Source organism: Scomber scombrus, chromosome 14 (assembly GCF_963691925.1).
Source record: "Scomber scombrus chromosome 14, fScoSco1.1, whole genome shotgun sequence".
NCBI classification, from domain to species: Eukaryota; Metazoa; Chordata; class Actinopteri; order Scombriformes; family Scombridae; genus Scomber; species Scomber scombrus.
The window spans coordinates 9,798,061-9,919,956 of record NC_084983.1 but is presented as its reverse complement, the minus strand read 5'-3'; the positions used below and the strand labels follow the sequence as shown (position 1 = coordinate 9,919,956).

General features: G+C 37.9%; 7 protein-coding genes across 11 annotated transcripts in view; 3 read left to right on the top strand and 4 right to left on the bottom strand.

Moving 5' to 3' along the window:
• The first annotated feature begins 225 nt into the window (after positions 1-225).
• On the top strand, positions 226-15,718 carry tbc1d8b (TBC1 domain family member 8B). 2 transcript variants are annotated; one of them, XM_062432642.1, is made up of 21 exons: positions 226-443; positions 2,967-3,077; positions 3,405-3,523; positions 3,755-3,980; positions 4,466-4,706; positions 5,234-5,441; positions 5,527-5,694; positions 5,806-5,967; positions 6,145-6,295; positions 6,467-6,681; positions 7,566-7,683; positions 7,771-8,056; positions 8,167-8,296; positions 8,380-8,478; positions 8,571-8,639; positions 8,766-9,006; positions 9,099-9,164; positions 11,448-11,540; positions 11,690-11,737; positions 11,846-11,943; positions 12,039-15,718. In XM_062432642.1, the coding sequence occupies exons 1-21, from the start codon at positions 317-319 to the stop codon at positions 12,483-12,485; spliced, it is 3,423 nt and encodes a 1,140-aa protein (XP_062288626.1). In that variant the 5' UTR covers positions 226-316; the 3' UTR covers positions 12,486-15,718. The 2 variants fall into 2 exon arrangements, with proteins under 2 accessions (XP_062288626.1, XP_062288625.1); XM_062432641.1 differs by lacking the exon at positions 11,448-11,540.
• On the bottom strand, positions 13,449-20,591 carry LOC133993652 (gap junction alpha-3 protein-like). Its single transcript, XM_062432643.1, has 2 exons — positions 19,538-20,591; positions 13,449-13,549 (listed from the first exon to the last, which is right to left on the bottom strand). Exons 1-2 carry the CDS (start codon positions 20,589-20,591, stop codon positions 13,449-13,451), a joined length of 1,155 nt encoding a protein of 384 aa, XP_062288627.1.
• A 4,082-nt stretch (positions 20,592-24,673) lies between these two features.
• On the bottom strand, positions 24,674-26,958 carry gjb1a (gap junction protein beta 1a). The gene is made up of 2 exons (XM_062432934.1): positions 26,931-26,958; positions 24,674-25,410 (listed from the first exon to the last, which is right to left on the bottom strand). Exons 1-2 carry the CDS (start codon positions 26,956-26,958, stop codon positions 24,674-24,676), a joined length of 765 nt encoding a protein of 254 aa, XP_062288918.1.
• Positions 26,959-31,750: 4,792 nt separating this feature from the next.
• Positions 31,751-52,218, top strand: LOC133993836 (oligophrenin-1-like). 2 transcript variants are annotated; one of them, XM_062432931.1, is made up of 24 exons: positions 31,751-32,178; positions 33,251-33,346; positions 33,923-33,984; positions 34,876-34,947; positions 36,991-37,092; positions 37,183-37,293; positions 37,512-37,616; positions 37,719-37,848; positions 37,953-38,053; positions 38,229-38,320; positions 39,557-39,635; positions 42,244-42,277; positions 42,369-42,431; positions 43,025-43,099; positions 43,668-43,752; positions 44,167-44,225; positions 45,115-45,220; positions 45,411-45,570; positions 46,449-46,596; positions 47,445-47,735; positions 48,418-48,625; positions 49,366-49,416; positions 50,422-50,470; positions 50,587-52,218. In XM_062432931.1, exons 1-24 carry the CDS (start codon positions 32,025-32,027, stop codon positions 50,590-50,592), a joined length of 2,439 nt encoding a protein of 812 aa, XP_062288915.1. In that variant the 5' UTR covers positions 31,751-32,024; the 3' UTR covers positions 50,593-52,218. The 2 variants fall into 2 exon arrangements, with proteins under 2 accessions (XP_062288915.1, XP_062288917.1); XM_062432933.1 differs by lacking the exons at positions 48,418-48,625; positions 49,366-49,416; positions 50,422-50,470; positions 50,587-52,218 and having other exon boundaries at positions 47,048-47,452.
• A 1,154-nt stretch (positions 52,219-53,372) lies between these two features.
• Positions 53,373-76,442, bottom strand: ar (androgen receptor). Of its 2 annotated transcripts, XR_009927068.1 has the most exons (9): positions 75,185-76,442; positions 70,682-70,833; positions 70,431-70,547; positions 64,232-64,510; positions 63,309-63,453; positions 58,651-58,781; positions 58,363-58,514; positions 54,895-57,173; positions 53,373-54,862 (listed from the first exon to the last, which is right to left on the bottom strand). XR_009927068.1 is itself a non-coding variant. In XM_062432469.1 (8 exons), the coding sequence occupies exons 1-8, from the start codon at positions 76,270-76,272 to the stop codon at positions 57,015-57,017; spliced, it is 2,223 nt and encodes a 740-aa protein (XP_062288453.1). In that variant the 5' UTR covers positions 76,273-76,442; the 3' UTR covers positions 53,373-57,014. The 2 variants fall into 2 exon arrangements, 1 of the variants encoding a protein (XP_062288453.1); XM_062432469.1 differs by having other exon boundaries at positions 53,373-57,173.
• A 20,180-nt stretch (positions 76,443-96,622) lies between these two features.
• On the top strand, positions 96,623-100,065 carry LOC133994364 (N-acetyllactosaminide beta-1,3-N-acetylglucosaminyltransferase 3-like). Its single transcript, XM_062433610.1, has 2 exons — positions 96,623-96,630; positions 98,925-100,065. The coding sequence occupies exons 1-2, from the start codon at positions 96,623-96,625 to the stop codon at positions 100,063-100,065; spliced, it is 1,149 nt and encodes a 382-aa protein (XP_062289594.1).
• Positions 100,066-111,384: 11,319 nt separating this feature from the next.
• The window catches only part of msna (moesin a), a 15,180-nt gene continuing 4,668 nt past the window's right edge, over positions 111,385-121,896 (bottom strand). Inside the window, exons 2-13 of one of the 2 annotated variants that reach the window (XM_062432761.1) lie at positions 117,172-117,255; positions 116,826-116,921; positions 116,408-116,682; positions 116,182-116,265; positions 115,607-115,753; positions 115,399-115,495; positions 115,146-115,309; positions 114,620-114,750; positions 114,372-114,532; positions 114,142-114,234; positions 112,752-112,982; positions 111,385-112,232 (exon numbers count right to left, since the gene is read on the bottom strand). In XM_062432761.1, coding sequence (XP_062288745.1) covers positions 112,068-112,232; positions 112,752-112,982; positions 114,142-114,234; positions 114,372-114,532; positions 114,620-114,750; positions 115,146-115,309; positions 115,399-115,495; positions 115,607-115,753; positions 116,182-116,265; positions 116,408-116,682; positions 116,826-116,921; positions 117,172-117,255 — 1,728 coding nt within the window. In that variant the 3' untranslated portion in view covers positions 111,385-112,067. Of the gene's footprint in view, positions 112,233-112,751; positions 112,983-114,141; positions 114,235-114,371; positions 114,533-114,619; positions 114,751-115,145; positions 115,310-115,398; positions 115,496-115,606; positions 115,754-116,181; positions 116,266-116,407; positions 116,683-116,825; positions 116,922-117,171; positions 117,256-121,896 lie in introns of those variants that run through there. The other variant, XM_062432762.1, reaches the window with a different exon arrangement.

The following is a 121,896-nucleotide window of genomic DNA, read 5'->3' as shown; positions in this document are numbered from 1 at the left end:
TATATATGTAATGTTATAGTGTATTTTATTGAAATATTTTAAATTCACTGTGGATTTGCTGAAACGTTGTCAAATGTAATGAAGAAGAGGGCCAACTGTTTGAATTTCATTCATAATGTTTGGTCTCCAGGTGCCGCCCTCTCCTTAGAAACTACAATCCCAGCATGCCTTGCAGCGCTGGCAGCAGTTCTTGTCGACGTGGGAAGGGAGGGATCCGGACACAAACAAACGTCCACAGGTTTGATGTCGGGCCACCACAGAGGTAACCGTGACATGTCAGGTGGATTTGGGAGATAACTCCTTGACGTTTGAAAACATGTGGCTCAAACCTGATGAGATCCTGTTGAAAAACGCCTTCAAACTGTGGGTAACCGAGAAGGATAATGAGTACTTCGTACTGCAGAGGAGACGAGGCTACGGAGAAGGTGGAGGCGGTCTGACAGGTAACATTAGCCTCAATGTTTTCACCTCCTCGTGTGCTTCAGGGCAGCTGCTGCAACGTCACGATACCCTACTAAACCAAACTTGCCATGAATGGGTTAACTTGCCATACATTTGCTTATTTGACGTGCTGTCTGCCATGTATAGGGCGGGTGCTGCTGTAAAGCCCCCTCCTCTACTGAAAAATACCCTCATTGCAACAGGTACAAGTGGCAGTTAGTTAGCTTCACTCAGCTGGTTTGTCATGTTGACACAGCAGTTTGTCAGAGTGAAGCTCCCCTTCAAGTGTATTGGTCAATGTATTGGTTTATTTACTTTGTTGAATGTATTTTATAGCACTGTTATAGGTCATTTAATAACCTGCTGATTTTACAGCTTTGTGCCCTGTAGTTATGCTACAGGATGTATATAAGCCTTAAAACTTCAAGCTTTTGTTGTGTCAGATTTACTCAAACTCAAAATCATGCATTTTGTTGCAGCTACTGTTTAAATAAAACATACTTGTTTTACCAGACCATATGTAAAAGGATGTGTCACCTCTCTGTGAGCATCTACAATACATTTTTACTGTGCCCTGGGTCAGTTGTGTCAATGTGTGAATATCTGCACCGCTCTCTCCCTGGAGCAAGAAATATTAGAGATAACCTTCGCATTTGTAAAGTCACTGCAATGTCAGACACTGCTCCCTGAACAGTAAATGTGTCAGCGACTGTGTGGAGACGTTGATGTTCAGTTGAGTTGTCACGCTGTAATTTAGAGTTATATCATATCTTTGCGGAAATGAGAATGAGATGTAATTATTTTTTATATTTTAGTTTGCTTACTCAGACCAGGGCTGCAACTGCTATTAATGTCACGCTTCCAATTTGTCGACGGGTCTAAAAAATCCTGACACTATTTAAAAGTGCCTGCAGTTTCCCATGGTGATATATCTGCATTGCTTATTTAGTTTAACCCAGGGGCAAAAACCAAAGTCATTCAAATAGCAGTACTTAATAATATTAAAGGGCAGGAAATCATCACATTTGAGAAGCTACTGTACCAGTGAATGTTTGGCATTTTCCATTGGTAAATTACTTAAAAGATTAGTGATTTATGGTTGTGGTGTCTTTTGATCAACTAATTGATTTATGCATTCATCATTTCAGCCTTGTTACAAATATTTTGTAGAGCTTTTATAACAGCTTATACTGTTTTCTTGCAAACATTTTAAAATTGAAAAGTCTCAGGACAGAAATAGTCATTACTGGTTTGTTTTTCTACATATGTGTTACAAGGAATTTGAATTGTTTTTTAGTCCCTTTATTAAGTCGTTGCCTCCCCTAGGACACAATAACCAAACTTAACGGAATTGAGTAAGTATATATGTTGTGAAGTTGTCTAGTTTTAGTAGTAGAGATGTTCAAAGCTGTTAACTTTATTTTATTGCACAGGAATAATGTTTCAATTCTGCTGCTCCTTTTACAATTTGCAACATCAAGTATAGCCTCAAGTCCTGATTCTTGAACTGAACCCCCAGTGAGTGTCTGATTGAGACACATCCCGTTGGGTAAAACTAATTGCATCCCAGCCGTCACACTGACACGGATCTTTGAAAACAGACAGAACAACAGCAGTGCTGATAATACCACCAGTGATTGTGACCTTTAGTTTCTAACCACAAGCCACACTGTGACAACCGTAAGGTAATTAATAGATATTAATGGTAATTAATGATGTTCTCAATGCAGACAAAAGGACTGATGTCCTGCCTGGCTGGTTAAATGATAGTGGAGGTAAGTACTACCTGATGGTACATCGTGCTGCACTTGAAGCCCTCTCCAGCACAAGAGCCTTTTATGTCTGAAGTGTCTTTCATGTGTTTAAGTCGTCTATCCTCTGCTGTGTGATGTTGTTCTGCCCTGATGAGAACAAAACGCATTATCCTAACTGTGTTTGATCATTGAATCCTTTACTCCCCGGCAGCTCAGTAGCAGAACATGTGCACAGCTGATCCATGTTCAGCAGGGAGGCCGGTATAATGCTGATGCAGTGCATGAGAGTGTGGTTTCACTGAGACCTTGTTAATTATTCATGGAGGGCATGTCAGAGAGAAGTTGGGAAGGTAACAGATTTTGCTAATTTTAGTATTGAGGCTCTGACGTGGACCTGGGGAGTCATTCATCTCCACACTGCCAGTAAGGCATAAAGGCGCAGTCTGTGATCCAAGTGTAAACAACAGATTGACAGCAAGGTCTTTTAATATTCGGACTAACAGCTGAATTATCTTAAGTTAAGTTATGAATCTTTACTGGTGCTCACTATGATTAGTAAATAAAAGTATATGTAATTTTATTCATTAAACCAAAATCTTTGAGTGCACATTTAGCTGTAATTAAAGCAGTTTAAAAAAAGTAGGCCTTTAGCGAAAGGTTGTAATTTCCATCTTACTGTTTTGAAAGTCATATATATAAAGCTGGCGTCACATGGCTGAAGGTCATGTGTCACAGTGTTGGATAAAAATATCAATGTGCTGTATGTTACAGGCCTCCTTGTGGGAACTCTGGATACTGTGCTGGACTCCACATCCAAAGTCGCTCCTTACCGCATCCTGCACCACACACCAGACTCACAAGTGTATTGGTCAATAGCATGTGGTACGTTGTTGCTTTTTCAACTCATTCTAGCAAACATCTCAGTAATGATGTCCAATCCTGGCTATGGGCTTTAACACAAACTAAATCATATCTTGAAATTGCTTTCACTGTTAATCGACTGAAGTTAATAAAACTTCAATCAGAACCACAATGAAGCCAATATTTCAAAATCCAAAAAGTTAAAGTGAGATTTAAAAGCTAAATAATGTTTCTCCTGTCGCCTTTCTCTATTCAGATATTTAAAAAGAAAAACCCCACACTGACATGATATTCTTCTCACATTCAGCCATTATTTTTGTCTTTTTTTCACCCATTATTTTGGATCAGGTGTCACCAAGGAGGAGATAGTTCAACACTGGGAATGGTTGCAGCAGAACATTATGAGGACGCTCTCTGTTTTTGATTCCAGTGAAGACATCACAAGCTTTGTACAGGGCAAGATAAGAGTAAGAAGTTACACAAATCATTTTATAAGGGACTCTGATGTAATATATTTTAACATGATCTCTCATCAGGTTTGACCTAATCATAGTAATAATGCTGAAATATAAACTATTATTAGGCCTCTAAATCAAAGAAGAAATGCACTCTTTGACTTTCAGTTACTGAAGTAACATGATGCATTTTTGTATTAACACCTTCAACATCAAATATAATGTTGCTGTTTTATGTGTTAGGGTCTAATCGCTGAGGAAGGGAAGACATCCCTTGTGCTAGAGGATGATCCTGAGAAGTTCAGAGAAGCGCTGTTGAGGTTTGAAAAGTGGTTTGAGCTGCCTCCAGAGGAAAAGCTGGTCACATATTACTCATGCAGCTACTGGAAAGGCAAAGTGCCCTGCCAGGGCTGGCTCTACCTCAGCACAAACTTCCTCTGCTTCTATTCATACCTGCTGGGATCTGAGGGTAAGCAATTTCTGTTCCATTTATTCACATGAGCTTGGCATCTGTCTTGGTAACGCTAATTGGTGTTGCAGCTCAAAGTATCCATCATAGTAGGCTGTCACGACCTGAAAGGACAATTCTTTGAATGTTTTGTCATTAAAAAATAGCTCTTGATAATGACAGCTCCCATAATTGTGAAAAAACCATCGTAGCAGACCTCACATTCTGAAGGCACGCTTGAAAAGCAGTGTGGGTAATAGATAACACTGAAGTTCCTGTTAATTTGACACTGGGTGACATTTTCAAGATGATGCTGCCAAGTATGAACATTTTCATTTGGTGGTGGTGTTCAACAACTCTGTAATGGCACCAGTATGTTACCACAATGCATATCATGTATTTTAATTCACAGGCGAAATAGTAATGATATATCTATTGATTCAATATTACTGTCCTTACAGCCTGAGCTTTAATCACTGACTTCATTATTAATTTTGACTTTGCAGTGAAACTAATCATCTCCTGGGATGAAATCTGGAGGCTGCAGAAAACATCTAATGTCATCCTGACTGAGAGCATCCACGTCTTGGCTAATGGGGAGGATCATTACTTCTCTATGCTGATGCACCTTAATGAAACGTTTGTTATCATGGAACAGCTGGCTGACTACTCCATCAAGCGCCTTTTTGATAAAGATGCCTTCGAAAAAGAGCCAGCGCTCACCGACCCCCTGCAAATTACCAAGAGGTACTGTCTGTCTGCTACACCGCACAGCTTTACAAGATCCTGTTAGTGCTGGCTGTCAGCTGGAAGACACAGAGTAAACAAACCGCCCAGCTTCAGTCAAGTAGAATTTGTGTTTATTTTAACCTTTATGTAGTGCCATGTATGTCATACACAACAACACGACTTCCAGGTATTTTAAAATAAGCTTACTGTCATTTATTTTGACTATTTTTATGTCTATTCCAGCATTTGATATGATCTTGATCTGCTAGTTTTACACTTCATAACTTGAAAATTATATATATAATATATAATACAACAGGACAATTTAGGAAGTGACCTCTAACAAAGTAAACTACGTGTCCATACCATAATATGTTGTATCTGTTTTAGGAATATGTGTATTTGTAATACTCTAAAGCACTCAGTAAATAGGTTGCTATGAGACCTAATGCATGTGTGGTGTTGGAGTGTGGAGGCTGCAAAAGCATGAAACTCATTGGTGATATTCTGTCTTTGTTTCTTTCTGTTTTACTTCCCCCAACCAGAGGCCTAGAAGCTCATGCAAAGAGTGAACAGTTCCGCACATTTTTCAGGCTTCCCATAGAGGAAAACCTGCTAGAGGTGCATGAGAGCTTCCTTTGGGTGCCCTTCAGCCATTTTAACACCCTTGGCAAGATCTGTTTGTCTGAGAATTACCTGTGTTTTGCCAGTCAGGATGGAAGCCAGTGTCATATCATCATTCCAATGCGAGAGGTGAAGCGAAACAAAATCGGTATCACTCCCTGCTTACGAATAAATACCAGTGACTAATTGGTTTGTCAATGTTGCCTTTCTCCAGGTTGTTAATGTTGAGAAGCCAGATTCCAACAGCAGAGCTTTAACAGTGTGTGTGCGTGGCAAGAGGGCGCTGCGTTTCTCTGAAGTGCGGGACTACCAGCGCCTTGCCAACACAATCCGTAGCAGGTGTGGGATCAGTGCCAGCCCTCAGCACTCTGCTTCATCAGAGGTAACATGTTGTTTTTATTTGTGCCGTTTCACTACAGTTTGCAGTTTTATAGTTGCTTTGGTTTGCAGTGGTTATTCAGTGACCGTGAGAAATGATATCTTTATTGCAAAGACCATTCGAGGTGAATGTCAGTCACTCATCAACCACTTCGAGGACAACCCAGACGACGTAACTCTGATGGTCGGGCAGAAAGACAGCAGCAAGGCAGTAAGCACCGAGGCTCTCATGACTGTTTTCCACCCCCAGGATGTTGAGAACCTCGACCCCAAAATGGTAAATATCAGAGTTCAGTTGAAATTAAACATACTCTTGTTTTCATCAGCGTTTCGTTAATCTGACTGGATCACCTTGATGTAATTGAGATGCACCAGGACCTGCAGCTGCGGTTGTCAGATCAAGTCAAGAAAGCATGTATCTGTTTATAAATGCTATCATCTGTGTGTTTGACAGCTCAAAGAAAAGATGAAGGAGCAGTCTTGGAACATCCATTTCACTGAATACGGACGTGGCACAAGTATGTTTTTCACCAGGAAAACACGAGACTTGATTGTTCGTGGTGTTCCTGAAGCTTTGAGAGGAGAGCTGTGGATGCTTTTTTCAGGTATGTTGCTATTTTATGCAAGTGATACGATGTGTCAGAGTTTCGTTAATGAAGCCTGGCATGATTGAAAGCGTTATGTACTCAAATGCTCCACTCAACATGAATAATTAAGTGAAACATGGTTGATGTGGGTTCACTGCAGCATCTGTTTTTGATGATCTGACTCTGCAGGAGCTGTAAACGACATGGCCACTCACCCTGGCTATTACACTGAGCTGGTCGAACAGTCTCTGGGCACAAGCACTCTGGCTACAGATGAGATTGAGAGAGACTTGCACCGCTCTCTGCCAGAGCACCCTGCCTTTCAGAGTGACACAGGAATCTCTGCTCTGCGCAGAGTCCTTACCGCTTATGCCTACAGGAACCCGAAAATTGGCTACTGCCAGGTATTCTTAATTTGTTTAGGCTTGTTTTACCCCACCTGCTTTTAACAGACAGAAAAGCATAGATGGACACTGATAACAAACACTCAGAGGCTATTAGAGGCTCTGGGTTAAATGCATGTACAGCTATTAGCCAATTTTGTAGCTACAGTGCTGTTATCACTGAAAAAATATGTATGATGAATATGAAAAACATGCACACAAATACAATTACCAGGAAGTGTGTCTCCAATTTGCTCTCATGATCATTTGTTATTTCTATATTTCTAGTGGTGATTTATGTGAGATTATCCTGTCTGTAGTAGCACAGGCACACACAAAAATCAGATCATGGTCACTTTTGGGGACATTACATAGACTTACATTCATTTCCTGGAGATGTAACCTAACCTAACCTTAACCATTGACCCAAAAATCTGCTTTTTCCAATTGGGGAAGCTCAAACAGCCCTATGAAGGTCTGTCAGAAAGTGAAATGACCTCATTTTCCTAAAATGTCCTCACTATAAAACTGGTTCTCTCAATGATAGCCATACAAGTATACACACACACACACCAGTTGAAGAGGTGATGTGGTGATGGTTGTGGTACAGACTTGAAAACACTTGTAATGCTGATGGTTTTAAGCACCTGCGTCCTTTACTATGATTGGTCCGTTTGTGATAAAAGGAATGCAGCAGCTCTGAAAAGTAGACTTGATTTTCAAAAAGGTACATTTCTTCTCTCTTTTTTTTTTAAACCCTGGAGGTCAGAGAATGCCACAAATGTTCTAAATCATTTAAAATATATTTTTTAAAAGGCACTGGTGCTTTGAAAAATGCACATGCACCTTTATACTGGCTTCTTCTTTGTTCCATTTTTAAAAATCTGTCCTTCTCTCTTGTTCAGGCCATGAACATTCTCACTTCAGTCCTCCTGCTCTACGCCAAAGAAGAGGAGGCTTTCTGGCTGTTAGTGGCCGTCTGTGAGAGGATGTTACCTGATTACTTCAACCGGCGAATTATTGGTGAGGGGGGGCGTGTCTTTCTAATACTGTTTCTGGTGGTAATTTGTGGACAACATTTAATGTGAATGCTCTTAAATGTTTCTCAAGGTGCTTTGGTCGACCAGGCGGTGTTCGAGGATCTGATTCGAGAAAACCTCCCGCAGCTGGTGGAGCACATGACAGACCTGAGTTTCTTCTCCTCCGTGTCCTTGTCTTGGTTTCTCACTCTCTTCATCAGTGTTCTGCCTATAGAGAGTGCGGTAAACGTGGTGGACTGCTTTTTCTACGACGGTATAAAAGCCATCCTGCAGCTCGGCCTGGCGGTGCTCGACTACAACATGGAAGCTCTGATCGGCTGCCATGACGATGCGGAGGCTGTCACCATCCTCAACAAGTCAGTGTCAGCTAGGGCAAGCCAACTCACTTCACTATTTTGAAAAGTCACTGACATATTTTAACATTATTTGAATGTAAACATTTATTCTGCTGTCATTTCCTGTTCAGATTCTTTGATAGTGTGACAAACAAAGACAGCCCGTTGCCTCCAACGGTGCAGCAAGCTTCACTGGGCAATAATGATAAATCATCCCATTTCAATGTGGATATCAGCGAACTGATCCGAGAGGCCTATGAGGTACTGTGGTGTTCTCCAGTTGTCAGTTTCATTCAGCGATAACAGTAATTGGGTTGATTCGGTTAATTTTGTTTGGTTTTTAGAAATATGGAAATATTCGCTCAGAGGAAGTCGAGAGCTCACGAAAAAGAAACAAACTGTTTGTGATCCAGACACTGGAGGATACAACCAAGCAAAATGTTGTAAGTAGCTGTTGCATTTACAGTTATTTAAATGGTTCATGCAATTCAATTGTTAATGCAGCGTTAAGGATTAATTTAAAATTTGTTTTCAGATTCGTGTGGTGTCCCAAGAAGTCAGATTTAGTGCCTCACAGCTTGATGAGCTTTATAATTTGTTCAAAGTGAGTTAACTGCTTGGTGCACTTAATATAATACAGTGTCTTCCTTTTTATCATACATAAATAACACATTTCATAATAGAAAAGGACAAATATCTTGAAATTAAAAATGTATATATTGTTTTTCAGAGGCAGCATTTCCTCTGCTGCTACTGGACAATGAAGAGTCCAATTCTGCTACATCATGACCCCAGTCTGGCCTATTTGGAGCAGTACCAGCTTGGTTTCCAACAGTTCAGTGTGCTCTTCTCCCTGCTGGACCCCTGGGCTTTCTGCACCAACAAGAGCACTCTCTCCCTCTGGGTCTTCCGCCTGATAGACGAGAACCAGGATGGCCTTGTCAACTTCAAAGAGTTCTGCTCTGCCCTTGGTAAGTTAACTCGTGTCTCTCCACTTTTACTAAAGCAGTTGTTAACCTCAACATCCACTATCTGCTGTAACTGCATTTTGTTTCTCCTGCAGATACTTTGTACGGTGGATCTTTCACAAACAAGCTGAAATTCCTCTTCAAGCTGCACCTGCCACCAGGTGAGTGAGTACTTGATAAAGCCAACAGCAGCAAGTCTTAAATCTAAATAACAAAAATAATACTTGAGCATTTCTCACATGACAACCCTAACCCATTGTGTTGTCTCAGTGGCATCTGTCTCTTGTGTTTGTGCATCTTCAGCCTCAGTCCCATTTCTTTCACAACATATCTATAGTGATGATAGACTCCCGCAGGCTCAAAGTTCAAGTGCCGCAAATGTTTTCACACAGGATTATTTACGGTCTCTAAATTTTACCTAATGTTATCACATGCCAGCAATAACAACAGCAGCAGACATACAGAAGCAGCCTAATGTTAAACACAAGGCCAGCTATAGTCACATCAGTCTGTGGTCTGCAGGGCTTTAAAATGTATGAGTTGTCATTTCAGTAATCCAGTCCATAACTCAGCATTTGTTGAGAGCTCATTGCCCGGGGACAGAAACTGTCCTTGAATGTGTGGCTCTTGTGTGCATGATGTAGCACTGTGTGCCTCAAGGCATGGGTAAGAATAGTCTACATAGGGTGAATGAACTTTGCCATGGCAACGATTACTATAAGGAGCTGTAAGGGCATTTTTCAGTGAGCTAGTTTCTCCACAAAGTGGATCTGTGATGAGGAAGAACTGTTCAAATTACAACTGACAACTTCACAGCAGATGAGTACTGAAGGAGTCAGCGTTTTTGATGTGCCAGGCTAGTGAAGCAAAGCAGCAAAGCTTGTTTTATGTCTCACGCAGAGTGCACATTGCTTCAGCACCAAGGACAGGTCCCATCCTGGTGCCACAATCCAAACAAGATGGTAGAGACCCAGTTCCAAGCCCTCAAAACATTAGATGATTTCATAACGGGACAGCCCTGAGTCCTCATTTACTTAGCTGGAGCCCACATCAAAGTCTGTGTGTGTCTAAGAGTGGACATTGGAAGTGGGCCAGACACTCCATTGATCTGGAAAATGAAATCATGTGCTATTTAGAGCTGAGAGTCTGTAGGTTTCCATTCCAAACACACAGCAACTCATTGATTTCACTCATCCGCCTCAACCGGGGAGGAGGAACCACTCAGTGACATCACATGACATGTCTTATGTGTGACAGGTGGTTGTAGGGAAATATGCATACTTTGCCCTTCTGCATGGTTTGCACAGAACTGTTAAAACCACTAATTGTCTGAAGCAACATTTCAAGATAGAAATTTCAAAGCTCTGTATATATATACATGCTCTGTATACGCTGTTGTATGAACATACTGAAAGTTTTTAAAACATCTGACTTTAGGATTGCTCTAATTAAAAACAGTTCTATGGAGCATGAGCATGATTAGCAAATAACGCTGTTTCTTGGGTGGAAGTCGAAAATTAGTGGCCACAGATATTCACAGCAAATCTCACAGCTGCTCATTTGTAATCTTGGATTTGGCTGATTGTTTGCACAAGGTTAAAGATCACACAGTTACTAAATGTGTTAGAGAACCTGTGGGGGTAACACGTGCTCAGTTATGTTTATGCTCATCAGCACATAATATTTTAAACAACATTTTATATTTCATTGGACAGTGGATACTTGATGCTTGGCTGGTAGATGAGGATGGGTCACCACAATCAGTGAGGTTCAGCAGCAAATTTGGCACATGGCACAGACACAACGACTCACCAGCCATCATGGCGAGTTTGAGGCTGCGCCACTTGTGTAGCTCAAAGCTATCAGGCACATAAAATGACACTTCTGGCTTGTAGGGTAATTGTTGAATCCAGGCGTGCAAATTCACACGCATGCATGCACACTCACACAACACAAGCGTCGATGGGAGTCAGAGTACAGAAATATAGCACATGCCAAATAATATTAGAATGAGAAATTAAAATTATACACACAGTAGTATTTTATAAGGAAATTAACTGTTTGAAAAAAGAAAAAATGTTCATTGCATCGAATAGTGTTGAATTTAACTATGGTTAAAGATAGTAAAATGCTGCCCCAATCTTAAGTTCAGTTTAGTTTATCAAAATGATATGATATGAATGACCCATACCAATGGCAACTGGGTTGAAAATAATTTTTTATCTTGTGTGAACTTGGTAATTTGGATCATACTGTACATAGTTACTAGTTACTTGCAGGACTGAATTAGACTCTATGTAATACAAATCACTCCTTGTATTTGGACATCTGTGTTACATTTAATCACATTCTTTAACATTTCATCTACATTGCTTGTATGGCTCCTCTGTCACCTTTGTCTATTCATCTGTCCTTTCAGTGCTCTCACAAACTATATCTTCTAGCTTTCACAGGTAGTCCTTTACACGTAAAGGAACAAAGAATCCAGCACTTATTTCCAGTGACTGAAGACTCTTCTCACTTCAGTAGACTTACTGGTTAGCTCTTTACTGTTTCTTTCCCCTTCAAACTCTCTTTTCCCTTTTCCCCTCAATTCTGTCTTAATTGTCTGATTTCTTTTAATGCACGGATTGTTCTTGAAGCATTTCTCAATAGAGTTTGTTAACATGCAGCTTTTGTGTTTCAGCGTTTGATCTACCGGCAGATGGTGTGATAAGGAAGAGCCCTGAAAGAGGTAGCGTTAAACGCAAATTTACTGCAAACACCTCATGGTGCAACAAAAACTGTAAAACACTGTCTTACTTTTGTGTGATTCTGAACAGTTTGTGTCTGAAATTGACAGGTAGAGGAAAAGTGGACCTGCAGGCCTACCTGAAACAATGGCAAAATGAAATACTTAAGAAGGAGGAAACCATCAAGGATCTTCCGAGAATTAATCAGGTAAGATTTAACATCACATTTTCAAGTTAAAATTACCCACATGACATGTCAAAAATCAAAAGAAATACAATGCACGTATTTCCATCTCTCTTCAGTCTCAGTTCATCCAGTTCTCCAAGACCCTGTACAACATTTTTCATGGCCACCCAGAAGAGGAGTCCCTGTACCGCGCTGTGGCACATGTGACCAGCCTCCTTCTGAGGATGGAGGAGGTGGGGCGGAGGCTGCAGGAGCCTGGCAGCCCGCTCTCGTCCAAACAGCCTGCCAGTGCTGCTACTGGCGCTGCCGCCACTGCTGCGGAAAAGGAGACCTCTACCGAAGAAGCGTCCGCCACCCCCGAGAGCCCCGACACCTCTAGCTCCCACAACAGTCAGGATGCAGGTCCTGACCCCACAGAAGTGGAGTGGTCGTTTTCATTCGAGCAGGTTCTGGCGTCTCTGCTCAACGAGCCGTCCATAGTCAACTTCTTTGAAAGGCCCATTGACTTTCAGGCTAAAATGGGACAAGCCAAGGTTGGCCAACTGAAGCTAAAGGCTAAATAAATGAACGGTGACATAAATGAATTGATACTTTGCTTCTGATTTGTACCCAGAAGTCACCATGAATTTCCTTTCTTTACTCGGATAGGGCAGTGGGTTTCGGTGAGGTAGAGGGTAAGGTAGCTGTTAAAGTGGTTATGATAAATGCAGAGGAGACATCAAATGTTGAAATATTGGGTGCAACATGCGTGTTTGTGAGGCTTAAATTGTTCAGATGGATTTCAGCATGGCTGATGAAATGAGCGAGGCGCTGTAAACACTGTTGAAACTGCCGTCTGACCGACACCTTCAGTGCATTCTCATGTTAAACCTTGTTGCAGTCTTTCTGTCATTCCTCGAATCTGATTATGCATTTTCAACCTCACTGATGAAACCGATTCTCTCACGTAGCCTCCGATTCTTCAGATTTAGTTTACAATATATTTTTTCCCTGTATGCCATGAAGCACATACAGTCTAGTTTTGTATTGTATAAGTGATATTCAGTTCTGTCCCTTTTATTCAGAAACATGATGGAAGAGTTTGTCCTTCCTTCTCTGTCTCCGCTGACACCTCCATAACAAACGACTCGACAAGGGGGCACAGGAAGATTCTCCCTCTGAATACATTTGTGTTCTCTTGCTGATTGGTAGTCATTGCTGTAAAATGAAACGTACTGTAAATGCAAACATGTCCCGTGACCTCAGTGTCTCCTGGTGGGTGTTATCCTTAATGTATTTTGAGAAACACCAGCTTTTTCAGTAGTTATAGTAGATAGGGAGTAAGGACAAGCTTTAGTGTTGTCCCTGGAAGCCATAAATTGATTTCAGAGATTATCTGAGTGAGGATGTCACCTACTTTTTATTGAGAGCAGAAAAGATTCAATTACACATTTTGCAATAACATAGAAGAGAGAACGATATACTGCCACAGCACACTCACCTGTCTCCAGCAGCAGCACACATAGTGATGATATTATAGCATGATGTCAAGTATGTTGTATACGGGAAACATAGGATCTGTAAAGGTAAAATTGTTCAAAAATTCCACAGTGTGGCTGCGGGGGAATCAGCTCTCTCCTCCTCTGAGTAAACTAGAAGCTGTGTGTTGAGCTTTTAACAGCGAGCTGAAATTAGCTAGAGAATGTGCTGTGTGCGATCTTCACAGTGCGATTGGTTGATGTACCGTTTGCTTATGTCTGTCTTACTGTATATGTAGGATCCCACGCTCTAGTCTTAAGTGCAGCATTTTGTACATAGAGGTCAGTTCAATAGTCGTTTATTGATTATTGTATTTAAGAGGCTTGTATTGAAAATGTAAGATATGAGGTTGTGGACTGTTGTGGACACATCTTAAACCTTTTGAAGGATGTTTAGTTTGATCAAATCTCAGGGTGCAATTTGTGTAAAATAAAAGGGAGTAAAGGGATATTTTTTCGACCTGGGACATATAAAATATATGACTGAGTTTAACATTTTTGTCTGTAACATTAAAATATAGAGCATGTGTAGCACACTTACAGGATTTGCCACATTTTGCTTGCCTTCGGCGATCAGCAATTATTACTGCTCGCTACAGAAAGCCAGATTTAACTTGCAGTATTTCAGTTGTTGCTTTCTTTTTTCTTTTTCTTTTTTTAAAATCTGTGCATCCTTTGTTTGTTTACACTAATATGAGTCAGTAATTTGTGAGTGTTTGAGATTCAGGAGCTGTTGATTTTGCCTGTATCCCGGTCAGAGGCGTTGGATTCGGAAAGGTTACAACCGCTTCAGTCTCGGCTTGTTATCTCCAGGGGCCAAATTCACAACTTTATAAAGCTTTATCTCTGTCAATTTTAGAGGCTTCTTAAGTGCAAGTGCAATTATTATTTTTTTCTATATTTGTATTATTTTGCCATTTGCTAGAAGTGTTGTAGATCTTTTTCCCCCCCATCTAATTGCTTATATTTCACTTCAGGTTTAAAAGCTTCCAGTCTGAAATGTGTTCTGTAATGTAATTTTTGGGTTAATAGATATAGATTGCTGAAATGAGTTTTGCATACTCATTGAAAAAAAGCATTTTGCAAACAGCTGTTTCCCATTGGAACAGAAAATGCACACCTGTCACTGTTTACATGACTAATGTAAAGAGAAAATTTATATATGTATACACGTTCATCTTCGCTATGTTGGCACTCTTTAAATCCAAAGCTCCATCTGTGATTCACTAGATAAAGCCATAGAGTTTGAACAGGAGGGGTCATCCTGGGGCTCCAGGATCTGAGTATCTGATCATCCTTCAACCGTTCAAAACAGCTACTCTTATTTCCATCATTTCAAACTATCATATCTGACCATGGTCTGACTATTTCAGTACGACTGTTCCTCTGCAGTTTCACACTGCATTTGTAACATCTCCAAAAACCACAAAATGATTATGAAATGCAAATGACAACTTCTTATCAAAGCCTGTGTTGTAATCTTTTTGTGAAGGGGGTTTTCATTTCAGTTTATTGCATGTTTTGTCTATTTCTTATTATTTGATGATATCTTAAATATTGAGAGATGTTAAGGGAGAGATATAGAGTGGTTAAGACAACACCAACCTTTCCACACTCAATAAATCTTGTCTGTGTTTCTTCAGGCATAGTTTTTGGAAAATTCCTCTAAAGATGTTTTTTGTTTTTTTTTAGCTTGAAATAGTGTGTGGTTTCCTCTTGGCGAGGAAAAGCATTACAGGAGATGACTGAAGGAACAGAAGAGGGAAAATCAGAGGATTGGAAATCTTCATCTTCCTGGCAGGCTGTCTGTTCTGCCTTTAAGGATCAGAGTGTATAGAGTCGGCATGGATAATGTTTCAGCTGCTGCACTAAGTATCTGGTTAATCAAGTCCTTTATATGTGCAATTGTGGTCTACAGCTTTCATAGTCTGTAGCTTTTGATGAAACACTTATTTTGCTGAACATGTGACGCACAGATATTTCTGTTTACCTGCTTGATTGTTTTTTTTAATTTCCATTAAATGTACCAGAATAAAGAGTGATAATTATATAAATAATAATGTTTGTGTTTATCTCTTCATATAGTTAAGCTGGTGATTCATGAATTTAAATGTGACTCAGGACATGTTAACTGGGGCTTGTTCATTTGTGTTAAAGGTCATAAACTGTGTTAAGCTATATATATATCTTCTCACATGGGGATCATTCTGTAGGATTTTCATGGTATAATAAATATAGTCAAATATTTTATCTGTATCATAAAGTCAGTAACATATTTGTGTTCATGCTGTAATATCACATCTTTCTTCAATCCTGGAAATTATGTTTAGTATCACTGTTCATTCTTACCATCACAGTATCTCATAAAAATAAATCTATTTTTCATTCATATATAATCAGTCATTTACAAATGGGTGGTTAATCCTTATTTAAGCATTCAGGAAGAGTATTCTTTAGGTTTCACATTATTTGTTAATGGAGGATCACATAGTTATGCCCTTATGTTACATAAAACAAAACAGTCATAATGATTCAAATTAATGTTAAGCAAGTGCAATATGCAGCATCTTTTAATTTTAGGGTCATTGAATGTTAGGGTTAATATCTGATACAAAGGTGGACCGGACAGCTATGACTCGTTACATTTACTGTATCAGTCACACTTGTTCCCGGCCTCCAAACGTCACCTGCAGGTCTGGAAATGATTTGCCCCCTTGCAACAGCTGACACCTCCGCCAACAAACAAACAATAAATATCTACAGTCTCTGGCATGTTTCCTGTCCAGCTCTGGGCCTATAAATGCCTCAACGGTTTCATATGTTTCCCCAGCCTACAGTAAGTAATGGAAGATGACCACTTTAGGATATAATGGTTATGTTATAATGTATTTGTGAAGAGGATGGCGGTCTGATGACCTTTAAAAGCATTAACTCTGCTTACGGATGAAAGGTCAACACGAAATGACACTGACTTTACTCTCTTGCTTTCTGGTTTGTTAGACCACAAACCTGAAATTAAAATTCTTTCAGTCTGCATGATAATGACGTGTAAAGTAAGTAGAACTGAATAAATGATGGTGCAATCCTGTACTAAAGGCCAATTTTTGATGGAAACAGAACAACTCTTGTTTATTTCTTATCCCACAGGTCCCTCTTCTCTATTAAGTGTGTCATATTTTGATCTGTTTTAGCACTCTGGCCACGCAGCAGCAACAAAAATAGCTTAGTGGGATGTCAAAAACAGCATCATACATGTAGGCCCAAATTAAATCACCGTTAAGTGTGAGATGTCCCCTGGTTCCTAAAGTGTGAACTCTGTCCGTCTGATTTACGGGCGCCAGTGTGACTGTGTGATGGACGATCTCTGCGTATCACTCACACTATTCTTGCTCAGAGATTTGGTTGCGTATGGTTGTAACCCAGAGTTCATAACCTCCACTCGCCTCCTGTCACCTGTCTGTCGAGAGAGTTCAGGCGTTCAGTCTTATCATAGCTCAGACTATTAAGGCGAGTTATTGGATCTAAAACATTTCTCTTCCAAGCAAATTTATGAATTGTTCCACCTGACTAAACTATGGATCAGGTCTTAAATCATACATGCCACTTTATTAATGGAAACTAATGTAAAGAGTCCTCAGTTCACCAAATATGACGATAGACTTGTGAGTTTTTGTAAAAACATCAAACTATATTATTTAAAAATTTTAAAACAAAAATTTGATTAGATGAGATAAATCACAGAGACACAATGATTCACAACACACAGGCAACAAGTACAACAGTGTCTGACTGAATGAATGAAACTATTTCAGTCGTAAATTCTGCTGCAGGGCAGAGAACAGACGAAACATCCTCGACACGTTGTGCTGTTTAATGAATGTGTCTGCTGCTTGCTTGATTAGATATCATCAGTTTCAAATATTAGCCGAGCCTCATGATTTGTCTTCATCCTTCAGTGGGCAGGCGGATCCAGCGGATAAATCTTTCTGTGACAACAACTTGTTATTCTTGCTGATGTATGATAAGAAAGTTTTGGTCCCCTACCCCCTATTTCAACCACAATGCTCCTCCAAGTGTGTACAACAGCTATTTATAGCAGCAGTGAAGAAGCCTTTGAAGCATAGCTCTTACCAGCATATGATGGTATGTGCTTTGGAAATGGGTCCATGCACACCACACTCAATCTGTGCATGTTTGCTGCAGCTGGTAGAGACCAAGCAGTTAACATGGCAGCTTTAGGCAAAAAATAGCAGGGATGCATCAAAGCACTGAGCAAATCGAATCCTGTATTTATCCAATATTTCCTCAGATCCTGTTTTTACTACATTATAACTAACACGTGTACTTTAACATTTTTCTGTGCAGAAGACATTGAAAGTTGATTAACTTGAGCAGCTTAATCTAATATGAATGATTTAAAAGTCTTCTTTTTTTTTTTTTTAAACAAATCGATCCCTATACTTGGAGTTGATTGACTCCCTAAAGAATCATCACCAACTTCCATCCAATCAGGTGAGAGTATAGCAGTGGATGCTTTTGTCCACCAATCAGAATCCAGATTTGGATTCGAAGCATTTATTGGCAAACAATGTAAAGAACATTATTTGTATCTTGATCAATAGCAGACAAAAAAGAGACACTGGAAGAAATAAATGCTTTATGGAGAGAGTTCATAATCATGTGATATAGGCTTAGGTAATAGATATTTCCCTGTATTAAATTTGATCCTAACATCAGCTTTTTAATTCATGTGACACCAAATAAAGTGAAATTGCTAGTTTTTGAACAAAAAAGTCTCATGTATGGTTCAGACACACTTTCATAATAGAGTGGACCTTATACTTGTGATTAGACCCAGTGAATACATCTCAACTCAAATCAAAGTACCCAGATTTCTTCTCATTTCTGATATATGGTTATATGTGTAGAACTGATTTGGAGGTGAATGTAAACTCTTTTCTCATGTTAAAGCCCAGTTAAATTCATATAAAATTGTGGCTAGCAGCATTTCTCCTGCAAACCAAACTGATAAAGCATCTAAATACCTTACATCTAAGTGCATAGAGTATATTGCTGCATGTGAACAGACATGAGTACATCTGCAACATTTTTATGACAGGTGGGGAAGAAATGGGTGTTATTTTTAGTCTTTGGATGTTCACAGTTGATCTGATATGTGAATTACAACATGAATATTGACCAGACAATCAATCATTTGGTTTACATCTATTTAATCAAATTTCACAGTCACAAATAAGCAGATATGACAGCAAATCTACCTTTTGTAGAAAATTCAAATGAACACATTTTTATCAGACATTTTTTGTTGTTGCCAAAAATGGATCAATAAAAGAAATGTTCAATAGACACATCTAATCTGCACTAAGAAGCACATTTTTTTGTCACACATTTACAGTCTTTTGCTTTTGGTTTGACATATTTTTATTCATCTCACAGTTTTAGTGTAAGCAAATTGTAAACAGAAAATGTATCAGTTTCTTCATCACCCACAAATATGGAAGTTCATGAATGATCATTCCATTGCGCAAATGCAAAGACATCAGAGCTTTGTAAAGACAAAACATTTTTGATGAACATAGTTGATGTTTTGATACCATGAGAGGAATTAAGACTTAAATTGTGATTTGAATGAGTGGTGGGGCTTTGCATGCTTGTTATCCTTGAAGTTGTACCCTTCACACACAACTCTATTCAGACACCACCTCATCAAATCCTGCCTTTTAAAGAACGTCAGGCTACTTGTCCTCTCAGATTCACCTAAAAAGTATGACCCAGAGCCATTTATAGGCATGTCCTGATATGTCCTGTCTCATATGAAGAAGTTCTGTGATTTTTTAGAAAACATCAAGTGCAGATTGCAAAAATCCCGATTCTGCACTTGTCTTACACTACTGTCACTATGTCTCTCTTATCTTGACAAATTAATCACACCTATAATCTGCTTTGTCTTTTCCCTCCCCCTTACACAATAGTTTTGTCCCACTTTATCTTCTGTACTCACACTAATATTTTCAAAGCTCAATGCATAGTGACCTCTCATGTAGTTCCTGAGTCTTGGATAAAACCACAGAAAGTCTAGATCTTCAGATCATCTAGCCTGCTCTTGTTAGTGCTATGCTTGCTTGATTGACTGTTTCGGCGCTGGTTCTCAATGGGCACCTCAAACACAGGACTGGAGGTTTTCATCTCCTTCACATCATCTCCTTCAGCTTTACCTTTCCTCTCCACAGCCATGTTGTCTCTGTTCTGCTTGTAAACCACTTTGCTGTTGTAGGGGCTGTAAGGTGAGTTAGGCTCTGCCATGCTGTACTTTGAATCGGCAGGGAAAGGTTCAGGCACGGCGGGATGACCAGGATAATAATTATAATTTGGCACATAGGGCATGACGGCTTCACTAAGAGCCTTGGAAGCCTCATTTTCTCGTCGTGCCCGCCTATAGCGCAGGCCCTGGTGGCATCTCTTGAAACCTAGATGATATATTTCCACCAGGTTGAGCAGCAGTGAGATGCAGGCCACCGCCAGCATGAAGAGGATGAAGATTGTCTTCTCAGTGGGTCGGGAGATGTAGCAGTTCACCACGTTAGGGCAAGGCCAGCGGTCACAGGTGTACATTGGCTTGAGCTCAAAACCATACAGGAAGTACTGAGCTACAATGAAGCCCACTTCAAACAGGGTCTTGAAAATAATGTTGAAGACGTAGGTTCTCAGTAGTGCACCTTTCAAGCGCACATGGCCCGTGTTATCCTTAACTGAGGCCTTCTTGTTCTTGCTAAGTAACTGCTGCTGCTTTTCGCTCTCCTTCTCTTTCTCGTTCTCCTTTTCCTCCATGCGGACCAGATGAAGGATATGGCCCAAATAAATGAGAGTGGGTGTGGAGACAAAGATGATCTGCATCACCCAGAAGCGGATGTGAGAAATAGGGAAGGTCTTGTCATAGCAGACGTTCTGACAACCGGGCTGCTTGGTGTCACATGTGAAGCCGGACAGCTCGTCGCCCCATACCTTCTCAGCGGCGGTTCCCAGCACCAGGATGCGGAAGATGAACAGCACCGTCAGCCAGACTTTGCCCACAACGGTAGAGTGCTCCTGGGCACTCTCCAGCAGTTTCCCCAACAAGTTCCAGTCCCCCATGCTGGCTCAGAAAAATATACTCTCAGTTTTATCGACAAAACCAGGAGAGAAGCCTGTAAGGACAAAGAAAGATGTAAAGTGTTAGGAAAACCTCAATCATGTTGCAGACTCTTGCTTCATCATTGAAACTGAAGACTTGGAACAGTATGTCCTAAAGCCGCAGCTTCCAGCAGTGAGTAACCAAGCACATTTACAAAAGTACAGCACCCATGTACATTTTTACGTATTTGTAGGAGTATTTACATTTTACATACTACTTCAATTAATTTTAGAGGGGAGTATTGTACTTTTTGCTCCACTATGTTAATTTAGCAACAGCTTAATATGTTACCTATAAAGTATATGATCAATTTGAAATATGAAGCTTTGGTATTAAAAAAACCCCCAACAGTATTAGCTCCTCCTCCACCATTTATAAAGTATTTCTTACAAATTAATATATTCACAATAATTATCCACTAACAAATTAAAATAACACTAACATGGAACATTCTGCATCATGATCATATTGTACTTTTACCCATTAACTTTTGAATACTAGTCTTTTCATTGTAATGGTGTATTTTTATAGTGTGGTATTGCACATTTTACATAAATAAATTGTGTAAATATGTCTTCTTGTATAGGCAAGCTCTCTTTCTTAAATACACCACAGTGCTAACTGAGCATTTTTAAATACAAATTTAGATCCCAATAAACATAATATCTTTAAATAAAAAAGATAAATTCTAATTATATTGAATCTAATAATCAGATTACTTGCTGTGCAGTTCACTGATAGTAACTTTTGCATACAGGTCTTTATAAATATACTCATTTCTAGTGCAGACACCTCACAAAGAGGGGATTTACCAATACAAACATAGAGTGACCATGAATTCGCTGTTTGTATTCGTAAAGGTTGTGTCCTATCCAGTAGCTGATAAATCGGGCCAGGACACAGCTGTCTGTGTGTGAGAGAAAGCCCCGGAGCAGGCTAGGGAGACTCTTTGCCTCAGCATAGATCTTGTGACACAGTACCCAACAGTGCTCCCCAACTCCAGAATTAGGTTTCTAGTTTAAATTTCAGGGCTACTAGTTACAGCGTAGAGAATATTAACTTTAAAAATAGTTGTGCTTGTCCTTTAGAAAAAGGGAGCAGCAGGCAGAAGTCAACAGAATCCAAATCTGAGCACCTGTTTGAAAGTTAATAAGTAATTACCTTTAGTAATTAATTAATACGTTTGGTCAACCAAAAATTAAAGGATCCTCTTTTACAATCAATCAAACTTTTCACACAGTTGTGATTGTAAGTGTATTTAAAACTGGACCTTTATTTCATCCATACATTTAGTTAGATATAAACCATATAAAAGATACTGTAGACAACCAAATCATAACTTCAGTATGTTTTTTGATCATTAGGTAAGATTTCCAAAATGATTATCTTGGGTTTCCTCATTAAGAAGGACATACCTGATAATGCTCCTCTCCTGCAGCAGTGCAGATCCACTTGGTGACGGAGCCCCTTCAGTTCAGTGAGACCATGTTCTCCTGAACCACTGAGGAAACTGAGGCTAAACTTCTCGCAGATAGTTTTCAACTGGAGCGTCTATGATCCCGCCTGCTGCCCTCCCACTATGACCGGATCGATGCCCAGCGTTCAACAAGATGATATCATTCCAGCCTGTAGAAAAGTATAAAAACCCCTTTCTTAAGAGATGTTTCTGCTCAGCTGAGTGGCAGCGGAAGAGTCCAGTGAGAATGCAGGTTAGTTAAACTTACATGACAGTGTGCTCTAAATATAATTCCTGGTGAAGGGAGTGGCTTTGTTGTCAGTCTAGTGGTGATCTGGGCTTTGGTGAGCTGACCCTTGAAGTGTAGACAATGTAGAGTCTTCCCTCAGCACTGCAGTGAGTTGTTGAATGACTGACAAGGTTCACAGTAGAGACAACATCAAACATTATGCTGTTCTTTAGACTGCATTATGTTATTCTTCATTAACAGCATCATGTTGCTCTGGTGCAGACCAAACAACAATGGTGAATAGAAGCTAACAACATTTACACAAGTATTAGGGAAGTACTTTTCATGTACTTTACTCGAGTATTTCCACTTTCTGCTGCCTTAGTTAAACGGCACTACTTTTACATGACAGCTTTTGTTACTTTACAGATTCAAATGATCAACTGTACTGTATATAATGCATTGTTACAGATTACACTGTCTCAAAGTGTATAACCCCTACCTTTACCAGCAACAAAACAACTACTGCTAACATATGAATGTAACAATAATCACTATAATATATTATAGTATATGTATAACATCTGACTCTACAGAATGAATACTTCTACTTCAGTGCATTTTATTACTTCTGTATTTCAAGTAAACTTCCATATATGTTTGAATAAAGGGCTTCTACATTTTAATTGGCTACTTTTAGTCAAGTAAATTGTGTAATATGTCATAATTGCCAGAGATTATGGTACTAGTGATTGGTGAAAAAAGCTGAGCTGACTGCCCTCACAACCCAGTCATTGTAACTTGTTTTATATAAGAGATTAAAATCAAGTCCCCATGATAACCTTATACACAAAGAAATGTTTTCAACCTTTTCAACAAAGAGTGTGTGGGTGAGATGAACACAAACCGTGCTCACACAGTCACCTGTAAAAACTAATCCCCGGCGGGAAGAACAGATTTCGAGGAATTTGTTTTTGGTACAGTGGTGCCGATAAGTTTCAAGTCAATCTGAACTCTATAGATGGTGTGCGTTGACGTGTTCCATAAAAAGTGCCCTCACGTTGGGTCATAGCAGGTTCAGCTGTCTGCAGGGTCAACCATTGTCACCCACACACTGACCCCCTTACAAGGCGAGGCTATTGATAACCCAAAACTCTGCACTCTGGCCTTCAGAAGGAGAACTTAATCAGCCTGAGACATTTCTTCACAGGTGGCAGCACGGCTCCGAGAATCTCACATCTAAAGATGGTGACTGTGACACTAAATGTGCGATGAAGCTTCTTTCATGTTTTGGTTTTTTCTCCCAGGCGCACTGCTGACAGTGGAGAAGACTCACAGAAAGCAGCACCGCTGTGGTAGCAGATAACTGCTGCTCTCAAGTGATTTATGATATTTCAAGAACTTATTCCACTTGGTCAGGAAATCTGGAGTCACACTGGACAATTTAAAATGATTACAGTTATATGTTTCCCCTGGAAGCAACAGATATTTCACTTCAGTGTGTACTGTATAATCATTTTGACACAATTACACAAACTTTGGTGGATTTTATTCGGCTGTGTACTGACAATATATAAACATCCAGCTTCAAAATAAATGCATTTAAATAACATGTTTAGCAATCAGTAAACTTCAGGAAAAAAGTAATTCAAGTTTTTTTCTCTGGTGAAAATGTTAATGCTTTCTTTATGTCTGAAGGGATTGTTAAACCACAATCTGTTTGAAAGAACACCACTTAATATTCATACTTTGCAACATGATCTGTGTGTTTAGTATTACATAATAACAGTTAAAGACATCAAGAATTTCAGTCCATTAGATTTGATTCATGGAAAAAGACAAAGTGTTTATGATCATATATGATGTAAATAATAAAATATTTTAAAATATTATAAATCAAAATATTGCTACGTTTGCTGTTTCAGCTGACTTTTCTCACACAATCTGATGATTTTGACCTTGAACAAATAACATGTGACAAGAAGTCACATTTCTTGATTTGACATTTTCATTTGAGCACCTACTGTACAACATTCATCAAAATCCATGAAAATTAAAGCTTATAATGTGGTCAGTTGGAATATTGCTTCATAAAATGTTACTTAATTCATCTTTGTTTGGCCCAAACTTCAAGCTATTATATCATGTCAGTGTTTCTGTATACAGTTTTTTGGTAATATTGTATTTTTTGTCGGAATGTTTTGAAATATCACCTGAAGTCTGGTGAGAAGTCTTGGTGTATTGCACGCTTGTGTATGACTGAACGCCACCATCATCAATTTACAGTATATTTATGTGCATCATCCTCACAAGTTAAATAGCTGTTACCTGGATCTAAGATCACTTGTGTCCCTCTGTTAGTACGAGCAAAGCTTTTGTTGGATCCAAGCCCCCATAGTCGAGTCTCCAGCATTGGTCAAATGCTTGCCGCAGGCCTTCCCGACCAAGAAGACCACTTCTGCGATGTTGAGCAGAATACAAACCCCCGACACAGCCAGCATGAACACGGTGAAGACGGTCTTCTCCGTGGGTCTCGACACGAAGCAGTCCACTGTGTTGGGACAGGGGTACGAGTCACACTTCACCAGCCGGATCATTTTGTAACCAGGGTAGATCATGTAAAACAAATACATGAAGGTGACCTCAAAGACAATACGGAACAACAGGCTGATGACGTACGTCCACCAGAGAGCCCCCGTGATTTTCATCTTCTGGGTCTTTATCTGCTCCAGGTCTTTGGGGTTGGTTCGGCCTGATAGTTTGTAGAGCCTCTTGTCGACATGACGACGGTGGGCCACATGCATGGCGACTAATAGGGCCGGAGTGGAAACCAGGATGAGCTGAAGTGCCCAGAGGCGGATGTGGGAGATGGGGAAGAAGTGGTCATAGCAGACACTGTTGCAGCCCGGCTGCTGGGTGTTGCAGGTGAAGCCGGACTTCTCATCTCCCCACACGCTCTCTGCTGCAACCACCAGTACCAGGATGCGGAAAATGAACAGGACAGAGAGCCAGATGCGACCGATGCCTGTGGAGTGTCTGTTCACCCCACTGATGACAGCATAAAATGATGCCCAGTTCATCTTTGGTTCCGGGTCTGATAAAGAAAATGCAATAGTCACAAATTAAAGGGTCAACACCTGAGAGAATATTATACATTTTTACAATATACAAAGAACATAAATATAAAAATCAGTCACATTCTCAAAATAAAAATAGGAATATTTACTTCCTAAATAATTTACTTCCTTCCAAATGAAAATGAGGCAATCATCATAGAGCTTCAAAAAAGGCAATATCCGTCATTCATTTTAACTGTTATCAAAATCATGGGCTGGGAGACTTGTCCAGTTGCATAAAACAAACATTAAAGTGCCTATAAAGCCTGCCAATGCCAGTCCAAGAATCTCCTTACAAAACACAGCTGGGAGGATTCTGGCAGCGGTTTACATAACCACTCTCCAATACTTTGATTATTCAGTTTAAAAACCAAAAAACAGCTTTTAAATGAACATCATTTTTAGTCTTCCAGCAGTAATTAGCTCCCACAAATCCCATTTTAAAAAGTGTAATTGGTGTAAAATACCCGTGTATGATTTTGTAGTATGTAAATTCACCCACTGCGTAACTAGCAGCATTAAACATCACAGCACTTGTCATGGCATACTCTCCTATATTTAAATATTGTTGTCAAATTTTCACATTTACCATACAGCGTATTTGCCAAATTTTATAAAAGGCTGAAGCTGAGTGTGCTATCAAAAGCAGCGTGGCTCCTTCTTTAGATACCTCCAAAACTCACTCAAATGATTTGCTCTATACAAATCACTAACAAATATAACTTTCTAATATGGTTATCATCGCTGTGTCACTGGGATGAAAGAAAATAAATGTGCACATACCTTAAAAAAGAATATTAAATCACATAAAAATTGATAAAAAACTAAAATATTCTCTAATTTGAAGTGTAGAAAAAATATCTACATAAATCTGTACTTACATTAAAGTAGTTCTATATTTTGGTTTATACTTTTGTCCTGTGCTGGTTCTTAAATAGCCTTAACAACCTTAACAGCATCGCTGAAGCACCAACTCACTGCTGCCTCATAGTAAAGAGTTTCCAGGTTCAGTCCTTACTTGACCCTCTGTTGTGGTATTTTTATCCATTGGTGACCAGAGATTGAAGGTAAAGTATTCTAATTATTTTTTACTGTAAAACAAACTACAATTACTTTCAAGTATGTCAAAAGAAAAGATAGACAAAAGATAGTACTTGCAGAATAATCCACAAAATACTGTACCTTTATAAAGTCAAAGTTGGGACACTTTAGTCCCAGTAGCTGATAAATTATGACACTCAAACTGAATTTAAGGTAGAGCACTTTGTGTCATTTTCATTTGATGAACTGATTAATTCAGTTGATCAAGAATTGATTAATTCAGTTGATCAATTGATGTCAGTTTATTGCCACCAAATTAGGTTTCCCAAATCCAGATTTTTTAATTAAGTTTAAAAGTATCCAAAGTGTTTCATCTCCTTTGTTCTGATCATCATTGATTGTCCTGTTTCTCCAATGTATGTCCAGTCTGGTATAAGATATATGTCAGAGTTATTACCGGGCTCAGCTGGAGGTGTAAGAGGCATATGAGGCAGCGTAGAGGACAATGTTGACCCGCTGGTTTGGCATGGATGTGAATCCAGAGAAGAAGGAAGCCTCTCTGCCCCCCTCTATGGTTGGCAGGCCACTTAAGAGTGCAACACTGAGGTCTGGCACCACACGTCATGTGACATGCTTTCACCAGCCGCCATGGTGTAGCATGCAAAGTGGGCATCTGCACCTAACATAACGGTGTCTGTAATACCCCCTCATTCTTGACAAGAAAATGTTTTGTGCACCCAAAGTGTCTTCGGGTGCAGCAGAGACGGATGTATAATGCTTCAGAGAATAAGCACAGTCTAACTCTACTTTGTGATCAGCTGTATTGTTACAGATGCACATAACTGTAGCACTGCAGAATGAATATGGTTTTGTTTGATAATCAACCTATCAAAGGCAACATATTTTGGATTACATTTCTATAAAGACATATTTCTTGGAGAGTCCCAGTGTATTCTGTCTTGTATTAAGTCTATAAAGTAAAGCGCAGACTACATTTAAGCACATTTGAACAAGCTGAACTCTCTGAAAACCAACTCTGTCACTTCCTCAGCTACAAGATCTGCTAACAAAGTGAGAAATAAATATGATCTTACCTTCAGCTGCAGTTTAGAGTCAAGCACATCCACAAACATTTACGTCGACATTATCAGACGTTTTTTTTTGTTTTTTTTCAATCTGTGACTGTGAACAAGAGTATCAGAGCACCATGACTTTGCATTGCTAATGGTTTCTCTCACACTAGCCACTGCCCTGCACTGGAGAGGTCATATGCTTCTGTCCGCAGCATTTGCATACAATAGCTCCATTTACTGAGACCAAACAAACAGCTTCAGAGTTCAGATCAAACGTTTTAATTTCTGCCCAGCTGAGGAATCTGTGTGGGGGGGTGACTGCAGGCTGTCCTCTTGTCCTTATTGTGCTGTGTTCTGCAGAGGAAGTGGAGGACGTTTTTGACGCAATCTGGAGTAAAACATAAAGGTCTGCAACAAAGAATGACCCATAAAATCTAAAGATAAGAGGACAAGGGTTTATTATCATAGCAATCAGCCTGTCATCCAATTTTCCAGCTCAATCTTTACATCTACGTTGTTGCTTCCCACCTGATATTTATCCACCAGAGAATAATTCTGCTGAGCCCATCCCTCCCTCACACTATGGGACCAAACACAGTTTGACATACTTTTGCTAAATGGGACTAATTGCTTGTTCTTTAGACTGAATGAACCACTTGTAGCACGAAGGTTTCAAGTGCTTCTCCAAAAATTCCACTTAACTTTTAGATTATAATCTTGAGAATGAATGAATATCATTGCACCTTGCAGAATCTCAATAGAAGAAAAAGGTCACTCTCATACACACAAACTGCACAATGATACAATCTGCCTTCTGTCTCTGAACTGTGAATAATGTAATGTCACACTGTAAATTTTATTTGTATTTAAATAATCAGTTTGATTAAATCATTGTCAAATATCAGCATGAATAGTCTCTCGCTTTTCTCTTTCTCAGTTCACTTTTAATAACCATGGTGTGTGTGCAAAAATCTGTTCATACACTACTATTATGGGGACCCACCTAAAGTAATGGTAATCAATCCTAAATGTGTTAGTGTGTGTAATGTTGGTTTATTGAAGGCTGAAAACAACCATGTGCACTGTTTGATGCACTGTTAAATGCAGAGGCAGAGGTGAGGTGTAGACCAACCAGGTGTTTATTTCACCAACAACAAACACACCACAGACGCGCTTGATGGAAACCAGCAGCCTTTTACAGCCTGTCACTGTCATTGACCTCAAACCCTACCACAGTATAGGGAGCACAACAATCAAAATATCATTCATCATGCCGAAGTAACCAAACTAGAGGAGGAGAGCGGAGAGGTAGCTACAATGTCTACAAAATGTCAATCTTAATAAAAATGTATTCGACCCTAAACATTTGTGCCTTATTTCCTATACCATCTTAATTCATATGAATGTATATGGTTCCAATCTTTCATGTGCTTCAATACAATCTACAGTATACAACCCATGTAATGGGCTCCAATCAAATAATACTAAAGACTGTCACTGATGCACTTTGCACTTCACTCTGATGCACATATTTTGAGTGGCTGCAAGACTCCACTTTACTGTTGATCTAATTGCTGCTGCTGTCAGATGGGTGTTAGCAAGATGTGTAATTATGTGCAAACATTCCTGTGTGATGCGAGGAGGATTTAATATCTTTCATGACCTGTTCTGCAACACATCTAACACCCCTAATGTTGTTTTTGTAGCTGAAGGCAAAAATTAAATGAGCAAAAAACTTTAATCCTAGTGATGGGCTGTATTTTTGACCTAAAGTACACAGAGCTTCCTACTAAACTGATCAAATCTCCATCCCTGGAAACAATTATCAGTGAGCTATATGAATAGTAGTGACAGTGATTTTTTTGCAGCCCTGGGCATATTTACAAACTTACTGTTTGACTAACTCAAATTTGTACATTTGTTGGTGGATACAAATTTGTGTTTGTTGCCTGTGTGTGTGTGTGTGTGTGTGTGTGTGTGTGTGTGTGTGTGTGTGTGTGTGTGTGTGTGTGTGTGTGTGTGTGTGTGTGTGTGTGTGTGTGTGTGTGTGTGTGTGTGTGTGTACGAATTCAGTTTAGGGTGAGTGTCGGTTTAGGCATTCAGTTGTGATGTGTAAGATTAGGGTAAGTGGCTAGGGAATGCAATATGTCAATGAGTGTCCTCATAAGAATATTAAGACAAACGTGTGTGTGTGTACTTGGAGGACAAGCCTCTCCTTCAGTTCAGTCTGCAGGGTGACATCTGGAGGTGATTATCTGTTATTGCAGCATATAAGAAATGACTGCTTTGCAGAGGTGAAAGCTCCTCAGTGAATTCAGTCTTAGGTGAGAGTGAAAGTGCTTGGACGTCTGCCTGAAACTTACACGCAATGCATGAATAAACAGTTCAATTGGAGCACTGTCTTACTTCTGATATTGTGTGACATTAATCCAGCAGCAGCTTGTTATCTCTATATTCCTCAAATCCAACATTAGCAAACAGACGTCTCACAAGAGAAAACTGTTTGTGTGAAGATAATAACTGATTAAAAGACTGCTGTAAAAATAGGATTCATAGTGAGGTACTGTTATTGTATTTTTTCTATCTCTAATAGTCTCACCATTACATATATCATAGTTTTAGATTAATGTCTACATTGTATATAGGTCAAAATATCATGCATTACTGTAGTTGTGCGCTGCAAGCTAAATCTGGTGACGTTGCCTGTGCAACAAAAACAGGTCATGTCATGAGTGCAGGAACACACCCAGTCACATGCAGGTGTGAGCTGTCTCACTGTGCAATAATCACATGGTTCTCGTGATATGTTCAAGAGTCCACACGTAACATGTCCATGCAGGTGTCTGTATTGTGAGCTGCTCTGAATTTAAAATCATGTGCCTCCAGTGCTCTCCTTTTCAGAAATGTGGTGTCCAGAGTTTTATTGAATGAACCATTGCTTTGGTGCACCACTTCTCCCATTTAAAATATGTCATATATGAAGTTTCTTTACTATATCTGCTCTATAAGTTAAACATGAGTATCACCTCATTTAAAAAAAAAAATATGCAACACAAATACATTTTATTATAAAGGTTATTTGATAGTAAATGAAAGACAAGAGACGGGTGACAAATTAAATAAAAAAACAATATAAAGTGTTTGCTGTTGGGCCACCTGCTGCAAGAACAGCTTCAGTGTGTCTCAGCATTGATTCTACAGTCTCTGAACTCTGCTGGAGGGATGAACACCAAAAGATATTGCCTCATTTAGTGTTTTGATGATGGTGGTGGTTGGTCCAAAATATCCCATAAGTTTTTAATTGGGTTAAGATTTGGTGACTGTGAAGGCCTTAGCATATGATTAACATGAGATCTGGTGACTGTGAAGGCCTTAGCATATGATTAACATCATATTCATACTCATCAAACCATTCAGTGAAGGAAGCATCGTATTGATTGTCATCCTGGAAGAGGCCACTGCCATCAGGATAGAAATGTTCTCATCGTATTGATTTGTAGTGACCCTTCCCCCTAAGAGGACAAGTGGACCGAAACCATGCCAGCAAAATTTCTCCCCACGGCATAACAGAGTCACCGGATCCCCGAACTGTAGGGGTCAAGCACTCAGACCTGCACCAGTTTTTCCTTTAATTTGTCACATAAATAATCTATTCATCTATCTCTACTATCCGTATACATAATTATTATTGTAAATAAATATTGACATAAGGATAGTATTGTCTTTTGAATCCCACTTTCACGGTTATTATTACTGATTTGTTTTGCCCCATTTATGAGAGCACAATTGTCTAAACATTATATTAAATTTAGGAATTTCCGACAGCACCCGAAAGCAGCAGTGTACACACAATTTACTATCTGTGCTGCGGCCGCTTTAAGAGCCTCCTGGGTGTGGAAAGGGGGAAGATTTTTTGGAAAGCCCATAGCCAGCTGGTTACGTCCCATTCCGCTTTGCTTATCGCTGTACGTACAGATATGGGATTTGAGGATGTGAATAATATTTCTGATAGAAATAAATTACTTTTTAATGGCTTCTCGGTGGGTTGAAAGCGCATTGTTGATTTTAGCAAACAACATTTGGCTTTAAATCGAGATAAAGGAGCGAATGAAGATTAATGAAAGTATGAAGCATTTCGGAATGGGACGCGTCCAACAGGGATTGTAGCCGCTCTTCTAATCACGACTCTGCAACGAGGAAAAAGTGGCAACGAGGAGCTGCATACAATTAAATAAGAGTTTAAACAGCGCGTCAGGCGACCAAAATAAGGAAGTGGTTTTAAAGCGAGCTTTCTTCGTGGTTTTGTGCACTTCGTACGTTACGAGCGGCCGCTGCAGGCTCCCACGGACACCATGGTTCTTCTGAACAGATGAGAATATGCAACAGAAATGACCACTGAGCTGTAGACGAGCGTAGGCTGCGTGGCTCACTAAAACTACTTCACTACCTCTATTGTCTAAAAGCCAGCCGTCCATAAGATGGGGCATCCTCCTCTGGAGTTTAGTGAGTGCTATCTGGACAGTCCGGACTTCAGGGAGACTCTTAAGTGTTATGAACTGGAGCTGGAGAGATCCAGCAAATTTCTCAAAGAGTTGATAAAAGATGGAAACAGTGTTATCACTGCAATCAAGGGTAAGCAGATCTCATCTCCCACGTCTCTACATTAGTAATGAGTGTTTGCACTTTGCATGTAAATGTTGAGCATCATTTGGGCCTGTGTGAGGGGCCTACAGCATCAGTGTGTGTGGGTGGGAGAGGCACATTCAGGGAGGTGCTAGTGCTCCCCTGGGACAAGACCAAACAGCCATGGATCCTGGTGCAGATGTACAGCTTGACTGGCCAGTCTGTTTGTTTTTAAACAGCACAGCAGCTGTTTCTTATAGCAGGATGCAGGATCTAACCATGTGTTGTGTTTTGTTTCTTTCCCACCTCTCCTCTGTGTTTCATCTCTCTGCTGCTGGTTGTATTGTGGAACCAGTCCAGCTGATAGTATGGACCACAGCCAGTGACAGCATACAGTACAGTAGATGCATATATTTGGGTCAGTGTGGCACCCATGAAGGGGGGACACTGTTTGTTTTGTTTGACTCATCAAGCTAGCATTCTGCTGTCCAAATCACCAGCGACAAGCTTTTCACCTCAGAGACAGAAACAGTCATTGTAGGGGTGGTCTATTCACTTCAGATAATAGCCAGAGGTCACGAGTTCCTGTTGTTGGGGTAAACTGCACCAAGACGTACTCACAATAGTCAAATTTTTATCTCACTTCCTAATAATCAGGATGTGATTTACTGCAGGACATCTTCAGTTTCAACACTGATCTGCAGCTGTTAAGGTTGTGAAATATGCATGTTTTTGCCATGTGCTTGTATGTGTACATAAAGCTTGATAAAATACACAAAATATAGTAAACATATTCAAGGGGACAGAGAATTGGTTAAGGGGAAGAAAATCCATACTAGGAAGGAAATTATATTGCATAGACCGCTGCTGTTGTGCTGCTGAACCCAGCCAAGGCTGTCTATATGCTTCAGACCTTCCTACTAGGGGAAGAAAGAAACACGCAACACTGTCACAATAATCATGAACTGTGTTCAAATAATGAGAGTTTGGTGATATTAGAAAAAGATCAATTGTATATTGCAGCAATTTAGAGCTCCCTTAAAATGTTTTTAAAGAACTACATCTTGTTTCTTTTTTATAGGCTATTCTGTGGCAGTTCAGAAGTTTTCCCAGACTCTCAGTGCGTTCCAGTTCGACTTCATCGGTGACTCCTTGACAGATGATGAGATTAACATTGGTAAGATAACACAGACACTCCACTAAATACACACTTTATATTTATTGGCTATTACAGTCATGCTGATAAACAGACTTTAAGAGAACTTGCAGATCATTTCATGCCCTAATTCCAGCAGGAGGTTCTGTTTATTGATACAGTATGGAGAATAACACTCTCAGCGTAGAATGGAGCAAGTCACAAATATCTTGAATTTGTTATTAAAGAGTACTTCATCAGTAAAAGTACAAAAAGACTTCCCAAATACGACCTCAGTGGAAAAGAACTTTTTTTTGTGGTCGCTTAGTAATTCCTCACAAGTTGAATGTGGTCAAACAGGAAACAAAATGGTTTGGAAAAACAGAAACTTTAAACTGTCTTTAAAGCTTCATGACATACAACTAAATGTGTGTATACAAAAATAACTGGAAATATTACAGGAAGGTACAGGAATCTATGTTAATGCACACTTGTAACCACTTGAATGAGTGTGTTGTGTTTGTGGTCTTTGCCAAGTTTATTTCCTGTATCAGACAGTCGTGTTAAGAAGGTGCAAAGTCTTCATTCTTATCTTCGTCTCTGTGTTTTCCTCCTCAGCTCAGTCGTTCCAGGAGTTTGCTGGACTCCTGCAGGAAGTGGAGGATGACAGGATGATGTTGGTAGGGTTATCAACTTCCTCCACTCCAGACTCTACATCCTATTTGACCCTCATTAGATATCAGAAACCAAATTAACGCATCCTGCAGGAAAAGCTGGCACATTGGCACATTCTGATGAGGCAAACTAACATGCATGCAAATTTGAACTTTCTGTGTGTTTTGATGCGGATTCAACGCCTTTTTATATAAACTAGGTATTCCATCAGTGGAATTATATTTATTCAGTTTCACAGGAAACACACCTAGATACTCTGTGTCTAAATGTGTGGCCTCATGTGAAACTGCTATGGGCAATTCTGTTTATAATTGTGCTTTCATTTCCTCTAACGGTTCTCAGTTCTCTTGTTCCCTTTTGTTAACGGTTCCATATTACCTTTGTTCAAGCTGACAATACACAATATTTTCTTATCTAGCATTTTAATATTGTAATATAACCCGCACATACATATTCACAGTTTTTACATACAGTTTCCTCTTTTTTCAGGCCTAATGAATTCAGATACACTCATCTTTGCACCTCAGCAATTAAGTCATGCCAGTGTACTGTATGTGATGTGTTAGCAGTAGTTCCTGTTAGACTGGGTTTTCTGGATGCTCATTTAATTTTAAAACCAGAGGTCAAATGGTAAATTATGCCTGCAGTGTTTTGGAAGAGCTGCATTGGCTGGGAGCAGTTATTCATCATTCATCATCAGTTATGAAGGATACATTTTTATAGTCACTCGTAAAATATTATTTCCAAAGTTTTAAAAACATATTTCTGCCTCACATGATGTACAATTTATCTACAAACACTATGTTTAGAGGGTGTGTTCCACATATGGTAATTACAGTGTGTGTGTATTTTAAATTGTAATCGCAGTAATAGCTGCTCCATGTTTTACTGTACAGGTGCAGAACGCTTCTGATCTGCTCATCAAGCCGTTAGAAAAGTTCAGGAAGGAGCAAATAGGAGTAACAAAAGTGAGTATTTTTACGGGATCCTCTGCTCTGTAAGGGATGTGTGACTTATTCCTGTGAGCCAAAATATTAAAATTCATGACTCATTGCTGGAAGCTCTGTTCTGCTTCATTGTGTATAGTCTAATCTGTTTCTATGCACTGGAAATAACAGAATTATACAACATACATGCCCTCCTGAGCCACTGACACATGCCAAACAGGATGTTATGAGCTACTTCCTCAAATCTGCGTATCAATCTATTATATGTGTAAACAATGAAGTCAAGTAGTTTTTAAGAACAGCTCATGTTTTTCAAAGGTGGCCCTCCTGTGCACTCTTTCTCCAACAATATATTTTGCTTTTTAAGTTGTTATCAGGAAACTCTACGAGATATTATCTTGATTATTTAGCTTGACATTTGGGCGTTATGCTGAGAGGTTTCTTTCTCTCTGTGTACTTATTAACCAACCGCTTTCCAAAACGAGTTGGGATTTGCCAATAATTATCTATAAATTATCATGATATATAAAAATGGTATAGAAATATACATGAAAATTGCAGGTACAGATGCCTTTGAAAAGACATTCATATTAAAAACATATCTTCTGGCAAATTGTTTGAAAACCTATGTCAAATTCTTTTCTTGTTCCAACCAACTCTAATTAAATATTGCAGTGTATTCAGTTAAGTATTTTACAAGTACTATTAACTTCAACAGAATAATGAACTGTTTAAGAAAATCTGTTTTCCACAACAAAAATGGGTATGATTGCTTAAAAGTACATAAACAGATGATGTACTAAAACGAAATCAAGAGAACAGTGAAAAAAAAAACTAGGCGAGTGGTTCCCAACTTATTTTATCTGACATACTCCCACTGACTTGCCAGATATAACAGATATGACTCAAAATGTTTGTGTTCATTAAATCATTGATTTTAAACGGAGTGCTCTGTAACTAATGTTTAGTTTACTTGTGGTTTTCGCAAGTTTGTATTTGTACTGCTTCACTTGCGGCAGAGATTCAACTATTTCAACCTTTATCCATTACTTTCAGCCAACAGTTATAACGGTTTATTACTTTTAGCTAACTATTTAAACAGTTTATCCATTACTTTTAGCTAACACTTTTAACTGTTTATTAGTTTTAGCTAACTATTTCAACAGTTTATCCATTACCTTTAGCTAACACTTTTAACTGTTTATTAGTTTTAGCTAACTACTTCAACAGTTTATCCATTACCTTTAGCTAACACTTTTAACTGTTCTATTAGTTTTGGCTAACTATTTCAACAGTTTATCCATTAACCTTTAGCTAACCCTTTTAACTGTTTATTAGTTTTAGTTTTCCTTTGCCGGAATCAAACCTGGGACACTGCCATTTTGTGGCATGCGTGGGAACAAGTCGGCTACCAATTGCACTCCTTAGCTAACACTTTTAACTGTTTATTACTTATTGCTTTCAGTCAACAATTTTAGTTGTTTATTAGTTTTAGCTAACTTGTCATCCATAACCTATAGCTATTTTAACTGCTCTAACTGTGTATAGGTATTTCAACAGTTTATTCATTAATGTTCTGTTTTGCTATTTTTGCACTATTACTGTTAGCTTTTTTTGTTTTTTCTTTTTTTTTAACCATTTATTACTTTTAGCTAACTATTTTAATGGTGTATCACTTTTAGCTAAGTATTTTAACTGTTTATCTTTTACTTTTACCTGACTGTTCTTTTTACTTATTGGTTGATATTAGCTTATATATAAACAGCATAAATGTTGTTTGATAAGTAATAACAAATCAAATACAGAAATTCCAAAAATATGTTTGAGGTGATTTAGAAAAAGTATTTCTATTTTATACTGTAGTTTGTCCATCAGAGAGCTCCAAAGAGTTCAACAGTATCTCCTGGTGTATATCTCAGTATATTGTAGTTACAATTATTTTAATTCTTTACTTTTTTTTGCACTTTTTGTCTTTCACTCACGCTATGCCAGATAAAAAAAAGAAATCTTGATGTAATCATGCCGTAATCTCTAATTTTCACAATTAACAAATCTGTCCTGCAGGAAAAGAAAAAGAAGTTCGAGAAAGAGAGTGAAAAATATTACTCGCAGTTAGACAAACATCTGAATCTTTCTGCCAAGAAGAAAGAGACTCAACTTCAAGAGGTATTTTGCATCACTTCTGTGGTTAAATGTTGAATTGAATTGACAGTGTCACAGTGCTGCTTTTTAAAATGTACTTTTTTCTCACTTCAGGCTGATGAACTCTTGGACAAAGAGAGAGTGAACTTCTATGATTCCTCAGTGGAGTATGTGTACCAGATCCATCAGGTGCAGGACAGGAAGAAGTTTGATGTGGTGGAGCCGGTGAGTGTCGCCTGTGGTATCCCACTCTTCCTCTTTGTTACCGCACTCATGTAAAAAGAGATCTAGGAAATACACAGTACTCTTTAGAGGAAAAAAGCTTGATGACAGAATAAGAAAAATCAAAGTAGTCACTCATCCATTTTTTATGGCAGCAGTTCTGTTATTTTGCCCGTTCTCTACTGTTTTTTAAGTATGTAATTCATGCTTTGGTTGGACAGGTGCTGGCATTTCTACACAGCATTTTAACGCTCAATAACCTGACAGTGGAAATGACTCAGGACTTCATGCCTTACAAACAAGAGCTGCAGCTCAGCTTGCAGAACGTAAGTGGTGTCTCTGGTAACGAATGATGACATTAGCCAGATTTAATATCCTTTAATTGGATGTCCATATGATTCTTAAGTACTGTCTGGTTTTGCCTGCAGACAAGGAACCACTATGAGAGCACTCGCGAGGAGATGGAGGAGCTGATGAAAAGAATGAAACACCCGTCTCAGATCAGTAAAATGCACAGTCTTCTTCCAATGGAGGGTTACCTGTACTGTCAGGAGAAGTGTAAGTGCTCTACAGAAGCTTGAAGCTTGTACGAGCTTGCTTGAATTCCCTCACTTGCCAGAGCTGACAAGGCTAGTCCTGTTTTCTATGCTTTCGTCAAACAGGGGCTCTGGGCGTGTCATGGGTAAAATACTATTGCAAGTATCACAAGGAGGGGAGACTGCTGGTCATGGTACCTTGTGAACAGAAACCTACAACTAAACAGGTGCTCCTCCGAAAATTATTATTACTACTCATTATTATCATAATTATTACTTCTTATCATGGTTTGACATCCATTGTATCTATAGGCAGTTTATATCCTCAGACTACTTGCCCTACTGTCGTCGTCTCCATCACACATAGCCAACCACTTTCCAACTTTTCCTCTCTCCCTGCAGGGCCCTACGCAGCTGACACTGAAATACTGCATCCGCCGGAAGACTGAATCCATAGACAAGCGCTTTTGCTTTGACGTGGAAACAAACGAGAGGTTAGTGCAAACAAATCTGAGAGACTGTGAGATGAGGCAATACAAAAGCCTTGTGGGATAAACAGGTTCAGGCGGCGAGGTGAACAGGTGGTTTACAAGGACACAGTGTGAGGGCTAAATGGACTGTAGCCCAAACAATCCCTAAGCAACGGGGCTGGTGCTGGAAACAGATGGCAAAGCCAGTGATTTCAGGGGAAGGAACACAACAAGCTCATATTTATATACCGTATGCAGGTCACTCAGAACAAGAACCATTTTAAAAGACACTTTAGCCATAGGCTGTTCTGTCATATTCAAGGTTTGTTACTTGAAATTTGTGGAAATGCTTGAATGTCGACAGGGTGTCTTTAAAGGTTTAAAAAGTGGTTTGCATTATGCATTAAGTGCTTGAAAGTGTCTGTGAATGCTTAGCAACTCATTTGTGCCATTGTGCGACGTGAACAACAACATGAGGGGTCTGCTGTTTGACAGACTCAAGGTGGCAGTGCTGTCTAATGCAGAAGATAATGATGTCAGCTCAGGATGTTTGAAGGCAAAGTGTGCTCCCAGTATGAGTACCTGACCCTGACCTTTGACCTTCCTAGTTTGCTCCAGTAATAGACAGCATGGATGAACTGCTGGTTTGGCCATTTCAGGTGTGTAATTCAAACATGCAACAGCTTAAAAACACAAAGCATTAAAACAGCCACTTGTGAAAGCTTAAAAACACTTTTGGATCTTCTTTGCCAAAAATGGGGGGCTCCTGTGGATATCAGTGTTATCAGTGCAATTGTTAAAGTTGATATAAGAGTTATTTAAAAAAGTTTTTGTAGTTGGTTGAATGGTGCATTTGGCAAAAAGAGCTTCAAACTTGTAGCACAGTTGTTTTAGTTAACAATTGATTCAGTAGCCTACAAGCTGTAATATTTGGCACCAGATTCTGTTTCCTCTGCCGTAGACTGATTACAACAATGGATTTTCATCATCTTCTCATGCATCATCTATTTTCTACTTCCACCATCGCCAAATAAGGTTTAATCAAAGTTCATTTGAGATTGTTCTTCTTAATGTGGTGTTCCTGTTATTTTGTCCACATTGTTTTGCTGTGAGAAATATATGATACTTGACATGGAAAAGCTTTAAAAAAAAAAAAGCTGAATGTTCACAATGGCTGGATGCTGTAGCAGTGCATTTTCAGAATTAATAATTTAATTGCAACCTTTGCCTCTTAAATGGCATTTGTTACTGTTTCCATAGAAACACCCCCGTCACTTTCCAGGCTCTTTCGGAGGGAGACAGGAAGTTGTGGATGGAGGCCATGGATGGAAAAGAGCCAGTGAGTTTTTTTTATTATTAGATTATTCTATTACTAGATATGACTTTTGCTTTCCTGTGAAAATGAATGCCAAAAGATTTACAGTGAAGTCAGTCACTACAGTAAGACGGCTGACATAGCTTCAGAGTTGACACATACAGTTGCCAAGACCAGTTTCTATTTCCAATCTGAATATCATAGTCCATCCAAAGCAGTTTTTTATAAAATCCCCTAATATGCTGGCAGGTTGTTAAATCTGACCCCCTATTATCAAGGTTGATGTCACTTACAGCTTCTTAATTGAATCGCACCCATTTAAATGTGTTTTATCGTCACAAAATCAATCTGCTGAACCCTGGAGAGAAAAAAAACCATTGTTTACAAAGCAGTGTGCTGATTTAAATGGTTTTTATATGTTTGTTTTTAGGGAAACAATGTCATGGCTTTCATGTTTATTTGTTAATCCACCATGCAAGCCAGACGACAATTCAGTCGTGACCTTTGTTCAGATGTGTGAATGATTAAATGAAGCTTGCTTGGTACATTACTCCATCAGTATGGCTAAATAATGGCACCCTGTTGGTCTTAATAGCCCCTTTCAGCATGGCTGAATTCACACCATTAGCTTTTTTTTTCTTTCTTTTTTTTACCTTTACGATAATGTTTAGGTGTCAATGGTAACTGGGCGTTTTAGCTCTAGACCTCCCTGTAGACTATTCGATCGGCCAGACTTTAGTGCTCACATCGTCTGTCTCTGTATTCAGCAGTTTTTCTGCTATAGAATACCAACTTGCTTCATTAGCAAAAGTTAAGACATTCTTAGTTCCTTTTTTGGTTGTAGCCATAAACAGTATTTTTTCTCATTTTGGACTCTCAGCAGTTCTCGTCAGACCTTTTTCGAATCAGACAGTTCAGAATGGCTGATGTGGTTTAGTGGTACGTGAGAAAACCTCCTGAGTTGGGGACAAAACAAATACTGCCACAGGATGTGAAAATAACAGAAGGAACACTTTTCAGTGCCCTCTTCTTGTGCAACTTCCCCAGTGATTTCTGTACATCATGAACATTTCATATGAGCTTCTCCACCCACTCCGTCCAAATATTCTGAAGGTCCAATGCACCATACTTCTGTCCTCTGAGCTTTTGCTATATTGAATCTCTCAACTTTATCACACTCAGCATTTGTCTCTGCATACTATTATCAGCTTAAAATCAGGGATGTTTCTGCATCTTTTGAAACTTCCTCATATTCTATTGTCTAATCGTAACTCTCTTGTGCCCAGAACTTTGCTCTGAAAGCACGGAAATTTTCTTCTACTGTAAATTGAATGTACAGTGGCACTCATTTGGCACCATTTTCCTATCGTCATACATATGTTGACTGAGAGTAGACACACACTAATTTCAGAGGTCCTTTGGTTCAACCTTATGGGCTCTGGAGATAAAAACAGGCTGACACTGGTCTCTAAAGTCTGCCAGCTGGTTCATTACAGTCCTGATCATTTAGCCTACCCACAAGTCTCTGTTTTGGCCAATGTGTCACATCTACAAACCAAGAAGTGGTTGATTTCATGAACCTTTGTGCCAAAACGACAAATGTGCTTCTACCTAATTTCAAGGCTTCTCTTTGTTCACTTTCCACTGAAACTTAATATGTTAAAAGTATTTGGCATTAAAGTGTAGGACAACGAGGAAAACACATACATGTGCTTCTCCTAACTCTGAATTGGACAATCAGACTAAGCAAATTGGCATAGTGGCTTTTTAGTGACTGTAATGAAAACAAACATTCAGCTACTGGAAACAAAGCTCAGTTTTTCAGTCTAATTCCTTTCTTGAATGGTATCTTTATTATGTCTGTGTCGAAAGATCAGATTCAGAATCTAAGTAATTTCCTACCAAAACAAAGCTACTAATCTATCCGTCATATCTGTTTGTCAGAGTGTGTATGTAGTTGTTCTACTCCCGGGTTTAAATAGTAACAAATAACCTAACAGGGTTTAACAGCGATATTTCACACTTAAACCACCCTGCGACAACAAACAATCATCCAGCTGTGGAGTCCTTAAACAAGACTCTTCTGTCTGCAGCTGCTCTGTAGCTGACCATGACCTCTGACGTCTATTAGTGGGAGGACAACTGACTGAAAAAAAATCTGTTATTTTAGGCAAAGAATTAGACAAAGCTTTGATATAAAACCCTCCATATCTGACAGTATCACATTCATTCCTGAGTTGGATGCTCTAGGTGTGATATACTGGTGACAATCTCTGTATTTTCTGTTGCAAACAAGTTGGTTTTAATATTACAGTTTAACTAAACTAACTAAATGATCTTTATTTGCTTCCTGATCCTTTTTTCTGTTTCCATTACTATTATGTAACTTAAGAGTGCTCATATGGCTAACTTTTAACTGGAAAATGGTTCTAATATTCCCATAAATCATCCGGGAACCTCTCTGTGTGTTTGGGAGGTTAGTTTCCCTTTCGCCATCATCATCTTTTGTTTTTCTCTCATTTTCAGTTTGAAGAAAGCCGTGCTCATAAATCCCACTGACATATTGAAGGCCAGGTGTAGATTTTTCCATATAGCAGTCTTCACTTTACTTTGACATTCTTTTTCATTTCAGATCTATCATTCCCCAATTCACAAGCAAGCTGAAAGTAAGTCAGTCATCATTACCCTCAAAAAGAATTCATGATTTAACACTTACAAGTTTAGCCTTTAATTTTTTTTGCCTTTTTACTTTCACAGTGGAACTGAACGAGATTGGATTTAAGTTTGTGAGAAAGTGCATCAACTACATTGAAACAAAAGGTAAAAGTTTTGCCGCATATATCTTTAGTTTTGGTAGTTTGCTTACTTGCCCTTAGGGGGCGTAGTTAAGTCATAGGTTACATTTTGATGCCATTCCTGCTAGCCACATGCACCCTTAAGGAAATAATTGTTTCAATACAAGTAGTTGTCTTTTTCAGATTTAATAGAGTTTAAATCATCACATGCTTATCCCGGTTTATTAAGGTCTTTTTTTACTATCATATCTTTAACAAACCTCTTCACTCCATGCATGCTGAAAACTTTAAAGCTCAATATTTCAAACTTGTCTTGAAGTGAGATGTAACCATATAATCCGAAAGTCACAATATCTTTCTCCAGCGATTTATCTTACAAGGATGGAATTAAGTACTCAAATCATAAGCATGTAATTTGACTCATGATCCAAGCGTGCAACATTGTACAGCCTCGAAGTAAGTAGGGCAATGAAGCGTTCATAATCAGGAAAGAACATCTGTATTTTAATTTTGGCCCCTGCAGCCTCTGAAGAGAAGCATGTGGTACATTTCCATTGCACTGTATTTGTCCAGGGTATACTCCCTTTTGTTTTTACCTCCCCATTCTCCTCTCTCCAGGAGTTACACAAGAAGGAGTGTACCGAACAGTTGGCAGCAACATCCAAGTGCAGAAGCTTTTAAATGCCTTCTTTGGTAAGGAAATAAGCCTGTGAACCTGCTCTACATCTGTCCATTCACTATGTTCTCCTCAATCGCACTTACCTACCTGACTGCATAACTTAACAGGTTCTGCAGCTGTTGTGATTCATGAGTATATGAATGACGAGGAAATATCAGCAGTCTGCTGAGTCATAGTACACCCACTCTGGAGAGTTCTGCCTTAAAGTGGCTGCAAGCAGTATTTTTATAACAATGCACCAAAATGCAGATGATGACAAACTCATAGAATCAACACCCAACTCTGATGTTCCTCTGAATCACTCAATGCTCTCATAGTTGTTTTTGGCATCAGTAAGCTGATTAAAGTGAAAAAGCTCTAAAAACCGACAGGTAAAGTTAGCAACTAGCTGGTGATCATAGTGCAGCATTGGTGGGGACAAAGAACAGGGCTTGAAGTTAGAATTAAAGTTTAATTATTTTCAATTACTCTGATCAGTTAAGATACTAATTTGAGCTGATTTTCAGATTTGTTTATGTAGGATTTAAAATTAGCGACATTGAATATTTCTTGTTTGTTTGTTTTTGGTTTGCTCTTTCATAGGTCCCTCAAACACTGGAGATGTGGCTCTCCAGGGCAGCGACTGGGATGTTAAAACCATCACAAGTGCATTGAAGTTTTATCTAAGGTGTGTTTATGTGTGAACAGACATACGTGATAACGGGAGACACAGAACAAAAGTAGTAAAAACACTATAGTTTCAGATCTGTGACTGCTCTTAACTGACATTGTTATAATTATCAAATCTGAATGTCTGTTCTTTACTTTACCTTTAATATAAATTTAAGTTAAATTACAACTAATACAATACAATGTGTATCAATATATGTAGATCTGGATCCAGATGCACATTTTAAAACACTTTTTGCTATTATTAAAAGAACAAATGCAGCCTTGACAGAGGATGTGCCCTCTGAGTGCGTTCTACTGTAATTGTGTAACCGAGTCCTGCTGTTTGACCTCCTTGTGTTTGATGTGGTGAGTTATATTGCAGCATGTTCTTGTACAGTATGTGTTTACGACTGTCTGTATTTACCTGCAGGAGCCTTTCTGAACCTCTGATGACCTACAGTCTGCACAGAGACCTCATGTGCGCTGCAAGTAAGACATATTTTGTAAATTATCCCACTGTAAGACCGGGGAGGTCATGAATGCATTATGTGTGCCTCCTTTTTAAACTCTACTCTTGAATCTAGACTGGGTGTTGTGCCACAACATCATCTTAAAAAGTGTTCCATTTCACAGGAATGAGAAAGGTTGCTTTTGTGATTCAAATTTGTTTTAACCTGTTAGCATGCAATATTGAAAAATTATATCTTATAAAATCATCACATAGTGTCTGTCTGTAGATTGAATATTGACTGTTCATATTTTTATAGGCTAAGACTAGAGTAGAGGCTCAGAAAACGCACATTTCAGATGATATATATTTAGATAGTCTGTGTTTTTATTATGACTTGACTGCAACATGTAAGAAATAGGCATTTGGACATTTACATGACACAGGTTGCAGGTCCAGCAGTTCAACACGCAACCATAGATAAGTCTGGAAGACATTTAAGTAAATCTGAGTCTCGTTTGTTTTTTTCTGTCACGCAACATTGTTGTAAAACTAAGAACACAAAGAGTTTAATAGCATCAGCCTCATTCTGTCAGGATGTTACAGTTGGTATTTAAGACAACCGGTGGCTTCAGTTTCCTGGAAAATGACATTCATTGGGTGAATGGGGGATCCTTGTTACACTTTACGTTACACACATTTTTTTTTATTGGTCACCAGCCATCGCAGTGAAAACAAGTCCTTTCCTTACTTACAGTATTTACTTGTAAAGAAATATTGGGGATTTTTATTGTCAAGCTGGTGTTTTCTTTAAGTTGTTGAGAACTTTTACAACATGTTTATGATTTTGGTCTACAGATGAACTGTCCATATTGCATGACCTTTTTTTCATTAATCCATTACTTAACATTGATATCTTTTGTCTAAAAGAGTCAGATAATCTGGACGTTCGACTAAGTGAAATTCACTGCCTGACCTACAAACTACCAGAGAAGAATCGGGAGATGCTGGAGATGCTTATTAAACATTTGGTCAAGTAAGTGCTAACAAACTTTGTTGTGATTTACTGTTTTTCCTGCTCTCTTACGTTATGAATCACCTCATGTTTCATACACAGGTTACAGAGCCTCATGCTGTCTTTATGAAATGAGCTGAGATAATGTGTTACTGCCTGTGCCAACAGTTAAGTTACATTTTATTCAAGCCAATTTGATGTTCATTGACAGTGTATGCAGTCACAGTGAAGAAAACCGTATGACCCCTTCAAACATGGCAGTTATCTTCGGACCCACGCTGATGAGAGCAAAAGAGGAGACTGTGGCAGCCATGTTGGACATCAAGTTCCAAAATATTGTTGTTGAGATTCTGATTGAGGAATACAAAAAGGTACGTTTCCAGAAGATGTAGCCTTTGACTAGCCTGATGGGATATTTTGGGAAATCTTGCTGAGAATTACAAGTTTATATTGATAACACCAGCAGCAGGCTAATTTTTCTTAGCACAAAGAATTAAAAGGAAAGGAAATGTTTGCCCCTTGACCTGACATTTTTGGAAACTTGCTTATTCCCTTTTTTTGTCAAGAGTTGCGTTAGAAGCCTGATAACACTCACCTGCGCTAGATAAGATGCTACTGCAAACAACTGGCTAACCTAGCTTAGCATAAAGACCAGAAACAGGGTGAAGCTGCTAGCATGGCTCTGTCCTAAGGTAACAAAATCTGTATACCACCACCTTGAAAGCTCCCTAACACTTTGTATCTTAATCTGCACAAAAAATTTGATATTAAGATTAAACGATGAAATACATGCTATTTAGCGAGCTGTAGTGCTGATAGGCAAATTTTATTACCTTTGGTCAGTCAGTCTAGCTTTTTCTTACCGGTTTCCAGTCTTTATGCTAATCAAAGTTAGCTATCTGCTGGTGGTAGCTTCATACTTAGCATACAGACTTGCATGTTTGTGAGTGGTAGCTTTCTATTTGCAAAAAAAAGCAAGTTCCTCAAACTTTTTCTGTCCTTTGAACTTTTCCTTTAAAACTAATTGATGTGATTTTGTGCAGCAGAGGCATTTGTCTATCACAGGTCATTAGGTTACTTGTTTGGTATTCGTACTTTGTCAATTTTTTGAATTGTTCCATTGTTTTTAGCCTTTTTTCTTTCATTTACTTTATTATTCATTTATGATACAAGTTACAGGCTGTATTTAGCTGAAGTCACAGTTACTGAACCAAAACGCTATAATGTCTCTTATGACTTTTGATGACAGATCTTCAGTTGTATGCCAGAGGACAGCACCGCCCCACCTGTCCCTCCTCCACGCATCACCCCGAGAAAGCGGCAACCCATCACAATCTCCAAGCGGCCACCTCGTGCCTACCAATCTTTTAGTCCTGACCAATTCCAACACGCAGCGAGTAATTATAAGCTTCCCCTGGTCTAATTGTCATCCTCATCCTCCTCATAACGCCATCCTGTCTGTGCTTACTGTACAGTAGATTATTTTGAATGTTTTAAAAATTGTCCAGAAAGACATGCAACACAACACATCTGCAGTGTCTTTTTTTTTTTTTTTTTAACACTTTCTGAGGTACTGAAAATTTGGATTTGGTGTGTGTCCATTAAATACTCCAAACAGTTAAACATGTAAAATGAATTTGTTTCTCAAAGAATGTCAAATCAAATATTTTTCTTTCTTTATTTTTGTTGTCTTATTCTTTATTGCAGCATTCCTTTTGGTGTTATTTTATTTTATTTCAAGTACAAATAAACTTACATACTGTACATTTCTTATCTAACATTAGTCTTTTTTCAGTGCCTCAGGTCAAATCATGCAGTTTCTGTCTGTTTAAACCCCTCATTAAGTAGGTGTGACTCCATCCTCTCATTCACCATGGACCATTCTCAACTTGTCCTCCTTGTGTTGTGTGATTTACCAGTTCTTAACTTACTACTTGGTAAAGCCAAATAACCAGCTTTGTATGACTAATGCAAACCTTGAACTTTGTGTTTAATTCATTAACAAATAATTTGAATGTGGCAGTAGTTGTATTACCAATTTAACTGTAATTCAACATTTAACATTTTTCCTGTACTTGGCATGATAGTTTTTACACGAAGTTAATCATCGAGGAAAATATTTACATTTTCCTCTTCATAGAAAAACAGCATCGCATTCATTGTGTCAGTGTTAAGTTTTGGCAGTGGAGTCCACTCCAAATAGTAAGGACCATACATTAACTTTCATGTTGTTCCTCTGTAACAGATGGCCAGAATGACAGCTCTATTGCGGATAGGGAAGTCTCAGCAAACCCTGTCCCCCTGCAGCGGACCAAATCTGTTCCAAGAGAACCTCCTCCGAGACAAGCATTACTGCCCAGACCACCTAATCGTCAGGACAGACAATCAGACTCTGATGCCGGAAAGATAGACAATTCAAAGCAAAGGCCAGATTCTTCTTCTGCGGCAAATGGGGAGTCAGGAGTCTACGTGAGCCGAGTGCCATCTTTCCAGAGCAGAAGACCAACTCTGAAAGGCACATCGGCCAACAGAGAAGGTACGACGATTAATAAATGCAGCTGAAACTTCTTTAAATACTTGTTCATCTGCTGCTGCGTTTAGCCTCTGCTGAACAAAAATACTTAACCCACCCTGTAAAGACAAAGGAATATGGTGTCATATGAAAAAAACTCAAATACAATTACGTATTGGTTAGATTTTTGAGCACATGAGAATAGTCCATTTGTTTTTAGACAGGCAGGTCTTGAAATAATCTGGAGTACCATACGTCGTGCATGTAGTTAATGAAAATCAATGTTCTTTCCTTGATTTGATTTATACATTTATTATTTTTTGTTGTGGTGGTGCCAGTAATGCTTCTTTTGCTAGTTATGACGTGCCGCAACATGTTCAACTGCTGTATCCTTTCTTATTAATGAGTCTCTGGAAATAAGTTATCTCTAATTGGTTTCCAAAATTATTATTATTTTAAATAAATAAGGGCTTGCTTTTAGCTTGTTCAGTTTAAGTAAACAGTATTAATCAGAAATTGGTCATCAAGAGAAAATCAAATGTTTTGCAGGCATTTATGATGGATGATGAAGTAGTCAACGTCAATAGCTTATTTTCTAGCCTCTTAACCCATCACGGTCTCATGCCATTTATTTTCCCATCTACAATTGTGTTGCTTGTTCCTATGCATCATTACATGCAGCTTTTTTGTTTGTATGGTTTTTCAGGTGATTGTGATGGTCTGAACAAAACGAGGTCAACAGAGAAACCTGCCATTTGTAGACCTCCAGTCAGGCCTCCTGAGCCCCCCTCCAGACTCCCCCCTGTACAAGAGCCCCCCTCCAGACTCCCCCCTGTACAAGAGCCCCTCTCCAGACTCCCCCCTGTACAAAAGGCCCCAAGTTCAAACACCAGCGATGGCACACAGACATCCTAGTAAGTGCTCTTCACAGATATAAAAGTCTGTTATTTGGGATACTTTTGGGTATGCAAAAAGTAGACAGGGTCATAAGGTCCAATTAATATCCAACTACTGTTTCTGCAGTTTATTTAAAAACAATAGAACTCATAATTTATGAAACCTTGAAATTATGCCAGGTGTGCAACTTTCAGTGTCTCCGAATGAGCGGCCTTTCAAGGCTTTAGTAGCATCGATAGTCTAAATTGTGTGACCAAACAATTAAGACGTCTGAAAAATTACATCCAATAGTTGTCAAAATGATGGTGGACTGACCGACAGACTGACATTGCCATCCCTGGAGCCATCATGCCACTAGCATGGCTAAAAAGAGAATTTGCCTGTTGTATAAAGAAAATGATCTTCAGATAAGGAGATTATTTATTTCTGATCTTGAGGTAACAGAAAAACAGGAAACAAAAGGTTACAGAAAAAACACAGGTGTAAATCCTGACAGTCAGTCAGCATGTCTAGTACCAGGAAGTGAAGCAATAACATGGAAATTATTAATTATATTTTTTGTTTTCCTGGCATTACATAAAAAATCTCTGCTGTTAAATATAAAAAGGCCTTTGCTGCTCCAAGTTATAAATGTCAAATAATTCATGGTGACGGCTGCACTGCAAAGGATTTGATGAAGAATTCTATTCACAGATTTAAAACATGAATGATATGAATGTTTCTACAATACAAACATATTTGTCTTCTTTTTCTGCAGTGTTGCCTCTAAAACAAAGTTTTTTGAGAATGCTTCTAGACAAACTGGCAGGTATGTAAAAGCCATTTTCTTTGTCCTTTTCTTTATGAATAAAACGGTATAATTAGTAATAGCCATAAACAATCACATTTAATTAACTTAATAAATGTTAGAAAGAGTTCACATTAGTTCAAGTACGCATTCTCACATTTTGGCTGAGTTAACCCCCCACGCCAATTCCACGATTACATAAGGGGTGGAAAGACACACATCTGCTCTTTCATGATTTGCTTGGATGGTCCAAGTTAAGGTCCTGTCCTCCCCGCACAGGCAATGATGAAGGCTGTAAATAACGATTGAGTGGAAAGGGTTTGTAGGAGTTGCATCAAAGAAAGTTTGTCTCTTTGTTGTAATCTGCTCTGTCAGTGTTGCATTCAATTACATCATTAACAAAGCGGAGGGGTTAGGAGGGGTCCCTGCTGACAAGTGACGCTCATGTTTGGACAGTAGAAGCGCAGATTGTGATTTAAGTAATTATTATCCCACAGGGTGCAACACAGTGTACAATTGAAATTATTTTTAATTATAGTGTTGTTTACAAAACCTTTCACCAAATGATTGTACGTCTTTTTAAGATAATTTCAGGTAGATAACTGCTTGCCAATTTAATGTCATGGAAATCACACAATTTAAAACATGAGAATCAGGAGACATGTTGTGCCGCCAGCTAACACGATCCAAATCCACATCCACATCTGTAATTGATCTCCAACAATGTTTCCTCCAAACTTTCAGAACTGACACAATCAGACTGTGTCATTAAAAAATGAAGAAAAAAAAATTAGGACCGAATATGACAGCTGTCCCATGTCTTCAATCAAAGCACAAAAAGTTGATATCAAATTCTGACACCCCTTGCCACAAATACTTTGTTAGACTCATCTCGCATATTGAGCAAAACAGTTACCAAGGGTACGAGAGGCCTTCGGGCAGATCATGGGGGGATGGTGGTTGAGCTGGAAAACTGCTGTGAGCCATAATTAGATTGGTAATTAATTTTTCTCTCTTCTAATTTAGTCCACCACTTTCTCCACCACCATCAGCAATGTCAAATGTCAAAAAAGAGGTGAGATTTACTGTAATGTTGCAGTTTATTATGCATTGTTATACTTTGTTTTGTTTTTTGTATATAAATGTGTTTCTTTTCATACTTGAGACTGAATATGTTTTCTTTTTTCTCAGAATTAAATGTAAGGAGACTCAGGCCACATCATGTGACCTCTACATGTGCTGTTAGACGCACACTAATGGACTCAATCGATCCAGATCTTACTGGATAGATGGAGGAAATGGCTCTCCATAGAACTGAATGAATTTATTTGGTTCTGTTTGATTTGTAATCAATAAACTCGTGTTGTACAGGAGATACAGCGGCAAATTGACTTTTGAACGAGATGCAAAGTTATTGTTCTAGTGATTGAACATTATTCCAAAGTTACAATGGAGTAAAAGTACTTATTTTTTTCTTGTTTCGCTTCAATTGACAATTAAGTCGATTATTGTTACAATATTTAGTAATTTTACAGTGTTAAATAGTTTGAGTGACTCTTGGACAATTTTATTTGTAGGAATTAACTAGTGTAACTGGTTCTGATGGTTCATATAGACTTTTAGTCTACATAATTAACACTTTTTTCAGCAGTGTGAAATAGATCTACTAATAGAAGTAGACTAACTGATTCAAATTGCCTTAATCAGATGAAATAGAATTAATTTTAAAATGTGAAATATTAGTCTTAATATTAATTTCTAGATTGTATTAAATGGACCAGATAATGGACTTGACAAAACTAGTTAATTCAGTAGATCTGCTTACAGAAAACCAAATGCTAGAGGTTTAATTTCAGCATGTAAAAAAAATACTAATGAGAAAAATTACATTTGTAGCAGAAAGGAACGGGACAAGTAAATTGATATTGATCTACACTATGGAGTACTTATGTCTGTTTTAGTTGGTCCATTCATAAAGAATATTTAGGTCATAATTTAAAATCTATTTTTAAACATAAGTCACTTTTTAAGAGGCATTAGGAAAAGTATTCTGCTATAAGCTGTCAGCCTGTAGTTGTATTAGTTTAATTGGGAATTATTAAAACAAAGTTCCCAGTTTACATTCCCTTATTACTGACCTCAGAGTCAGTCACTTCTTACCTAATGTAGGTATGTTTGATTGTTCAGGTGAGTCCTCAGAGTTTACCTGATTTAGTTGCAACTCAAATGAATATTTGAGATTAAAAAGCAGGTCAAGGGAAACAAAGCTGATGTTTTAATATGTGAAAATAACACTCCAATGTTTATTTTGTACTTAAAGTTGTTTTTATGTTTTTTGGATAACCCAACTTGGATTTCTTGGTTGTTGTCTGGTTGGTCTGTATTTTTGAAAAGGAAAATAAACATGAACCATTCTTAATGTTGCTCTGTGCTGTGTATTACAATCAAAGAGGTATAATGTTTACCATGTTCACCATCTTGGTTTAGCTGTTAGCATGTGAACATTTGCTAATTAGCACTAAACACGATACAGCTTAGGCTGATAGGAATGACATTAGTACCAAAATATTGAATTAAAATACTGGGAAACCAGGGATCACCAAAGTGTTTAGAATTCATCCTGAGTGATATGAACAGCTATACAGCATGTCATGGCAGTCCATCCAACAGTTGTTGATATATTTGATCCTGGACCAAAGTGGTGGATCCATCAACATACCGACAGACTGACATTGCTATATTAGTGCTCTTCACCTATCATGACTAAGAAAAACTAACAGACAAAAGAAATAATGAAAAAACAATCTTGTAAGAAATTGCTCACCTTTATCCATCTAGTAAATTTCTTGTACTTTCAAATCTTTGTCTTCTTCAGGTCTCTTTCCTGTGGTATTGAATACTTGAACAAACCTCATGGAACCTTATGATTATTACTGTGAGCTTCTCTAAACCTCAACCATGTTGCTACATGAGGTTTGACCTCAATTCATGTCCAATCCAAATATGCTGTTTACAGGAGATGCATGTAAACAGTGAAGACATAAAGTGTAGGTGTAAGTTTTTCACCTACAACATTGCACATAAAAAAGTGGAATAATCTGGTTTTAAACATTTAAGTCAAGTTTTCAGCACAATGTGTTAGGATGACTCTTAAACGACACAACAGTATTGATTGTTTGATGTCTTAACACACTTTGAAATAATAGATGTATATTTTGTGCTAAGCTTATGGAGACCTCCATGTGTATTAAAAATTTGTGTGTAATCTTACATTGTATTTGTTTTGCCATCCAATCCTCCAACCACATTCCAGCCTTCATTGCCAGTCAGAGCCTTGCCCTCAGTCCTCAGCCCTCTTTATTCCACATATAATCCACCAGTTTGCACCTTGACTCCTCACAGCTACCAGCCTCAGCTGTGAACTTGGTGGTCAGTTGGCCCACATCGGGGACTAGGGGAAATTCCCAGATAATTTTATGCCAATTGCTATGACCTTGGGGGCTTTAGCAAATTAATATGCGGCCAAGTGCGAAACTCCCAAATAGGGGAACACACACACACGAGAACAAAAGTATGTGTGTTCTCACTGAAGCGTGCACTGTTCACTGGATGTCCACAATGAATTAAAATATATTTAGTACTTACCATATTCTGCCATTGCTACTACTATAGAAATGTGCTACAACCTGATACTTTCTACTTTGTAAAGGCATCATGCTTTCTGATTGTTATATATAACTTTGTGTTACTATGGTCTAACTGTTTTTACACATTTTCTCTTCATGATTAATTTTCCCTGTTACCCTGCTTTGATGCAGTGTATGCAAGTTAGACCGAGTCTATTAAACTGAAGTAAAAGTTAAATCTCTGTCTGGTTTAAATCTCATTTAATTCAAAGAAGACCGTGACATTAATCAAAGTACTCCTCCACTTCTCTACATAGCTTGTAAAAAACTTCAAGCAAACACGTATTATGCCTTCAGAGTCAGAATTATTTTAATTGCCTTTAAAAGATGATGCAGCTTTACACCTTTAAAAAACATCCATATTGAAAAACACACAGATCACAAAAAGTATAAATCATACAAGAGATTACCTTAAAAGTCAAGTGTTTCGAACACAGAAACAGACACTGAACTAATCAATATATATACAGTTACTGGAACATGTACAAAGAACCAGGTCAATATGCAGTGCATTGGGCACATACCAGCTATTGTCCATTGACATCATACAAACACTGTAGGCTAGTGGGATGAAACATTAGCGTTAAAAAATGTACAGGGCATTGATATGTAGGTGGCTCATAGGGGTGCATGATGCACTGGCACTAGTGATACCTTCATACCCCCCCACCCTAAACTCCCACTCCACTCCTGTTAAATGTATAATAAAGCTACAACAGCATTAACAAAACAAAATCATCAATTTGAAGAATAAACATTAACTAAATGTAATTTGTTATCTTACAGCATAGTGCATTCAAGATATGTGAAGAAGGAATTCTGAAATTCAGATTTTTTTGCATTTGATCAAAACTTCTGATACTAAAACTCTTTTTAAAATGTTTGCAAATGTAAAATATGTAATTTGGGTTCTTGTTTATATTGAACTGTTGTTTAAGTCTCCTTCACATGACAGGAGATACATTTATTGAAAAGTCTGTCAAGATAAAGATATGAGGACATTCATTTGTGCAGATGAAGGAATCCGTTACAAAAAAACTTAAACTGACTGTCACAGTCAACATATAACTGTACCTTGTACAACAAAATGTTATCATGCTGTCTGATAGACACATTGAGCAAAGATGACACCATCAGTGAGTGTTCAATAAACAGGTAATTGGAGAGATACATGGATGTCCATGCATTGCTTTGTGTAAAGCTAAAAGTCAAAGTACAAATACAATTGTACAAACACATGATGCATGCATCAACAAGCTTTTAAAAGAAACTTTTAAAAAAGAATTGAATTTACTGAGTTGTAAAACTTTATTTTGCAGGATGATGCAGAATAAACCTCAGAAGTTTTGTTTTTGTTGGATCATGAAAAACTTTTACGATTGTAGGTTATTAGGTCATCTGAATCTAGTCTAGTCTAAATTACGTACTGCGTCATATGGACCAAGTTGTATGTACAGAAATTGATGCAAAAATTGTCTTCAACTCGATGAATTAATAGTCTTGAACTGTTTTGCTCAAGTGTCTGTGATCAGTTATCTTCAAGGCATTCCGTACATTTTTCCTCTGTGTTTATCTCCGAGGTTTGGCAGTCAAGGACTTTCACATTCTACATTTGAAGCCCGTCCAGTTTTGAGTTGGCTCTAAGTTTCTATTTGTTGTCCTGTTGGAACATGCCCTAATCTAAGATCTCTGGCACTCTGAATGAGCATTTGTCTGTATTTAGTGCCATCCTTTCTCCCTTGTGTCCGTACAAGTCTTTTGGACCCCGCTGCTGGAGCTCGCTGTTCACAGCACAACGCTGTCACAGCACGACGCTGTCACAGCACGACGCTGTCACAACGTGTTGTCGTGTCCCGTGGTAGACGGGTGAAGAGCTGTGCACTGTGGCTGATGACTCTATTTTAGCTTTTATCCATTCATCTTTTGCTTCAAACTTGTCATTTGCCAAATACTTTATGTCAGTCATTAAATGCAAACATAATCTGATGGGGGTTCAACACTTTCTAAAGGCATTATATCTACAGACATGCAGAAAAGGACACAATATTTCTGTGGTGAGATTAGTTGCATTATCAATCTGAATTTTCATGCAACATTTACCAAAAACAAATTTATATTACCTTTGTATTGGATTGTGACGTTTAATTAAGTTTCTTTAAAAAAGGTGATTGTGAAGCAGTGCAGTGGAGAAGTAAAGTATCAATACTTCTAAACAAACCTCTACATTTTCCCCAAATTCATGTATGTCATGTACCTGTTTTAACAAGTTATCACACTACATATAAGTGCTTTAATGCTTTAAAATGAATAACAACAGGAAAACAGCTCTTTACACATTTGCTGCCAGCCTGGTGACATAAAGTTTGAAGTGCAGACCAGTGACAATGAGCATGCAATGTATTGTGTGGACGCCTGCATTGTGTCATGCTGTCTCAGTCAAAGAAGGATAATGTACTGTGTGAAGACCACGTGTAAATACTGAAATACTTTATCTTTAAAGCAATATTTTATTCTAATAACAAGTGTGTAGAATAGTGTAAGAGTTACAACTAGTATGTACTGTAACTCAGGCTGCTTCTTTAATAACTGTCACTTTGCTGAAATTCTTCATAATGCTGTACTTTATAAGATCAGGTATGATATTTAATTTCAGAAGTACATAAGAGCATATAGTAATGATCAGGTGAAATATTCCTTGCATGCATAAAATAAAGAATTTGAGGTTTTGGTTGTGTGGCTTTTACCTGACACAACATTTGAGTTGAGTACAAACTGACGACCCAAAGAAGCAGTAAATACAACTGGGAGGGAATTTTCTGCAACCCTGCAACAATGATGTGTAATTAATTATTACATAGTTGCATTCCCATATCAATAACCACTACTCAGCTTGATTTGTACTTTCATTATTTAGTTTTTTTGCATTTTGTTTCTAATTAAGATAACACATGTTCACACAGCAGGCTTTATCCTTAATTACCCACCTGCAGCAAAAACACTGCTGCCCATTCACTCAACAGGTAAACAGTTTTTGGGGCAAATCTAATATTTTTCATTCACAGCACACATACTAAAATTTGCCACATATACTTTGTTTTTTTCCAGTTGAAATATGTGCAACTACACTGATTGTCATAGCAATGATCCAGGCATCTTTACAATGTAAGGTGACACATTTTAATGCCACACAATGACTTCAATGTTTGATTCTGACTTCTCATATTTTGGTACTTTCTTGTTATACCTCGTCAACAACAACACAGGGGGCTGATTTATGCTGTCATGAAAACATCTGAGCACACTTTGAGGTTTTGACCTCCAGAATGATATTAAAATGAAATTGTGTGACTTTTTAAAACAAATCAGAGATTAACACATCAAGGCACTTCAGCACTCGAACGCCTCCCAAGTTGTATTTACCACATTCAGTTTTTCAAGTAGAAACTCAGAAGGTGCAATTATAAAAAACAGGTTTTGGTGCGTTAATAGGAAAGCAAGTATTTGTTGTGATTGAATTCCTATCTGCTACTTTGGTCATCTCTTGTTATTGAAGTACACATAAGTACCTTGTCAAGTGTATTTATAATGAGGGTCAAATGTGAAACTTAATGTTTTTAACCCTGCTACTTTCAGGATGCTGTAATCTGATTTACAGACATGTAAAGTAGCATCTTTGCTCTGACTTAAAACACAGACTCTCCACTTAGAAACGGCAGTGATGTCAACCAGTAATGCACTGCAGCATTTCAGATAATTCAAAACAATTCAAAACAAATAATCTCAATTATGGCTAAAAGGGAAAAATATGCAATAAAATAATGATTATAGGAAAAGGGCTATGAGCTATTAGATGTGGGGAAACAGTACAAAGCCTTCGATAAAGTTTATGGAGGCAGCAAAGATGAGTCACTTTTTGATAAAACAAAAATCCATCTATTCGTGAAACAAAATTGGTTTAGCCAAACCTGCCAAGATCCTTGGTACATGTACTGAGATTATTTCTCCAATCATCTCTGGAAAGCTGACCTTTGTGGGGAGTGACTGAGCCTGGACAAAAAGGTCAAATGTAAACTGATGGAGCTTCTTTACTGTCTGAAAGAGAAAGAAAAAAAACACAAATCATTTAATACAAGAACTGTTTCTAATGGAATGTATAAATTAATGAATTTATAAATTACTTAGAGATGCAGAAAAAAGTGACTTTTTTTTAACTATAACTAACAAGTAATATACACCAGTGTTAGCTTGTTTTCCTTTGCTATTATTGTAACTAATAGCTAATAACTTGCAGCACTGAAACCCCCTAAGTTCTACATAACAGGAGAAGTTGATTTTTTTAGAGTCAAAAGCCAAATAGTGTCAGAAAAAACAGCAGCTACGTGTTTGTGAGCTTTCTGTACTGAACATTTAATAACCAATGTTGCTAGCTAGTTAACCATCTAATCTTACTCCTGAGTCTTTTTGCTAGCATTTTCTTGTTCAAAACTGCTTTAAAATGCAATACATTGTTAATAAGTGGCATTCATTATACTTCTAGTTACCAGTGGTAGCTTGAAACAGAAGCCAAAGCAGATAATTACAGGTAACAACCATTGACTGTGTATAAATATATATGGACATCATGATAGCTCCCAAGGGTGACGGCTAAATGCCAATTTGGATGAGCCCGAGGGATGAACTTTTGTGAGTGCATTTAGTACTAGGCTTAACATTAGGGTTATGTAAAGGTTAAGGTTAGTGTACAAATCTTGCAAGAGTTTCGCAAAATGTCCCACTGACACATCAACGACCAACCAAAGTGAAGCCAAAATATCTCAATCCCCCGTTGACAATATAATCTGGGCCCCTCCATGTTAGCATATGGGATATGAGCAAAACCAAAAAATCTAAGTAAATACATTTTTCCCAAAGATGATTTCTGCCATTTTAGGTTCTTATCATGCTGATGTTTTTGGAGTGCTCATTTTTCTGGTTTGTTCTCAATACTCTGTTAGACAGTGAAACAGCTGAGGTGGCGTTGTCTGTGGGCCATCATCCGGCTGCCTGACTCTGGCTCCAAGTGATGTCACACAAGCAACATGGCAACTCCCAAAAATTAGATATTTTGGCTTCATTTTTGCATAGTGGTAGGAAGTAGAGACATGTTGTTCATTTTTATATACAGTCAATAGTAATAACTTGTCTCACTTTGCACATAAAACCTTGTGAAACTGTGCCCATTCAAAAAATGGACTGTATGGTGCCACTGTACACATGTAACACAAGAAGCAGCACATCTCACCATCTGTAGAGAGTCCAGGAGTCGGGTAAGTTGGTAGAACCTCTGAGAACAATTGGTCGTAATTCGATAGCTAATGAGGCGATCAAGTTCGTTGATGTAGGAGAGACGCAATTCATCGAAGTACTTCTGACTCTTCAGACCCTCAACTGGAACTAACAAAAACAGAAAAACAATTTTGACATGTTTGACATTTACATTTCTGACTTTGTTCTCTCTACTGCTACTCAGGTCCATTTCTCTGATAAAATAAAGCAGTTCTCTTTTTCTGACAGCTGCAGATGAACTTACTGATGCTGAAGAGGAGCAAGGCCTTCATGCAGAGGAACTCCTCCTGGGTGATCTGCAGCAGCACAAACTCCTGTGAAAGATGCCTCATCCGTATGCAGTGCTCATACATGCTGGAAATGTGCATCCGATGTCTGCAGATGTAAAAAAAAAAAAAAAAAAAGGTCAGAATGAGATGTGAAGTAATGGGAATGTTCAGATCACAAGTGACAAGGGATAAATTGCTTTACACGCTGGACATTTATTCTGTAATGAATGACTGCAGAAGAGGAAAGAATGTCAGAGGTTAGATTCGTATCTATTAATGGTGTGATGGAGACATCGACAGTGAATTATCTTTCTAACAATATAGATTTCTGCTTTGTGATCTTTGACATCTGGAGCTTTAAAGTTCAGAAAAACGTTTTAGTCATTTGTATTTTAAAATCATAAGAAGTGATTGGATAGTTTGTGTTCATTATGCCTGAACAGTTTCAATTCGGCTTTTATTAGGAAAGAAATACTTTGTAACATATTCTTCTTATGCAGTGAAGATGAGGGTGGAATAAAGCATATTTTTTAAACCACAGAAAGGAGCTCAAATTGAAAAAGAGAGCGATATGAAATAGAGCTGATTCTTCTTCATCTCTCACGAAATGGATGCAGACTTTCTGGTAAGATATAAATGCAAAGGATGTAAAGTACATTAAGCACAGTTTTCCCTCTGATTGACAGTGATATTTAGGTTAAATACATTAGAAAACTTTGCAAAGATGGTGATGGTTTTGTATGACGTTTGGGGAAATCCAAGTGGTAAAATATCCGAGTGGTAAAATAGTACCACAGATGGTACGCTGCATTGACACACACCACCAAACACTGACCAGAAAAACATCACAGTGAGCTGATGCACCTGCTTTTGATATAACTTTCCAATCTCCTCATCGATGTCGGCAGATGGCTGAACTTTCTGGCTCAAAATTTCATCATATCAATCTAGAGACACTGGTGGCTTCAAAAAGCTCACACAAGGGCTAAAACAACCACGCTGTACACAAAAAGGAAACTTAATTAAGGCAGTTACACGAAACATATAAATCCATCACATATGTAATTTCTGTCAAAAATGATAAAGTACCACTGCTGGTGTCTATTATTTCATGTGCAGCCATGTCTCTTTATAACAATAAAAGTGAACCAGAGAAGTGTAATTATGCCTAATGTGATTGTAGTGAGGTTTTATGAAGGCGGGGTAAAGGTGGAATACACCTCAATTTTTCCTTCAGTGACAAAACCCAACAATTATTCAATCACTACTGTCTTCCATTATTATGACTGTTTCAGGATTTTTTACTCCTCTCACTAAAGCAGAGCGGTGGCTCAGCAGGAGACAGTTAGAAGCACATTTAAAGGACGACAGGGAGCATTTCAGCCTATTATCAATTTCTGCTCAAATTTCTTTCAAATTGCTTAAATCATCCACCTTTTCTGGTTGTATATGGGCTCCACCAGTCACCAGCCATAATTCAGTCTGACAATTTTGAACTACTTATCCACCAAAACCTTGGAGAACAACTGAATAAATTATCTTCTATTAAGATGTCAACCTGTAAAAGTCCCACTACTTAGCATTTATTCGCAGCATATAAACAGTAGAAAGTTATACCTTATAAACAGTTAAAAGTATTTTTTGAACTACTAGCCTACAACCTGTCCTGTGGGCATCCATACAGTCAGTGGATGCTGGTTTATAAAGAGATGATAGATGATGTTATAGTAAAACACAGTTGTGATAATATAAAATATAACTTCATAGGAGACGTTATGATTGTTAACAAATACTGTACATTAAAATACACATCATGTAACAATTGTAGTTATAAGACTCTTCTAATAACTATATTATAATGTTATGAACATCCATTAAATGTTTATATACTTAATAATGTATACTGTCTACTTAAAGTTAAATGTTATCAGCTTGAATGTCTTTCTAAGATGTTGAATATTGGCTCTAGCAATGTTTATGGATGATTTGTGGAAAAACAGTTTACTTTATCCTGTTCATAACCTGAAAAGTTTCAACTTTAATGTGTCAGGGCATACAGACATACAGCTTCTGCTGCTACAATTTTGGGCATTTGTTTTTTAATCTGTTTCAGGTGATTCATCAACATCATGGAAATGTAATTTCCAAATTGCTAAAGTGGGCCTATAATTAACATAATACATTAGTGAGGTCATCCTTAACTGACTAAAATGCTACAAAAATGAATTTTAACATCAAAATCACCATTTTCCTCAAAGGACAGCTACTCTGTTATATTTCCCTGGACAGAAAGGTCTAAATAATGCATAAATGAATCTAACTGTCCTGCAACTGTAACTAGGTAGGTAGCAAACGCTGTCCTTATGGACATTTCCAACTATAGTTTGATGTGGAAAAACAAGAGAAAAACAAGAACAATACCAGAGTACACACAATTACCAGTCATGTGGAAGTGTCACAAAACGTTTTGTATGAGCACATAAAAAGCTGATAAATACAAGAAAAAACATTTGTGTAGACATCAGTATGTTTTCTTTAAATCTACAGTTTAACTTAATAAATGAACTTATTGCTGCAGGACTTGCTGGACAGTGAGGCCGAAGAGCTGTGTGTTAAATGTTGATGATACCTGCCAGCACATCCATAATTACTGGTGTCACATTCAAGGACAGTAAAAAGAACAAATTTGGAAAGAAAACAACAGACTAATGAACTGCCCTCATTTATTAACTAGGTCTATGTGAACTATGTGTTAGTTTGGGTTTAGTGGACCAAACAGCATCTATAGAGCTATCTAACAAATTCTACATGTAATTTCTGTCGTGGTGGTCCCTGGAAACTGCTTAGAGTCCTCTTGATCACATTCTCCATATAAACTATTATTATTTTATTATCCTGCTCCCTGCTGTATTTCTGTTATTTTTCTTGTTCTATTCTACATAACATCTATTGCACATCTCTAGGAGAGGGATCCCTCCTCTGTTGCTCTTAATGAGGTTTCTTCCATTTTTTCTCTCCCTGTATTAGGGATTTTTTAGGCAGTTTTTTCTTATTCCTTATTGAGACTGTAAAGCCCCCTGAGGCAAATTTGTGATATTAGGCTATACAAATAAAATTGACTTGACTTGTGTTGAATGTAAATAGCTTAATGTACTTTAGCTATCATGTAAGTTGAGCTTTTGTGATTAAGTATCCACTTATGAGTAGTGCTATCAGTGTGGGATACTATTAACTATTGAAGCCCTTTCTTAATACTCATATTGCCTGACACTTCTCTACATGGATAGCTTTATATATTCAGCGCAGGTTCTCTGAGCACAAATTCTCTTTTGCAGCAACACAGTGCTTCACACTCACACAGTCGTACCTGGAAGCTGCCCAGTATGAGACTGAGCAGCTTCAGTTGAGCAGTTTGGGTTTCGTTGCTCATTCACTTACTCATCCTGTTTTATCCTACTCGAGCCAGCTACCACCCAGTTTCAAGGCTATTACTCTAACCTATTGGCTGCCCAGTAAATTCCACAGAGATAATACTCTGAATATAAGATGTTATCAAAAGCCTGCATAAAAACAGAATAAAGCAAGGGACAGGTCTGAATTTAAATTTAAATTATGATTCATTTGATAGCTTTTCTGCTTAAATGTGACAGACCTATCTAACTGTTCTTGCTCTGAATAATGGAAAATCACATTTGTCATGATGGATTTGAATGAAATTATGAATAGATAATTGATTTATTACTGCACAACTGGACCCATCATAGCCAAATGTGGTATGCAGCATGAACAGATGTGGCTCATATTGTGATAACACAAGGTTTGGTGTCTCAAAAACCGGCCATAATCATAGCTCTATTTTCACACTCTATTGTTTGGAAACTTGGTACAAACAGTATTAAACAGCACCCTAAAAAATTCATAAATTGCAATATATAATATATATTTGATTGTGTTAAAGACGGGATAATTATTTGGAAAAAGTCAATAACTCCTTATGCAAGAATGTGTAGTACACATAAAGAATAAATTCTATTTTTCTAAAACCTAACATAAAAAGTACTCTATCCTTCTTGTCATCAGTTTAGACTAGTACTACTTTGAATACTTAAGAGGAGACCATTGATTTATAGATTAACAGATTGACAGTATCCACATCCACAAATATGTGGAAGCTGAGGGAACCAGATAAGATTGAAGTTGTTATAACCATTAATATTTCTCACTCATACTCGGACAGACCTCACCCCTGTTTGTCAGGAGTAATTTTCAGATCTGAATCAGTTTCACTCACTATGCTGAGAACTGATGTTCCCCACTTTAATCTCAGACTGACAAAAGAAAACCTAAGGAGGAAATTGGATGAACATTTTACTCAAAAGCCTGCGACCAGTTCCACTTTACATTTATAAAACTCTAGAAAGTTCTAAATACTGTGTTTGTGCATGAGCAGGGAGGCAAAGGAGGGAAAGATGGGGCTGAAGACAGAGAGAAACTGATGTCTGTACTATGTATGACAGCACATATTTATTCCATGGGGGTTATCTCTAAATATAATAATGACCCAGCATGTCATCCCCTGATAAAATCATTTCAGAGAACATGATCGAATTAAAGAATTCAGAGCTGTACGTACTCGTTGAACACAAGATCAGGGGCGAAGTAAAGCATCCTGCCATCAACATTCTTGTAGGACCTCCATCCCAAGGCAAACACCATCACCCCCATCCATGAATGCTGAATGACAGTCATTTGGTCGTCCACATGGAGATTCCTGAAACCTATAATGACAAAGATTCTGCATCATGAAATAGAAAATCATAAAATCATAACACTTTTTACCTTAACGTTTATATTAAAATAATGCTACACCCAAAGTATTTTGAGTGTCAAATACCTCGTATTAACTTGTGGGGTTCCTCAAAGAACAATTTTAGGGCCACTGCTTTTTTATGCTGGTGTCATCAGGAGGTACAGCAGCTCTTTCATAGCTATGCTGATGACACACAACTTTAAGTGTTTGTGTCTCCTGATGACACATGACCAATTTATGTAATTTTAGATGCATATTAGATAATTGTTCGTAGATGTCCATGATATGTCCAGGATAAAACTGAACTTTAGTTACAGTTTCTAAGGTGCAGGTAGAGAAAATGTGTCCACACAATTCAATTCTGTAGGACAAACCTCAAGCAAATAAGGAAGAAACCTCAGAATTGTCCTTGACTCAAAGTTAAACTTTAAGGCACTTATGGGTTATGTCACCAAATCTGCCTTTTGGCGTCTGAAAAATGTTGCTGTAGTGCGGCAAGTGCAACACAGAGAGACATTTTTTATATCTACTGTAATCTGTAATCTGATCTACTCAAGTCACAGCATAAATAACTAATGAAAAAACAACAACAATAGTGCATAAATCAGTCGAAGCTAATTGCAGTGTTGTGTTTAAAACTTGTTTTGATGATAAAATGATGATGATGAAATAATAAAAACATACATAATTTAATACATAAATAATCTCATCAACACTGCTTAAAAAAAACTCAACCAGTGTCACACCTGGCAATCCTTTTGCCCATTTGACCACTTTGACCAGTTGTCTCTCTCCGAGCTCATTGAGACTGGTGAGCAGCGTGGCAGCTGAGTCTGGCTGGCCTTGGTCATGTCCTGCGTTCACCACCTCGGGCTCAATGGACTCCAGGATGTTGAGGAAGACCAGCTGGGAGTTGAAGTTTAGGCCTGATTTAGGAGAGATGTTCTGCATAGCTTCTGGAGGGTCATGAACGTGATGATCCTCCTCAGGGTTTTTTTGTTGACCAATCTTCTTTAGTTTGCGTGCTATAAACAAAAACAATGTGCTTATTAATATTTCTGCTATTTTGTCACACAGCCGGCTACAAGTAAACAACCACATGACCTGCATGTCTTTGACACATGACACTGAATGACATAAAACCTGGGATAAATGTGTAACCCCTTTAGTTCCGTTTTGATACATCTGATCGATTTTTTGACTACAAATTCAGCTGTCCTCGCTCTAGGGATTTGTGTCTGAGGCCATCCAACATGATGGATTTTCTGCCTTTGATTTCAGGATCTCTTGCTGCACAATTGGACCCATTACAGCTAAATGGGTTATAAAAAATGAAGAGACAGTGCTCCAGTGATGATACCGCTCGCAATCATAGATCGTGCAAACATCCTTTTAAGTTGTTATTACTAAGAAAAGTCTACACATATACACGCAATGTTTAAATGTTTGGAACATTGGAGGGGAAATCATCAGGACAATCTACAACTACTGTGCCGAGAATTTATTTAATTCTGCTTTCTAAATCAACCCTTTTTTAAGGGAAGTATCAATTTAACCAAACTGATCTACTAATAGCTTTTAGGATATTGAATCAGATTCCATTTCAAAGAAATCTCTCTGAACAGATGAGCCTCATCTGGAGGGAAGGCCCGGTCATCATGTGTGAGTCCTTGCTGGTGTTAAAGTATAAATTATTAAAGTTTTGCAGAGTGTTGCAAATACAAACTAAGACTACAAAACTCAGTAAATCATGCTGTTTTGCATTACCATTGTGTTTGCTTATGCACAAAAAACATATAAGAATTAAGAGTTGACAACGCCCAGAACAACAAATAGTGTGTGTATTTTAAAAAAACCTGCTCCCCCTTCCTGCAATGACAACACTGTATTTTCTTTCAGCACAGATGCTGAAAACCGTGAGGCAGCTGCTCCATATGACAACCTGCACTTACAAACTAAATTGGTGCAGCGTCTGTGACTCAGTGGATTGGGCTGCCATGTAAAGAAAGCAGAGATACAATCAGGATGGAATAATTATATTCTCCTAAACAGCTGCCAAATAAATTGTGTTCAGTTCTTTAAGACCACCAACCATTCACTACAATCAGTCTCTGACCGCTTTCTATCCACGAGTAATAGACCTGCGAACAGTTGAGCTGCAGCTCAGCCTGTTATTTCAGAATGACAGCTGTGCTGGAGTGAGACTGACAGACAAATACAAACTGGTAACTATGTGCCGAGTCCATTATAACAGACACTTTTGCTGTTCAGATTGCAACTTCTTTTACCTTTAAAGTAGTCATCATCTAATTCATTTGACTATCTAGTGTTAGCTTTAGCAGGTTTTAAAAATGTCAAAATATAAGGCAAAATTTAATTTCTTCAATCCTTTTTCTCTCTGTTGACTGACAGTAATCGTCATGCAATTGCTTCTTGCAGCTTCTGTGTAGAGAAAATCTCATTAAAACTGTAGCCTGGCTTTTCAGTTCAGTTTGATCAATATTGAATTGCCGGTTATAGACACGACTTAAGTCTCTATCAAGAGTAGCAGGGTTGAAAGCAAATTGCAGATTATATAAAAAGTAAAATTTGCAAGTAATTCTGATCTGATAACAAACATTTCAGATAAAAATGGTTAATTAAAAATTCCTCCCAGGGATTCACAACCATGACACAGACAGACATCTGGTCTTTGCAGAGTACAGTGTAAATAGGTTGGGTTGAGCTAACCTTAAAATCCCTATCCTTCAGCTGAAACCAATACAAACAGGAGAAGATTATCCAAATGACGGATTCAAGCATGGTCTTTGTTACTCACACGGATTAAGGCCAGAGGAGCAATTAATTAGCCAAGACAATGTCAACTGTCAGTATTAGGGGTCAGTATATGTAGGTTGACCAGCACACAGAGCTGTGGTGTCAGTACCAGCTCAAACTGACCTCCAGTAAATAAGCTGCAGACGTATCCATTACAAACTAATTTTCCTTCAAATCCAACTGCACATGTGAACATTTTTTGGCTATTTTTTTGCTCATTGTACTCACATTTTTCGGTCCTTCTATGTCTTCACCAGTCTCATCATCATTATAATCACCATTTTTATCTTAACTATCCTTTCAGGGTGCCAGGTGCAAGGTGCTTGATTGGACGAAAACATGAAGATCGGTTTAGCACTTTTTCCTCCTCTTGAAATGCCTTTTTTTGGTAACATGTGCCTTTGCAGATCCTCTTCTGCTCTCGCTTTGTTGTCCAGATTGTAGATGTCATTATATTATTAGTTCGCCAATTTAAACTGTGTTTCTGAAAGTGTGTGCGGGGCGAAAAGGAGGATGGAGAGAGAGAGAGAGAGGAGGTGGCAAACCTTTTTCACACAGGCACCTGTCACTTACAACTTCACACTTCCCATTACTCTCTAGTTATCCAGTGGTTGTTACACAGTCAGGTACACGCCAGATTAACACTCACATGTAAAGTTTTCCGGTAAAATTAGATCATTGTTAAATGAACAGAGGTGATAACAATATATCCTTACAATACTAAGGTTTTATTATTATTATAATAGAGTCAAAATCTCACAATGGTCTCACATAATCAGAGCTGAAAAATGAAAAAAAGTATTTCATTTAAATTCATCATATTTTTTATTATCAATTATTTATTATTTTATGCTAAACAACCGAGGCCAGCATATTTACTGGTACACAGTATTAGTTCCTCTGTTGAAAATGCACCATACTTTTACTTTGTGATATTATATACCAACATTACATGTAGTATTACCTCTATGATACAGCAGTATTGCCCCATCATTACTGTGTGTTCAGACAGAACAGACTCGTCACAGCTGCTAATAATAACATTAACGATGGCTCCATTCCTTTAATTGTCCCAGTAAACCATGTCAGTAAGTGAACTTGCACAATATTAAAGGTCTGGAACTGGCTCATGGAAATTGATGAAGGTAATGTTATTAATTCCACCTGTGCTTTCCCTGCTTTGACAGCTCTGCCGTGAAAAGAGTCAATTCAACTGGTGTGGAGCAAATTGACGTCAAGATGATTCAGTTCATGATGAGAATGTTTAAACTTCAGTGAGAAATGTTTGGGCGTCTGTATCACAGGACTTTATGAATCTGCTTTATAAATGTACAGAGACCAGAGGAGAAAGGAGAGAGACTAGGGGGCAGTAAAGATGATTAATAAAGTTTCGGTAAGCTCTGACGTAGCTCACACACACACACACACACACACACACACACACACACACACACACACACACACACACACACACAGCTGACGTACAATTGGCTACTTTGGGAGGTTAAACATTTTATTTAGGAATAATGCAAAGGGAACATTTGCTTTTCTTTATGTCTGAGCACACCTTTGGCCTGTTTTACCAAGCCTGTTGTTATCAAGACTCTATTATTACCATGTTATTAGTGAGCTGTAATTCAAAGTGCTACCCCAAAACAAATAAAGCACCTCCTAGCTGCCTTTTTTAGGGCATAACTAACTAAGAAGAGACTCCAGACAATTACAGGTTGCAGGAATTAGAGCTTCCACCTTGATGCAGTCATAGGAGGCAGCTGTTGAATGGAGACGGATGAAGTATAATAAAAAATTATATAATAATGCTAAAACAAAACAAAAACAAAAAAAGGTCTACTCTATAATTACTAGTTATGGAGTAACAAGCCTGTCCGTTTTTCAGTAATATAAAAATAAATCTATCCACTGGACTGTAGCTGTAGTTAAGGAGTTGTGGTTATTCAGTCATGCAGTGAACTGTACTTAATATATTACAAATATAAAACAATATTATAATAAAAAGTCATATAAGTAATTTATTTAATCTGGCAATGGACATTTCTACACCACTACAGTTACAGCTTGTGTAAATCAGTGACTAAAAAAGAGTTGAACTCTCACTCGCTGGCATTGAAAGGCTGCTTTGGATGCCAGTCTCATATGTGTGTCAGAGTTTGTGTTGGGGACACAACTTGTTCTGAACACTTTGTGAAAACGTGTAAACACTGTGTTAACTCATTCAGCAGCTAAGGATCTAAATGTTACTATAGGATGATTAGTGAATGAGGATGGCTTGGAGGAATTGCAACCTGTAGATACACTATTGTGTGTTGATACCGGATCCACTATCCAGATCTCACTGTAGCAGGGTTTACACCTAGACAGCATCACATTAATCTGAATGCAATACTTATAAAGGGACTGGATGTGAACCAATCAGGTTGACAGACCACACAATGCATAACATACAGTGTATGTACAGTTCATGTGCATTTACATTTCAACACAAGACATCTAACTACAGTTGAGCAGTGAGTTTCCATCAGCTCTCTGCAAAATAAGTAAACTTGCTCTGCTTCTATTCGGGGATGTTATTATGATTCCAGGAAATAATATGGAATTCAAATGATCAAAATGAAACTTTCAAGCAATTTAAAATAACTATGCTTCTCAATATTGAACAGATGTCAACTCAAAAGACACAACAAAATCAATTTTAGATTTAGAGGTTTCCTGTGTATTGCCTCTCTGTTCAGACCTTTCAAACTATATGCAGTGAAACAAATAGCAGATCTTAACGATATGATACTATGATGGAAAGTCTATTATTTGATTGCCAATACATTTGTAATTTTGTAATAAATTAATTGAAATCAAATTTGTTGAATTAGAAAACTTTTCTATCAGTGTCATTGCTTTGAAGTACATTTGGAGAAAAAAAACTTTGTGGATAATAAGACCAAATGTATAATTTTTTGCCTTCACCTCTACAAATTATTGTCATAAATTTTCCTGTGAAATGCCGCGAGTGAATTACATGTCTATGATGAGAACATGAGTGAAAGAAGGCTCTTTTTAGCCACAACTAGAAAAGGTGTGCCTTTTTACTGACAATCACAGCATTAGATCACATTTTCCCTCCATGGGTTTGTCAGTGACTGGTGGCAAAATTACCAGCATGTCTCCTGCTTTAATTCACATGTCTCATGTCAGCTTTGTGCCTCCAGTACAATTTTCACCGTTACCAGAATGAGAAAATGGAAGAGAGTGAAAATTGAACACAAGACAAAAATTAGTCCACTACATGTCAATCTTTACAGCCTAATATGACGAACAGGTCTGGGTGACAGTAAGGAGAAGTGAATGGAATAGGTCTAAATTGCATGACAGCTCAGTCAGGGGCTTGATTATCAGTAACATCCCCCATTGTGATGATGCTGCAATTGAAGAGAGCCAGCTAAGATGTGCAGTGTGGAGAGAATAAAGTACTTGGTCTTGGAAAACCATTAATATTTTCACTTTTACAACTTCACTTTCTCTGTAGTGTTTTTTGTTCATACAGTATGTGGCACACCGTGTTTATTATAGCTCATATTGTACAAATGTATATTTGTAACGTGTAATCATATTGTCCATATCCTATGGCTGACGATCACTGACAAATCCACAGAACAAGATAGTGAGAAACTGTTGTCCGATATGCTCTGATTTTTTTTAAAGTTATGTAGGCTGCATTTTATGCATATTTGGTCCTTTTTTATTAATCTCAAATTATATATATGTACTTATATTTTTTGTTTTTTTATTTAGTTATTCATATTTATTAAATTCTCAGTGAAGTTTTCTGTTTCAGTGCACTGATACAATACAGTTTGTAGTTAAACTATAAAACATTATGCCTCCATTGCATTTTTTTGTTACAAATGTTTGATAACCACAATTGAGGGATCTTTGCAAATTATGTAAATGTGGGACTATCGGCCAACATATCAATATTAGAATTTTTTTATGACCTAATGTCGGTATTGGCATCGGCTCCAAATTCCAGTGTCAGTTGAGCTCCAATAAACAGCAGCAATAAAATAAACACTTGTTTCTTTTTAAAGCAGTTTTTAGTACATTAATCCATCCTACCTCCAAGAGTCATTCCAGCTTCAAAACACTTCCTCAGCCGACAAGATGGGCAATTCTTTCTTCGTAGCTTATCAATAGTGCAGTCATTTTTGCTTGCACAAAGGTACTTCTGTTTGCCTACACAAACAGAGGAGACACTTTTGGTAAATAATGCACCAAGTATTACAGAATTATTACAGAAAAATATCTTCAGCAGATATTAATGTATATGACCACTAACCCAGAATCCAAGTTTGACCCTTTAAACTTACCCTCTGCAGCTCTTTTGAAGAAAACCTTGCAGCTGCCACAGGTAAGTGCACCGTAATGACAGCCGGATGCCTCGTCCGAACAGATCAGGCACGTCCTCTGTGGTGGAAAGAAGAACTCCATCGGGAACATATGCTCTCTGCTGGCCTCATACCTGCAGTCAAACATGAAACAGGAATTATATAGAACATAAAAAGCTACAGTAGAGTTTCGAAAGAGGCCATATATGATTAAACATGTTGCTCTTATAACTGGCAAATGATTGTTGATGACTTTTGTATTATTAATACTATTATTATTCTATTTGAGCCCATTTTTGGTGTTCTCTAGCTTGGAAGTATCAACTAGATCACTGCAAAGTATTATATTATTCATTGTTTTGGTATTTCACCAGTTTTCAAATGTTTTTATTCTGTTGCTTTATTATCTTGTGAAACTATTAGCCAAGCTGAACCTTGAACTCAAACACCCAAGCAGGTCCGTAATTACTTTGTAGTTGTTAAAAACTGTCCAAACTATAACCACACATCGCTGGTCACTCCCCAGAACAGTGTGGCAGCCTCTTAATACGTGGTTCAAGGAGAGCATAGACTGTGATGACAAGATGGTGTGGGAAAGATTTGAGGGGGGTGGGCCACGATGAGCGCCCAGCTTCAGCCTTGAACAAAGAGAGATTGGAAAACGCTCAGACATAACGTTGCCTGAGTGACGTGCAACTTAGATATCAAGGTTCGGTGTAAAAGAGACAAGGATGAAGCTTAACTAAAGAACCTTCACTGTGTCCTTAATTGATTTAGGTGAAAAAGAGAATTCTAGGAAAAAGAGAAACTGAAATTAGAAGACCAAATAAAAATCTTTTACGATAGAACATTGTGCTACTAGTATTTCTCAATATTGTGAAACAATGGAGATTATCTTAAATCTAGTTTGATTAATGATACTGAAAGGCTATGGAGCCTGTAGTTATTCATTCAATTTTAGATTGAATTTCAGTCTTGGAGTCAAGTCAGATCAGGACTGTTATTAAAATGACAGGGCTGTTTAAACAGTGAGCATTGAGGTAATGAATATGACCTTATGTAGTCTGGGATCCATCACAAATAAATGTGAAATATATGTATGTCAAGATCAGGATGCCAACAATATCAACAAATAACCTCCAGTGCAACTGATACTTGTAATACGTAGAGTGAGATAGTTTCATAGTTTTTAACCCTGACCGGACTAAACTTTTGCTTCCTGTTATGAACTATTGTGCATATCCAAACCCCTTTCATTCTTTTTGATTTAGTTTTTGAATAATTTACTGCTGCAGATTTGTCCTGGGCTTCGATACAGAGTAAGGGGACAGTTGTCTTGGCTCACACAAACCACTTAAATCTTGTTTTTGAAAACAGGAAGCTCACAGGATTATTAGACATGTCTGCAGGTTTTATTAGCAAAACAAGTTGTGATTGAGCATGTTTACTGACTTTTTATCTACTAGATAAACCCTGATGGAAGACCTTTTCCTTGTATTAAACGGATGTTAGTGTAATCCTCCACTTTCTCTGAAAAATAAATCAACAGCACTACTCATAAACAGTCGTCCCAGTAAACTCTATTGTAAGTCCAGTAAACTCAAAACTAGAGCTTCTGGTGAAATTGTGCTATATGTGTAAAATATACATGGTCAACTTTGTAATGTATCAATGAAAATACAAAAGCCGTTATTTAAGTGATTTCAGCCAAATTAGGATATATTCAACAATAATATAATAACAGACCAGAGAACAGCAGATGGTGAACAAAGCATTTAAAAAGTGCTGCGATTAAAGCTTTAAAACAGCCAGGATGACGAGGACAGACTTTCAGCGTCTTTTGTTCCTTTCCAAGTTGCAGAAAACAATTTATCAAGTGTGGAGTATCTAAATCTAACCAGGCCTGTGACGTGGGAGTTACTAGATTTACGTATGAAGATATGAAAGATACTAGTGAAGCTTAACAGATGGACGGTGTCTGTTTATATAACAATGTCTTTATTACACTTTTAAAATGTACTTTATTGTTCTCTGTCTTGGCCTGAGAAGAAAATACAAATTCACTCCTTCTTTTCAACATGTGTGATTAAAATAAAGATTATTCCGTCAAATTTGATTGGATTGATTGGATTTGGATTGTGTGTAGTGGCTGATTATAAATATAATGATAATATAATAGAAATCCATAAATTCTGCTTGGCTCTCAAAGGTAAATGTATCATTAATGTGTGTGTAAATCTATCATTAAAAAAGTGCTGCAAATATGTGATGAGATGTTGAGATTACCATGAAATACGAGCAGCATCCCGTGTCAGCGAGCAAGTCGCATTAAATCTTTTTCGGCAGAATGACTGCAGGAAATGATCTTTCTGTCTATGAATCCTGGTGTCTTTCCTGGTGCAAAGTGCAGGAAAATGTACATCAGGAAATTGCTGAAATTGTTAACAGTTTTTTTTAAATAAAGCCAAAAAAGAAAAGTGGGAGGAAAAAATAAGAAGGGGGGAAAAGGTCTGCTCAGGCTATTGGCTAAATCAACTATCAACTGCACTGTATTTTGTATGCAAATGATTTAATTCTTACAATTAGGGTTTAACTCAGCAGCAGAAACAAAAAGGGAACTAACTCAGACTCAGACTATGGAAATGCAAACCTGTGGAAAACGTAAAAATGGAGGAGGACCTGATCAAAAACCTGCTCTGAGTTTTACTCTGCAACATTGAACATGCTCCAGGACTTGAGTTGATAAGACAGCCAAAAAGACAGTTGGATCTCCCAGTTCTCAAAGGTTGTGTGCAGTCGGGGGTGTCCTGTGGGCAAATTAATCTAAACTGTATTCAACCTCTGTCTGATTATTCTCCTCTCTCTTGCCATACTTCCTGTCGCCCTCTACAGTCAATTCCCTAAAAGCAAATTGCTATGAAAATAAGGCAAATGCAAAATACGTTGAGAGCTCTACTTCCTCTCAATTCAAAGTAGATTAAGTGAGCTTAGAGTCAATGGTCAGACGATGCTGCCATTCTTCTATGTGTTTCTCAGCAGAGACTGGAGGAAGACAAGTTCCTTGTTTGGGATTTTGCAGCTGGTTGCACTGTCCTCACATGGTCCATCGGTTCATGTTTCCTCTATACTTCTAGCTTACATTCTGGTTTAATAAATCATTGTTCATACAGATTTACGGAAGGTGTACTGAGCTCAGCTCTAAAAGCCAGATGCGCTGGTGTCAAACAGAGCTGCCAATCATTCACTAGCCCAGTTTTGAAGAAAGAGCATGATGACGACAGCTGCATGACAACTCACTCTGGTTTCCAGAGAGTACCACGCAGTTGCCAGTCAACATGTCCATTTTGTGTCCTTTTTATTCCTGGACTCGAGGGACAATGCAGGTGACAATACAAAGCTACAACGGCTTGAGTTATATTTAATAACCTGACAGTAAAAAGGCACAAGAAACCTCTGGAAAGATTCGAAAGAAATTAAATTACATCCCTTTAAAAAAAATAGTCAATTATTACCTTTAATAGTCACATCTGTCTCTATTTATCAAATCCATCACATCTATTTATCAAAATAATTAATCCAACAAATTCAGTGATAAATCAAATATTTTATGCTTAAAAAGCATTTGGTGCATTCAGAATAGTTGTAGACCCGTTTGAGAATAAAAATGACACTTTCTACATGTGTTTGAATGGATGTTGAACAGACAAACCACTGAAAACAGTATTGTTTTCTGAATGTGATAAAAAATACGCTTTGTTCTTCAACAGAACTTTGTGGGTTTCATGTATATAAAACATTGCAGATATGATTATTTTATTATGTTTTTAAAGTGTTGAAAGTAATGACGTACATCTTGATAATAAAAAGACTCAAATGAAAGGAACATGTAAATGAAAAGGGCGGCATCTGAAAGAACTTCATCTTAGCCAAACACACACATCTTAAATATTGACTAGCCACAATCATTACAATTTGATTCTAATTTTGGTTTAAAGTTTCCCATTGCATACCAAGATATAAACTCAAAATGTATGTTTGTCTTTATCAGAAATATTATTATTTATCTGTTCAGTCTGACTTTTGGTATTTACCTCAAAAAAGCAGGCCTATAATAGTTTGTATTTATTGGCATTAAAGCAATAACATAAAAAATCTAGATGAATATTAAGATCGAATAAATCTGTTCTTGTGATGAAGTTTGGCACATAATATGATCAAGTGCATTTTGTTGCTTTACTGGCCAGTAGATCAGAAGATTTCCTCTTCACTTGGCCAAAAACATCACATTTATGGGAGAAGAAGTTTGTAGATGTAGATGTAGATGTAACATCAAATTAACTGCTCCCTAAAATTATTTCAGCATTTTATACTTCACATTATTATTATTATTATTATTATTATTATTATTATTATTATTATTATTATTATTATTATTATTAACATTGCCATTATTATTATTATTATTGTTATGCTATTTGGTCTTACCTTGTGTCGTTGTAGCTGACATCCAGCCATTCCCCGACTTCAGTCTTGATGTAGTTGTTGGGACAGGGCGTCCTCAGCATCCCGGCTGGGTACCACTGTTCATGACGCACGGCGCTCCTCTCGTACGGGCTGCAAATGAGCGCGGTGCTCGCTCTTGAGCTGTGCGCACTCATGCGCTGCCTCGATCCCCAAAACTGAGAGTTGTACTTCTCATTAAATGTGTAATTTCTTCCCCACAACGCCTCGACAGAGTCGCAGTTCACGTCCTCTGATTTAACTTTGACAGTGTATTGCTCGGGCTGATAACCGCAGAAATTGTGCTCCATGGTTTCCCCGAAGTCTGTGGCTTCCTCGGGGGGTTTGTAGACTCTGCACGGCCTCTCTAGGCCGAAGTGCTCCAGGCTGTCTGGCACGGATTGGGCATAAACTGTGTCCAGGTGGTTTATCCCCTTTGAAGTTATGTCATCGTTTTCGCACAGTGTGAAGTTTTGCTCATCCACAGATGTCCGAGTCTCTGAACTTTTGAACATTTCCACCAGTTGCTTCTGGCCAGGCAGGGGCCGGTCATCCCGCTCGGAGCACCTGTACTTTGTAACAGCAGCCTGGGCTCCAGGACAGCTCAGAGGCACGGCTCCGACTCCGTATAATCCAGACATTTGGTCATGTGCGACACACAGGGGGCCAGCAGAGTCCATGTCACTGGAATCGCTGGACTCCAGGGTCAGTCCCAGCGACACTGACACAGCTTTGCAGAGCTCTCTGGCTGTTTCTGAGATTGTGGCGCAGGCAGAAACAGAGCGACTGTCACCCACACGGCATCCAGCGTTTAACAACTCCTCCTGAGGAGCAGCACCTGTTTGACAGCAGTGTTTTTCCATGTCACAGGCTGGCGAATTAATGTGCCCGGATCCGTAAATGTTTGCGTCCTCATTGCCGCCACCGTTTCCTGTTGAGTGTTTGGTCAAATAGAAACGACTTTCTTCAGTTTTTAGCGCCATGCTGGGAGCGCTCACAGCGTCGCCTGGCTTAATGATCCCCCCCTCAGGACAAATTCTGCCACAAGGCAACTGTCGGCTGGTTTGGCTCATTTCCCAGAGAGTGTCTACTTGGTCAGGAGACCAAACTTTGCGCGACCAAAAGTCTCCACAGGTCTCTGTAATAGTTGCTGCTCAGCCCAACTCTCACGTTGTGTAAACGTTTTGGTAAAGGTCCTAGGAGCTACAGGAGTCACAAACTCCTCCTAAACGGAGATTTTCACAGTCAGAGGCGCTCAGGTTCACTTTTGAGTCAAACTGAATGCAGAAAAGGACTTTAGTATCCATTAAACATCGCATACACCCGACTGAAATCAAATCAGCGCGATGAATGATTGATTTGCCAATTTTAACACTTTTAAAAGCGTAGGAGGGAGAGAGATATGAACTTATAATTAAACCAATAAATGTGTGCCACGTACAGGTCCGGCTCTAGACAATAGGGGGCCCTAGGCAAGATTGTCTTTGGGGACCCTCCTTACCCCTCCTTATTACACTGTTTTCCTCAGGTTTTATTCAACTGTGCAATTTTATGTGTGAATGGACTGAATGCGGTTTATGTATGTTTTCATGTGCACTTTAAGACATTGCCTCTAATTTTGTTGTACTACCTGTGTAATGACAATAAATGTGATTCTTCTAAATTCTAGATTCTACTTAGCCGAGAGCAGAAATATAAATAAAACCATATCCCTGCAGGACATTAATACACAAAACACCCATTTGTAGTAAATATGCCTTGATTCAATATATGCTCATAAACAATTATGCCCCACGATCTTACATCAGAGATCTCAGCAACATTCTCAAGGCATAAAATCTCTAAAAAAGAAAGAAAAATGAGGGTAATACAACTCCTGATGACAGACGTGTTGGCAGAGAAACAAAATGACCCAGCCAACACTCGGCAACTGTCATACAAAAAGAGCAGTACATTTGTTGTTACTACCAATTAATATTACCAATGTTATTATGTTGCATAGAGACATTTTCAATAACATTATGTCATGACTATGATAAAACTTCAGAGACAGAACGGCATTGTCTCTTACTGTTTGTCTAGTTTAAGAGCACAGAAACAGCTTGAATAAATGTCAGGAACAAAGTTACGAAGGCCAGCAGATGAATATCTGCTCCAACAAATGAAAGTCTTCTGAGTTTCAATCACCACAAATATAAAAAGACACAGATATCTCATATGCCGGCCAAAATTTTCATCTATGTTAGTCACAAATTACTGTTACTGCAGTCTTCACTTTGGAGTCAACAAGAAGAGCCACTCTGCCACTGGAGGATTACACCGTTAGTGATAAGTAACAGGTAAACGATTGCTTATTTGCAAATATAAAATAAATCCATTCACTGACAGTCAGGATGAAACATATTTCATTTTTGTATGATTACCATTAACACTCGAGCCCTCTTGGGGGCCCTCTGGTGGCCAAGGGGGCCCTAAGCAGGAGCTTAGTTTGCTTATGCATCGGGCTGACCCTGGCCATGTCGATAGACTACACACAAACAAACCTCTCATTTATGTAATATTGTGAGTTGTGTCTCTAGCTGTTTTATATAGTGTCAGATAATTTAATGATCCTTACAAAACAATACATACTGACTATTAAATAATCAGTTATGCGTTCATGTTACAACTGTAAATTCTCTACAACGTGAATTATGGACATTTTAATTTACAGACAGCTATTTTAACATGGTGGACTGAGTGAATGGGTGACAGGACTTTGTTTATTCAGAGGGATTCGTGAGAGCAAGCTGAGATTAAATGTTAAACAGAAATGTTTTATACAGTCAGTAAACACAACACATTCTCTAATTGATATCCAGAAATGTTTGACAAACCATCCTTTCCCTACCAGAGTCAAATAAAGCAAAAAACAACAACAACAAAATAACAACAGAAACCCAGTAATACATTTTGGGCCAGTGTAGGTTTATGTATATGTGGGTTTATTGTTTATTGGATATTTAATTCTTTTTGACTCAAAAATGCGTTTTGAGTTTGAGTCTTATCTTAAATCTCAGTCTAAGACTTGTACTTATGAGAATGAGTAAAACGTTTGAAACCCATCTTGGTTCAATATGCAACTTAAGTGTTATGTGATAACTTGAAACAACTAGTAACAGTAAGAATGAACATTTCAATGAAGTAGGTCATGTGTCTAGTAGTTTTGATTTAAAAAAAATGTAAAAAGTCAAAAGACAGAGAAAGATGCAAGTTTTAAAACAATGATACACTTACAATTACTTGGAGATTCTTTAGAGTTTGTAAAGAAGGGAGGCAGATTGTCTCAAAAATTGGTAAGAAGAGCCAGGGGGGCAGGCTGTTAAGCAAATAAGCAAAATTAAGCACTGTGGGGGTGTTTAGAAAAGTGGGAACAAGGTCCAAAAATAGGTAAAAAGCAGAAATGACCAAAAAAGGATTCATGATCTGGCCAGGTGGTCTGGTGTGACTTCCCAACAAGCCCTAGCTACTTTAACAACAAAATACAGATGTCCTTTAGGAAAAGGTGTAATTTGATGTATATTTTTAGCTGAGTAACTTAAGCTTACTACAGTGACCTAAGCCTGAATCCCCTGCACCATGTTTCATGCTGTGTGTATAAATGTTTGTGGTTGTGCAACATTAGAGAATCTGCTGGTCTGCAGCTCTTGGCAGCCATAGAAGTCAGCCTAACCGAACCATGTAACAAGTGAGCAGTTAGGCCAAAACCACAAGCAGGCATGCAGGCTGCTCGCTGATTTGCTAAACATGAGGGCAAACAGAGGCTTGCTTCAAATGACCATCACACCACCTGATTGAAGATCGAACATCACTGATGCTAAGTGAGGATCTTTTCTAAAGGCTGAAAGAACTGTTAGCCAGTGAAAAAGCAGAAAATAGTACTGTGCAGGAAACAATGAATACATACAAATGGGGGACAAATGAAAGGAAAAACCTGAATAAAAGAGTGGAGAAACATACATACATACAGATGATTCCATTCAGCAGGGCTCGCTGAATAGTTTGGACATTATCAAAATAATGTGAAAATGATCAGTTTAGGGATGTCTGCAATTGTCTCTGATGCTTTATGTCCTTTTGTTATGGCTGGCTTATATCTGCTGTACTCAGGTGTCTCATGAAAATGAGATCTTGATCTCAATGAGATTACTTGATTGAATAAAGGTTGTTTATATAAATGAGGGAATATCTTGTGAAGGAACGTTGTTCATCCCTTCAACAGAGCTCCACAGACTTAGCAAAGAGCACTGAAGCTGTTCTGGAGGCTTGAGGTGGTCGGACACCATACTAAGACACTTCATGTTGGTTTTTTCTTTGCCACCCATATGAAATGATTTAACTGTGTTGTACATCTCAAACAGTGGATGTATAGCTAATGCCATGTGTTTAAATTGTGGTAAATGTTTGCTGTGATTGATTTATTGATGCATCTAGTTTGACAATATTTACCATCATTATGAACAACACATAACATTGTTCACATATGGGATTGAAACTATGAAATCAGCAAGGTGTTGTGCTATTGCTTTTGCCCCCATGTTGACTATGAATAGAGGCTATAATTTCTGAAAACTAGATATCACAGGGCTTTCTGTTTTAAATGCCTCAAAGCCATTGAACTTTTTTTCCCCCAGTAACACAGGAAGAAAGCCAAAGCACTTCGTCTGACCACCACTACTGGAACAAATGTCCCAAATCTCCCCAAATATTTACAGCAACAAACACAAACATTTTATCGGATCATCACTACTCAACATAACCTAAATAGATTCATCAAATGATGAAGCATGAAGCTTACTGTTGATGGGCAAAATAATGCGAACACCTAACAATTATTGAATATCAAGTACCTAATAAGGTATAATTGATCTGTCTTTACAGAAGAAATTCCTTATCTGCATTCAACTGGAACTCCTGTGAATGATGTTCTTACTTCTGGAGAAAACTTCCTCTAACCCAGTATCTATTTGTATGTATAAAGAAATTAGCAAAATGTTGATCAGATAAAGAACTGAACTGGCCTTGACTAAATCTACTCATCACTACTCAACACTGCTAACACACTTGCAACAAAGTTAAGTGTGGTTTCTTCTTTTTCTTTCTGTTTTAATAGTAGTTGGCAACCAGCGTTAAAGGGTCATGTAAGGGTAAGGGTATTCATCTTGAACAGTGCCATGCAGCCTGTGAAAACAGTTCTCTGCAGCTATGGAAGGAGCGCTCAAAAGTCGAAAACAATAACTCTGATAATGTCATAGGTGTGTCATCAGGGTTTTATCTCCAGTCGGACTTATGCTGCCATACACTGTACTCGGAACTCAGCAACAAAGACCTCAGACACAGAAAATTGCAATGAAATAGTCATTCATGTCAGAATTTCAAGAAGGAGACTCTACCGTTCAACCACAGGAACACACCTGATATTGCCATTTTCATCCAGTTGATTGATAGAAGTATGCATACTAGCCTACTCCTCCTTTTCTACTCCTTTCTGTTAAAGTGTGCTAATCTGAAGGTAAATGCTTGTGAAATTCAGACATTTGCCAAAAATCTGTTTGCTGTGGGTGTCCATGATTTCCCCACATGATTGACTGTATGTTCACATTGCACCTCATGTAATTGAAAGTAATGGTGTGCATTTAAATGTGAACACATCAGGGCCATGCAGGTTCTTCTACATCTGGCACCATAGGCACTGTGGACATACTCTGCTTCAATTTTCCATTTTGATGACTAGACTTGTTTTCTCCATGATCAAATTTACTTCTGTTAATTTCTTAATGAACTCAAATTATGCAAAGATGCTTCCAATGTAAACTGAGTGAACATGTTGCAGGTGCTGTTGTTCAGAGCAGGCCTTACTGTCTCAAACCAAAGTTTTTATGTTGCATTTAAGTTTCATTTTTATCATTTAAATGGTTTTGTCTCACCGCTTTCGCAAATGAATGTTAGCAAATGAATGTTGCACTATACACTATTTAAAATTGCAAACGGTTTATCTATTAACTTATTATTTCATAGAAAAAACATTTCTTCAGAGTGAAAAGTCCACACTGTGTATCATTAAAACAGGTCATCTGTGACTGACAGAACCAGCCACCCTCCATTCCTTGTAAATGTAAAACAATATACTGTATGAACATCAGTCCTACATATGCATATGATTGTAAATCTGTGTTATTCTCTGCTGGCGCTATGTCCTTGGTGCTGTGAATTTAATTTGACATTGATCCTGATAGCGGATCCGAGGGTTGTATTTCTTGTAGGCTTGGGTAAGGATCTTAACTTTTCTTAAAGGGTGGCCTTCACAGAGTTGTTTTTTAAAATATCCCTTATCTGACACATTATAGCCATTGCCAACTGGGAGAAGATGACTCAGTGTGGGAGGCAGCCTTCTGTCACTATGACACAGTGGCCCTTCTTGTCTAGCTGTTTCTACACGAGCAGAGCCTCAGCACTGTTGCTGTTTGTCTCTCACAAATATGCCGCCATTTGTCCTGCATTTTCCCCTTTTAATTTCAGGGCCTCTCATCTCTGGTGCAACGCTTCAAATGACTCAGACTCTATGTAGTTAAGATTATGTTTGTTTTAGCCCCAGTTTCAATAAAATAAGAGTGCAATAAAGAACATGTGAAAGAAATATACTTTTCACAGGTGGTCATATCTCTGCAGCTGAGTTTCAGTCCACACCGTTATCTAAGTTTGATAAGATTAAATGTGACACTGCTGTAAAAGTCATTGTCACTTGGCACCACAACATGAGCTTCACAAACAACTCACAATTTTCAGAGACACAATTTGTTCAAAATACACAGTTGTCACACAGCCAAAGCATTTTTTTAATCCAGTTGCTGAATCTGTTTGTTGTGGTATTACCTTGGAATTGATCTATTCAAATGAAAAACACTAGAAAGAGAACATCAGCTATCCTGCATGCATTAGTTTACATAAAGGAACAGATGCATGTTGTTGCAGATCAGGCCTCTCAGTCTTTTTATGTTACCTGTCACTTTCTGCTGTTCTCAAGTATCCAATAAAGCTTAAAAGCATAGGCAAGTAAGTAAGTAAACCATACATAAAGCACCATTATATGTAGGTGCAATTTCAGCATATATACTTAGCTTTAACAATTTACAACATAAACAAACAGAGATAGAGAACATATATGAAGAAAACAAACTTTAAAAGAACAAAAAACAAAAAAACTGGAATTTCAAGGAGTGGCCAAACTTAGTGATATAAAACAAAATATAAAAAGAACAACACAGTACATACACACACTGAACTTCAAGCGGCATACATTGAAATTCATAGTAAATGAAAAATGACAAGAAAAAATAAACTCTTTGATCAACTGAGAACAAATTTACTTGTGAATCAGCTCGCGTACTTGGCTGTCATGATTATGAATGAAGAAAATGTAAATGATATATAGAATACATACATAGTATAAAGCTGTTGTTGGTTTTTTTTTTTTTTATTACATTATCTGAAAAGTAACCTAAGGCCACTAAGTGTTAGAGTGTTTCAGCATAAAAACCTTCACATTTGTGGCTGAGCCTTGGCTTGTTACCAAGCAGTCCATGTAGGCCAAGGATCTCTACTTTTGATCCCTGTTTACCTTGATGGTGTTTCTGCCCATTAATTAAGCCAAGAAAACAAAAACTGAGTTCCTTTACAATGCAGCTAAGGAAGAGGAACTTATAGAAACACTTTGTTTTGCCCTCATAATGCCTTTTGTTCTTCATATCTTTTTCATAGTTTGCTCTCATTTTGAAAGAAATCAGGATTCAAATGTTTGTGTTCACTAATATTCTACAAACAATGGCATAAAATGATATACATACGTGCAGGAAACAGGTGAAAATGCTACAGACTTGTTGAGTATCTGAAGATGAATTTGGTTACCATGGAGTCCTGCACTTAAGAGATATGGCAATTAATAAGTTGTTAGGTGCTGTTATACTAATGGCCACAAGGTGGGGGCTATTTGTGTCATGCTTCAGTATATTGTGCACTTTCACATGAAGAGCTCATGTACCACGTTTCATTTTATGTTATATTAGAGCAGTGCCCCCCCTGTGTCAGATGTTACACACTTGTGCACTGTGGCTGTTTGTACAACATTTCCAAATTTGGTAGCTATATGCAAAATGTTTCCAAATGGGTGTAGCCCATATTAGTAGATTCGGCATCGCTCAAGAAACATACTGTGCAAATTTTGTTTTGATACGCCTCACGGGTCAATGTCTTAGCTAAAACGTAACACACGTAATAACGGACCTCATGGTGGCGCTATTCCCCATGTTTTGATATTTTATGCATTTCCACATGGGACACCTCTCCATTTCATGTGAATACTAGATGAGATAGAACACATTTTAATATTTTAGGAAATGATATAAAGTCACTGGAATATGCTTCAAAAAGACAATTTACAAAATAAATGTCCTGAAAGAGCTGAATACTTTGATATTTGAATGGTTCCTGCTGTTGAAAGTATGCAGAAGTAGTTAGTGTAGTGAACAATTGTGTGAATGAATGTTTGTCAGGTTTCACACTAATTATCATTGATTTTACACTCTGTTAAAGATCTTTGTGGTGTCCCCATTGAGGGCTTGGAGCCCCGACTGGGAACCCTCACGCTTTGCTTATAACCTTGAATTTTCTCTTTTGCAGATTTTCCGAGTTTTTTTCCAGGAGAAGGTCTAATGTCTCAGCCTTGGCATTTAACCTTGCTTTTTCTTCTCTGCTCCCCCACACATTCCCGCCTTTATCTCCACCCTCTTTCAGCTGGGGGGTGAGAGTAATTTTAGGCTTTATATAAAACTAACTTGAATCAGAAAGTAACAGTGACAGGAAGTTGTAAATGTGAATAAAGTGTGACTCAAAGTGTGGAGATGTCAAGATTAATGTCATGGACTGTTTAAATGTTGCTGCATTGAAATATCAGTCATGTCATTTTATCTGTCATGTTTCATTTCAATAATATAACATTTTCAAATAAGGAATCTATCGAGTACACTTCATGAGCACAGCATACAAAAACACCTTTCAAAAACTAGTTGTATGTGTTTGCTCCCATTACAACAGGCTTAAGCGAGTATATTTTAGTGAAAGAAAAAAGTAAAGGATGCAGGTGTTAAATGTTGCAATCAGCGTTCTTATCTGGGACAACTTCGTCTGGCAATCATTCATGGCCTTCATAGTGCTCGCTCCTGCTGGAACAAAACTCAGTCCTTCACAAGGGTGGACAAAAAAAAGAAAAAGAAAAAGGGATTCACCCATTAACAAGTAGGGCTGCGTTGATACTCATAATGTTAAAACACTGTATACTGTAGTCTGTAGACTCATGCCACTCATCCTGAGCTCCAATCTCATGTACATGTATATACAGGAAAGCATGTCCAGGGGGCACTGAGGTTTGTACAGTATGTGGTCATTTTAGTGTAATGGCCAAAGTCATATGAAGACTGTAAAAGAAACCTTTGTAATAAAAAAAAAATCCACTTTTTTTTTCTAACCCTGTTTCGAGTACAATATCAGCTTTCACAGGCTTAAAAAGTGTAGTTTATTCTTAACACTGAGTTTGTTCATCTTCTGGTAGATTTCTATACAGTTTTGTGGTTTTATGCTAAAGTAATCTTGGTAGACTTCCCTCGTGGGGCGCTTCAGGCAGTTTCCATTTTAAGCAAATGGTGTTCTTCGGCATAGTATGCAGATGTTGTACGGATGTTTGAAGTAAACTGGATGCAACGTTGGATGTTCATTCCTATGAATGCTGCTTGGTGGCATTCCCACTTTAAGGAAATACCCGGATGAAAACATACTGCGCATGCTCTATGGGTCCAGTGCTTACTAGAGATTTCCTCTGGCCAAGATTGCTAATTTGAATGGTAAAAAAGTGATCCAATCATGCGACTCCTCTAGCCTTTTGAAATGTGATTGGACTGAATGGATGAATATCTGATAGTGATATGAGTCATTTTGTGGGGGTTGTGATGCTGAAAAAATCTATTTGCTGGTTTTCATAATGTTAGTCAGGTCCAATAGCATCATGTGATGTAATTGCACAAATTTGGGTGCCTTTCACCTAATAGGTCAGTCTGACATTACAGGGAATGTACTCTAGTAAACAACATAGTCGTGACTCATAGCAGAGTATTCACAAGTTCTGTTCTAAATTTTAAAAAAAGTATTATTTAGACTGCTTTGATTGCATTTTGGTACAATTGTGAGTTAATAAGCATTTTTATATGGTATCATAAGTATATTAAAAATGAGCTCTATATTAAATCGCAGGTGCCAACTTCACAGTCACTAATATTATTTTATGCTCCCGGGCTTCACATTGGAGCACCTGTGTCGCAGTCAAAACACAGAAACTAATCAAAATATTTCTTTATCCTCACTCACGTCTGCCATTTCCTAAATATGGTCATATCCATATTTGTGCTATCACCAGTTTTTCTTCTTTCTTGAAAAGTTGTTTTCCTTCATCCAGATGCTGTTCACTAAACTTAAAAAAAATCCTTCACAGCAGACAATACAAACTGGTTATCTACAGTCAACATTATAAAGATTCAGTCACAATTCCCTCCAGGCGATGGTGGTCAATAATGTGGTTTTATTTTGTTTCCACTCTGTATTCTGCATTTCATAAAAGACAAAGACCTTGAAAAATAAATATGTTTTTTATTCTTTATTTCTATATTAACAGTTTATATATGGAGTATATGTTTTTCAAATTTTGGGTAGGCTTCACATTTGCCTGCACAACTCTGAAGTAATGTAAAATGCACATTTGCTGTTAGATTTTAACTGGGAAAGAAACATCACAGAAACACCAAAAGACACAGATGTCTCTCTTTAAGCCTCATTTAGTTTTAATTGGGTAACATTGGCCAGTACCACGGCTAGAGAAACTGCATTTTAACAATGTTCAGTCCAAGTCAACCACAAAGTGATGCATTTTACATGATTTAAAATTTGAGGAATGATCACCATCTAATAAAGCAATATCTCCACCAAAATAAAAAAAATCATGAACAGACATCTCAGCACCAAACGCTTTTTGACTGATAAAAAAAACAAATCACAAACACATTTGCCCTAGTGGCATCTAGATAACCAGATAGGCTTAGTTTGACTTCCCAGTGTTTTGAGATATTTGTATTCAAGACTTCTGCCACATGTCCAACACAAGGAAAGTGAAAGAAGCATTGAACAATTACAGTACACAAGGAAAAACTGAAAAGCTGAAAAAAGGATTTTTTCCCCCCTTCCAGAGAGTATAAGACACCCACGCAAATACTGTGACTTCATTACCAGAGGCTGTGGTTCACATCCTTTTATCTACTGTACCAAAAGTCAATGTTTTACCGCAGCTTTCTTTGGTAACAGCTAAGGTCAGTTTATTTGCCCAATTTTCACCAGACTTTGACCATAAACAACTCAGTTGTAGCAAAAGCCTGTTGTTCAAGAGCAGGTAGTACCACTAAACTGCACTTACTTAAGCTTTAATCACACTCAAAATGTCACCACATGATTGTTGTTCCATATCTTCCACATTTACAGTACACATCTGCTGATTTGAATAGAGACATCAGAAATATTTTGTTTGTTAATGATGTTTGGATATCCATTTAGAATTGCCTGCTAGTGTTTTATGTTGTTTACAGTGCAACTCATTCAGATAGTCCTTTAAATCAGCAGGAAATGGGAGAGCAGTTGTAATTTCCCGCTGAGGTGTTCCTCAGGCGACAGGATTTAGGTTTCAGAGCTGACGGTATGTGAAGCTGCTGTGGACCTTCAATTAGTTCACACCTCCTTCACCTTTGCTTACACTCAGTGAAAACTCTAGTAGTCTTCTTTTAGTTAATACCTTTCAGGTTAGTGTGATGGCAGAGGTACAGTAAGCCAAGTTCTGACTATACAAGCTGTGTCTCTGCATTTCTGAGCAGTTTTGTCACTGTCAATTTCCTTTTAGTTGTTTAAAAGTCCTACTATTCTAATACAATCTCTTATTCAACTCAAAGAGAAGAGTGAGTGTGGTTTTTTTCTGGCATTCTGTGATTCTTTGATTACTTTTCAGAAAGTAATTTTGTCTATTTGACTTTTTTCAGACTGAGTGAAAAGAATGTGTACAGAGATATGAGCTAATGAAGTCTTAACACCTAAAAATATTAAAAAAGGACTACAGTAGGTTGTACCAAAGTCAAATATGGCATTAATTCTGCCTGGAAATGAAATATGTAATATTTACAGATAAAAGAATCAACTGCAGATCAGTCATTTTGATCAGCAATGCAATGTACAGATCACATTTTAAACTTTGGATTTTCTGAACAGCCGAAAGGCAGGATAGTTTCAAATCAAGCTGTTGGCTATTAGATGGAAACATAATGCTTTGTTTTTATATTATGTGAGTTTTTACCTTGTAATAGTGTACAGTGGGTTTGGAAGTATGTTAGTAAACTGTCCTCCTATCCCATTTAAGGTTTGATCCCCCAATATAGACCACTGAAGACCACTTCACAAATACATGCATTAAAAATGAAGGTTCTTTGTTCTTGAATCATACTGTCAAACACATGATCTATGGTTAAACTCACTCTCCCCAGCCTCAGTATGATATTTTTAACATAACTTAAACCGACATAAAACTGGAATTGACTTAATGCACCAACCCAAATCAAATATATCTTTAGCTCTGCAGCTGGTCAGGCTAGTTAAATGACACAAGAATGCTCTATTAGTTGGAATTTGTTGCAACTAAATGGTAGAAGAAAGTATCATTAAAGATACGCTGTGGTAGTAGAAGGTTTGATTTGATGGAGCCTATAAGAAATCTGGAGTTGATTTTCTTATATTCTGTCATTTATTGACTGGAGCAAAAAAAACAAAAAAAAAAACGTGAAAACGTGAAAAAAAGTGCAATTATTAGTTATGGTTGTCTTCAGACAGCTATGCACACAAAACAATCTATGTATTTGTATTACTGACATCATTAAACATACAGTAAATATTGTCTCCGAGCCCTGAATGAGCTCTTATCAGGGGGTCCAACATCTCTAGCAGTGATCTAATTTTCAATTGATTATGAATTTATCTCAATATCCATAAATGTGTGTATTTTTTTGTTCTTTAATTATAAATCACATACAATTTTTTAATGGTGTGGTATGCAGTTTAAGATTTATGAGTGAAGTTTCCCTTCTCCGTCAGACAGCCATTTGTTTCCATTCAGTGTGAAAATTTTCATTAGCTCACAACATTAGTGGAGTTTTGACGATGGATGACACAACTCATGCAAGTTTGACAATTGTATTTATATTGTACACAAATGAATGGAAACCAGTGGAGTCCGATTTCTAAAACATACCAGTATGGTTTGAAGATTGGTTAGCTGTGATGTAAAGTAACTTGTAATCTGTAGTAAATGGGCTAAAAAACTTTCCTGCCCAGATGGAGCTTTGCATTTTGTGAATGTCACTCAAACTCTGGATGGTGGAGAGAAGAAACTGAGCCAATAGTGATGTCATCCACTTATCCAAAACATGATCACTTTCGCAATAAAAAGTGAAGAATTCTGCCAAATGCATCACAACAACGTGGACAAACTTTTTAAGAAAAGTATTTAGGATTTCACTCATATATATATTTTACCATACAGTGTTTGAGCATTCAAAGGTAAAGAGTTCGGGATTCTGGTGCAGTGAATGCACAGTATGTTACAAAATGGCAGTTTAAAACTATATGATTGAGCTTAAAAGGTTTGTTTTGACACTAGCAGCCTAACTCAAAAACATCTCTCTAACAAGCAACTTCATTCCAACTTTCCTCCATTTGACAGACATATAAACACCTTTGACTTTGCCAAACTTTGTTTAAATTGTCTGTCTCATGACCTTAAACTTGGGACTCAGTCAAAATGCAAAAGTCATCTAAACAAATCAGTCCTCATGTTAATCCCCTCCTCACTGCTGAGATCTCAACACTGCTTCCTCCTTCACCCACTGTCAGCACATGTTTTTAAGATGCAGTATCATTAATACTGATGGGTTTCTCTTTTAACTGCATATTGTTCCTGTTAAATGTAATTCGGCAACAAAAATATAATCAAAACTTTGATTTAAAAAAGCGAATGTACACTAACTTTAAAATGTATTCATTTTTGTTTGGTTTTAATCAATAAACAGGACCTTAAATGGCCCATATGTGACAATACACATGATGCCAAACTCAAGTCTTGCTCTGCATAAACTGCATAAGCTGAGGAGCAAAACGTCCAAGTGCAACCCAAAATCTTTAAGTTGCTAACTTTAACATTTGTGTAACTCTTTTACCGTAGAAGCCTCTCTCTGTTGTCTTATTTAGACCTATCAGACGTACCTTACTCACCAAAATCATCTACTCAAACAAAAATATCTCCCTCAATTAAGTATCATTGCATGAAATATGACTAGATATGACAGTCAATGCCAAAGTAATTAGATGAGCTCGGTGATGTTTTTATTTGAATTACTTTTTTGGTAGCAGGCAGGGAACATGTAATCCTCCTCCAACCATGTTTCTGCCTCAATTAACGATCTCTTCCAAGGGGATGCTCGGCTCCTTCAAGCACAAGTCAGAGTGACATTGAGAGTGCAACATCCACAATGAACGGGGTCACACTGCACCCCTGAGCGGGAAAAGCAGTGCTTAGGTGGTTCTCTTTAATGCAACATCAACTTATATGGCAAATTATTTGTATTTCCATCAACCATCGCTGAAATAAGACAACAGAGGGGGGAAAATGTAATTCATCAGCACATTTAAACAAACTGTACAGGAGGATAAAGTTAATCCTTGGCCAAGGTGTTGTCCAGTATAGATATGAAGAAGGTGTAGTACATGTTTCTCTGTGATTAATGGAGTCCACAACACAGTGTCCTCGAACATTTATCTTTCTTTCTCAGATCAGTCTTTCTCTTATTGTCAACAAATCAAATGAAAATGCCAAAACAATGAATGATCCTAATAAGTATTTTCTGTGTCACCAAAGCCTTATATGCTGTAGCTTATTCCTCAGTGCTGTTGTTGTTCATAAACTATTTAAAACACATCAGTGAGCCACACAGTTGTACTGACTGACACGTTCCTTCATTCCTTCATACAACCATAAAAAAATTACGATACCAAAACCAATCCAAGTACCCTTAAAGTGATACTGATACCAATTGAATACTTCATTTGATACCAATCATGTGAATAAAAGCATGCCACCACTCCTCCTTATCTAAATGATTCAATTTTTACAGTCTTCGAAGTAGGCCAATCACATGTCAAATTAAATCAAAGAACGCTTGCATTGATTGATTGGCTGTGAGCAAAGTCCCAAAGTTGATGGGAGACATTTCGATAGCACTTGTTATCAATTTAATTCAGTCGATCAATAAAGGTATTGAATACCCATATCAAGCCCTAATGGGCACTGTAGTTTACTTTGCTTAAATCCCACATATCCTGCTGCCATCACTAATGCACCAAATTTGTACTAATCCTCTGCTGCAAATAGTCCCTAACAAATATGCTATTTCCTCCTTTTTGAGTAATGTTTGTTAAAAACTAAAGTGCCCAGCTCCAGACCACAAAGGTGCCTCTCCACAGGGCAATGACTGTGACATGGAGACATCAACCTCTCAACAGGTTCCCCACAACAGAGCCAAGACCCATTTCTGTCCGTGGTCCAGCCCAACAACAAGCACAGGCAGCTGTATCCTCACCAGCTTCACTACTGGGTCCTCCAGCGATCCATGGCTGGGTAGGGGCAGGCCACCACAACCTTACACCCAATTGCTGTTCCAATGCTTCTTGCTGGGGTGTAAACAGTACACGCTGCTCTTCATACACTGGTGTGTGTAGCATAGACTGTATATAAGAGTGTGTAAAGAGTGTGTAGTGAGTGTGTAGTGAAAAGCCTCCCAGAATGCACTGGGGCAACAGATTTATGTTGCTTCATGTTTCTGTAATGTTTCAAGTACTATTGTGTTTGACATTTTGTTTCATTGTGTTGCCATTGGTCTGACAGCTCATCTGTGTTATTCATTAGTGTTGTGGTGTGTAGGTGTGGTGACTCGCCTTCAGGTGTGAGTTTATTAATGCTTGATGCTTTGCTGGAGGTCTGTGAAAGTTATTAAAGCGATTTGTTGACCATCAAACCTTTAATCTGTCAAGTTCTTCTGAGTGAAAGCTCTGGATCATCAATGCAGCAGATGCTCTGCAGTCTACAAAGAGTGGACCAAACACACATTTTATCATGTGTTCTTTCTCAGTTAGTCAAACTGTTGCCACATCATTTGAAGTTTTGTTTATAGATGTTAGTCATGTGTAAGACAAAAATCAGCTGCTGTCTCCTTCCCTCCTGCATGACAGTGAGCAGGGACTGTTTTCAGAACAGGAACAATCTCCAACATTCCCAGAATAGTAATGAATACATACACACTGAACAATAATAAAAAACAAACACCTTATGACACTTGGTCCAGACACTTGGTCCAATCTCTGCCTTTTTCATGCTGAAAATATCTAAGACCTCCTTGACATTGTTGGTCTCAATTACACTCTTAAGCCTTTTCTTTAATCCTCTTTCTGTAACTTTTCCTCAAATGTTTATTACATGTCATCAGCTCTAAATGCTCAGCTTTCATACTAGCATCATAGTGGTATTTTCACTCAGCGTGATCTCTACAAGCCTGCTTACAGTAGTCGTAGTAGTAGCATTAGCGGTTAACAGGTGCCACCACATTATGACAGCTCTCTGCTCTGACTGCACACTTCTGAAAGAGAGTTAGAGGAGGTGAGATCCTGCTTGCAGAGAGGGTGGTTGTAACTAAAGTATATTGTAATTTATATCCCCGAACAATCTTTAATTGTTGTTATGTGTGCAGTTTAATCACAGACTATGTACACAATGAGTTAATAAATGACAAAACACTTGGTTTAAACTAAGCACTCTTTTAAGCTCTTTCCAGGCAATTTGTAGTGTCAATGTGAGTTCTACTTTAAATAAACAAACTTAAAGATGGACTGTGGAGTTTTCGTGTAAAAAAAAAAAACAACAAAAAAAAACACACACACAAAAAAAGGAAAATTCACTGTGTGTTTCCATGAGGTGTAACAAATGTTAAAGCATTTTCTTAATAAAACATTTGCAAAAAACGTTCTTGCATTGTTGACATTGATGGTCACTAGCTTGCAGTCTTCTTCTTCCCTGTCTATGCTGACACATTACTGCATGTCTTGGCAGATTACAGCCGCCTGAAGAACACTGGAATAGTGTGAACCTCTTGGCAGGACTGTGAATGGGTCACACGGCTTCGTGTAAGACAGACAGACTCATTGTTGCAGTTAAAAACTCCACAGGGTTCCTTTATCTCACAGAGAGTGCCAGCTACTGGCATGGTTGGATTTAGGGATAGCTAAAGGCATACAGTAAGCAATATAGCTGGTGGACACTGGTCACCCTGAAAGGAAATAAATAAATAAAAACAAATGTGCTAGTATCATTTTCTGCCTTAAGGTAACAAACAAGCAAAAAAAGAAAGAAATGCACTTTGCATCCCTGTTCCTCACAGTTTTTCATCAGTCCTGGCCTGCACCTGTACCGTGGGGGATGGGTTACTGATGGACAGGACATGATGTCAAGAGGCAGATATTCACATTTTATTTCTTAATCAGGCAAACAAGGAAGAAAACAGAGAAAGTAGGAGGAGGAGGAGGAGGAGGAGGAAAGACAGCCCTATATGTTGACATAAAATGCCATTTTGTGTGTAGATGTTTCATTTGTAGTAGCAAAGTAGCAATAAAGCTCATGCTAGATAATGATGCTACCATGGCTGCTAGATTCAGATAATGTTACAGATTGAACGATATGAATCTCAATAGCAAGAGAGGCCGAGCTCGCTCTATGGCCACGGCAGATGTTCCTGGCACTTCTGTTGTCATGCCCTTATGAAGTCATGAAGGAGCCAAACTATTTCATATTGCAATTCTTTGTGAAGAGAATTGAAGAGAAGAACATTGGTTATTTACACTGCATAGGAGAGTTTTTAAGAGGGGTACATTTCACGGCAGGGGAGCACATTATAGCACAGCTGCCAATGTTTGTGTTGCAGAGGAAATGCTTAGGACCTGCCACTGCAACTAGTTGGCTTGTGAGATGCTGTTTATAGTTTATGAATGTTTACAGTCAGCAATATTGTGTTAGACTCATAGGAAGTAGCATTTCCATGATGTGATTTTGCATTCATTTGCAAGGTTTCCTTGATTAATCTCTCAATATTTGTGATTGTGAACTATTTGGTGGTCTTTGTCAATATTTTTTGAGCACTGTGTTTAAAGTTATAATACAATGTTATTCCAAACACTGGTTTTCAAATGTGAAGATAATGAATCTCTGGTGCCTGGTAACACCATTTGACTAATATCACAGTTTGTAATGTTACAATGCTACTTTTTTGAAGTAAAAATGCAGTGTATTACTATCATCACTACTTGTCATTGAAATGCTATTTATTACTTGTGAGAGTTTACATTGGGGGGCTCATTCTACATTAATGGGATCTATAACTACTGACCTTGAAAAGGGTATAGACCAGGATTTTTTTTAAAAATATACAACAACATAATTTATAGTGTAACCTGTTGAATTGTAGTATCCCCATTCAAACAGACTGAAATAGGGACTCTTCCAACAAACTGCATCATACTATATCATTATCCCCCAGTTGATGAAATTAGTGGGGGGCAACATAATATTGTATTCTGGTTGTTGATTAGTTAGGGTGGACTTTCTCCTGTGGAGTATCAGCCCACTATACAAAAAACAAGAGCAATAGAGACATGTTGTCGGCCCACTTGATCATGCAAACAGTGGCACTATTTAGTGGTGACTTAGTTGGATTGTAACTTTTCTCCATAGTGCAATTGCTTTTCTATTAGAAATTCATAAATCACAATCTCACAATAAATTATAACTAGGCTAAATGCGACATGTATTAGCTTGTAATAGGTTAATATCTAATCTCTAACTGTCCAGATGACACAGGAAATATTGCAGAAGCCCCCAACTGTATGAGAAGAGACATCTGAAATTAAATACTTTATTTATAGTGCTACTTCATCTGTAACAGAATGACACAAAGGACTTAATTCCGTAGTATAACAGTATGGATGGTAACCGCATGTTTGAATACAGCTGCAGGTAAGCGTCCAACAACAGCAACATCCAGCATCATTTTCAAGCACTACAGCGACCTCCAGTGAAACACAGCCTACAGCAGGGAGTTCCAGACATTGTTGCCATAATTCTATCAAATATGTTTTCCACAATGGGATGACAGGGAATCTATCTAACCCTTCACAATGACAGAAAGCCATGGAAATTGCAGTTTGCACACATAGATTTCATTTCTTTAGTTTTCATTCACTTTTAAGGCAATATTGCCACCTCCTAGAAGGCAACTACCAATAATATTTATTATTAAATGGTTTCTTACATACTTGTATTATCATTGTAACACTGGCACAAAAAAAACGAACTATAAATATATATTATATTTATATTCTATATTATGAAAAGGAACTAGCTAACTTAAATATATAGATACATGACACTGCAACTGTCTAATTTATTCCCATCAAAATATAATTTAACCTTAGATTTTTCACCCATGTATTTAAACAGTACTGATTAACCGACCTATAATTTATGCACCAGATGTGTTGTAATTTATAAATCATTGTTTATACTTACTAAAGGATTAATAACTAGGCCTATATTTGCATGTATGTTTACATTTGCCTACAGATGAAGGAACAGGAAGCACAACATACACTGGTACTACTCTATAGCTTTTAGACATGAAGACTAACCCTAACCCATCAACAGGAACATATTTTGGCACAAAATATAAAAACTATTAAGAGGGCAAATTTTGTCTAAAAAAAATGAGGGGTGTTTACAAAACTTTGGGGGGACTTTTAGAAAATAGCAAAATGCAAAAGTTGCTGTTTTTATTGTAAAATAAGCCAACCATGTGTAACCACAACCATCTCAGTTAATACCATCTCATTTTTAAATAATTGTCCACTTTTCTTCAAACAATGCAAGCCGATTCTCTTTCAACTACTAAGATTTCAATTAGGATGAACCTTCGCTATGAACCACTAAGATAATGAGATGACGAAATTGTGACAGTAGACTAATTGTTGATCCAATTAGATTTACCACCAACTCCCCATCACCTCATCAGTCTTGTCAGTCTCAGCAGAGGTCATCAGTCACCAACCACCACAACAAATGTTTGGATCCTGCTGCTGCTCAGGACTGATATCCCTTGATTCAAAACCTCTCTGTAGAGTCTAAGTGCCAGAGCCTTTTGTCAACACTTAATCATCAAAATTATCTGAATAATAAACAACATTTATTAAGTCACTTGCTGGAGGTGGCATTGGTGAGGACCCAGGATTTAGATTATTTTCTTTAGTGACAGTTGGAGCTTTTTTAATGAGGTGACGGATCATCACAGCATCCAACTTCACGGCAGGTGCAGGATTACCTCTGCCAGGTATCATAACAGCAGCATAGTGTGAACAACATCACTGTTTGAATAAGTGTGTTTTAGAGACAGAAATGGACAGTCTCCTTTTGTGTCTTTTGTTACTAAACCAACTTCACCTCTTTACTCTAAATGATCTTTGTGTCTTCTGGTTTGGTGGGAAACTGAAACTTTGTTCTGGACACTAACCTAACAACATTTCACAGGCAGGGACAACACAACAGTTGCAGTCATTTTGTCTGTACAGTACAGTTGAAGCTGTAGAGGGAAGTCCAGCGAGTGATTCATTGTGCATTGCTCCAAAGTAACATGAGGAAGTTACACAGCACTAACACAATTTAGTTGTTGCAAAAAATGTTTGGGCAATCTTAAATAGTATGAAATTAATACAAAGTGACAGTGAGAGCTTCAATGAACTGAACTGAAAAAGAACAGAACATTAATGAATGGAGAGAAAATCAAGAGACAGTGGGTTGTACATTCCAAGAAAGAAAACAGCTTTTACTGCTTCTGCTGCAAGCAATTCTCTCACACTCAAGAAAAACAAGCAACAACAATACATACTACAAAGTTATCAGTGTGGGAGTGTTTACATAAACATTTCAAATGTGCCACTGGCTAAATTAACCTGTTAGGTGTGTTCAGTTGAAGATGCCACCTGATTGGCTACAACCACAGGAAGCCTGTAAGTCATCTGTAAGTTACTTTATGACTAATCACCACAGACTGTCTACTGACTATCAACAGAAGGATACTTTTGAGGCACTCACACTGATCTACCAACATGTTCAGGTAATTATTTTTAATTGAAAGCTGCTTTCATTGTGCTGCTTTTAAAATTGAAAATTGATGTTATAAATTGTAATCTTTAAAATACACAGCATATATAATATGTTTAGAATATGTTTAAACTTTCATAATCCATATATTTTATAGTTTTACACACATATTATTCAATCAGAATATGTGGATGCTGGAGGTCACGTTTACGTTTTCATGAAACTATTCACTCTTATCCGACTGTATATGTTTTGTATAAGTTATAGCCGATTCTTAAAAAAAAAAAATCTTCACCCAAAGTTTTGCACATTTATCAAAAAAAAATAACATTAGGCTAAATAAATAAATAAAAGCTGTCCACAGCCTGTCCTGGGAATTAAATATGGTTAATGGAGAATTTTTCTGAGTACCTTTTCCCCCTGACACTTAAAGTATTTCATAATGTTAAGATATATATAGATTTAATTTGCTTCAAAACAGTAAATGTTTGACATAAAACATAAAACTATATATTGAGTTACTCTCGGAGTTTACAAAAGAAATCTGTCAAATGCTACAAAACAGCAAAAGTGGGTCTTCAAGGGTTGGAGCAGGTCTTTAGAGCCCCTGATTCCACCCTGTCTAATTAATCATTTAATGATGTACTATTAAGGCCCCCAAGTCCATTCTATTCCTTAAATTATTTGTTTTTATTTCCTGGTGTCCTGGTGGGTTTTTTAAAGTCTTTAGAGACATGAGTTGTACTCGCTGTTTGCCTTCAGTTTCACTGTCAGTAAGTAACATGGCAGATAATCTTGTTTGGCTTCATTCTGTTTAACTGCTTCCAGTAATGCACATGCAGGTGATACAGCCCCTATTTCTGTGACTGTTGAGTAATGTTTTTGGTTATAGTGGCCATTAGAATGATGCAAATGCAATGAAAGTGACAGACAGTTTAATTAACAGACCTCCTTTTCAAATCAAGTGAGGATGCTTTAATGTTACAGTTTTTTTGTATTCCTGTTTTGTTACTATACCTCCACCACACCTCAACAGGGAAACACAAAGAGGGAATTTGATTTTAGAAAGATTGTAAATGTGGCAGATATCCACTTGATATGACTAATTCAGACTGCTGAAGCATCCTATAAGCTTCCGATCAACTTTTAAATACATTTTTGCACAAAATTATGTCAAATGTTAATGTTTGCACAAGCATGAACAGAAGAAATGATTGTACTGAGATAAACATCTTTTGGTGTTCAAATGGACACCTGAACTTGCTGGATGAAAAGTAAGGGGATATAGAGAATATTATTAAAAGTATAAAATGCTTCTAAGGCAAAGCAATAAGCATACTGTACTTACTGTACTAACTAACCACTTCCACTTTTATTTTACTTAAAATGAAACTGATGGAAGCAATTTTTTAAATAATGTACTAATGATTGACAATGTTTTGTATTTGTGTTAATGTACTTGGGGAGAATCAACCAACTCAGAGTAGTATTGACAAAATAAGTCTTAAATCATTAAATAAATAATTGTAAGTATACGCAAAAGCTACTACTGTACCATTTTATTGAAAAATATATTTAGGGGGAATTAAAATTTTCCATTGAGCATACTTGATGATAGTATGTAAATTTACTTTAATTGTGCTCATATTTAATATATTTATACTTATATTTAATCAGATTAAGGCACACTTGAAAAATGTACTTGCTGTACACAATGTGTTGTTTTGTATTGTAGTAAGAATGTACATGTACACATTAAGTTATATTGATTATTAGTATTGGAAGCACATTGAAGTATTACTGCTGAATACATATGCAGAAGAACACAAGTGTAATATATTTTTCTTACTCTTAACAATAGCACCACAAATAATAGTATACTTCAAATGTACTTGTGCATCTATATTCTCCAAGTATATTGAAGTACACGTTATTTTTTACTTACGTTGGGATGATATCATTGCATCAGTCCATTATCCTGTTATCTGAAAAATTATGAATAGTAAAGATTTTTACTTTAAAAAAGTATTATACCTTCTATTTATGTTCAGCGGATTTATCCAGCCAATACTTTGAACATCCAAACAGATAATTAGCATAGAGATACTGAAAATGGTTTTAAGACTGTGCTCACCAGGAATACAACACATTTGTCAGCCTGTTTTGTTTTTGTAATGATCTTAATGATGGCTATAGGTTAATTTACCTTAAACTCTTTGTAATTATTTTGTCTTTTGTCAGACAAGCTGAGATAAGTGAGATAAGTTGATACAAAATGTATTTATTTATTTATTTTTGTCATTGCAGACTTTCGAGAATAAAACAGAGAACAAGACTTCTATTGCTGGTGGGCGCTCTTGTTGTGGTCGTGTATCTCAGGAAAAACTTTACGGATCAAAAAAACATCCCCCTCCAAGTTAGTGTGAGAAAAATGGTGCCATTGAAAACCAATAAAAACACATCCTACTCATACTCCTGGCCAGTATGTCAACAAAATATGTCTGCTGCCAATATCAAAGACTTCAGCTCACTTCCTGGTCATATACAACAATTTCTCTATTATCGACATTGTCGCCATTTTCCCATGCTACTCGATGTTCCTGACAAATGTGGAGGTGTTGATGAATCGGCAAACATTTTCCTTCTGCTGGTCATTAAAAGCTCCCCTTCAAATTACGAGCGCAGACAGGTGCTGCGCCAAACCTGGGCTAAAGAGAGATTGCACAATGGTGTTTGGATCCGAAGGATCTTTATCTCAGCAACGATGGATACTGGTTTTCAGAAACGTAGACTGAACAAACTCCTTAAAGTGGAACAACGCCAGTACAATGACATCCTGCAATGGGACTTCACCGATTCATTCTTTAATCTCACCTTGAAGCAGATACTCTTCCTAGAGTGGATGGATAGAAACTGTCCACACACGCGCTTCCTGTTTAATGGTGATGATGACGTCTTTGCTCACACAGGCAACATGGTTGAGTATCTCCAAAGCCTCACGGACAATGATGGAAGCAAGCACCTCTTTACTGGCCATCTGATCCAGGGTGTGGGGCCCATTCGAATACCAGAGAGCAAGTATTTTGTTCCAATTCAGGTAGAGGAGTCAGACTCATTTCCACCATACTTGGGTGGGGGCGGCTTCCTGCTGTCTGGCTACACAGCTTCAGTCATATATAAGATGTCCCACACCATTACCATCCTTCCCATTGATGATGTTTACATGGGAATGTGCCTAGCTAAAGCAGGACTTGGTCCTGAATCCCATGGTGGTGTGAGGACCGCAGGGCTGTTCTATCCAAACCATCCCCCCGACAAAATAGATGAATATGACCCTTGCTTATATAGAGACATCCTACTTGTACACAGATTCCTTCCAGCTAGCATGTATCTTATGTGGCAGATCTTACATGACCCTGATCTGGACTGTGCTCCACAGAATAAATAATAATATACGCTCTGTGGCCACTTTATTAGATACAACTGAACAATCTAATGGAAATACTTAAGTAAGGTACAAGTACCTCAAAATCCTACTTAAGTACAGTATTTGAGTACATGTACTTTCCACTACTGTCATTTAGTACATATGGGGTATAAATTAATTACTTAATGGGTACTTATACATAGTTATGGTATCATGTAATTTATAATGATAGAATTTAGGTGGGGGGATTACATTGTAATGCTGGAGAGGGCCTTGCTTTAAAATAAAAGAATCAGCCCCCCATCCCAATACCTTTCATGTAGTCTCTTAATCTTTATCACACAGTCAGGGTGGGTAATAATTAGACATAATAATAAGACATGAGCTATGCTGCCTATAAGTTTAAAAACAACAAAACATTTATTTATTAACATGTCTAAAAGTGTATTCATGGTATTAATATAAAAATGAATTACTTTAAATTACAGTGGATTTTATGATCAAACCTTAAATGTTTAAAACCTTAAGACATCACAGTATAGGTTTATATTTAAAACAAGCATGAAAATAACTGGAAAGGAAATGTGTACAGTCATAATAATAAATATTGGAAGTATTTCCATCAACAATGTGTCACTGTGGTCACACAGAAGTCCTGAAAGAGATACTGTACTTTGCACTGACTCGTGTTGTTTGTTTTTCATCATAATTAATGTTAGTATTTTTTTGTTAGTTATATTTTAAGTATCTTTTCTGCTGACACAGGCACTGCTGTTTCTCAGTTCTATCAGTCCACTGGCCACTTGAACTTTTCTCTGCAGAGCTAACTGTGATCTGAACTGGACTGACTCTGCTGAGTGAGACCCGCCCAAAAATCCGGTTTCTCTGATCAGACATGTAAAAAGAAATAATAAACCAAATGTGTGTTTATGATGCAACATTAGAACAAGAGTTGGAAGGGTTGATGGGTTAATGTTTTATTATGTTTTGCACAATTAAGCTTCACTGTGTTTCTTCTTGATGGCACCACTGCTGCACACATGTAACACAATTCATCCAATTCAGCAACATCACTAAAGAAAATAATCCAAAACCAATGCAAGACCGGGATTAAATTAAACTGATCAAATATTCAAAAACCTCATTTTGCATTGGACCTAAACCATGAGACAGTAAAAAGATGTGGAAACAAAACACATTTTCATCCTCCTCTTGCATTTTCAATTGGGAAATTTGTGTGAAAGAAAATAATATTTCAAACCCAGAATCTATTCCCCCCCCCTGAAAGTCTCTCACATTATCGTGAAGTTTAATTAATTTCTCGATTCTGCAAATGCACCTTGATTGGAATTTCATTTCAGACTTTCTGTGTGTTCATCCACATTTCAGAATATTATTAGCTCAGATAAATCTGGCTGAATTCTGAGACATTTTTGGATGATGATGCATCTGTGCATTGTGCTCCTGTGTTTTTAGGGTAACACTGACACAGACAGACACCAGTGATTCTGCTGAAAGATGATATCTCACCAACACAGTCAGTCTCACCTTTAAAATGAGACCATAAGTTTGCAAACAGAGCACTTCAGTTACAGGCCAGAGCGCTGTTTATTGTAATCGTAATTTTTTTTCCTGGTTTTTGGGTGTTATCACTAATCAACAGATTTAATCTTGTAATTATTATTATTTTTTAAATCTATGGTTGTTTAATTTAAGGATATTCATTTTTTATGATCATCATTGTTGGTTAATTACATTATGTTAGCTCTGTAATGTCCATGTTCTTATGGATGAACAAACAATAAATAAAATAAATGCATCTTCTCGTGAAAAAAAAACACCTTTCCCTGTTTGTCTGTTTGCTTAAGGTGTGGCAGCCTATTCTCTGGAACACAGATGTAAAAATACTTGCCATGTTATCAACAACACATATTTTCAACATGTTTCAGCATCATTCTTTATGTGGATGGCAGGGAATCATACTGACTCATAGACCACAGCGTGGTGGAAATGGCCTTCAGAGATACTTGCAGTGAGAGATGAAGGTGGTCATTACACAGACTGTTAATGCACTGATGTGAAGCTTGTTGATCCAAGATTAAAACATGTTTAAGAGTTAACCAACAATCAGGGAACACAGCCAGTCAAAATTATGGTAATATGGTTACTGGATGTTTGAATGGTGAAAATATGGCTCAGCCGGTTACTATTTTTGCCTGAGGTTTGTTTTCTGTATACGACACACTACAGAAAAAGCCTTTTGTTGTTCAGAAGGGAAACCGATGTTAACTATTCAAATGCATCTAGCATGCAATGCATCTCATCTTAAAACTGTATTAATGTTTAAAGAAATAGCTGGGAACAATTACAGAGGTGTTTCTATTGGTGTCACCATCTTCACTGTTTAAAAAAGACAACCAAGTGTCACAAATAAACAGACAGCTAGTTATCAACAATTAGTAGAAGTTCTCATGAGAAGGTGACCTGCATCAAAAGTTTATTCATTGATCAAATCAGGAACACAAATGCAAAACTTGAGCTTTGGTCACACAAACCATAAGTGATGTGGTTGTGCTGCCATGCAGTAATACTACAAAGGTGCATATGACAACCCTATGGATGATTTTCCACTACGATGAGTTCAGTAGTTTCATTGTTTTAGTGTTTTCTTGTTATATTATCTACATTACATGCTAACAAAATTACATCTTACTGTTTTTATATTTTTCAGTGTCTAACACCACCTTCATGAGGGTAGAAAAAAAATGGATGCACACTTTGGCACTGTTGCAATTTCTCGTGAATTTGTGTAGAGTTTCAGCCCTCAGGCCATCAGAACAATACGGGCACTGTTATGTTATGTAAGCCACACCTTTGTAACATCTGATGGAAAGCTACCGACCATGAAAATCCTTAGAAAACTGAGCTGTGGTTAAATCTAATCGCTGACCCCTGCTACACATTGTAGATAAAGTGCCCAGAAACAGATCTACATTCCCACATTAACATGTTACTGTGTTGCCATTTAAAGATTCCTTAATTAATAGAGATAATGTACCATATCTCTATAACCAAAGAAGATCTCTGAGCCTCGGCTTTGGCAGTATTAATCTCAACTTTACTTTAAGTCTGCTCTCTTTTTTCTGAATAAAGAATACATGTCTTTACAAACTAACTAGGACAGTGTAAAATTACTAATTTGTGCTGTGTTCAGGGTCTTTGATATAGAACTGGTCTGAACGGAAACAAATGAAAGTAGAGCTCTACCACCTCTTACTGGGCAAACTGGATTACAGCAACAGTTTCTACACACAGCTGTCATAAGTGACCACAGATGACTTTAGGAGCTGCACTTCTCATAAGAGTCATTTTTTATAACTGAACACAGTGTGTAGCATGAAGTGTGGAGAGCAACTCTGGAGTCTGTGTTAAAACCTGATGACAGGTGGTATTGCAGTTGTGGGTTTGACTATGTTTTAGAAATACAGGTTCAGCAACACCTGTGGCAATCTAATTTGGCAGCCTTATTGGAGCCCCATTAATATTGTGCATTGTAATCAGTGAGAACAATAGATTGCATTGTACAATCTGGTTAGCTCCATTTGGAGAAGGTAGACTTATTGTTGATGTGTGTGCTGTGTTTAATGGGGAAGTCATCCTATGAATTAACATAAATATGTTAAATAATGTTAATTTAAGAACATTTCCAAAAGCCTTGGAAGCCAGACAAGTATTGGTTTCAGTGTACTGTACAAGTTGATGTTTGGACCACCTTCAAAAAGGTTATGTGGACATCAATGAGAGCAACATGATACAGTTTTTGGCTGCAGTGCCTAATAGTGTGAAAATGATTGGAACTTAACAAATCCACAAAGCATGTAACTTTATATGGGAGTGCCATCAAAAGTCGATCTGTGTCGTACACTTAATGCTATGCAGATAAAACAAGACTAGCAGCGGTGTAAAATGATTTCACTTCTGCAGCCAAAACTGAGTTCACATGACTTATACCATGTGTTAGCAGCCTCAACATGCTGTGATGAACAGTAGTAAAGAGGAAATTAAAAGGAACAGGCAGAAGTCTTATTCAAGATGTGTGGCAACAATTTTACCAACTGATATCATGCATTTTTGAACTTTCGTTTGTTAGTTGTTGGAACAGGAGTTAAAACATATTTTTTTATTTGAATGAAATAGGCACACACATTTGTTCTTACACATAACTGAAGTGTTGCAGTGGGTCCACGCAGGAAGAGGAAATGCGAGGCCGACTGATAAGTGTCGTCTTTAAGAAGAAGTACGGTTGGATGATAAGTCTCGACCTCTAGCACTTCAGCGCCTTCAGAACATGAGTGATCACAAATCAGCCTGTAAAAACTGCAACTCCTTCACCTTTATTACAAGCAGTACAAGCAGTACATTTGCAGCATTTTAATATTTGATTTATACACCTAAAATCCCCAAAATGATTCACATGGATGAGGCTTTACTTATCATTGTATAGTTTTTATGCAACTTCCCCTCTGCAAGTCAGAAGTAAAATTGTTGGCAGAGAACAGACATTTCTATCAAGGTTGAACAAAACAATTAGTGAAAGCAAATATCCACAAGGTTTACAAATGTCTTCTGAAAGGGGGATCATCCCTTTAGTCCACTTTGTTGAAGTTGGAACTGATCATAAACAGGCATTTTTTTTCAGTCCATGAATTTATGAACATAGAAAAAACAGTCAAGACGAGGCGTGTGAATCCATATAATATAATAAGATAAATCTAGCATGCACTTTCATTCTTACTCATGTTCATCACATGACTTTTTCACACAGTTATTTTAATCTCTGCAACCGCCTGCATGAAAATTGCATCAAAACACAATTTTTACTCATAAAAATAGTATCCTCAAAATAACAATGTATCATCATTTAAGCATCTTTTTTTTCTTTTCTTTTTTTTTTTTTGGTCAATAAACCTAATAAAATACTGTACATCTCTTTTTTGCATCTCTGTGAAAGCTTTTTTTCATTCATTAATTGCAGTTTTTGAATCTCATGGGATAAATTAGATAATGATTAGTTTCAGAGTAATTTGCATGTGATTTACTAAATAACTGACTGTTGCACATATGATACAACGATATATCCTCAAAAGTATAACCAGAAATAAATTAATTTGGTGTTCTCAGCTTCCTTGGTGTTGTAGATCATCTTGTGGAGTTGGCTCGTCAGCGTGTTGAGTAACCCAGGACAGCTGTAATTCGTAGACAAGTGACACCTCACTTGGGGTATTTGACAAACTGACACTCACTGAAACAGAGTGTCCAACTCAGCTTGTCAAATACACTAAGTGGGGGGCCTGATCTTGCAAAATCAAAGATGGCTCTGTGGAATAATTAAAAAAAAGACAGTTGTGTATGTACATATACTTAAAATAAAACTCCCAATCATACATATCTTCTTTCTACAGAGAGATATTATCAACATTTTAGAAAGTAGACACTGATCTGTTACCTGAGTGTCCGGCTCTGTTGAAGAGGATGAGTCCGAGTGCAGAGCTGTCCTTTCTCTCACAAGAGTTCACAGTAATGACAGTATGCACAAGACAATTCGTTTGACCATTGGGCTTCGACGCTGCAAAGAGGAAGTCAAAACAAGGAAGATAACTGCAAAGCTAGCTCTCAGGAAATATGTGGAAATAAAGTGTCATCATGTCACAGTTGTGAAATGCCGTTGAAGGCTTACAAGCGTTTGAGATAATGGTTAGCTGAGACATATTCAACAGCTTTGCTCTCCGTCTGTGGCGTTCGTGTGTTCAGAAAGTGCTTATCCAACTGGTGCACATACAGTACAGAGGGTTCAAACTATTAAAAGTCTAAATGTTAGATTTAATTCATGACGATTTCAGATCAATAGATTTAAATGTATGATTAAGGTTGCACTTAAGAATAGTGTTGCTACTATGAAATGAAATACGACAGACACTGGACCTTCCTGCTTCAAGGACACGCATCAGTGTTTAGTCTGCAGTGCTGATTGGTGGCGTGTCTGTCAGTTTGTATCCCCCCCGCCCCTCCATGCAGGAAAGCCACAAAGAAAAGAACTACCACCTGTTCCACAAGTGGCTCCAGTGGCTCCCAGCACTGCGACACAGAGCTCCCAACAACTTCCTGTCAGCCTCTGTAAGCAGCCCACCAAGTGCTCAATGATTTCGCAATGTCTGGACTGCTTCACCTCCAAGCTCTCCGTGACATTTATTCACTGTCACTTTGTATTAATTTCATACTATTTAAGATTGCCCAAACATTTTTTGCAACAACTAAATTGTGTTAGTGCTGTGTAACTTCCTCATGTTACTCTGGACCAATGCACAATGAATCACTCGCTGGACTTCCCTCTACAGCTTCAACTGTACTGTATGCTGAGCTTCCTTAACACACAAAATGACTGCAACTGTTGTGTTGTCCCTGCCTGTGAAATGTTGATAGTTCAGTTTCCCACCAAACCAGAAGACACAAAGATCATTTAGAGTAAAGAGGTGAAGTTGGTTTAGTAACAAAAAAGGAGACAGACTGGTCCGTTTGCCTTGTAGAGGTTCAACGTTGTTTCAGTGTACCTCTCTATAGCAGGCTTGTTTAACTACTTACATGGCCATGTGGGTGACTGTAGTATAGGAAGTTACTAAGATGCATCTTCACTGTCCTTCCTTCTGCTTCTACATTGATGAATAACACTTAAGAAGTTGTTATAGCGTGACTCAGCTCTACAGAGTTTTTGCAAGCATGTATGTGCATATACATGAAAGTATTTCTGGAAGCTGTGTAGAATGAACTATGAAGGACCACACCTCAGTCTAATTCATCGCCTGTGCCCATCTATACACCTGTCTGAAACCTTTCTGTCCTTATCTCAGGTCTCACAACCTGTCATCTTCAAACCCTTTCCCTCCGTCTCTCAGTGCAGGAACTACCAGGGGATGATAAAGCAGACGTGCTCCCACGCTGAGTCTCACTCCCTTGATCCCCCATTCAACCCCTGTTCACCCCTCACTACTTTCAGTGATTGCTAGGACTCAATACTGTACTTATGTAGGTTAGGTACTTTTGAGATACTTTTACTTTACATGAGTATTTCCATTTTCTGCTATTTTATACTTCTACTCTACTACATTTCAGAAGAAAATGTTGTACTTTCTACTCCACTACAGTTTTTTGACACAAGTTTTTAAAATAAAACACATTGTTAAAGATGAAACCAGTGGTTTACAACTTTTTTGTATTTTGACCTCTTAAAAAAAGCAGTGTGTAGTCTGGCTCACATTTCAGATGTCTATGAGTTAACAGCTCCACCAAATAGGGATTTTTCCCACCTAAATTTCTCACATGATTTCATTTAAATAAATGTTCAAATATTTCAGCAAAAATCAAAGATTAGAAAAAAGTCCAAAATCTAGAAAAGAGATTTGTATATCAGATCTTTTTTCCCCCTTCTTTCCTCTCCCATTAATCATTTTACAACCCCTCACATTTATTTGGCGACTCTTCGGAGGGGCCTGAGCCTTAGTTTGGAAACCACTGGACTAAACTAGCTTACTCTATATAAAGTAGTTGAAACTAGCTCCACCTCCAGCAGCTACAACAGTAACATGCTTATTACACACTGTTGCTTCAGTATTAATAATAATGATGTCATATATTATATACATATTCAGAAGGAGAGAGAGGGACTAAACCACTACTTATAGCCTACTGCAATACTTTAACTACATTTTACTGTTAATACTTAAAGAATGTAAGTTCTTCTAAGTAATTCTTCCACCACTGGCTAAGAAATACGACAAGATAAATAAGCTTCAGAGGTGCCTGTAGCTTTGTATGCTAAGCTAGGCTAACTGCCCACTCATATAACTTGAAGCCAAAGCCAAAATGTCATACTATTCCTTTAACATACATTTGATATGTTTGAAAATACACTGGCAAGCAAATTATTTTGTTGTTTAGGTGTGAAGGATTGTTGGTCACATCATTTAAATGTGCAACACACCGTATAGCGATGGCCCACTTTATAATCAAAGTAAAATTATTTTGATTTGAATATTATAATTGAAGCTTAAAATGTGCAAACAGAATGGCTTCAACAATTTTTGCTCCTTTAAAAACATGTGAACACACTTGGAAGCTTTTGTGCCTTTTTTGAGTCACCAGTGTCACCAGTGTAGTGACTCAATCAGGAATTAATTAGACAAAACCCTGGTTTAAGAATATTTAGAACATAGAGATAATTAAGAATACAGTATAACATAAAAGGGCAGTGTGGTGTAGTTAAGAGTTCCAATCTGACAACCTGAAGCGAGGAGAAAAGCTATTTAATCCTGACTCATTCTATCTGACTTTTGTTTCGTACAGTGAGACTCATGGCAGCTTATCTGCAAGTGGCAGTTCAGAGTGTTAACCATTTCAACACTCTTTTCAGGCCACTAATACCACAAGAATAAGGGAAGTTAAAGATGAAAAAACAACACCTCCCTTTGGTGTTGAGAAAGAGATGGTTGATTTTCAACAAGAATTACCCGTAACTGAATTTCCTATTGCAAAGAATGGCGGGAAAGTCTTAAAACTATGTGAATTTCTTAATTACTTACTTATTTGGTGAACTATATGGAGAAGCTTCCATTAATGATTAAAAAAATAAGAACAGGGAACTGCTATTTACACACTGCAGAAAGTAAAATAATTATTTTTCACTTTTTCACTCAACACACTAATGATAAAATATCAAAATCATGTTAAATGTTGTTGCACTCATGTGGCAGGAGTTTGTCACTGTGGAAATGTTGTATTATATAAGAAAGACAGGTGCCTTGTGCACTCTGCATGCACATTCTTGGCTTTTTATTTGCCTGTCAGTCACCAGGTCTATTGTATGTTTGAGTCTAAACCTGGGTGCTCCACATGGGAGTTCAAAAATATAACAAATATGTGACATTTGATGCTTTTTTTCGTAAATTGGAAATAAAAATCAACTCAATATATTTCAGTGAACACTGTTTACCATTTCAAACATATTTTACAGATTAATATCAAAGAGAGAGACTCAGTGTGTTTCCTTATCTGGAAACTATGCACGTCATCCAAACACACTGCTTTAAAAGTTTCTTTTACATATCTGATATCTTGCTCTGGTAAACTGGAGATAAAGTACAGATTTGTTGACTACCAACTTACATGACCTGAAAAGCCAAGTTTCACTCACCAAATGTTCATTTGTGTGAATAAACTGAAGCATTTTCAAGTTGGCATTTCCTCCTCATTGCAGATTAAGGGGTGAGGCGCCACCGTGTGGCTCATTGCAAGGCGGCCGCTACAAGTACAACAGCAATGTGATGCAACCTGCATTTAAGCTTGTTTTGCCATAAGGCCAACATGGATGAGCATAATTACTGTAATGAAGAGATAATGTAAACAGATAAATTAGACTGGTTTCATACGTTGGTTATTGCAGATATAGTAGCAACAGTAATAGTAGTAAAATGTAGAAACGGTCGGGAAAAGAGACAGCAGTTTAATCAGACTTTTTATTCACTGGTGAAAGGAAGACTTGAAGCAGAAAGATCAGATGAACAACCTGGGCAAGGCACTGTCTGTCAATTTAAAATATTCATTTCATATCAGTCCTTTTTGATTCAAGACAAAACATAGCGCAAAATCTTTTAATACATTTCTCTTTCACACATGATGAGCTGAAATTACACTCGAGTCTTAAAAGAAGGCTGTGAATACATGGTGCTTCAGGAAGTGTACTACAGCATTATAAAAGTTACTGTCAAAGGCATGGGAAGGCTTCCAAAGTAGCAACAACTGCATTTTTTTTGTCTGTTTCATGGCAGATCCAAGAAGTATATGCAACAATGGACAAAAATACTGTATATCAAAATGCATCTTGGTACAAATGACATGTTCACTTAATTACATACATAGCAATAAAAAAAAAAAAGAAATATTTATCACTAAAATACATTCAGCTTGCAAAATAGTGAAAATAAATCTTTCAAACCCTAATTTCTAAATAACTATGAACAAGCGAAACCCTTTTTCATGTCTTCACGCCAAAATGAAATCTGGAACAATGGCACAAGGAAGTACATAATGTTCATTTTGTTTATGCAAATGTTTTTGTATAGTTCAAGGTGTTTATGATAGATCGCTCAATGCAGGCGATACACAATGGCAGGAATTCCTGCAGCGTCTGGCACTTATAGGTCCTATTACATGCATGAGGGTGTTGCTTGTTCCATCAGTTTACTATCACAGCCGTCAGCTGTTCAGATTAAAACTAATACTGTCTTTAAAATGCTGTTTGCACAAAAACTGTTATCTTTGACAAGAACTTCTAGAGTTTTATAATACAAAAATATCCTAAGTGGTGCTTTTTTAATTCACACCGTAAATCATTTTATCACATCTGAAAAATCCAAATTACAAAATACACAAATGTAATTAAATACATACATTATATCAAAAATGCATGCATCTAAGATACTACCCATCAAGGACAGTGAGTCTGTTTTGACTCATTTTTAACTGTAGTTTTCCAGTGCACGTTGAGTGAAACTGTGTTGTTGCTTTTCTTACCGAGCATTTGAGATTAAACTGCAATTTTAAGATGTACAGATGAATCGATTGGCATCATGCCAACATGAAATGTAACAACAATTTACAACATGATTCCTTATGCTGTGCTGGATTGTTGGAAGTAACACATTTTACTATCCAGCATCCTCACTGATGAGCAGAATTAAAGCAGAGGGATCAAATGTCATGAATGTACAGTAAAATCAACTTTCAATGTGCTTTCCCTTTTTGAATCTGATTGCAATACTGAATTGATGACACTGATTTACACTAAATTGCAGAGAAAGTGATGGATGAAAGTTTCTATGTAGAAACTATGTAGACGACTTGCATGTGTGTTCAAACACTATTTAGTTATATTTCAGGAAGATTTTTTAACATTTTCAGTGTATGGAGACTTTGAAACCTTTAGTTAGTGATTGAAATGCTTTACACAAACCACAAAAAATGATAATTTTGTGGCTGGCATGTTTAAATTTTATATTCAACAAAGATTATTTCAAATATTGAAGTAAGGAAAAGTAACGCCACTGTTTCTTCCTACAAACACACTGAATGTACACCTTCAAGGAAAGTTCTGCCATATTATCCCATTCGTTTGGTGTACAGTTACTTTGCAGATTTGAAAGAAAACCATATTTTTCTGAACAAACCCTGTAGTTGCAAGCTGACTAAAAGGTGCTCAGAAAAGCAAAAACAAAAACACACAAAGAGATCTAAATGAACTTGATCTTTAATATCGCTTTGTGAGAAGGTGTAAATACTGCTTGATTTGTAACCGTTGGTAGAGTCTGAATACAGTCAAATAAAATGTCAAATAAACTGTAAAATTGCAAACAAAAAAAATACTGTTCTACTGATGCACCACACAATAACCGAGGAGTCATATTACACACATAATTTAGATTACAGTGTATTTTCAAACTATTGGCAATGTATCATTGGAGAAACATTAGGGTCTTAAATGTCCAGCTTGCTGCTTGTGTGCAGTAGAAATACGTCTATAGGCACAGTTCTCAAACTGAAATTTGGATTGGTCTCTGAGCCATTTATTTGGAAATCGTGATACAAAAATGTGACAAATATAAAAAGAACGCAATATGTCATGAAATGTGGCGTGAGCCCATTACTAATATGCTACATAAACTCCTTGTGAGGAATGTACTAATAAAATACAGTATGTCCCTTTTCAACCAGTGACTTGTCTAAATTCAGAGTTAGGAATGATAACAAATGGGGTTTTTCCAGATCCATATTTGTACACTGCTGTGCTTGTGTAGCCATTTCATGTTGTGGATCTGATTTATTTGGGTACAGAGCAAACAGCTTGAGTGAGGCAGGACTGCAGTCCAGGCAGAAAGGCCCAGCGCTGTGGGCTTTTGCAACAGTGAATGCAGACATCACATACATTCGAACTCATCGATGCGCTGTTTGGTGTTTCCTGACCGGATCTGTCTGAGGGTCTTGTACTTGTCTCGTCCTGCTTTCATGTTCTCTGCGTGGATCATGTCATTCACTGTTTTCTTGGTCTCATCCCGAGCGTTGGCCAACTCTGAGCTTAAAGCCTGGAAACACAGTCATCGCAGTGTTAATACATGAAAGTGCAAAAGATGAGGGTCGACTTTGTCAGTGATTTGCACCTGTTTTTGCCAGCTCACTTGGCCTAAATGTTGAAACTCCTTCTCTAACATCTGTTTGTATCATTTGTTTCTCTTTATCATCCTCTCCCCTTTGTCTTTGAAATAGATTTAAAAAAGGAAATCAATGAGAGATGGTAAGTTTTATCCGGATTCATCTCATCGCTCCCTAATTTTTGGTCCAATCATTATTACCTACTTGCACTACAACACTGAAGCTGAATAACTGACACACTGATAGCCACAAACTGTAATTTGATAACAGGGAAACAGTAATCAGACCCACTAGGCCATTGTGTGTTTTGTATTTATTCATTTCAACACGTCTAATAAAATCTTAAAAGCCACTTAAAATATGTGTTGTGTAAGATTGAAACTCTATCTGATCTATCGCTCCAGTAATTTATTGATTGGTCTACTGGTCTGAAGATATGAGCGCAGACTTACGAGTAGATGTTTCTGCAGACGTTCGTTCTTCTCAGCCTCGGTCATGCGCTCCTCTTCACTGCGGTCCTTGTACGTAGCGGCGGATGTGAACTCGGCGCTGGCCTCAGCGCTGCTCTCGTCGTTCTCGTCGTGCTCGTTCTCAGCGTTGACGGCCTCCTGAACGTGAGCTGACATCACTTTGTTTTTAAGCTCCTCTTTGGTCTTCTCCAGGTCCTCCTGCACCATGGTAGCCTGAGGGAACACGGGAATGCTAATGAGGTGATTCTGCGCTATGTTTACCACCACATCCTTGTAAAGATGAGTAGATTCAATGGATAGAAATGTACACGTGTGACCATTTCAATGACCAAGCAAACAAGAGTAGTTGGTTTGTACTTAATTAATGACATTAATGAAAAAATTACCACTGCCCATTACTCATTACCCGAGCTTCAAGTGATGTCTTTCTCCTCCTCTCTGCTTTATCCATGTTTTCTCTTTTCTACTTTCTTTCTACTACTTCTTTACTTCTTGGATGGTTAATGAAGATATATAAATACAGTACATATCGTAGTGCTAGCGCTATGAGTGAAGAATAACAACCAATTATGACTAAGACTGGAATGTCATATGAGCATTTGCCAAAAATGCCCAACATGGAAACAACCACTAACTGCAGCAGCCTTTTATGAGCCAGAATATCATAATGGGGCAAAAGAATCAGACAGGATTTCCTTAAAACAAAGACAGCCGTCACCACAAACAGCATGAGTCACGCTGACCAGAGGGACCTGGGTTGGCACACATGGTTTTTGACTAAAAAAGACATGAGGCGAGCTAGGAGCATTCGCCCCTCCCCCTAAAACACACAACAACACAACCCCAGGAATGTCTGTCGTCACTCTGTCCAGAGGGAGGGGCCGTGTGGTCAGACTGAAATGATGTTTGATGACGGCCTTAAACTCTGCTGATTTCAGATGTAGATAAAGGCCACTTTAAGCTCATTTTGATAGCTGATAACACAACACGGATGACATAATCCTCATATTTATGTCGAGTTTAGAAAAAAAAGCCAATGACTAAAGCACAATATCAGTGATTACGAAGAAAAGGAAGATCAAGAATAGAGATGGTCCTACTCCTCACCACATGATGCCTGTAATGCATATTTCTATTGTTTGCCACATGAAAGATAAGGACCAAGAAGAAATGTAGCTGTTCTGGTCGTTTCTGAGTGTCAGTGTGAACCTTCTATGTTCTGCTATTGTGGATCAAAATCCACATGTATCATAATGATCTGCTTTTTAATCTTGTGTTACACAGTGCGCCTCTTTTGTACATTAATTTCACTGCAATGAAAGATGAAGATGACATTTGGTTAATATAAAAAAAATAGGAACTTAGACCACACCTTCTGTTGCCACTCCACTGCCTCATCTTCCTTCTTCTTCTTGGCGTCCTCCAGGAGGGAAATCTTCGAAGTCAGTTCAGCCAACTCTGTGGCCTGAAAGGACAGCATTCACTTTTTTATTGACCAATTGATACTTGAAGGATCAGCAATTTTTTTTCCCAGCTATCACATCCCTCTATATGTTTTAGTTTCAATGCCTGTGATTAGAAAGACAGTTTCTAATAACTGACCAGGTTCTCTTGGTTCTTTATCTGGTTCTCTGACTGGTGCAGCAGCGCCATCTTGGCATCCTCGGCATCTTTCAGGTCAGTCTCCAGACGTTCAGCGTCCTCCTGAGATCGCTTCCTCTCCAGCTCCAGCTCCAGAGCCCGCTGCGTTTGCTCCTCCAACTCTGCACCAGTAACATCAGCGTTATGTTAAAAAAAAGACATTGTTTTGGTATGACTAGCTGTTCTTTGAGTACTGACAGGTCACCCACCTTGTTGGGCTTTTTTCGTCTGCTCCTCAATCTGCTTTAATCTCTCCATTAATTCCTCCTTTTCCTTTTCGATCTTTTCCTTTTCCTTTTCTGCAACTTCTCTTTTCCTCTTTTCATTCTCCAGCAGAGCCCTAATGGAAACAGAGACAGTGCACAATGTACAGGACACGGTATATTAGGTTATCTTTGTTATGTAAAAGTAATTCGTAACAATAATCAGGAACAGAGCTTGTACTCTTCTCAGTAACTTTCAAGAGTAGGAAAGGAGTCACCAAAACAAAACTGACCCTCTTTTTGCAATGATGGGGTTACTTTTTCACACCAAGTCATTCTGATGCAATATAAAGTAACATGCTGTGCTCATAAATTGTGGTAATTACATGTTTTTGGCAAATTTAGTTGGCTTTACCCTGAATTTTCTAAATCCTCTTTGTGAGCAATTAGAGCGTTCTTTCAAACATCACAAGTCACAGCACAGCACCATCATAATGATGTGTTTTTCTGATGGGGGTTTTACGACTCTTACCTCTCCATCTTCTTGTGATTCTTCTCCTCGCGAGCCTGAGCCTTCATCTGCTGCACTTCAATGGTGTCAGGTTTGCGGCGGCGCATATACAGCTCATGGTTGCCCATGCATAGTGCCAGAATGCGCTTGTTGATGCGCAGTCTCGGGGCATAGAATACAAAGTCCTAAAACGACAACATGAAAGGTTTTTAATAGAAGTTAAACACAGATAGGTGACTCATTAGTAATTTTATGTTTTTAAGAGTTAACATACAGGTGCTTTCTTGTCAATTGGTTTAATGACAAACTTCTTGTCATTGAAGGAAATGTTCCTGATTTCACTCCAAGGAAATCCAATTTTGGGCGTCATTCTGTTGAATACAAAAACATAAACTCAGAGTCAGTCATTACATTGTGCATAGAATTTAGTACAGATAATAAGCATTGCATCATGACAATGATTGCATTGTGTAATCACTCACTTATCATTCTGTTCATAAATGTTGAGTCCCAAAGCATCCACACCCAACCAAAGTTCTGTTCCTTTCTTATTTTTGATGCTGAAGTAGTTGACTCCATACATCTCGAGATCTTGAGCAATCTTCAGATACTCCATCATGGACTCCTCTCTGTAGATACAGAAGACATGTCTCTAGTTAGTGCTGAACAGATAATAGAGCACATAAGCATTGGCTGTTAAGAGTTTGAGCCATGAGTTTGAAATAGCAATCTATACTCTGTCTGACCCTGGTCACCACACACAACTATTCAGACCACGATGAGCTCAAGGTGGCATGTCCCAGAGATGTGTTTAATGTACAGCAACGAGGCAGAAAACAAACCTTGAGAAGAACGAAACAATAAGCAGCAAAGTTCAAGCTAGACATTTTCAAGGTAGTGGAGTCAGATTGTGACCCAATGGAACATTCAAAGACCAGGAGCAACACTGAAAAGAGGACTGAGAAATGACAGTGAGGGATCCCCTTGAAATACCACTTGTTGAAAGAGCAATTTTTTGTGTGTGTGTGTGTGTGTGCATATGTGTGTCAGCTGTTACCTCATCATGCCCTTGTGCTCTTCATGCCACACTTGAATCCTCTCCTCCCACTGGTCCTTGCTGAGTTTGTGCTGGTCCAGAACTCTGAAGAACACAAGACATCAGAGTGTCAGAAGTCATGCAGAGAAAAAATGTCTCATACCGCACAAACACACATAGAACATCTATCTGACATGAACTGCCAGTCTAAAACTAAAGCCTACAGTCTTAATAATGACAGTGTTACCTCTGAGGGAGCAGCTGTTCACTGGACAGGTAGCCTGGTGTGTGGACTTCCTTATTGTAGTCAGCGTACTTGGCCTGCACTGCGTAGGAGGCCAGCAGGACAGCAGTCTCTGGAGGGCAGTAGATATCGTCATTTAAGATTCCCTCCTTCACCTGCAGGAAGAACAGCCGCTGCGTGGCATCCTGGATTAACTCCTCTGTCACATCCTCGGGGAAGAATTTGGCACGGAACTTGAACAGCAGCGGGCTTTCCTTCCTCACATCCTGGGCCGTCACCTAAAATAAAATGTGACACAAGCGATGGGTAGAGGTGAACTTGTGTAAATAATTCCACAGAATAGTTCAGTCTTGACAGAAGAGGGCAGAAGAGTGTATCGGACATTTTTCTTTTGTTGGGAGGCAAATATCGAAGAGCTCACCTTCTTGTTGAGCTTGAGCCATGTAGAGAAACCCTTTGTGTCCTGGTACTGGAGTCCAAAGTACCAAACCTCTCGCAGGCCAATGGTCTTAACAACCTTTGAACAAACAAGTGTAATTAATGTGCCTCCTCACAAGACCATTAGTCATAAATCATAAAATACACATACAATATCATAAATACCAATATTTGACAGTAATGCAGGGGTTAAAAATACTCTAAAATACATCACATGCAAAAACAAACAAATAAATGAATTTGTTCTTCCAACTTAAGATTTTTACTGTCACGTAACACTGACAATGAAAAACCCCTAGCTGGAAATGGAAATGATTTGTATCTCATACCTGGTCAAAGAGTTGCTTTCCTGTTGTATTAGGCTGAATGGCAAACTCCAGTTCAGCATCCATTGTGGTGACTCTTACACTAATCTGTGGAAGGGAACACAATGGAAGAATGATTATAAAGATTATAATACTTGGCACCATGAACAGTTGAAAATAAAAATGATCTAAATTGAAGGAGCAGAACCAGAGCTATCATGTTTTTTTCTACCTTCTTTGTCAAGAGCCTACATTACCCAAAGTGCAACTCAACCACCAACAGGAACTCTACGACCCAAATTCTTTTTTTTCTTTTTCATTTTCAAACTTGTAGTCCTCTTTTCAGATTTGTACAGCTCCCTGTGACCCTCAAATGGCTTAATACATTTTTCTAGTTTTTTAGCACCTAGCAAATTACCAAAACCCATAAACAGATGCTAATTTTTTTTAAATTTTAAATTGCCCCCCTATGGGATGAAAAACACATTTTTAAAAAAAGCATTTTTTTTTTTCATGTAAAACTTGAAAATGTCCCTCCCCCTCCCAGTTAAAAACCACTTGCTGACACAGAGACAAAAGTGACAAATGGGGTGATGGGCTGACAGTTACACAGTTCTATCTTGATATCACTCATGAAAGATCATGTCTCTTGCTCCTATACTGTGAACAAAAAACGTGCCAATCCGTCTCAGCCTCAGTATAGAACGACTTATCTACAGGAAGTAACCACATCCTCTAGTGGCTGGGCCTTGTGAGGCACTGCTGCTAAACACTGAGCTCTCTTGAGAGTCGCCTACATCCTGTCATGTATCAAGAAACCTGTCAGCTTCTATTCAGGCAAGAATTGAACAAGAATAGACTGTGTAACGTAGGTTTGTTTCCTCCGAAGGTAATACAGCTAGTTATTTAGCCAGTGAGGTACTTCTTAATTAAGTGACCAAGAATGCTTGTGTAATGCAAAATTACATGTCAAGAGTTGAATACATGTATTTAACCTACTCCCCCTCAAAGAGGTCAGCCAGAGAATAAACTGATTCTGTGCTTAGTAAACTGACCATGTAGGCATTTCTCATTTTCTATGTCCTCTTCGAAATGACAAAAACAGCAGTATGCATGTCTGTTGGGAAATAACTGTGCAGGCTGAGGCCCACGCCTGGCCTGAACAACAATGGTATGCATTATTTCCCAGTTGTGGGGCTGATTAGAGTTGCGTTCTTTCCCAGTCATGTCAGCAGGACCCCATTTTACTGCCCAGGACACTTGCCCTGTGTCACTTCCTGTCATCACCAGCAGTTAGGGCCTGAAGGGAAACCTACAATCTGGGCCTACGCCGAACTCCTCCGACACAGATGTCCTGAGATGTCTAGACATAGCCCTTTTCTAACTGACAGTTATGAACTCTGGTGAATTTTTTTTTTCTCCATTCTTGCAGTTCAGTTGAGAGATCAGTTCATGACCACCCTGCTGGGTTTAAGCAGTTTCATTTCCTGAGTGAGAATGGCTAATCTTGCATGAAAAAGGAACTGCGCTCATACATTTTCTGCCTGGTTAGGGTGTGTCTCTCATGGCCAGTATTCAAAAACACTTAACTCACTATTATTAGCAACACTCTCAAAAACAGCCCACTTAGCACCACGTGTTATGTTTCCATTCCCCTACTCTTAGAAGTTTTTCTCACACTAAAACTAAACTGTAGAATTTAGAGTCATATCTTATTATTTGACTGTGTTGTATTTAATATTTAGCTTTCTGACAAGCTATTGACTTACTGAAGTTTTTGTAAACCACCTCCACCTTATTTTGAAGTAGAGTTTAACACAGAGTGATTTTTTACTCACTTTTGACTCAGTAGTAAGTTAGCCTGCTAGCTAGCTGACTGGAGGGAACATGATGCAGACGAAGCCACACAAAAGTGCAGCGTGGAAAAACTGCTGACTTGTGAAAAAGCTGTCTTCTGTGACGGTTACTGAGGGAGACGGACCTGACGCTAATCACCAAACTAGTACGTCAACATTTGTGACAGCTTCTCGAACGTGTGATAAAAGTCTCAGAGAAAACTAACGTTACGTCTCTCATTGCTAACATGACTGTAAAGGATATGCTTAGCGTTGTTTATTTTGGGTTTTAAAAACAAATCCACGCTGTTATATTTTTCGGGGTATGTAAGCCTGTAAGTATAATACAATATATAAATAAATACAAGTTTGCACAGTTAAAGCTTGTTGTTTGTTATGAATATCGAAAGCTATTTTTGAGGCATTATCTATTTAGCCCCTGTGAATGTTGTCATGCAGCGATTATTCGAATAGTCTACGGTTACACCCACCGACTAGTCGACCCAGAAAAAAAATGGGCCCATGGACATCACTAGTTAACACCACATCCACATAATTCTACAAATGGCTAAAACTGCATATCTGGTAAAAAAAAAAAAAAAAAAAACTGACTGCAGCAGTAACATCATCGAGAGGGAAATTTAAAGCAGTTGCAGGAAGTGAAAAAGTAAAAAAAAAAAACAAAAAAAAAAACCCAAACCTATGAGACTAATAAAAAGCATATTTAAGAATGGAGAAGTTAACCCAAAAATGAACCTTGGGAAAAACCACAGGTAAATACACTCAGGGGGAGGAAGCGAAACTTACAAAGAAGGTGTGATTTAAATAACAGAACAGCCCAGAGTGGAGCCAGTGACGGGTGTACAGTCTAGCATACGCTCATCATGTACTTCCTGGTTAGACTCAAAATAAATGACTAAAAATTTTATACCTCCACCACTTGTGTCCCAACATTCAGACTCACCGCCTTTCCATTTTCACACCTTTGTTATCTCAATGCACTGTTCGCAATCACAATTCTTCCAACCAAAGCCAAGACAACAAGGAAGACACCAATGAGTGGTTTTAGGAACAAGGAGGAAGACAAAATGTGGATGAACCACACCCCATGAAGTCTTTATTGCAACAGAGGAGCTGGATTTGTAATCAGAAGGACACGATCACTGTGTTAATACCCATACACATTAAATAGCAGTTGACAAATCTAGGTCATACTTTTTCAGTAATGCCATCAATAACAGTCACACGATAGAGTGACTGATAAGCAACTAGGGTCAACAACTTCTTAACAATAGATTTACTCTGGTAACCATGGCAATGCTGCTAAGCTCGGCTACTATCTCGCTCGCAGCCTATCTGAAGGAAAAACTCTGGAGATAAAGAGCAAAGAAAGAATAAACAGTTATATATTAAAATGTGAATACAAACCTTGTCACTCTCTATAACATACACTACAACATAGTTGATAGTCAATGCCAAGCTGAATATGAAGTGTGAAAATGTGGGAAAAATATGACGGTGATGACCTATCCCCAACACAAGAGGCTTGTTATATCATTGCTGGAAGCCAGTAATACAAGAGAAGTCATGTGAAAAGACTTGTGAGAGGGACAAGAGGCATGTTTATATCCTCTGAAGCTAATATACAAATATCACCCTTTAAATAGAGGACTGGGTTTGCAGTGAGCCCCGAGGAAAATATCTATGTGCTAAAAAAAACCAACCCAATTCAGTCTCTTATTTCAGTAGTTTAGGTCACTTCGTTAAATATTTTAGGGGGTCAAAGTTGAATGAACTTAAACAGTGGGCATGACACCATCCAATGAAAGTCTATGGCTAATGAGGACAAACTGGGAGACAGGAAGCAGGAAGATGGAGAGGAGGATGAGGTTTCTTTCTAAGCAGGGGACAGTACACACACACACACACACACACACACACACACACACACACACACACACACACACACACACACACACACACACACACACACACACACACACACACACACACAGAGAAGAAGGATCTTTTGGAAATGGTTTCCTACGACCACTGTTTGTGGAATTGATGAAAACAAGCATAATGAGAAAGTCTCTTTATTATTCTTTGCTAAAGCAGCCATTGCTGTTGTGGCAGGTGCTTTCTCTTCTCTCAGATTCTCTTAATTCATTTTTTTTTTTTTTTTTTAAATCATCTCCTGTTAACTATTTCATTTCAGCCCAGTCATAATATTTATACCATGTCAGGTAGATGCTTATATGGGTATTTTGACTTGTCACTGCCAGTGGTGATAACAATAACGATAAATGCTTATTTCAAGTTACCAAGGAAGCCACACTGTAGTGGTGAATGATTAAACTATATCAGGGCCACGAATCTGTAAAAACTAAGTGGAATTCAGTCATTAAACATTGTTATGAATTGCACTTGTTCCTTTCCTTTTCCTTTGACGTGTCAAAATCATAGACTGTATATAAAAATGAACATGAAAACGCCCATTGGTTCTGCATCAGAGCCAGTTTGAAGTTCAAAGTTGCAGCTTATGGTCGCCATCATTTTTTTCCATTTGACTCATTGAAAAAACGACTTAGTAATTCTAGAGAGAAGTTGGAGCCAGAATCTAACGGCTTTCAGTGGCGTTCTTTTTCCACATTGGCTTTGGGCTCAGTCTGTGGTCATTGGTTAAAATGTATGCTGTTAAAAAGGTCAATACTCAAATACTGCTGTATTTGCGCAAGTTGCCTGAATGTTCCTGTGCAGCCTGCCAGCTTTTAGTCTGATGACCTAATGCTTGCCTTTTGTATTTGTTTGTCTGTCGTCATACAAGAAGAGGAGACTATTTTTACACCACTGGCTTTGTCTGCCAAGTCTACTTTTGGGTTGCAATCATGTGTTGAGATTGTTACAGCGATAT

Bases quoted from the DNA above. Each gene is read 5' to 3' on its own strand.
- tbc1d8b (XM_062432642.1), top strand. From the start codon at position 317: ATGTGGCTCAAACCTGATGAGATCCTGTTGAAAAACGCCTTCAAACTG. The intron at 4,707-5,233 runs GTACTGTCTGTC...TCCCCCAACCAG, and splicing joins CCCCTGCAAATTACCAAGAG to AGGCCTAGAAGCTCATGCAA. The intron at 5,695-5,805 runs GTAACATGTTGT...TTTATTGCAAAG, and splicing joins AGCACTCTGCTTCATCAGAG to ACCATTCGAGGTGAATGTCA.
- LOC133993652 (XM_062432643.1), bottom strand. From the start codon at position 20,591: ATGGGGGACTGGAACTTGTTGGGGAAACTGCTGGAGAGTGCCCAGGAG. The intron at 13,550-19,537 runs AGACTTTCTGTG...GCTTCTAGTTTA, and splicing joins GCTAGATGATCTGAAGATCT to CTCAGAGGAGGAGAGAGCTG.
- gjb1a (XM_062432934.1), bottom strand. From the start codon at position 26,958: ATGCCTCTTACACCTCCAGCTGAGCCCG. The intron at 25,411-26,930 runs GTAATAACTCTG...TTTCTTTATCAG, and splicing joins TACACCTCCAGCTGAGCCCG to ACCCGGAACCAAAGATGAAC.
- LOC133993836 (XM_062432931.1), top strand. From the start codon at position 32,025: ATGGGGCATCCTCCTCTGGAGTTTAGTGAGTGCTATCTGGACAGTCCG. The intron at 32,179-33,250 runs GTAAGCAGATCT...TCTTTTTTATAG, and splicing joins TGTTATCACTGCAATCAAGG to GCTATTCTGTGGCAGTTCAG. The intron at 33,347-33,922 runs GTAAGATAACAC...TTTCCTCCTCAG, and splicing joins AGATGATGAGATTAACATTG to CTCAGTCGTTCCAGGAGTTT.
- ar (XM_062432469.1), bottom strand. From the start codon at position 76,272: ATGAGCCAAACCAGCCGACAGTTGCCTTGTGGCAGAATTTGTCCTGAG. The intron at 70,548-70,681 runs GTAAGTTTAAAG...CTGTTTGTGTAG, and splicing joins CTTCAAAAGAGCTGCAGAGG to GCAAACAGAAGTACCTTTGT. The intron at 58,515-58,650 runs GTAAGTTCATCT...TGTTTTTGTTAG, and splicing joins CTTGCTCCTCTTCAGCATCA to TTCCAGTTGAGGGTCTGAAG.